Here is a 144179-nt window from a genome sequence, read left to right on the forward strand (position 1 = left end):
TAACCCTAACCCTAACCCATACCCTACGCCGCACCCGAACCCCTCCCCGAACCCCTACCCTAATCCATACACTAACCCTAACCCTAAGCCTAATCCTAACCCTAGGCTACCCTTGACTGCTTCTGCCTCCAATAGATTTCCTAAGCACTAGTGTTTGAAGGAACAGCTGAAAAAGAGAATCCTAATGTGATTTCTTTATAATGGGTGTGTTCCTTATCTTATCCTAGTGTCTAAACTCTTCTCCATGGCTGGACCTCCAAATAATATTCCTTTACGTTCTAAGGGGTATGTAGAGAGTGGGATAGGTTTAATAACTACCCTAACCCTAACGCGTACCCTAACCCTAACCCCTACCCTAACCCTAACACGTATCCTAATCCTAACCCGTACCCTAAACGAAGCCCTAATCCTAACACTAACCCTAACCCTAACCCTAACCCATACCATACGCCGTACCCGAACCCCTCCCCGAACCCGTACCCTAAGCCGTACCCTAAGCCTAACCCTAAGCCTAACCCTAACCCTACGCTACCCTTGACTGCTTCTGCCTCCAATAGGTTTCCTAAGCCCTAGTGTTTGAAGGAACGGCTTAAAAAGAGAATCCTAATGTGATTTCTTTATAATGGGTGTGTTCCTTATCTTATCCTAGTGTCTAAACTCTTCTCCATGGCTGGACCCCCAAATAATATTCCTTTACGTGCTAAGGGGTATCTAGAGAGTGGGATAGGTTTAATAACTACCCTAACCCTAACGCGTACCCTAACCCTAACCCCTACCCTAACCCTAACACGTAACCTAATCCTAAGCCGTACCCTAAACCGAGCCCTAACCCTAACACTAACCCTAACCCTAACCCATACCCTACGCCGTACCCGAACCCCTCCCCGAACCCCTACCCTAAGCCGTACCCTAAGCCTAACCCTAAGCCTAACCCTAACCCTAGGCTACCCTTGACTGCTTCTGCCTCCAATAGATTTCCTAAGCACTAGTGTTTTAAGGAACAGCTGAAAAAGAGAATCCTAATGTGATTTCTTTATAATGGGTGTGTTCCTTATCTTATCCTAGTGTCTAAACTCTTCTCCATGGCTGGACCCCCAAATAATATTCCTTTACGTGCTAAGGGGTATCTAGAGAGTGGGATAGGTTTAATAACTACCCTAACACTAACACGTACCCTAACCCTAACCCCTACCCTAACCCTAACACGTACCCTAATCCTAACCCGTACCCTAAACCGATCCCTAACCCTAACACTAACCCTAACCCTAACCCAAAACCATACCCTACGCCGAACCCGTACCCTAAGCCGTACCCTAAGCCTAACCCTAATCCTAACCCTAACCCTAGGCTACCCTTGACTGCTTCTGCCTCCAATAGATTTCCTAAGCACTAGTGTTTTAAGGAACAGCTTAAAAAGAGAATCCTAATGTGATTTCTTTATAATGGGTGTGTTCCTTATCTTATCCTAGTGTCTAAACTCTTCTCCATGGCTGGACCCCCAAATAATATTCCTTTACGTTCTAAGGGGTATGTAGAGAGTGGGATAGGTTTAATAACTACCCTAACCCTAAAGCGTACCCTAACCCTAACACGTACCCTAATCCTAACCCGTACCCTAAACCGAGCCCTAACCCTAACACTAACCCTAAACCTAACCCTAACCCATACCCTACGCCGTACCCGAACCCCTCCCCGAACCCGTACCCTAAGCCGTACCCTAAGCCTAACCCTAAGCCTAACCCTAACCCTACGCTACCCTTGACTGCTTCTGCCTCCAATAGATTTCCTAAGCACTAGTGTTTGAAGGAACAGCTGAAAAAGAGAATCCTAATGTGATTTCTTTATAATGGGTGTGTTCCTTATCTTATCCTAGTGTCTAAACTCTTCTCCATGGCTGCACCCCCAAATAATATTGCCTTACGTGCTAAGGGGTATCTACAGAGTGGGATAGGTTTAATAACTACCCTAACCCTAACGCGTTCCCTAACCCTAACCCCTACCCTAACCCTAACATGTACCCTAATCCTAACCCGTACCCTAAACCGAGCCCTAACCCTAAAACTAACCCTAACCCATACCCTACGCCGTACCCGAACCCCTCCCCGAATCCGTAACCTAAGCCGTACAATACCCCTAACCCTAAGCCTAACCCTAACCCTAGGCTACCCTTGACTGCTTCTGCCTCCAATAGATTTCCTAAGCACTAGTGTTTGAAGGAACAGCTTAAAAATAGAATCCTAATGTGATTTCTTTATAATGGGTGTGTTCCTTATCTTATCCTAGTGTCTAAACTCTTCTCCATGGCTGGACCCACAAATAATATTCCTTTACGTGCTAAGGGGTATCTAGAGAGTGGGATAGGTTTACTAACTACCCTAACCCTAACGCGTATCCTAACCCTAACCCCTACCCTAACCCTAACACGTACCCTAATCCTAACCCGTACCCTAAACCAAGCCCTAACCCTAACACTAACCCTAACCCTAACCCATACCCTACGCCGTACCCGAACCCCTCCCCGAACCCGTACCCTAAGCCGTACCCTAAGCCTAACCCTAAGCCTAACCCTAACCCTAGGCTACCCTTGACTGCTTCTGCCTCCAATAGATTTCCTAAGCACTAGTGTTTTAAGGAACAGCTGAAAAAGAGAATCCTAATGTGATTTCTTTATAATGGGTGTGTTCCTTATCTTATCCTAGTGTCTAAACTCTTCTCCATGGCTGGACCCACAAATAATATTCCTTTACGTGCTAAGGGGTATCTAGAGAGTGGGATAGGTTTAATAACTACCCTAACCCTAACGCGTACCCTAATCCTAACCCCTACCATAACCCTAACACGTACCCTAATCCTAACCCGTACCCTAAACCGAGCCCTAACCCTAACATTAACCCTAAACCTAACCCTAACCCATACCCTACGCCGTACCCGAACCCCTCCCCGAACCCGTTCCCTAACCGTACCCTAAGCCTAACCCTAAGCCTAACCCTAACCCTAGGCTACCCTTTACTGCTTCTGCCTCCAATAGATTTCCTAAGCACTAGTGTTTTAAGGAACAGCTTAAAAAGAGAATCCTAATGTGATTTCTTTATAATGGGTGTGTTCCTTATCTTATCCTAGTGTCTAAACTCTTCTCCATGGCTGGACCCCCAAATAATATTCCTTTACGTGCTAAGAGGTATCTAGAGAGTGGGATAGGTTTAATAACTACCCTAACCCTAATGCGTACCCTAACCCTAACCCCTACCCTAACCCTAACACGTACCCTAATCCTAACCCGTACCCTAAACCGAGCCCTAACCCTAACACTAACCCTAACCCTAACCCTAACCCATACCCTACGCCGTACCCGAACCCCTCCCCGAACCCCTACCCTAAGCCATACCCTAACCCTAACCCTAAGCCTAAACCTAACCCTAGGCTACCCTTGACTGCTTCTGCCTCCAATAGATTTCCTAAGCACTAGTGTTTGAAGGAACAGCTGAAAAAGAGAATCCTAATGTGATTTCTTTATAATGGGTGTGTTCCTTATCTTATCCTAGTGTCTAAACTCTTCTCCATGGCTGGACCCCCAAATAATATTCCTTTACGTGCTAAGGGGTATCTAGAGAGTGGGATAGGTTTAATAACTACCCTAACACTAACGCGTACCCTCACCCTAACCCCTACCCTAACCCTAACACGTACCCTAATCCTAACCCGTACCCTAAACCGATCCCTAACCCTAACACTAACCCTAACCCTAACCCAAAACCATACCCTACGCCGAACCCGTACCCTAAGCCGTACCCTAAGCCTAACCCTAAGCCTAACCCTAAACCTAGGCTACCCTTGACTGCTTCTGCCTCCAATAGATTTCCTAAGCACTAGTGTTTTAAGGAACAGCTTAAAAAGAGAATCCTAATGTGATTTCTTTATAATGGGTGCGTTCCTTATCTTATCCTAGTGTCTAAACTCTTCTCCATGGCTGGACCCCCAAATAATATTCCTTTACGTGCTAAGGGGTATCTAGAGAGTGGGATAGGTTTAATAACTACCCTAACCCTAACGCGTACCCTAACCCTAACCCCTACCCTAACCCTAACACGTACCCTAATCCTAACCCGTACCCTGAACCGAGCCCTAACCCTAACACTAACCCTAACCCTAACCCTAACCCATACCCTACGCCGTACCCGAAGCCCTCCCCGAACCCGTACCCTAAGCCGTACCCTAACCCTAACCCTAAGCCTAACCCTAACCCAAGGCTACCCTTGACTGCTTCTGCCTCCAATACATTTCCTAAGCACTAGTGTTTTAAGGAACAGCTTAAAAAGAGAATCCTAATGTGATTTCTTTATAATGGGTGTGTTCCTTATCTTATCCTAGTGTCTAAACTCTTCTCCATGGCTGGACCCCCAAGTAATATTCCTTTATGTGCTAAGGGGTATCTAGAGAGTGGGATAGGTTTAATAACTACCCTAACCCTAACGCGTACCCTAACCGTAACCCCTACCCTAACCCTAACACGTAGCCTAATCCTAACCCGTATCCTAAACCAAGCCCTAATCCTAACACTAACCCTAACCCTAAACCATACCCTACGCCGTACCCGAACCCCTCCCCGAACCCGTACCCTAAGCCGTACCCTAAGCCTAACCCTAAGCCTAACCCTAACCCTAGGCTACCCTTGACTGCTTCTGCCTCCAATAGACTTTCTAAGCACTAGTGTTTTAAGGAACGGCTTAAAAAGAGAATCCTAATGTGATTTCTTTATAATGGGTGTGTTCCTTATCTTATCCTTGTGTCTAAACTCTTCTCCATGGCTGGACCCCCTAATAATATTCCTTTACGTGCTAAGGGGTATCTACAGAGTGGGATAGGTTTAATAACTACCCTAACCCTAACGCGTTCCCTAACCCTAACCCCTACCCTAACCCTAACATGTACCCTAATCCTAACCCGTACCCTAAACCGAGCCCTAACCCTAAAACTAACCCTAACCCATACCCTACGCCGTACCCGAACCCCTCCCCGAATCCGTAACCTAAGCCGTACAATACCCCTAACCCTAAGCCTAACCCTAACCCTAGGCTACCCTTGACTGCTTCTGCCTCCAATAGATTTCCTAAGCACTAGTGTTTGAAGGAACAGCTTAAAAATAGAATCCTAATGTGATTTCTTTATAATGGGTTTGTTCCTTATCTTATCCTAGTGTCTAAACTCTTCTCCATGGCTGGACCCACAAATAATATTCCTTTACGTGCTAAGGGGTATCTAGAGAGTGGTATCGGTTTACTAACTACCCTAACCCTAACGCGTAGCCTAACCCTAACCCCTACCCTAACCCTAACACGTACCCTAATCCTAACCCGTACCCTAAACCGAGCCCTAACCCTAACACTAACCCTAACCCTAACCCTAACCCATACCCTACGCCGTACCCGAACTCCACCCCGAACCCGTACCCTAAGCCATACCCTAAGCCTAACCCTAAGCCTAACCCTAACCCTAGGCTACCCTTGACTGCTTCTGCCTCCAATAGATTTCCTAAGCACTAGTGTTTTAAGGAACAGCTGAAAAAGAGAATCCTAATGTGATTTCTTTATAATGGGTGTGTTCCTTATCTTACCCTAGTGTCTAAACTCTTCTCCATGGCTGGACCCCCAACTAATATTCCTTTACGTGCTAAGGGGTATCTAGAGAGTGGGATAGGTTTAATAACTACCCTAACCCTAACGCGTACCCTAACCCTAACCCCTACCCTAACCCTAACACGTACCCTAATCCTAACCCGTACCCTAAACCGAGCCCTAACCCTAACACTAACCCTAAACCTAACCCTAACCCATACCCTACGCCGTACCCGAACCCCTCCCCGAACCCGTACCCTAAGCCGTACCCTAAGCCTAACCCTAAGCCTAACCCTAACCCTAGGCTACCCTTTACTGCTTCTGCCTCCAATAGATTTCCTAAGCACTAGTGTTTTAAGGAACAGCTTAAAAAGAGAATCCTAATGTGATTTCTTTATAATGGGTGTGTTCCTTATCTTATCCTAGTGTCTAAACTCTTCTCCATGGCTGGACCCCCAAATAATATTCCTTTACGTGCTAAGAGGTATCTAGAGAGTGGGATAGGTTTAATAACTACCCTAACCCTAATGCGTACCCTAACCCTAACCCCTACCCTAACCCTAACACGTACCCTAATCCTAACCCGTACCCTAAACCGAGCCCTAACCCTAACACTAACCCTAACCCTAACCCATACCCTACGCCGTACCCGAACCCCTCCCCGAACCCCTACCCTAAGCCGTACCCTAACCCTAACCCTAAGCCTAATCCTAACCCTAGGCTACCCTTGACTGCTTCTGCCTCCAATAGATTTCCTAAGCACTAGTGTTTGAAGGAACAGCTGAAAAAGAGAATCCTAATGTGATTTCTTTATAATGGGTGTGTTCCTTATCTTCTCCTAGTGTCTAAACTCTTCTCCATGGCTGGATACCCAAATAATATTCCTTTACGTGCTAAGGGGTATCTAGAGAGTGGGATAGGTTTAATAACTACCCTAACACTAACGCGTACCCTCACCCTAACCCCTACCCTAACCCTAACACGTACCCTAATCCTAACCCGTACCCTAAACCGATCCCTAGCCCTAACACTAACCCTAACCCTAACCCAAAACCATACCCTACGCCGAACCCGTACCCTAAGCCGTACCCTAAGCCTAACCCTAAGCCTAACCCTAACCCTAGGCTACCCTTGACTGCTTCTGCCTCCAATAGATTTCCTAAGCAGTAGTGTTTTAAGGAACAGCTTAAAAAGAGAATCCTAATGTGATTTCTTTATAATGGGTGTGTTCCTTATCTTATCCTAGTGTCTAAACTCTTCTCCATGGCTGGACCCCCAAATAATATTCCTTTACGTTCTAAGGGGTATGTAGAGAGTGGGATAGGTTTAATAACTACCCTAACCCTAACGCGTACCCTAACCCTAACCCCTACCCTAACCCTAACACGTATCCTAATCCTAACCCGTACCCTAAACCAAGCCCTAATCCTAACACTAACCCTAACCCTAACCCTAACCCATACCCTACGCCGTACCCGAACCCCTCCCCGAACCCGTACCCTAAGCCGTACCCTAAGCCTAACCCTAAACCTAACCCTAACCCTACGCTACCCTTGACTGCTTCTGCCTCCAATAGGTTTCCTAAGCTCTAGTGTTTGAAGGAACGGCCTAAAAAGAGAATCCTAATGTGATTTCTTTATAATGGGTGTGTTCCTTATCTTATCCTAGTGTCTAAACTCTTCTCCATGGCTGGACCCCCAAATAATATTCCTTTACGTGCTAAGGGGTATGTAGAGAGTGGGATAGGTTTAATAACTACCCTAACCCTAACGCGTACCCTAACCCTAACCCCTACCCTAACCCTAACACGTACCCTAATCCTAAGCCGTACCCTAAACCGAGCCCTAACCCTAACACTAACCCTAACCCTAACCCATACCCTACGCCGTACCCGAACCCCTCCCCGAACCCCTACCCTAAGCCGTACCCTAAGCCTAACCCTAAGCCTAACCCTAACCCTAGGCTACCCTTGACTGCTTCTGCCTCCAATAGATTTCCTAAGCACTAGTGTTTTAAGGAACAGCTGAAAAAGAGAATCCTAATGTGATTTCTTTATAATGGGTGTGTTCCTTATCTTATCCTAGTGTCTAAACTCTTCTCCATGGCTGGACCCCCAAATAATATTCCTTTACGTGCTAAGGGGTATCTAGAGAGTGGGATAGGTTTAATAACTACCCTAACACTAACACGTACCCTAACCCTAACCCCTACCCTAACCCTAACACGTACCCTAATCCTAACCCGTACCCTAAACCGATCCCTAACCCTAACACTAACCCTAACCCTAACCCAAAACCATACCCTACGCCGAACCCGTACCCTAAGCCGTACCCTAAGCCTAACCCTAAGCCTAACCCTAACCCTAGGCTACCCTTGACTGCTTCTGCCTCCAATAGATTTCCTAAGCACTAGTGTTTTAAGGAACAGCTGAAAAAGAGAATCCTAATGTGATTTCTTTATAATGGGTGTGTTCCTTATCTTATCCTAGTGTCTAAACTCTTCTCCATGGCTGGACCCCCAAATAATATTCCTTTACGTTCTAAGGGGTATGTAGACAGTGGGATAGGTTTAATAACTACCCTAACCCTAAAGCGTACCCTAACCCTAACACATACCCTAATCCTAACCCGTACCCTAAACCGAGCCCTAACCCTAACACTAACCCTAAACCTAACCCTAACCCATACCCTACGCCGTACCCGAACCCCTCCCCGAACCCGTACCCTAAGCCGTACCCTAAGCCTAACCCTAAGCCTAACCCTAACCCTAGGCTACCCTTCACTGCTTCTGCCTCCAATAGATTTCCTAAGCACTAGTGTTTTAAGGAACAGCTTAAAAAGAGAATCCTAATGTGATTTCTTTATAATGGGTGTGTTCCTTATCTTATCCTAGTGTCTAAACTCTTCTCCATGGCTGCACCCCCAAATAATATTGCCTTACGTGCTAAGGGGTATCTGCAGAGTGGGATAGGTTTAATAACTACCCTAACCCTAACGCGTTCCCTAACCCTAACCCCTACCCTAACCCTAACATGTACCCTAATCCTAACCCGTACCCTAAACCGAGCCATAACCCTAAAACTAACCCGAACCCATACCCTACGCCGTACCCGAACCCCTCCCCGAATCCGTAACCTAAGCCGTACAATACCCCTAACCCTAAGCCTAACCCTAACCCTAGGCTACCCTTGACTGCTTCTGCCTCCAATAGATTTCCTAAGCACTAGTGTTTGAAGGAACAGCTTAAAAATAGAATCCTAATGTGATTTCTTTATAATGGGTGTGTTCCTTATCTTATCCTAGTGTCTAAACTCTTCTCCATGGCTGGACCCACAAATAATATTCCTTTACGTGCTAAGGGGTATCTAGAGAGTGGGATAGGTTTACTAACTACCCTAACCCTAACGCATAGCCTAACCCTAACCCCTACCCTAACCCTAACACGTACCCTAATCCTAACCCGTACCCTAAACCGAGCCCTAACCCTAACACTAACCCTAATCCTAACCCATACCCTACGCCGTACCCGAACCCCTCCCCGAACCCGTACCCTAAGCCGTACCCTAAGCCTAACCCTAAGCCTAACCCTAACCCTAGGCTACCCTTGACTGCTTCTGCCTCCAATAGATTTCCTAAGCACTAGTGTTTTAAGGAACAGCTGAAAAAGAGAATCCTAATGTGATTTCTTTATAATGGGTGTGTTCCTTATCTTATCCTAGTGTCTAAACTCTTCTCCATGGCTGGACCCCCAAATAATATTCCTTTACGTGCTAAGGCGTATCTAGAGAGTGGGATAGGTTTAATAACTACCCTAACCCTAACGCGTACCCTAATCCTAACCCCTACCATAACCCTAACACGTACCCTAATCCTAACCCGTACCCTAAACCGAGCCCTAACCCTAACACTAACCCTAAACCTAACCCTAACCCATACCCTACGCCGTACCCGAACCCCTCCCCGAACCCGTACCCTAAGCCGTACCCTAAGCCGTACCCTAAGCCGTACCCTAAGCCTAACCCTAACCCTAGGCTACCCTTTACTGCTTCTGCCTCCAATAGATTTCCTAAGCACTAGTGTTTTAAGGAACAGCTTAAAAAGAGAATCCTAATGTGATTTCTTTATAATGGGTGTGTTCCTTATCTTATCCTAGTGTCTAAACTCTTCTCCATGGCTGGACCCCCAAATAATATTCCTTTACGTGCTAAGAGGTATCTAGAGAGTGGGATAGGTTTAATAACTACCCTAACCCTAATGCGTACCCTAACCCTAACCCCTACCCTAACCCTAACACGTACCCTAATCCTAACCCGTACCCTAAACCGAGCCCTAACCCTAACAGTAACCCTAACCCTAACCCTAACCCATACCCTACGCCGTACCCGAACCCCTCCCCGAACCCCTACCCTAAGCCATACCCTAACCCTAACCCTAAGCCTAAACCTAACCCTAGGCTACCCTTGACTGCTTCTGCCTCCAATAGATTTCCTAAGCACTAGTGTTTGAAGGAACAGCTGAAAAAGAGAATCCTAATGTGATTTCTTTATAATGGGTGTGTTCCTTATCTTATCCTAGTGTCTAAACTCTTCTCCATGGCTGGACCCACAAATAATATTCCTTTACGTGCTAAGGGGTATCTAGAGAGTGGGATAGGTTTAATAACTACCCTAACACTAACGCGTACCCTCACCCTAACCCCTACCCTAACCCTAACACGTACCCTAATCCTAACCCGTACCCTAAACCGATCCCTAGCCCTAACACTAACCCTAACCCTAACCCAAAACCATACCCTACGCCGAACCCGTACCCTAAGCCGTACCCTAAGCCTAACCCTAAGCCTAACCCTAACCCTAGGCTACCCTTGACTGCTTCTGCCTCCAATAGATTTCCTAAGCACTAGTGTTTTAAGGAACAGCTTAAAAAGAGAATCCTAATGTGATTTCTTTATAATGGGTGTGTTCCTTATCTTATCCTAGTGTCTAAACTCTTCTCCATGGCTGGACCCCCAAATAATATTCCTTTACGTGCTAAGGGGTATCTAGAGAGTAGGATAGGTTTAATAACTACCCTAACCCTAACGCGTACCCTAACCCTAACCCCTACCCTAACCCTAACACGTACCCTAATCCTAACCCGTACCCTGAACCGAGCCCTAACCCTAACACTAACCCTAACCCTAACACTTACCCATAGCCTACGCCGTACCCGAAGCCCTCCCCGAACCCGTACCCTAAGCCGTACCCTAACCCTAACCCTAAGCCTAACCCTAACCCAAGGCTACCCTTAACTGCTTCTGCCTCCAATAGATTTCCTAAGCACTAGTGTTTTAAGGAACAGCTTAAAAAGAGAATCCTAATGTGATTTCTTTATAATGGGTGTGTTCCTTATCTTATCCTAGTGTCTAAACTCTTCTCCATGGCTGGACCCCCAAGTAATAAACCTTTATGTGCTAAGGGGTATCTACAGAGTGGGATAGGTTTAATAACTACCCTAACCCTAACGCGTACCCTAACCGTAACCCCTACCCTAACCCTAACATGTAGCCTAATCCTAACCCGTATCCTAAACCAAGCCCTAATCCTAACACTAACCCTAACCCTAACCCATACCCTACGCCGTACCCGAACCCCTCCCCGAACCCGTACCCTAAGCCGTACCCTAAGCCTAACCCTAAGCCTAACCCTAACCCTAGGCTACCCTTGACTGCTTCTGCCTCCAATAGACTTTCTAAGCACTAGTGTTTTAAGGAACGGCTTAAAAAGAGAATCCTAATGTGATTTCTTTATAATGGGTGTGTTCCTTATCTTATCCTTCTGTCTAAACTCTTCTCCATGGCTGGACCCCCTAATAATATTCCTTTACGTGCTAAGGGGTATCTACAGAGTGGGATAGGTTTAATAACTACCCTAACCCTAACGCGTTCCCTAACCCTAACCCCTACCCTAACCCTAACATGTACCCTAATCCTAACCCGTACCCTAAACCGAGCCCTAACCCTAAAACTAACCCTAACCCATACCCTACGCCGTACCCGAACCCCTCCCCGAATGCGTAACCTAAGCCGTACAATACCCCTAACCCTAAGCCTAACCCTAACCCTAGGCTACCCTTGACTGCTTCTGCCTCCAATAGATTTCCTAAGCACTAGTGTTTGAAGGAACAGCTTAAAAATAGAATCCTAATGTAATTTCTTTATAATGGGTGTGTTCCTTATCTTATCCTAGTGTCTAAACTCTTCTCCATGGCTGGACCCACAAATAATATTCCTTTACGTGCTAAGGGGTATCTAGAGAGTGGGATAGGTTTACTAACTACCCTAACCCTAACGCGTAGCCTAACCCTAACCCCTACCCTAACCCTAACACGTACCCTAATCCTAACCCGTACCCTAAACCGAGCCCTAACCCTAACACTAACCCTAACCCTAACCCTAACCCATACCCTACGCCGTACCCGAACCCCACCCCGAACCCGTACCCTAAGCCGTACCCTAAGCCTAACCCTAAGCCTAACCCTAACCCTAGGCTACCCTTGACTGCTTCTGCCTCCAATAGATTTCCTAAGCACTAGTGTTTTAAGGAACAGCTGAAAAAGAGAATCCTAATGTGATTTCTTTATAATGGGTGTGTTCCTTATCTTATCCTAGTGTCTAAACTCTTCTCCATGGCTGGACCCCCAACTAATATTCCTTTACGTGCTAAGGGGTATCTAGAGAGTGGGATAGGTTTAATAACTACCCTAACCCTAACGCGTACCCTAACCCTAACCCCTACCCTAACCCTAACACGTACCCTAATCCTAACCCGTACCCTAAACCGAGCCCTAACCCTAACACTAACCATAAACCTAACCCTAACCCATACCCTACGCCGTACCCGAACCCCTCCCCGAACCCGTACCCTAAGCCGTACCCTAAGCCTAACCCTAAGCCTAACCCTAACCCTAGGCTACCCTTTACTGCTTCTGCCTCCAATAGATTTCCTAAGCACTAGTGTTTTAAGGAACAGCTTAAAAAGAGAATCCTAATGTGATTTCTTTATAATGGGTGTGTTCCTTATCTTATCCTAGTGTCTAAACTCTTCTCCATGGCTGGACCCCCAAATAATATTCCTTTACATGCTAAGAGGTATCTAGAGAGTGGGATAGGTTTAATAACTACCCTAACCCTAATGCGTACCCTAACCCTAACCCCTACCCTAACCCTAACACGTACCCTAATCCTAACCCGTACCCTAAACCGAGCCCTAACCCTAACACTAACCCTAACCCTAACCCTGACCCATACCCTACGCCGTACCCGAACCCCTCCCCGAACCCCTACCCTAAGCCGTACCCTAACCCTAACCCTAAGCCTAATCCTAACCCTAGGCTACCCTTGACTGCTTCTGCCTCCAATAGATTTCCTAAGCACTAGTGTTTGAAGGAACAGCTGAAAAAGAGAATCCTAATGTGATTTCTTTATAATGGGTGTGTTCCTTATCTTATCCTAGTGTCTAAACTCTTCTCCATGGCTGGACCCCCAAATAATATTCCTTTACGTGCTAAGGGGTATCTAGAGAGTGGGATAGGTTTAATAACTACCCTAACACTAACGCGTACCCTCACCCTAACCCCTACCCTAACCCTAACACGTACCCTAATCCTAACCCGTACCCTAAACCGATCCCTAGCCCTAACACTAACCCTAACCCTAACCCAAAACCATACCCTACGCCGAACCCGTACCCTAAGCCGTACCCTAAGCCTAACCCTAAGCCTAACCCTAACCCTAGGCTACCCTTGACTGCTTCTGCCTCCAATAGATTTCCTAAGCACTAGTGTTTTAAGGAACAGCTTAAAAAGAGAATCCTAATGTGATTTCTTTATAATGGGTGTGTTCCTTATCTTATCCTAGTGTCTAAACTCTTCTCCATGGCTGGACCCACAAATAATATTCCTTTACGTTCTAAGGGGTATGTAGAGAGTGGGATAGGTTTAATAACTACCCTAACCCTAACGCGTACCCTAACCCTAACCCCTACCCTAACCCTAACACGTATCCTAATCCTAACCCGTACCCTAAACCAAGCCCTAATCCTAACACTAACCCTAACCCTAACCCTAACCCATACCCTACGCCGTACCCGAACCCCTCCCCGAACCCGTACCCTAAGCCGTACCCTAAGCCTAACCCTAAGCCTAACCCTAACCCTACGCTACCCTTGACTGCTTCTGCCTCCAATAGGTTTCCTAAGCCCTAGTGTTTGAAGGAACGGCTTAAAAAGAGAATCCTAATGTGATTTCTTTATAATGGGTGTGTTCCTTATCTTATCCTAGTGTCTAAACTCTTCTCCATGGCTGGACCCCCAAATAATATTCCTTTACGTGCTAAGGGGTATCTAGAGAGTGGGATAGGTTTAATAACTACCCTAACCCTAACGCGTACCCTAACCCTAACCCCTACCCTAACCCTAACACGTACCCTAATCCTAAGCCGTACCCTAAACCGAGCCCTAACCCTAACACTAACCCTAACCCTAACCCATACCCTACGCCGTACCCGAACCCCTCCCCGAACCCCTACCCTAAGCCGTACCCTAAGCCTAACCCTAAGCCTAACCCTAACCCTAGGCTACCCTTGACTGCTTCTGCCTCCAATAGATTTCCTAAGCACTAGTGTTTTAAGGAACAGCTTAAAAAGAGAATCCTAATGTGATTTCTTTATAATGGGTGTGTTCCTTATCTTATCCCAGTGTCTAAACTCTTCTCCATGGCTGGACCCCCAAATAATATTCCTTTACGTGCTAAGGGGTATCTAGAGAGTGGGATAGGTTTAATAACTACCCTAACCCTAACGCGTACCCTAACCCTAACCCCTACCCTAACCCTAACACGTACCCTAATCCTAACCCGTACCCTGAACCGAGCCCTAACCCTAACACTAACCCTAACCCTAACCCTAACCCATACCCTACGCCGTACCCGAAGCCCTCCCCGAACCCGTACCCTAAACCGTACCCTAACCCTAACCCTAAGCCTAACCCTAACCCAAGGCTACCCTTGACTGCTTCTGCCTCCAATAGATTTCCTAAGCACTAGTGTTTTAAGGAACAGCTTAAAAAGAGAATCCTAATGTGATTTCTTTATAATGGGTGTGTTCCTTATCTTATCCTAGTGTCTAAACTCTTCTCCATGGCTGGACCCCCAAGTAATATTCCTTTATGTGCTAAGGGGTATCTAGAGAGTGGGATAGGTTTAATAACTACCCTAACCCTAACGCGTACCCTAACCGTAACCCCTACCCTAACCCTAACACGTAGCCTAATCCTAACCCGTATCCTAAACCAAGCCCTAATCCTAACACTAACCCTAACCCTAACCCATACCCTACGCCGTACCCGAACCCCTCCCCGAACCCGTACCCTAAGCCGTACCCTAAGCCTAACCCTAAGCCTAACCCTAACCCTAGGCTACCCTTGACTGCTTCTGCCTCCAATAGACTTTCTAAGCACTAGTGTTTTAAGGAACGGCTTAAAAAGAGAATCCTAATGTGATTTCTTTATAATGGGTGTGTTCCTTATCTTATCCTTGTGTCTAAACTCTTCTCCATGGCTGGACCCCCAAATAATATTCCTTTACGTGCTAAGAGGTATCTAGAGAGTGGGATAGGTTTAATAACTACCCTAACCCTAATGCGTACCCTAACCCTAACCCCTACCCTAACCCTAACACGTACCCTAATCCTAACCCGTACCCTAAACCGAGCCCTAACCCTAACACTAACCCTAACCCTAACCCTAACCCATACCCTACGCCGTACCCGAACCCCTCCCCGAACCCCTACCCTAAGCCGTACCCTAACCCTAACCCTAAGCCTAATCCTAACCCTAGGCTACCCTTGACTGCTTCTGCCTCCAATAGATTTCCTAAGCACTAGTGTTTGAAGGAACAGCTGAAAAAGAGAATCCTAATGTGATTTCTTTATAATGGGTGTGTTCCTTATCTTATCCTAGTGTCTAAACTCTTCTCCATGGCTGGACCCACAAATAATATTCCTTTACGTGCTAAGGGGTATCTAGAGAGTGGGATAGGTTTAATAACTACCCTAACACAAACGCGTACCCTCACCCTAACCCCTACCCTAACCCTAACACGTACCCTAATCCTAACCCGTACCCTAAACCGATCCCTAGCCCTAACACTAACCCTAACCCTAACCCAAAACCATACCCTACGCCGAACCCGTACCCTAAGCCGTACCCTAAGCCTAACCCTAAGCCTAACCCTAACCCTAGGCTACCCTTGACTGCTTCTGTCTCCAATAGATTTCCTAAGCACTAGTGTTTTAAGGAACAGCTTAAAAAGAGAATCCTAATGTGATTTCTTTATAATGGGTGTGTTCCTTATCTTATCCTAGTGTCTAAACTCTTCTCCATGGCTGGACCCCCAAATAATATTCCTTTACGTTCTAAGGGGTATGTAGAGAGTGGGATAGGTTTAATAACTACCCTAACCCTAACACGTACCCTAACCCTAACCCCTACCCTAACCCTAACACGTATCCTAATCCTAAACCGTATCCTAAACCAAGCCCTAATCCTAACACTAACCCTAACCCTAACCCTAACCCATACCCTACGCCGTACCCGAACCCCTCCCCGAACCCGTACCCTAAGCCGTACCCTAAGCCTAACCCTAAGCCTAACCCTAACCCTACGCTACCCTTGACTGCTTCTGCCTCCAATAGGTTTTCTAAGCCCTAGTGTTTTAAGGAACGGCTTAAAAAGAGAATCCTAATGTGATTTCTTTATAATGGGTGTGTTCCTTATCTTATCCTTGTGTCTAAACTCTTCTCCATGGCTGGACCCCCTAATAATATTCCTTTACGTGCTAAGGGGTATCTAGAGAGAGGGATAGGTTTAATAACTAACCTAACCCTAACGGGTTCCCTAACCCTAACCCCTACCCTAACCCTAACACGTACCCTAATCCTAACCCGTACCCTAAACCGAGCCCTAGCCCTAACACTAACCCTAACCCTCACCCTAACCCATACACTACGCCGTACCCGAACCCCTCTCCGAACCCGTACCCTAAGCCGTACCCTAAGCCTAACCCTAAGCCTAACCCTAACCCTAGGCTACCCTTGACTGCTTCTGCCTCCAATAGATTTCCTAAGCACTAGTGTTTTAAGGAACAGCTTAAAAAGAGAATCCTAATGTGATTTCTTTATAATGGGTGTGTTCCTTATCTTATCCTAGTGTCTAAACTCTTCTCCATGGCTGCACCCCCAAATAATATTGCCTTACGCGCTAAGGGGTATCTAGAGAGTGGGATAGGTTTAATAACTACCCTAACCCTAATGCATACTCTAACCCTAACCCCTACCCTAACACTAACACGTACCCTAATCCTAACCCGTACCCTAAACCGAGCCCTAACCCTAACACTAACACTAACCCTAACCCTAACCCATACCCTACGCCGTACCTGAACCCCTCCCCAAACCCGTACCCTAAGCCGTACCCTAAGCCTAACTCTAAGCCTAACCCTAACCCTAGGCTACCCTTGACTGCTTCTGCCTCCAATAGATTTCCTAAGCACTAGTGTTTTAAGGAACAGCTTAAAAAGAGAATCCTAATGTGATTTCTTTATAATGGGTGTGTTCCTTATCTTATCCTAGTGTCTAAATTCTTCTCCATGGCTGGACCCCCTAATAATATTCCTTTACGTGCTAAGGGGTATCTAGAGAGAGGGATAGGTTTAATAACTACCCTAACCCTAACGGGTTCCCTAACCCTATCCCCTACCCTAACCCTAACACGTACCCTAATCCTAACCCGTACCCTAAACCGAGCCCTAACCCTAACACTAACCCTAACCCTAACCCTAACCCATACCCTACGCTGTACGCGAACACCTCCCCGAATCCGTAACCTAAGCCGTACAGTAACCCTAACCCTAAGCCTAACCCTAACCCTAGGCTACCCTTGACTGCTTCTCCCTCCAATAGATTTCCTAAGCACTAGTGTTTGAAGGAACAGCTTAAAAATAGAATCCTAATGTGATTTCTATATAATGGGTGTGTTCCTTATCTTATCCTAGTGTCTAAACTCTTCTCCATGGCTGGACCCCCAAATAATATTCCTTTACGTGCTAAGGGGTATCTAGAGAGTGGGATAGGTTTAATAACTACCCTAACACTAACGCGTACCCTCACCCTAACCCCTACCCTAACCCTAACACGTACCCTAACCCTAACCCGTACCCTAAACCGATCCCTAGCCCTAACACTAACCCTAACCCTAACCCAAAACCATACCCTACGCCGAACCCGTACCCTAAGCCGTACCCTAAGCCTAACCCTAAGCCTAACCCTAACCCTAGGCTACCCTTGACTGCTTCTGCCTCCAATAGATTTCCTAAGCACTAGTGTTTTAAGGAACAGCTTAAAAAGAGAATCCTAATGTGATTTCTTTATAATGGGTGTGTTCCTTATCTTATCCTAGTGTCTAAACTCTTCTCCATGGCTGGACCCCCAAATAATATTCCTTTACGTGCTAAGAGGTATCTAGAGAGTGGGATAGGTTTAATAACTACCCTAACCCTAATGCGTACCCTAACCCTAACCCCTACCCTAACCCTAACACGTACCCTAATCCTAACCCGTACCCTAAACCGAGCCCTAACCCTAACACTAACCCTAACCCTAACCCTAACCCATACCCTACGCCGTACCCGAACCCCTACCCCGAACCCGTACCCTAAGCCGTACCCTAACCCTAACCCTAAGCCTATCCCTAACCCTAGGCTACCCTTGACTGCTTCTTCCTCCAATAGATTTCCTAAGAACTAGCGTTTTAAGGAACAGCTTAAAAAGAGAATCCTAATGTGATTTCTTTATAATGGGTGTGTTCCTTATCTTCTCCTAGTGTCTAAACTCTTCTCCATGGCTGGATACCCAAATAATATTCCTTTACGTGCTAAGGGGTATCTAGAGAGTGGGATAGGTTTAATAACTACCCTAACACTAACGCGTACCCTAACCCTAACCCCTACCCTAACCCTAACACGTACCCTAATCCTAACCCGTACCCTAAACCGATCCCTAACCCTAACACTAAGCCTAACCCTAACCCAAAACCATACCCTACGCCGAACCCGTACCCTAAGCCGTACCCTAAGCCTAACCCTAAGCCTAACCCTAACCCTAGGCTACCCTTGACTGCTTCTGCCTCCAATAGATTTCCTAAGCACTAGTGTTTTAAGGAACAGCTTAAAAAGAGAATCCTAATGTGATTTCTTTATAATGGGTGTGTTCCTTATCTTATCCTAGTGTCTAAACTCTTCTCCATGGCTGGACCCACAAATAATATTCCTGTACGTGCTAAGGGGTATCTAGAGAGTGGGATAGGTTTAATAACTACCCTAACCCTAACGCGTACCCTAACCCCTACCCTAACCCTAACACGTACCCTAATCCTAACCCGTACCCTGAACCGAGCCCTAACCCTAACACTAACCCTAGCCCTAACCCTAACCCATACCCTACGCCGTACCCGAAGCCCTCCCCGAACCCGTACCCTAAGCCGTACCCTAACCCTAACCCTAAGCCTAACCCTAACCCAAGGCTACCCTTGACTGCTTCTGCCTCCAATAGATTTCCTAAGCACTAGTGTTTTAAGGAACAGCTTAAAAAGAGAATCCTAATGTGATTTCTTTATAATGGGTGTGTTCCTTATCTTATCCTAGTGTCTAAACTCTTCTCCATGGCTGGACCCCCAAGTAATATTCCTTTATGTGCTAAGGGGTATCTAGAGAGTGGGATAGGTTTAATAACTACCCTAACCCTAACGCGTACCCTAACCGTAACCCCTACCCTAACCCTAACACGTAGCCTAATCCTAACCCGTATCCTAAACCAAGCCCTAATCCTAACACTAACCCTAACCCTAACCCATACCCTACGCCGTACCCGAACCCCTCCCCGAACCCGTACCCTAAGCCGTACCCTAAGCCTAACCCTAACCCTACGCTACCCTTGACTGCTTCTGCCTCCAATAGACTTTCTAAGCACTAGTGTTTTAAGGAACGGCTTAAAAAGAGAATCCTAATGTGATTTCTTTATAATGGGTGTGTTCCTTATCTTATCCTTGTGTCTAAACTCTTCTCCATGGCTGGACCCCCTAATAATATTCCTTTACGTGCTAAGGGGTATCTACAGAGTGGGATAGGTTTAATAACTACCCTAACCCTAACGCGTTCCCTAACCCTAACCCCTACCCTAACCCTAACACGTACCCTAATCCTAACCCGTACCCTAAACCGAGCCCTAACCCTAAAACTAACCCTAACCCATACCCTACGCCGTACCTGAACCCCTCCCCGAATCCGTAACCTAAGCCGTACAATACCCCTAACCCTAAGCCTAACCCTAACCCTAGGCTACCCTTGACTGCTTCTGCCTCCAATAGATTTCCTAAGCACTAGTGTTTGAAGGAACAGCTTAAAAATAGAATCCTAATGTGATTTCTTTATAATGGGTGTGTTCCTTATCTTATCCTAGTGTCTAAACTCTTCTCCATGGCTGGACCCACAAATAATATTCCTTTACGTGCTAAGGGGTATCTAGAGAGTGGGATAGGTTTACTAACTACCCTAACCCTAACGCGTAGCCTAACCCTAACCCCTACCCTAACCCTAACACGTACCCTAATCCTAACCCGTACCCTAAACCGAGCCCTAACCCTAACACTAACCCTAACCCTAACCCATACCCTACGCCGTACCCGAACCCCTCCCCGAATCCGTAACCTAAGCCGTACAATAAACCTAACCCTAAGCCTAACCCTAACCCTAGGCTACCCTTGACTGCTTCTGCCTCCAATAGATTTCCTAAGCACTAGTGTTTGAAGGAACATCTTAAAAATAGAATCCTAATGTGATTTCTTTATAATGGGTGTGTTCCTTATCTTATCCTAGTGTCTAAACTCTTCTCCATGGCTGGACCCACAAATAATATTCCTTTACGTGCTAAGGGGTATCTAGAGAGTGGGATAGGTTTACTAACTACCCTAAACCTAACGCGTAGCCTAACCCTAACCCCTACCCTAACCCTAACACGTACCCTAATCCTAACCCGTACCCTATACCGAGCCCTAACCCTAACACTAACCCTAACCCTAACCCATACCCTACGCCGTACCCGAACCCCACCCCGAACCCGTACCCTAAGCCGTACCCTAAGCCTAACCCTAAGCCTAACCCTAACCCTAGGCTACCCTTGACTGCTTCTGCCTCCAATAGATTTCCTAAGCACTAGTGTTTTAAGGAACAGCTGAAAAAGAGAATCCTAATGTGATTTCTTTATAATGGGTGTGTTCCTTATCTTATCCTAGTGTCTAAACTCTTCTCCATGGCTGGACCCCCAAATAATATTCCTTTACGTGCTAAGGGGTATCTAGAGAGTGGGATAGGTTTAATAACTACCCTAACCCTAACGCGTACCCTAACCCTAACCCCTACCCTAACCCTAACACGTACCCTAATCCTAACCCGTACCCTAAACCGAGCCCTAACCCTAACACTAACCCTAAACCTAACCCTAACCCATACCCTACGCCGTACCCGAACCCCTCCCCGAACCCGAACCCTAAGCCGTACCCTAAGCCTAACCCTAAGCCTAACCCTAACCCTAGGCTACCCTTTACTGCTTCTGCCTCCAATAGATTTCCTAAGCACTAGTGTTTTAAGGAACAGCTTAAAAAGAGAATCCTAATGTGATTTCTTTATAATGGGTGTGTTCCTTATCTTATCCTAGTGTCTAAACTCTTCTCCATGGCTGGACCCCCAAATAATATTCCTTTACGTGCTAAGAGGTATCTAGAGAGTGGGATAGGTTTAATAACTACCCTAACCCTAATGCGTACCCTAACCCTAACCCCTACCCTAACCCTAACAAGTACCCTAATCCTAACCCGTACCCTAAACCGAGCCCTAACCCTAACACTAACCCTAACCCTAACCCTAACCCATACCCTACGCCGTACCCGAACCCCTCCCCGAACCCGTACCCTAAGCCGTACCCTAACCCTAACCCTAAGCCTAATCCTAACCCTAGGCTACCCTTGACTGCTTCTGCCTCCAATAGATTTCCTAAGCACTAGTGTTTGAAGGAACAGCTGAAAAAGAGAATCCTAATGTGATTTCTTTATACTGAGTGTGTTCCTTATCTTATCCTAGTGTCTAAACTCTTCTCCATGGCTGGACCCCCAAATAATATTCCTTTACGTGCTAAGGGGTATCTAGAGAGTGGGATAGGTTTAATAACTACCCTAACCCTAACGCGTGCCCTAACCCCTACCCTAACCCTAACACGTACCCTAATCCTAACCCGTACCCTGAACCGAGCCCTAACCCTAACACTAACCCTAGCCCTAACCCTAACCCATACCCTACGCCGTACCCGAAGCCCTCCCCGAACCCGTACCCTAAGCCGTACCCTAACCCTAACCCTAAGCCTAACCCTAACCCAAGGCTACCCTTGACTGCTTCTGCCTCCAATAGATTTCCTAAGCACTAGTGTTTTAAGGAACAGCTTAAAAAGAGAATCCTAATGTGATTTCTTTATAATGGGTGTGTTCCTTATCTTATCCTAGTGTCTAAACTCTTCTCCATGGCTGGACCCCCAAGTAATATTCCTTTATGTGCTAAGGGGTATCTAGAGAGTGGGATAGGTTTAATAACTACCCTAACCCTAACGCGTACCCTAACCGTAACCCCTACCCTAACCCTAACACGTAGCCTAATCCTAACCCGTATCCTAAACCAAGCCCTAATCCTAACACTAACCCTAACCCTAACCCATACCCTACGCCGTACCCGAACCCCTCCCCGAACCCGTACCCTAAGCCGTACCCTAAGCCTAACCCTAAGCCTAACCCTAACCCTACGCTACCCTTGACTGCTTCTGCCTCCAATAGACTTTCTAAGCACTAGTGTTTTAAGGAACGGCTTAAAAAGAGAATCCTAATGTGATTTCTTTATAATGGGTGTGTTCCTTATCTTATCCTTGTGTCTAAACTCTTCTCCATGGCTGGACCCCCTAATAATATTCCTTTACGTGCTAAGGGGTATCTACAGAGTGGGATAGGTTTAATAACTACCCTAACCCTAACGCGTTCCCTAACCCTAACCCCTACCCTAACCCTAACATGTACCCTAATCCTAACCCGTACCCTAAACCGAGCCCTAACCCTAAAACTAACCCTAACCCATACCCTACGCCGTACCTGAACCCCTCCCCGAATCCGTAACCTAAGCCGTACAATACCCCTAACCCTAAGCCTAACCCTAACCCTAGGCTACCCTTGACTGCTTCTGCCTCCAATAGATTTCCTAAGCACTAGTGTTTGAAGGAACAGCTTAAAAATAGAATCCTAATGTGATTTCTTTATAATGGGTGTGTTCCTTATCTTATCCTAGTGTCTAAACTCTTCTCCATGGCTGGACCCACAAATAATATTCCTTTACGTGCTAAGGGGTATCTAGAGAGTGGGATAGGTTTACTAACTACCCTAACCCTAACGCGTAGCCTAACCCTAACCCCTACCCTAACCCTAACACGTACCCTAATCCTAACCCGTACCCTAAACCGAGCCCTAACCCTAACACTAACCCTAACCCTAACCCATACCCTACGCCGTACCCGAACCCCTCCCCGAATCCGTAACCTAAGCCGTACAATAAACCTAACCCTAAGCCTAACCCTAACCCTAGGCTACCCTTGACTGCTTCTGCCTCCAATAGATTTCCTAAGCACTAGTGTTTGAAGGAACATCTTAAAAATAGAATCCTAATGTGATTTCTTTATAATGGGTGTGTTCCTTATCTTATCCTAGTGTCTAAACTCTTCTCCATGGCTGGACCCACAAATAATATTCCTTTACGTGCTAAGGGGTATCTAGAGAGTGGGATAGGTTTACTAACTACCCTAAACCTAACGCGTAGCCTAACCCTAACCCCTACCCTAACCCTAACACGTACCCTAATCCTAACCCGTACCCTATACCGAGCCCTAACCCTAACACTAACCCTAACCCTAACCCATACCCTACGCCGTACCCGAACCCCACCCCGAACCCGTACCCTAAGCCGTACCCTAAGCCTAACCCTAAGCCTAACCCTAACCCTAGGCTACCCTTGACTGCTTCTGCCTCCAATAGATTTCCTAAGCACTAGTGTTTTAAGGAACAGCTGAAAAAGAGAATCCTAATGTGATTTCTTTATAATGGGTGTGTTCCTTATCTTATCCTAGTGTCTAAACTCTTCTCCATGGCTGGACCCCCAAATAATATTCCTTTACGTGCTAAGGGGTATCTAGAGAGTGGGATAGGTTTAATAACTACCCTAACCCTAACGCGTACCCTAACCCTAACCCCTACCCTAACCCTAACACGTACCCTAATCCTAACCCGTACCCTAAACCGAGCCCTAACCCTAACACTAACCCTAAACCTAACCCTAACCCATACCCTACGCCGTACCCGAACCCCTCCCCGAACCCGAACCCTAAGCCGTACCCTAAGCCTAACCCTAAGCCTAACCCTAACCCTAGGCTACCCTTTACTGCTTCTGCCTCCAATAGATTTCCTAAGCACTAGTGTTTTAAGGAACAGCTTAAAAAGAGAATCCTAATGTGATTTCTTTATAATGGGTGTGTTCCTTATCTTATCCTAGTGTCTAAACTCTTCTCCATGGCTGGACCCCCAAATAATATTCCTTTACGTGCTAAGAGGTATCTAGAGAGTGGGATAGGTTTAATAACTACCCTAACCCTAATGCGTACCCTAACCCTAACCCCTACCCTAACCCTAACAAGTACCCTAATCCTAACCCGTACCCTAAACCGAGCCCTAACCCTAACACTAACCCTAACCCTAACCCTAACCCATACCCTACGCCGTACCCGAACCCCTCCCCGAACCCGTACCCTAAGCCGTACCCTAACCCTAACCCTAAGCCTAATCCTAACCCTAGGCTACCCTTGACTGCTTCTGCCTCCAATAGATTTCCTAAGCACTAGTGTTTGAAGGAACAGCTGAAAAAGAGAATCCTAATGTGATTTCTTTATACTGAGTGTGTTCCTTATCTTATCCTAGTGTCTAAACTCTTCTCCATGGCTGGACCCCCAAATAATATTCCTTTACGTGCTAAGGGGTATCTAGAGAGTGGGATAGGTTTAATAACTACCCTAACCCTAACGCGTGCCCTAACCCCTACCCTAACCCTAACACGTACCCTAATCCTAACCCGTACCCTGAACCGAGCCCTAACCCTAACACTAACCCTAGCCCTAACCCTAACCCATACCCTACGCCGTACCCGAAGCCCTCCCCGAACCCGTACCCTAAGCCGTACCCTAACCCTAACCCTAAGCCTAACCCTAACCCAAGGCTACCCTTGACTGCTTCTGCCTCCAATAGATTTCCTAAGCACTAGTGTTTTAAGGAACAGCTTAAAAAGAGAATCCTAATGTGATTTCTTTATAATGGGTGTGTTCCTTATCTTATCCTAGTGTCTAAACTCTTCTCCATGGCTGGACCCCCAAGTAATATTCCTTTATGTGCTAAGGGGTATCTAGAGAGTGGGATAGGTTTAATAACTACCCTAACCCTAACGCGTACCCTAACCGTAACCCCTACCCTAACCCTAACACGTAGCCTAATCCTAACCCGTATCCTAAACCAAGCCCTAATCCTAACACTAACCCTAACCCTAACCCATACCCTACGCCGTACCCGAACCCCTCCCCGAACCCGTACCCTAAGCCGTACCCTAAGCCTAACCCTAAGCCTAACCCTAACCCTACGCTACCCTTGACTGCTTCTGCCTCCAATAGACTTTCTAAGCACTAGTGTTTTAAGGAACGGCTTAAAAAGAGAATCCTAATGTGATTTCTTTATAATGGGTGTGTTCCTTATCTTATCCTTGTGTCTAAACTCTTCTCCATGGCTGGACCCCCTAATAATATTCCTTTACGTGCTAAGGGGTATCTACAGAGTGGGATAGGTTTAATAACTACCCTAACCCTAACGCGTTCCCTAACCCTAACCCCTACCCTAACCCTAACATGTACCCTAATCCTAACCCGTACCCTAAACCGAGCCCTAACCCTAAAACTAACCCTAACCCATACCCTACGCCGTACCTGAACCCCTCCCCGAATCCGTAACCTAAGCCGTACAATACCCCTAACCCTAAGCCTAACCCTAACCCTAGGCTACCCTTGACTGCTTCTGCCTCCAATAGATTTCCTAAGCACTAGTGTTTGAAGGAACAGCTTAAAAATAGAATCCTAATGTGATTTCTTTATAATGGGTGTGTTCCTTATCTTATCCTAGTGTCTAAACTCTTCTCCATGGCTGGACCCCCAAATAATATTCCTTTACGTGCTAAGGGGTATCTAGAGAGTGGGATAGGTTTACTAACTACCCTAACCCTAACGCGTAGCCTAACCCTAACCCCTACCCTAACCCTAACACGTACCCTAATCCTAACCCGTACCCTAAACCGAGCCCTATCCCTAACACTAACCCTAACCCTAACCCATACCCTACGCCGTACCCGAACCCCTCCCCGAACCCGTACCCTAAGCCGTACCCTAAGCCTAACCCTAAGCCTAACCCTAACCCTAGGCTACCCTTGACTGCTTCTGCCTCCAATAGATTTCCTAAGCACTAGTGTTTTAAGGAACAGCTTAAAAAGAGAATCCTAATGTGATTTCTTTATAATGAGTGTGTTCCTTATCTTATCCTAGTGTCTAAACTCTTCTCCATGGCTGGACCCCCAAATAATATTCCTTTACGTGCTAAGGGGTATCTAGAGAGTGGGATAGGTTTAATAACTACCCTAACCCTAACGCGTACCCTAACCCTAACCCCTACCCTAACCCTAACACGTACCCTAATCCTAACCCGTACCCTAAACCGAGCCCTAACCCTAACACTAACCCTAACCCTAACCCTAACCCTTACCCTACGCCGTACCCGCACCCCTCCCCGAACCCGTACCCTAAGCCGTACCCTAAGCCTAACCCTAAGCCTAACCCTAACCCTAGGCTACCCTTGATTGCTTCTGCCTCCAATAGATTTCCTAAGCACTAGTGTTTTAAGGAACAGCTTAAAAAGAGAATCCTAATGTGATTTCTTTATAATGGGTGTGTTCCTTCTCTTATCCTAGTGTCTAAACTCTTCTCCATGGCTGCACCCCCAAATAATATTCCCTTACGTGCTAAGGGGTATCTAGAGAGTGGGATAGGTTTAATAACTACCCTAACCCTAACGCGTACCCTAACCCTAACCCCTACCCTAACCCTAACACGTACCCTAATCCTAACCTGTACCCTAAACCGAGCCCTAACCCTAACACTAACCCTAACCCTAACCCTAACCCATACCCTACGCCGTACCCGCACCCCTCCCCGAACCCGTACCCTAAGCCATACCCTAAACCTAACCCTAAGCCTATCCCTAACCCTAGGCTACCCTTGACTGCTTCTGCCTCCAATTGATTTCCTAAGCAGTAGTGTTTTAAGGAACAGCTTAAAAAGAGAATCCTAATGTGATTTCTTTATAATGGGTGTGTTCCTTATCTTATCCTAGTGTCTAAACTCTTCTCCATGGCTGGACCCCCAAATAATATTCCTTTACGTGCTAAGGGGGAGCTAGAGAGTGGGATAGGTTTACTAACTACCCTAGCCCTAACGCGTAACCTAACCCTAACCCCTACCCTAACCCTAACACGTACCCTAATCCTAACCCGTACCCTAAACCGAGCCCTAACCCTAACACTAACCCTAACCCTAACCCTAACCGATACCCTACGCCGTACCCACACCCCTCCCCGAACCCGTACCCTAAGCCGTACCCTAAGCCTAACCCTAAGCCTAACCCTAACCCTAGGCTACCCTTGACTGCTTCTGCCTCCAATAGATTTCCTAAGCACTAGTGTTTTAAGGAACAGCTTAAAAAGAGAATCCTAATGTGATTTCTTTATAATGGGTGTGTTCCTTATCTTATCCTAGTGTCTAAACTCTTCTCCATGGCTGCACCCCCAAATAATATTGCCTTACGCGCTAAGGGGTATCTAGAGAGTGGGATAGGTTTAATAACTACCCTAACCCTAATGCGTACTCTAACCCTAACCCCTACCCTAACACTAACACGTACCCTAATCCTAACCCGTACCCTAAACCGAGCCCTAACCCTAACACTAACACTAACCCTTACCCTAACCCATACCCTACTCCGTACCCGAACCCCTCCCCAAACCCGTACCCTAAGCCGTACCCTAAGCCTAACTCTAAGCCTAACCCTAACCCTAGGCTACCCTTGACTGCTTCTGCCTCCAATAGATTTCCTAAGCACTAGTGTTTTAAGGAACAGCTTAAAAAGAGAATCCTAATGTGATTTCTTTATAATGGGTGTGTTCCTTATCTTATCCTAGTGTCTAAATTCTTCTCCATGGCTGGACCTCCTAATAATATTCCTTTACGTGCTAAGGGGTATCTAGAGAGAGGGATAGGTTTAATAACTACCCTAACCCTAACGCGTACCCTAACCCTAACCCCTACCCTAACCCTAACACGTACCCTAATCCTAACCCGTACCCTAAACCGAGCCCTAACCCTAACACTAACCCTAAACCTAACCCTAACCCATACCCTACGCCATACCCGAACCCCTCCCCGAACCCGAACCCTAAGCCGTACCCTAAGCCTAACCCTAAGCCTAACCCTAACCCTAGGCTACCCTTTACTGCTTCTGCCTCCAATAGATTTCCTAAGCACTAGTGTTTTAAGGAACAGCTTAAAAAGAGAATCCTAATGTGATTTCTTTATAATGGGTGTGTTCCTTATCTTATCCTAGTGTCTAAACTCTTCTCCATGGCTGGACCCCCAAATAATATTCCTTTACGTGCTAAGAGGTATCTAGAGAGTGGGATAGGTTTAATAACTACCCTAACCCTAATGCGTACCCTAACCCTAACCCCTACCCTAACCCTAACAAGTACCCTAATCCTAACCCGTACCCTAAACCGAGCCCTAACCCTAACACTAACCCTAACCCTAACCCTAACCCATACCCTACGCCGTACCCGAACCCCTCCCCGAACCCCTACCCTAAGCCGTACCCTAACCCTAACCCTAAGCCTAATCCTAACCCTAGGCTACCCTTGAATGCTTCTGCCTCCAATAGATTTCCTAAGCACTAGTGTTTGAAGGAACAGCTGAAAAAGAGAATCCTAATGTGATTTCTTTATACTGAGTGTGTTCCTTATCTTATCCTAGTGTCTAAACTCTTCTCCATGGCTGGACCCCCAAATAATATTCCTTTACGTGCTAAGGGGTATCTAGAGAGTGGGATAGGTTTAATAACTACCCTAACCCTAACGCGTACCCTAACCCCTACCCTAACCCTAACACGTACCCTAATCCTAACCCGTACCCTGAACCGAGCCCTAACCCTAACACTAACCCTAGCCCTAACCCTAACCCATACCCTACGCCGTACCCGAAGCCCTCCCCGAACCCGTACCCTAAGCCGTACCCTAACCCTAACCCTAAGCCTAACCCTAACCCAAGGCTACCCTTGACTGCTTCTGCCTCCAATAGATTTCCTAAGCACTAGTGTTTTAAGGAACAGCTTAAAAAGAGAATCCTAATGTGATTTCTTTATAATGGGTGTGTTCCTTATCTTATCCTAGTGTCTAAACTCTTCTCCATGGCTGGACCCCCAAGTAATATTCCTTTATGTGCTAAGGGGTATCTAGAGAGTGGGATAGGTTTAATAACTACCCTAACCCTAACGCGTACCCTAACCGTAACCCCTACCCTAACCCTAACACGTAGCCTAATCCTAACCCGTATCCTAAACCAAGCCCTAATCCTAACACTAACCCTAACCCTAACCCATACCCTACGCCGTACCCGAACCCCTCCCCGAACCCGTACCCTAAGCCGTACCCTAAGCCTAACCCTAAGCCTAACCCTAACCCTACGCTACCCTTGACTGCTTCTGCCTCCAATAGACTTTCTAAGCACTAGTGTTTTAAGGAACGGCTTAAAAAGAGAATCCTAATGTGATTTCTTTATAATGGGTGTGTTCCTTATCTTATCCTTGTGTCTAAACTCTTCTCCATGGCTGGACCCCCTAATAATATTCCTTTACGTGCTAAGGGGTATCTACAGAGTGGGATAGGTTTAATAACTACCCTAACCCTAACGCGTTCCCTAACCCTAACCCCTACCCTAACCCTAACATGTACCCTAATCCTAACCCGTACCCTAAACCGAGCCCTAACCCTAAAACTAACCCTAACCCATACCCTACGCCGTACCTGAACCCCTCCCCGAATCCGTAACCTAAGCCGTACAATACCCCTAACCCTAAGCCTAACCCTAACCCTAGGCTACCCTTGACTGCTTCTGCCTCCAATAGATTTCCTAAGCACTAGTGTTTGAAGGAACAGCTTAAAAATAGAATCCTAATGTGATTTCTTTATAATGGGTGTGTTCCTTATCTTATCCTAGTGTCTAAACTCTTCTCCATGGCTGGACCCCCAAATAATATTCCTTTACGTGCTAAGGGGTATCTAGAGAGTGGGATAGGTTTACTAACTACCCTAACCCTAACGCGTAGCCTAACCGTAACCCCTACCCTAACCCTAACACGTACCCTAATCCTAACCCGTACCCTAAACCGAGCCCTATCCCTAACACTAACCCTAACCCTAACCCATACCCTACGCCGTACCCGAACCCCTCCCCGAACCCGTACCCTAAGCCGTACCCTAAGCCTAACCCTAAGCCTAACCCTAACCCTAGGCTACCCTTGACTGCTTCTGCCTCCAATAGATTTCCTAAGCACTAGTGTTTTAAGGAACAGCTTAAAAAGAGAATCCTAATGTGATTTCTTTATAATGAGTGTGTTCCTTATCTTATCCTAGTGTCTAAACTCTTCTCCATGGCTGGACCCCCAAATAATATTCCTTTACGTGCTAAGGGGTATCTAGAGAGTGGGATAGGTTTAATAACTACCCTAACCCTAACGCGTACCCTAACCCTAACCCCTACCCTAACCCTAACACGTACCCTAATCCTAACCCGTACCCTAAACCGAGCCCTAACCCTAACACTAACCCTAACCCTAACCCTAACCCTTACCCTACGCCGTACCCGCACCCCTCCCCGAACCCGTACCCTAAGCCGTACCCTAAGCCTAACCCTAAGACTAACCCTAACCCTAGGCTACCCTTGATCGCTTCTGCCTCCAATAGATTTCCTAAGCACTAGTGTTTTAAGGAACAGCTTAAAAAGAGAATCCTAATGTGATTTCTTTATAATGGGTGTGTTCCTTATCTTATCCTAGTGTCTAAACTCTTCTCCATGGCTGCACCCCCAAATAATATTCCCTTACGTGCTAAGGGGTATCTAGAGAGTGGGATAGGTTTAATAACTACCCTAACCCTAACGCGTACCCTAACCCTAACCCCTACCCTAACCCTAACACGTACCCTAATCCTAACCTGTACCCTAAACCGAGCCCTAACCCTAACACTAACCCTAACCCTAACCCTAACCCATACCCTACGCCGTACCCGCACCCCTCCCCGAACCCGTACCCTAAGCCATACCCTAAACCTAACCCTAAGCCTATCCCTAACCCTAGGCTACCCTTGACTGCTTCTGCCTCCAATTGATTTCCTAAGCAGTAGTGTTTTAAGGAACAGCTTAAAAAGAGAATCCTAATGTGATTTCTTTATAATGGGTGTGTTCCTTATCTTATCCTAGTGTCTAAACTCTTCTCCATGGCTGGACCCCCAAATAATATTCCTTTACGTGCTAAGGGGGAGCTAGAGAGTGGGATAGGTTTACTAACTACCCTAGCCCTAACGCGTAACCTAACCCTAACCCCTACCCTAACCCTAACACGTACCCTAATCCTAAGCCGTACCCTAAACCGAGCCCTAACCCTAACACTAACCCTAACCCTAACCCATACCCTACGCCGTACCCGAACCCCTCCCCGAACCCCTACCCTAAGCCGTACCCTAAGCCTAACCCTAAGCCTAACCCTAACCCTAGGCTACCCTTGACTGCTTCTGCCTCCAATAGATTTCCTAAGCACTAGTGTTTTAAGGAACAGCTTAAAAAGAGAATCCTAATGTGATTTCTTTATAATGGGTGTGTTCCTTATCTTATCCTAGTGTCTAAACTCTTCTCCATGGCTGGACCCCCAAATAATATTCCTTTACGTGCTAAGGGGTATCTAGAGAGTGGGATAGGTTTAATAACTACCCTAACCCTAACGCGTACCCTAACCCTAACCCCTACCCTAACCCTAACACGTACCCTAATCCTAACCCGTACCCTGAACCGAGCCCTAACCCTAACACTAACCCTAACCCTAACCCTAACCCATACCCTACGCCGTACCCGAAGCCCTCCCCGAACCCGTACCCTAAGCCGTACCCTAACCCTAACCCTAAGCCTAACCCTAACCCAAGGCTACCCTTGACTGCTTCTGCCTCCAATAGATTTCCTAAGCACTAGTGTTTTAAGGAACAGCTTAAAAAGAGAATCCTAATGTGATTTCTTTATAATGGGTGTGTTCCTTATCTTATCCTAGTGTCTAAACTCTTCTCCATGGCTGGACCCCCAAGTAATATTCCTTTATGTGCTAAGGGGTATCTAGAGAGTGGGATAGGTTTAATAACTACCCTAACCCTAACGCGTACCCTAACCGTAACCCCTACCCTAACCCTAACACGTAGCCTAATCCTAACCCGTATCCTAAACCAAGCCCTAATCCTAACACTAACCCTAACCCTAACCCATACCCTACGCCGTACCCGAACCCCTCCCCGAACCCGTACCCTAAGCCGTACCCTAAGCCTAACCCTAAGCCTAACCCTAACCCTAGGCTACCCTTGACTGCTTCTGCCTCCAATAGACTTTCTAAGCACTAGTGTTTTAAGGAACGGCTTAAAAAGAGAATCCTAATGTGATTTCTTTATAATGGGTGTGTTCCTTATCTTATCCTTGTGTCTAAACTCTTCTCCATGGCTGGACCCCCTAATAATATTCCTTTACGTGCTAAGGGGTATCTACAGAGTGGGATAGGTTTAATAACTACCCTAACCCTAACTTGTTCCCTAACCCTAACCCCTACCCTAACCCTAACATGTACCCTAATCCTAACCCGTACCCTAAACCGAGCCCTAACCCTAAAACTAACCCTAACCCATACCGTAAGCCGTACCCGAACCCCTCCCCGAATGCGTAACCTAAGCCGTACAATACCACTAACCCTAAGCCTAACCCTAACCCTAGGCTACCCTTGACTGCTTCTGCCTCCAATAGATTTCCTAAGCACTAGTGTTTGAAGGAACAGCTTAAAAATAGAATCCTAATGTGATTTCTTTATAATGGGTGTGTTCCTTATCTTATCCTAGTGTCTAAACTCTTCTCCATGGCTGGACCCACAAATAATATTCCTTTACGTGCTAAGGGGTATCTAGAGAGTGGGATAGGTTTACTAACTACCCTAACCCTAACGCGTAGCCTAACCCTAACCCCTACCCTAACCCTAACACGTACCCTAATCCTAACCCGTACCCTAAACCGAGCCCTAACCCTAACACTAACCCTAACCCTAACCCTAACCCATACCCTACGCCGTACCCGAACCCCACCCCGAACCCGTACCCTAAGCCGTACCCTAAGCCTAACCCTAAGCCTAACCCTAACCCTAGGCTACCCTTGACTGCTTCTGCCTCCAATAGATTTCCTAAGCACTAGTGTTTTAAGGAACAGCTGAAAAAGAGAATCCTAATGTGATTTCTTTATAATGGGTGTGTTCCTTATCTTATCCTAGTGTCTAAACTCTTCTCCATGGCTGGACCCCCAACTAATATTCCTTTACGTGCTAAGGGGTATCTAGAGAGTGGGATAGGTTTAATAACTACCCTAACCCTAACGCGTACCCTAACCCTAACCCCTACCCTAACCCTAACACGTACCCTAATCCTAACCCGTACCCTAAACCGAGCCCTAACCCTAACACTAACCCTAAACCTAACCCTAACCCATACCCTACGCCGTACCCGAACCCCTCCCCGAACCCGTACCCTAAGCCGTACCCTAAGCCTAACCCTAAGCCTAACCCTAACCCTAGGCTACCCTTGACTGCTTCTGCCTCCAATAGATTTCCTAAGCACTAGTGTTTTAAGGAACAGCTTAAAAAGAGAATCCTAATGTGATTTCTTTATAATGGGTGTGTTCCTTATCTTATCCTAGTGTCTAAACTCTTCTCCATGGCTGGACCCCCAAATAATATTCCTTTACGTGCTAAGAGGTATCTAGAGAGTGGGATAGGTTTAATAACTACCCTAACCCTAATGCGTACCCTAACCCTAACCCCTACCCTAACCCTAACACGTACCCTAATCCTAACCCGTACCCTAAACCGAGCCCTAACCCTAACACTAACCCTAACCCTAACCCTAACCCATACCCTACGCCGTACCCGAACCCCTCCCCGAACCCCTACCCTAAGCCGTACCCTAACCCTAACCCTAAGCCTAATCCTAACCCTAGGCTACCCTTGACTGCTTCTGCCTCCAATAGATTTCCTAAGCACTAGTGTTTGAAGGAACAGCTGAAAAAGAGAATCCTAATGTGATTTCTTTATAATGGGTGTGTTCCTTATCTTATCCTAGTGTCTAAACTCTTCTCCATGGCTGGACCCCCAAATAATATTCCTTTACGTGCTAAGGGGTATCTAGAGAGTGGGATAGGTTTAATAACTACCCTAACACTAACGCGTACCCTCACCCTAACCCCTACCCTAACCCTAACACGTACCCTAATCCTAACCCGTACCCTAAACCGATCCCTAGCCCTAACACTAACCCTAACCCTAACCCAAAACCATACCCTACGCCGAACCCGTACCCTAAGCCGTACCCTAAGCCTAACCCTAAGCCTAACCCTAACCCTAGGCTACCCTTGACTGCTTCTGCCTCCAATAGATTTCCTAAGCACTAGTGTTTTAAGGAACAGCTTAAAAAGAGAATCCTAATGTGATTTCTTTATAATGGGTGTGTTCCTTATCTTATCCTAGTGTCTAAACTCTTCTCCATGGCTGGACCCCCAAATAATATTCCTTTACGTTCTAAGGGGTATGTAGAGAGTGGGATAGGTTTAATAACTACCCTAACCCTAACGCGTACCCTAACCCTAACCCCTACCCTAACCCTAACACGTATCCTAATCCTAACCCGTACACTAAACCAAGCCCTAATCCTAACGCTAACCCTAACCCTAACCCTAACCCATACCCTACGCCGTACCCGAACCCCTCCCCGAACCCGTACCCTAAGCCGTACCCTAAGCCTAACCCTAAGCCTAACCCTAACCCTACGCTACCCTTGACTGCTTCTGCCTCCAATAGGTTTCCTAAGCCCTAGTGTTTGAAGGAACGGCTTAAAAAGAGAATCCTAATGTGATTTCTTTATAATGGGTGTGTTCCTTATCTTATCCTAGTGTCTAAACTCTTCTCCATGGCTGGACCCCCAAATAATATTCCTTTACGTGCTAAGGGGTATCTAGAGAGTGGGATAGGTTTAATAACTACCCTATCCCTAACGCGTACCCTAACCCTAACCCCTACCCTAACCCTAACACGTACCCTAATCCTAAGCCGTACCCTAAACCGAGCCCTAACCCTAACACTAACCCTAACCCTAACCCATACCCTACGCCGTACCCGAACCCCTCCCCGAACCCCTACCCTAAGCCGTACCCTAAGCCTAACCCTAAGCCTAACCCTAACCCTAGGCTACCCTTGACTGCTTCTGCCTCCAATAGATTTCCTAAGCACTAGTGTTTTAAGGAACAGCTGAAAAAGAGAATCCTAATGTGATTTCTTTATAATGGGTGTGTTCCTTATCTTATCCTAGTGTCTAAACTCTTCTCCATGGCTGGACACCCAAATAATATTCCTTTACGTGCTAAGGGGTATCTAGAGAGTGGGATAGGTTTAATAACTACCCTAACACTAACACGTACCCTAACCCTAACCCCTACCCTAACCCTAACACGTACCCTAATCCTAACCCGTACCCTAAACCGATCCCTAACCCTAACACTAACCCTAACCCTAACCCAAAACCATACCCTACGCCGAACCCGTACCCTAAGCCGAACCCTAAGCCTAACCCTAATCCTAACCCTAACCCTAGGCTACCCTTGACTGCTTCTGCCTCCAATAGATTTCCTAAGCACTAGTGTTTTAAGGAACAGCTTAAAAAGAGAATCCTAATGTGATTTCTTTATAATGGGTGTGTTCCTTATCTTATCCTAGTGTCTAAACTCTTCTCCATGGCTGGACCCCCAAATAATATTCCTTTACGTTCTAAGGGGTATGTAGACAGTGGGATAGGTTTAATAACTACCCTAACCCTAAAGCGTACCCTAACCCTAACACGTACCCTAATCCTAACCCGTACCCTAAACCGAGCCCTAACCCTAACACTAACCCTAAACCTAACCCTAACCCATACCCTACGCCGTACCCGAACCCCTCCCCGAACCCGTACCCTAAGCCGTACCCTAAGCCTAACCCTAAGCCTAACCCTAACCCTAGGCTACCCTTGACTGCTTCTGCCTCCAATAGATTTCCTAAGCACTAGTGTTTTAAGGAACAGCTTAAAAAGAGAATCCTAATGTGATTTCTTTATAATGGGTGTGTTCCTTATCTTATCCTAGTGTCTAAACTCTTCTCCATGGCTGCACCCCCAAATAATATTGCCTTACGTGCTAAGGGGTATCTACAGAGTGGGATAGGTTTAATAACTACCCTAACCCTAACGCGTTCCCTAACCCTAACCCCTACCCTAACCCTAACATGTACCCTAATCCTAACCCGTACCCTAAACCGAGCCCTAACCCTAAAACTAACCCTAACCCATACCCTACGCCGTACCCTAACCCCTCCCCGAATCCGTAACCTAAGCCGTACAATACCCCTAACCCTAAGCCTAACCCTAACCCTAGGCTACCCTTGACTGCTTCTGCCTCCAATAGATTTCCTAAGCACTAGTGTTTGAAGGAACAGCTTAAAAATAGAATCCTAATGTGATTTCTTTATAATGGGTGTGTTCCTTATCTTATCCTAGTGTCTAAACTCTTCTCCATGGCTGGACCCACAAATAATATTCCTTTACGTGCTAAGGGGTATCTAGAGAGTGGGATAGGTTTACTAACTACCCTAACCCTAACGCGTAGCCTAACCCTAACCCCTACCCTAACCCTAACACGTACCCTAATCCTAACCCGTACCCTAAACCGAGCCCTAACCCTAACACTAACCCTAATCCTAACCCATACCCTACGCCGTACACGAACCCCTCCCCGAACCCGTACCCTAAGCCGTACCCTAAGCCTAACCCTAAGCCTAAACCTAACCCTAGGCTACCCTTGACTGCTTCTGCCTCCAATAGATTTCCTAAGCACTAGTGTTTTAAGGAACAGCTGAAAAAGAGAATCCTAATGTGATTTCTTTATAATGGGTGTGTTCCTTATCTTATCCTAGTGTCTAAACTCTTCTCCATGGCTGGACCCCCAAATAATATTCCTTTACGTGCTAAGAGGTATCTAGAGAGTGGGATAGGTTTAATAACTACCCTAACCCTAATGCGTACCCTAACCCTAACCCCTACCCTAACCCTAACACGTACCCTAATCCTAACCCGTACCCTAAACCGAGCCCTAACCCTAAAACTAACCCTAACCCTAACTCTAACCCATACCCTACGCCGTACCCGAACCCCTCCCCGAACTCCTACCCTAAGCCATACCCTAACCCTAACCCTAAGCCTAAACCTAACCCTAGGCTACCCTTGACTGCTTCTGCCTCCAATAGATTTCCTAAGCACTAGTGTTTGAAGGAACAGCTGAAAAAGAGAATCCTAATGTGATTTCTTTATAATGGGTGTGTTCCTTATCTTATCCTAATGTCTAAACACTTCTCCATGGCTGGACCCCCAAATAATATTCCTTTACGTGCTAAGGGGTATATAGAGAGTGGGATAGGTTTAATAACTACCCTAACACTAACGCGTACCCTCACCCTAACCCCTACCCTAACCCTAACACGTACCCTAATCCTAACCCGTACCCTAAACCGATCCCTAGCCCTAACACTAACCCTAACCCTAACCCAAAACCATACCCTACGCCGAACCCGTACCCTAAGCCGTACCCTAAGCCTAACCCTAACCCTAGGCTACCCTTGACTGCTTCTGCCTCCAATAGATTTCCTAAGCACTAGTGTTTTAAGGAACAGCTTAAAAAGAGAATCCTAATGTGATTTCTTTATAATGGGTGTGTTCCTTATCTTATCCTAGTGTCTAAACTCTTCTCCATGGCTGGACCCCCAAATAATATTCCTTTACGTTCTAAGGGGTATGTAGAGAGTGGGATAGGTTTAATAACTACCCTAACCCTAACGCGTACCCTAACCCTAACCCCTACCCTAACCCTAACACGTATCCTAATCCTAACCCGTACCCTAAACCAAGCCCTAATCCTAACACTAACCCTAACCCTAACCCTAACCCATACCCTACGCCGTACCCGAACCCCTCCCCGAACCCGTACCCTAAGCCGTACCCTAAGCCTAACCCTAAGCCTAACCCTAACCCTACGCTACCCTTGACTGCTTCTGCCTCCAATAGGTTTCCTAAGCCCTAGTGTTTGAAGGAACGGCTTAAAAAGAGAATCCTAATGTGATTTCTTTATAATGGGTGTGTTCCTTATCTTATCCTAGTGTCTAAACTCTTCTCCATGGCTGGACCCCCACATAATATTCCTTTACGTGCTAAGGGGTATCTAGAGAGTGGGATAGGTTTAATAACTACCCTAACACTAACACGTACCCTAACCCTAACCCCTACCCTAACCCTAACACGTACCCTAATCCTAACCCGTACCCTAAACCGATCCCTAACCCTAACACTAACCCTAACCCTAACCCAAAACCATACCCTACGCCGAACCCGTACCCTAAGCCGTACCCTAAGCCTAACCCTAATCCTAACCCTAACCCTAGGCTACCCTTGACTGCTTCTGCCTCCAATAGATTTCCTAAGCACTAGTGTTTTAAGGAACAGCTTAAAAAGAGAATCCTAATGTGATTTCTTTATAATGGGTGTGTTCCTTATCTTATCCTAGTGTCTAAACTCTTCTCCATGGCTGGACCCCCAAATAATATTCCTTTACGTTCTAAGGGGTATGTAGACAGTGGGATAGGTTTAATAACTACCCTAACCCTAAAGCGTACCCTAACCCTAACACGTACCCTAATCCTAACCCGTACCCTAAACCGAGCCCTAACCCTAACACTAACCCTAAACCTAACCCTAACCCATACCCTACGCCGTACCCGAACCCCTCCCCGAACCCGTACCCTAAGCCGTACCCTAAGCCTAACCCTAAGCCTAACCCTAACCCTAGGCTACCCTTGACTGCTTCTGCCTCCAATAGATTTCCTAAGCACTAGTGTTTTAAGGAACAGCTTAAAAAGAGAATCCTAATGTGATTTCTTTATAATGGGTGTGTTCCTTATCTTATCCTAGTGTCTAAACTCTTCTCCATGGCTGCACCCCCAAATAATATTGCCTTACGTGCTAAGGGGTATCTACAGAGTGGGATAGGTTTAATAACTACCCTAACCCTAACGCGTTCCCTAACCCTAACCCCTACCCTAACCCTAACATGTACCCTAATCCTAACCCGTACCCTAAACCGAGCCCTAACCCTAACACTAACCCTAAACCTAACCCTAACCCATACCCTACGCCGTACCCGAACCCCTCCCCGAACCCGTACCCTAAGCCGTACCCTAAGCCTAACCCTAAGCCTAACCCTAACCCTAGGCTACCCTTGACTGCTTCTGCCTCCAATAGATTTCCTAAGCACTAGTGTTTTAAGGAACAGCTTAAAAAGAGAATCCTAATGTGATTTCTTTATAATGGGTGTGTTCCTTATCTTATCCTAGTGTCTAAACTCTTCTCCATGGCTGCACCCCCAAATAATATTGCCTTACGTGCTAAGGGGTATCTACAGAGTGGGATAGGTTTAATAACTACCCTAACACTAACGCGTACCCTCACCCTAACCCCTACCCTAACCCTAACACGTACCCTAATCCTAACCCGTACCCTAAACCGATCCCTAGCCCTAACACTAACCCTAACCCTAACCCAAAACCATACCCTACGCCGAACCCGTACCCTAAGCCGTACCCTAAGCCTAACCCTAAGCCTAACCCTAACCCTAGGCTACCCTTGACTGCTTCTGCCTCCAATAGATTTCCTAAGCACTAGTGTTTTAAGGAACAGCTTAAAAAGAGAATCCTAATGTGATTTCTTTATAATGGGTGTGTTCCTTATCTTATCCTAGTGTCTAAACTCTTCTCCATGGCTGGACCCCCAAATAATATTCCTTTACGTGCTAAGGGGTATCTACAGAGTGGGATAGGTTTAATAACTACCCTAACACTAACGCGTACCCTAACCCCTACCCTAACCCTAACACGTACCCTAATCCTGACCCGTACCCTGAACCGAGCCCTAACCCTAACACTAACCCTAGCCCTAACCCTAACCCATACCCTACGCCGTACCCGAAGCCCTCCCCGAACCCGTACCCTAAGACGTACCCTAACCCTAACCCTAAGCCTAACCCTAACCCAAGGCTACCCTTGACTGCTTCTGCCTCCAATAGATTTCCTAAGCACTAGTGTTTTAAGGAACAGCTTAAAAAGAGAATCCTAATGTGATTTCTTTATAATGGGTGTGTTCCTTATCTTATCCTAGTGTCTAAACTCTTCTCCATGGCTGGACCCCCAAGTAATATTCCTTTATGTGCTAAGGGGTATCTGGAGAGTGGGAGAGGTTTAATAACTACCCTAACCCTAACGCGTACCCTAACCCTAACCCCTACCCTAACCCTAACACGTAGCCTAATCCTAACCCGTACCCTAAACCAAGCCCTAATCCTAACACTAACCCTAACCCTAACCCTAACCCATACCCTACGCCGTACCCGAACCCCTCCCCGAACCCGTACCCTAAGCCGTACCCTAAGCCTAACCCTAAGCCTAACCCTAACCCTACGCTACCCTTGACTGCTTCTGCCTCCAATAGGTTTCCTAAGCCCTATTGTTTGAAGGAACAGCTTAAAAAGAGAATCCTAATGTGATTTCTTTATAATGGGTGTGTTCCTTATCTTATCCTAGTGTCTAAACTCTTCTCCATGGCTGGACCCCCACATAATATTCCTTTACGTGCTAAGGGGTATCTAGAGAGTGGGATAGGTTTAATAACTACCCTAACACTAACACGTACCCTAACCCTAACCCCTACCCTAACCCTAACACGTACCCTAATCCTAAGCCGTACCCTAAACCGATCCCTAACCCTAACACTAACCCTAACCCTAACCCAAAACCATACCCTACGCCGAACCCGTACCCTAAGCCGTACCCTAAGCCTAACCCTAATCCTAACCCTAACCCTAGGCTACCCTTGACTGCTTCTGCCTCCAATAGATTTCCTAAGCACTAGTGTTTTAAGGAACAGCTTAAAAAGAGAATCCTAATGTGATTTCTTTATAATGGGTGTGTTCCTTATCTTATCCTAGTGTCTAAACTCTTCTCCATGGCTGGACCCCCAAATAATATTCCTTTACGTTCTAAGGGGTATGTAGACAGTGGGATAGGTTTAATAACTACCCTAACCCTAAAGCGTACCCTAACCCTAACACGTACCCTAATCCTAACCCGTACCCTAAACCGAGCCCTAACCCTAACACTAACCCTAAACCTAACCCTAACCCATACCCTACGCCGTACCCGAACCCCTCCCCGAACCCGTACCCTAAGCCGTACCCTAAGCCTAACCCTAAGCCTAACCCTAACCCTAGGCTACCCTTGACTGCTTCTGCCTCCAATAGATTTCCTAAGCACTAGTGTTTTAAGGAACAGCTTAAAAAGAGAATCCTAATGTGATTTCTTTATAATGGGTGTGTTCCTTATCTTATCCTAGTGTCTAAACTCTTCTCCATGGCTGCACCCCCAAATAATATTGCCTTACGTGCTAAGGGGTATCTACAGAGTGGGATAGGTTTAATAACTACCCTAACCCTAACGCGTTCCCTAACCCTAACCCCTACCCTAACCCTAACATGTACCCTAATCCTAACCCGTACCCTAAACCGAGCCCTAACCCTAAAACTAACCCTAACCCATACCCTACGCCGTACCCGAACCCCTCCCCGAATCCGTAACCTAAGCCGTACAATACCCCTAACCCTAAGCCTAACCCTAACCCTAGGCTACCCTTGACTGCTTCTGCCTCCAATAGATTTCCTAAGCACTAGTGTTTGAAGGAACAGCTTAAAAATAGAATCCTAATGTGATTTCTTTATAATGGGTGTGTTCCTTATCTTATCCTAGTGTCTAAACTCTTCTCCATGGCTGGACCCACAAATAATATTCCTTTACGTGCTAAGGGGTATCTAGAGAGTGGGATAGGTTTACTAACTACCCTAACCCTAACGCGTAGCCTAACCCTAACCCCTACCCTAACCCTAACACGTACCCTAATCCTAACCCGTACCCTAAACCGAGCCCTAACCCTAACACTAACCCTAATCCTAACCCATACCCTACGCCGTACCCGAACCCCTCCCCGAACCCGTACCCTAAGCCGTACCCTAAGCCTAACCCTAAGCCTAACCCTAACCCTAGGCTACCCTTGACTGCTTCTGCCTCCAATAGATTTCCTAAGCACTAGTGTTTTAAGGAACAGCTGAAAAAGAGAATCCTAATGTGATTTCTTTATAATGGGTGTGTTCCTTATCTTATCCTAGTGTCTAAACTCTTCTCCATGGCTGGACCCCCAAATAATATTCCTTTACGTGCTAAGAGGTATCTAGAGAGTGGGATAGGTTTAATAACTACCCTAACCCTAATGCGTACCCTAACCCTAACCCCTACCCTAACCCTAACACGTACCCTAATCCTAACCCGTACCCTAATCCGAGCCCTAACCCTAAAACTAACCCTAACCCTAACCCTAACCCATACCCTACGCCGTACCCGAACCCCTCCCCGAACCCCTACCCTAAGCCATACCCTAACCCTAACCCTAAGCCTAAACCTAACCCTAGGCTACCCTTGACTGCTTCTGCCTCCAATAGATTTCCTAAGCACTAGTGTTTGAAAGAACAGCTGAAAAAGAGAATCCTAATGTGATTTCTTTATAATGGGTGTGTTCCTTATCTTATCCTAGTGTCTAAACTCTTCTCCATGGCTGGACCCCCAAATAATATTCCTTTACGTGCTAAGGGGTATCTAGAGAGTGGGATAGGTTTAATAACTACCCTAACACTAACGCGTACCCTCACCCTAACCCCTACCCTAACCCTAACACGTACCCTAATCCTAACCCGTACCCTAAACCGATCCCTAGCCCTAACACTAACCCTAACCCTAACCCAAAACCATACCCTACGCCGAACCCGTACCCTAAGCCGTACCCTAAGCCTAACCCTAAGCCTAACCCTAACCCTAGGCTACCCTTGACTGCTTCTGCCTCCAATAGATTTCCTAAGCACTAGTGTTTTAAGGAACAGCTTAAAAAGAGAATCCTAATGTGATTTCTTTATAATGGGTGTGTTCCTTATCTTATCCTAGTGTCTAAACTCTTCTCCATGGCTGGACCCCCAAATAATATTCCTTTACGTGCTAAGGGGTATCTAGAGAGTGGGATAGGTTTAATAACTACCCTAACCCTAACGCGTACCCTAACCCTAACCCCTACCCTAACCCTAACACGTACCCTAATCCTAACCCGTACCCTGAACCGAGCCCTAACCCTAACACTAACCCTAACCCTAACCCTAACCCATACCCTACGCCGTACCCGAAGCCCTCCCCGAACCCGTACCCTAAGCCGTACCCTAACCCTAACCCTAAGCCTAACCCTAACCCAAGGCTACCCTTGACTGCTTCTGCCTCCAATAGATTCCCTAAGCACTAGTGTTTTAAGGAACAGCTTAAAAAGAGAATCCTAATGTGATTTCTTTATAATGGGTGTGTTCCTTATCTTATCCTAGTGTCTAAACTCTTCTCCATGGCTGGACCCCCAAATAATATTCCTTTACGTGCTAAGGGGTATCTAGAGAGTGGGATAGGTTTAATAACTACCCTAACACTAACACGTACCCTAACCCTAACCCCTACCCTAACCCTAACACGTACCCTAATCCTAACCCGTACCCTAAACCGATCCCTAACCCTAACACTAACCCTAACCCTAACCCAAAACCATACCCTACGCCGAACCCGTACCCTAAGCCGTACCCTAAGCCTAACCCTAATCCTAACCCTAACCCTAGGCTACCCTTGACTGCTTCTGCCTCCAATAGATTTCCTAAGCACTAGTGTTTTAAGGAACAGCTTAAAAAGAGAATCCTAATGTGATTTCTTTATAATGGGTGTGTTCCTTATCTTATCCTAGTGTCTAAACTCTTCTCCATGGCTGGACCCCCAAATAATATTCCTTTACGTTCTAAGGGGTATGTAGAGAGTGGGATAGGTTTAATAACTACCCTAACCCTAAAGCGTACCCTAACCCTAACACGTACCCTAATCCTAACCCGTACCCTAAACCGAGCCCTAACCCTAACACTAACCCTAAACCTAACCCTAACCCATACCCTACGCCGTACCCGAACCCCTCCCCGAACCCGTACCCTAAGCCGTACCCTAAGCCTAACCCTAAGCCTAACCCTAACCCTACGCTACCCTTGACTGCTTCTGCCTCCAATAGATTTCCTAAGCACTAGTGTTTGAAGGAACAGCTGAAAAAGAGAATCCTAATGTGATTTCTTTATAATGGGTGTGTTCCTTATCTTATCCTAGTGTCTAAACTCTTCTCCATGGCTGCACCCCCAAATAATATTGCCTTACGTGCTAAGGGGTATCTACAGAGTGGGATAGGTTTAATAACTACCCTAACCCTAACGCGTTCCCTAACCCTAACCCCTACCCTAACCCTAACATGTACCCTAATCCTAACCCGTACCCTAAACCGAGCCCTAACCCTAAAACTAACCCTAACCCATACCCTACGCCGTACCCGAACCCCTCCCCGAATCCGTAACCTAAGCCGTACAATACCCCTAACCCTAAGCCTAACCCTAACCCTAGGCTACCCTTGACTGCTTCTGCCTCCAATAGATTTCCTAAGCACTAGTGTTTGAAGGAACAGCTTAAAAATAGAATCCTAATGTGATTTCTTTATAATGGGTGTGTTCCTTATCTTATCCTAGTGTCTAAACTCTTCTCCATGGCTGGACCCACAAATAATATTCCTTTACGTGCTAAGGGGTATCTAGAGAGTGGGATAGGTTTACTAACTACCCTAACCCTAACGCGTAGCCTAACCCTAACCCCTACCCTAACCCTAACACGTACCCTAATCCTAACCCGTACCCTAAACCAAGCCCTAACCCTAACACTAACCCTAACCCTAACCCATACCCTACGCCGTACCCGAACCCCTCCCCGAACCCGTACCCTAAGCCGTACCCTAAGCCTAACCCTAAGCCTAACCCTAACCCTAGGCTACCCTTGACTGCTTCTGCCTCCAATAGATTTCCTAAGCACTAGTGTTTTAAGGAACAGCTGAAAAAGAGAATCCTAATGTGATTTCTTTATAATGGGTGTGTTCCTTATCTTATCCTAGTGTCTAAACTCTTCTCCATGGCTGGACCCACAAATAATATTCCTTTACGTGCTAAGGGGTATCTAGAGAGTGGGATAGGTTTAATAACTACCCTAACCCTAACGCGTACCCTAATCCTAACCCCTACCATAACCCTAACACGTACCCTAATCCTAACCCGTACCCTAAACCGAGCCCTAACCCTAACATTAACCCTAAACCTAACCCTAACCCATACCCTACGCCGTACCCGAACCCCTCCCCGAACCCGTTCCCTAACCGTACCCTAAGCCTAACCCTAAGCCTAACCCTAACCCTAGGCTACCCTTTACTGCTTCTGCCTCCAATAGATTTCCTAAGCACTAGTGTTTTAAGGAACAGCTTAAAAAGAGAATCCTAATGTGATTTCTTTATAATGGGTGTGTTCCTTATCTTATCCTAGTGTCTAAACTCTTCTCCATGGCTGGACCCCCAAATAATATTCCTTTACGTGCTAAGAGGTATCTAGAGAGTGGGATAGGTTTAATAACTACCCTAACCCTAATGCGTACCCTAACCCTAACCCCTACCCTAACCCTAACACGTACCCTAATCCTAACCCGTACCCTAAACCGAGCCCTAACCCTAACACTAACCCTAACCCTAACCCTAACCCATACCCTACGCCGTACCCGAACCCCTCCCCGAACCCCTACCCTAAGCCATACCCTAACCCTAACCCTAAGCCTAAACCTAACCCTAGGCTACCCTTGACTGCTTCTGCCTCCAATAGATTTCCTAAGCACTAGTGTTTGAAGGAACAGCTGAAAAAGAGAATCCTAATGTGATTTCTTTATAATGGGTGTGTTCCTTATCTTATCCTAGTGTCTAAACTCTTCTCCATGGCTGGACCCCCAAATAATATTCCTTTACGTGCTAAGGGGTATCTAGAGAGTGGGATAGGTTTAATAACTACCCTAACACTAACGCGTACCCTCACCCTAACCCCTACCCTAACCCTAACACGTACCCTAATCCTAACCCGTACCCTAAACCGATCCCTAACCCTAACACTAACCCTAACCCTAACCCAAAACCATACCCTACGCCGAACCCGTACCCTAAGCCGTACCCTAAGCCTAACCCTAAGCCTAACCCTAAACCTAGGCTACCCTTGACTGCTTCTGCCTCCAATAGATTTCCTAAGCACTAGTGTTTTAAGGAACAGCTTAAAAAGAGAATCCTAATGTGATTTCTTTATAATGGGTGCGTTCCTTATCTTATCCTAGTGTCTAAACTCTTCTCCATGGCTGGACCCCCAAATAATATTCCTTTACGTGCTAAGGGGTATCTAGAGAGTGGGATAGGTTTAATAACTACCCTAACCCTAACGCGTACCCTAACCCTAACCCCTACCCTAACCCTAACACGTACCCTAATCCTAACCCGTACCCTGAACCGAGCCCTAACCCTAACACTAACCCTAACCCTAACCCTAACCCATACCCTACGCCGTACCCGAAGCCCTCCCCGAACCCGTACCCTAAGCCGTACCCTAACCCTAACCCTAAGCCTAACCCTAACCCAAGGCTACCCTTGACTGCTTCTGCCTCCAATACATTTCCTAAGCACTAGTGTTTTAAGGAACAGCTTAAAAAGAGAATCCTAATGTGATTTCTTTATAATGGGTGTGTTCCTTATCTTATCCTAGTGTCTAAACTCTTCTCCATGGCTGGACCCCCAAGTAATATTCCTTTATGTGCTAAGGGGTATCTAGAGAGTGGGATAGGTTTAATAACTACCCTAACCCTAACGCGTACCCTAACCGTAACCCCTACCCTAACCCTAACACGTAGCCTAATCCTAACCCGTATCCTAAACCAAGCCCTAATCCTAACACTAACCCTAACCCTAAACCATACCCTACGCCGTACCCGAACCCCTCCCCGAACCCGTACCCTAAGCCGTACCCTAAGCCTAACCCTAAGCCTAACCCTAACCCTAGGCTACCCTTGACTGCTTCTGCCTCCAATAGACTTTCTAAGCACTAGTGTTTTAAGGAACGGCTTAAAAAGAGAATCCTAATGTGATTTCTTTATAATGGGTGTGTTCCTTATCTTATCCTTGTGTCTAAACTCTTCTCCATGGCTGGACCCCCTAATAATATTCCTTTACGTGCTAAGGGGTATCTACAGAGTGGGATAGGTTTAATAACTACCCTAACCCTAACGCGTTCCCTAACCCTAACCCCTACCCTAACCCTAACATGTACCCTAATCCTAACCCGTACCCTAAACCGAGCCCTAACCCTAAAACTAACCCTAACCCATACCCTACGCCGTACCCGAACCCCTCCCCGAATCCGTAACCTAAGCCGTACAATACCCCTAACCCTAAGCCTAACCCTAACCCTAGGCTACCCTTGACTGCTTCTGCCTCCAATAGATTTCCTAAGCACTAGTGTTTGAAGGAACAGCTTAAAAATAGAATCCTAATGTGATTTCTTTATAATGGGTTTGTTCCTTATCTTATCCTAGTGTCTAAACTCTTCTCCATGGCTGGACCCACAAATAATATTCCTTTACGTGCTAAGGGGTATCTAGAGAGTGGTATCGGTTTACTAACTACCCTAACCCTAACGCGTAGCCTAACCCTAACCCCTACCCTAACCCTAACACGTACCCTAATCCTAACCCGTACCCTAAACCGAGCCCTAACCCTAACACTAACCCTAACCCTAACCCTAACCCATACCCTACGCCGTACCCGAACTCCACCCCGAACCCGTACCCTAAGCCATACCCTAAGCCTAACCCTAAGCCTAACCCTAACCCTAGGCTACCCTTGACTGCTTCTGCCTCCAATAGATTTCCTAAGCACTAGTGTTTTAAGGAACAGCTGAAAAAGAGAATCCTAATGTGATTTCTTTATAATGGGTGTGTTCCTTATCTTACCCTAGTGTCTAAACTCTTCTCCATGGCTGGACCCCCAACTAATATTCCTTTACGTGCTAAGGGGTATCTAGAGAGTGGGATAGGTTTAATAACTACCCTAACCCTAACGCGTACCCTAACCCTAACCCCTACCCTAACCCTAACACGTACCCTAATCCTAACCCGTACCCTAAACCGAGCCCTAACCCTAACACTAACCCTAAACCTAACCCTAACCCATACCCTACGCCGTACCCGAACCCCTCCCCGAACCCGTACCCTAAGCCGTACCCTAAGCCTAACCCTAAGCCTAACCCTAACCCTAGGCTACCCTTTACTGCTTCTGCCTCCAATAGATTTCCTAAGCACTAGTGTTTTAAGGAACAGCTTAAAAAGAGAATCCTAATGTGATTTCTTTATAATGGGTGTGTTCCTTATCTTATCCTAGTGTCTAAACTCTTCTCCATGGCTGGACCCCCAAATAATATTCCTTTACGTGCTAAGAGGTATCTAGAGAGTGGGATAGGTTTAATAACTACCCTAACCCTAATGCGTACCCTAACCCTAACCCCTACCCTAACCCTAACACGTACCCTAATCCTAACCCGTACCCTAAACCGAGCCCTAACCCTAACACTAACCCTAACCCTAACCCATACCCTACGCCGTACCCGAACCCCTCCCCGAACCCCTACCCTAAGCCGTACCCTAACCCTAACCCTAAGCCTAATCCTAACCCTAGGCTACCCTTGACTGCTTCTGCCTCCAATAGATTTCCTAAGCACTAGTGTTTGAAGGAACAGCTGAAAAAGAGAATCCTAATGTGATTTCTTTATAATGGGTGTGTTCCTTATCTTCTCCTAGTGTCTAAACTCTTCTCCATGGCTGGATACCCAAATAATATTCCTTTACGTGCTAAGGGGTATCTAGAGAGTGGGATAGGTTTAATAACTACCCTAACACTAACGCGTACCCTCACCCTAACCCCTACCCTAACCCTAACACGTACCCTAATCCTAACCCGTACCCTAAACCGATCCCTAGCCCTAACACTAACCCTAACCCTAACCCAAAACCATACCCTACGCCGAACCCGTACCCTAAGCCGTACCCTAAGCCTAACCCTAAGCCTAACCCTAACCCTAGGCTACCCTTGACTGCTTCTGCCTCCAATAGATTTCCTAAGCAGTAGTGTTTTAAGGAACAGCTTAAAAAGAGAATCCTAATGTGATTTCTTTATAATGGGTGTGTTCCTTATCTTATCCTAGTGTCTAAACTCTTCTCCATGGCTGGACCCCCAAATAATATTCCTTTACGTTCTAAGGGGTATGTAGAGAGTGGGATAGGTTTAATAACTACCCTAACCCTAACGCGTACCCTAACCCTAACCCCTACCCTAACCCTAACACGTATCCTAATCCTAACCCGTACCCTAAACCAAGCCCTAATCCTAACACTAACCCTAACCCTAACCCTAACCCATACCCTACGCCGTACCCGAACCCCTCCCCGAACCCGTACCCTAAGCCGTACCCTAAGCCTAACCCTAAACCTAACCCTAACCCTACGCTACCCTTGACTGCTTCTGCCTCCAATAGGTTTCCTAAGCTCTAGTGTTTGAAGGAACGGCCTAAAAAGAGAATCCTAATGTGATTTCTTTATAATGGGTGTGTTCCTTATCTTATCCTAGTGTCTAAACTCTTCTCCATGGCTGGACCCCCAAATAATATTCCTTTACGTGCTAAGGGGTATGTAGAGAGTGGGATAGGTTTAATAACTACCCTAACCCTAACGCGTACCCTAACCCTAACCCCTACCCTAACCCTAACACGTACCCTAATCCTAAGCCGTACCCTAAACCGAGCCCTAACCCTAACACTAACCCTAACCCTAACCCATACCCTACGCCGTACCCGAACCCCTCCCCGAACCCCTACCCTAAGCCGTACCCTAAGCCTAACCCTAAGCCTAACCCTAACCCTAGGCTACCCTTGACTGCTTCTGCCTCCAATAGATTTCCTAAGCACTAGTGTTTTAAGGAACAGCTGAAAAAGAGAATCCTAATGTGATTTCTTTATAATGGGTGTGTTCCTTATCTTATCCTAGTGTCTAAACTCTTCTCCATGGCTGGACCCCCAAATAATATTCCTTTACGTGCTAAGGGGTATCTAGAGAGTGGGATAGGTTTAATAACTACCCTAACACTAACACGTACCCTAACCCTAACCCCTACCCTAACCCTAACACGTACCCTAATCCTAACCCGTACCCTAAACCGATCCCTAACCCTAACACTAACCCTAACCCTAACCCAAAACCATACCCTACGCCGAACCCGTACCCTAAGCCGTACCCTAAGCCTAACCCTAAGCCTAACCCTAACCCTAGGCTACCCTTGACTGCTTCTGCCTCCAATAGATTTCCTAAGCACTAGTGTTTTAAGGAACAGCTGAAAAAGAGAATCCTAATGTGATTTCTTTATAATGGGTGTGTTCCTTATCTTATCCTAGTGTCTAAACTCTTCTCCATGGCTGGACCCCCAAATAATATTCCTTTACGTTCTAAGGGGTATGTAGACAGTGGGATAGGTTTAATAACTACCCTAACCCTAAAGCGTACCCTAACCCTAACACATACCCTAATCCTAACCCGTACCCTAAACCGAGCCCTAACCCTAACACTAACCCTAAACCTAACCCTAACCCATACCCTACGCCGTACCCGAACCCCTCCCCGAACCCGTACCCTAAGCCGTACCCTAAGCCTAACCCTAAGCCTAACCCTAACCCTAGGCTACCCTTCACTGCTTCTGCCTCCAATAGATTTCCTAAGCACTAGTGTTTTAAGGAACAGCTTAAAAAGAGAATCCTAATGTGATTTCTTTATAATGGGTGTGTTCCTTATCTTATCCTAGTGTCTAAACTCTTCTCCATGGCTGCACCCCCAAATAATATTGCCTTACGTGCTAAGGGGTATCTGCAGAGTGGGATAGGTTTAATAACTACCCTAACCCTAACGCGTTCCCTAACCCTAACCCCTACCCTAACCCTAACATGTACCCTAATCCTAACCCGTACCCTAAACCGAGCCATAACCCTAAAACTAACCCGAACCCATACCCTACGCCGTACCCGAACCCCTCCCCGAATCCGTAACCTAAGCCGTACAATACCCCTAACCCTAAGCCTAACCCTAACCCTAGGCTACCCTTGACTGCTTCTGCCTCCAATAGATTTCCTAAGCACTAGTGTTTGAAGGAACAGCTTAAAAATAGAATCCTAATGTGATTTCTTTATAATGGGTGTGTTCCTTATCTTATCCTAGTGTCTAAACTCTTCTCCATGGCTGGACCCACAAATAATATTCCTTTACGTGCTAAGGGGTATCTAGAGAGTGGGATAGGTTTACTAACTACCCTAACCCTAACGCATAGCCTAACCCTAACCCCTACCCTAACCCTAACACGTACCCTAATCCTAACCCGTACCCTAAACCGAGCCCTAACCCTAACACTAACCCTAATCCTAACCCATACCCTACGCCGTACCCGAACCCCTCCCCGAACCCGTACCCTAAGCCGTACCCTAAGCCTAACCCTAAGCCTAACCCTAACCCTAGGCTACCCTTGACTGCTTCTGCCTCCAATAGATTTCCTAAGCACTAGTGTTTTAAGGAACAGCTGAAAAAGAGAATCCTAATGTGATTTCTTTATAATGGGTGTGTTCCTTATCTTATCCTAGTGTCTAAACTCTTCTCCATGGCTGGACCCCCAAATAATATTCCTTTACGTGCTAAGGCGTATCTAGAGAGTGGGATAGGTTTAATAACTACCCTAACCCTAACGCGTACCCTAATCCTAACCCCTACCATAACCCTAACACGTACCCTAATCCTAACCCGTACCCTAAACCGAGCCCTAACCCTAACACTAACCCTAAACCTAACCCTAACCCATACCCTACGCCGTACCCGAACCCCTCCCCGAACCCGTACCCTAAGCCGTACCCTAAGCCGTACCCTAAGCCGTACCCTAAGCCTAACCCTAACCCTAGGCTACCCTTTACTGCTTCTGCCTCCAATAGATTTCCTAAGCACTAGTGTTTTAAGGAACAGCTTAAAAAGAGAATCCTAATGTGATTTCTTTATAATGGGTGTGTTCCTTATCTTATCCTAGTGTCTAAACTCTTCTCCATGGCTGGACCCCCAAATAATATTCCTTTACGTGCTAAGAGGTATCTAGAGAGTGGGATAGGTTTAATAACTACCCTAACCCTAATGCGTACCCTAACCCTAACCCCTACCCTAACCCTAACACGTACCCTAATCCTAACCCGTACCCTAAACCGAGCCCTAACCCTAACAGTAACCCTAACCCTAACCCTAACCCATACCCTACGCCGTACCCGAACCCCTCCCCGAACCCCTACCCTAAGCCATACCCTAACCCTAACCCTAAGCCTAAACCTAACCCTAGGCTACCCTTGACTGCTTCTGCCTCCAATAGATTTCCTAAGCACTAGTGTTTGAAGGAACAGCTGAAAAAGAGAATCCTAATGTGATTTCTTTATAATGGGTGTGTTCCTTATCTTATCCTAGTGTCTAAACTCTTCTCCATGGCTGGACCCACAAATAATATTCCTTTACGTGCTAAGGGGTATCTAGAGAGTGGGATAGGTTTAATAACTACCCTAACACTAACGCGTACCCTCACCCTAACCCCTACCCTAACCCTAACACGTACCCTAATCCTAACCCGTACCCTAAACCGATCCCTAGCCCTAACACTAACCCTAACCCTAACCCAAAACCATACCCTACGCCGAACCCGTACCCTAAGCCGTACCCTAAGCCTAACCCTAAGCCTAACCCTAACCCTAGGCTACCCTTGACTGCTTCTGCCTCCAATAGATTTCCTAAGCACTAGTGTTTTAAGGAACAGCTTAAAAAGAGAATCCTAATGTGATTTCTTTATAATGGGTGTGTTCCTTATCTTATCCTAGTGTCTAAACTCTTCTCCATGGCTGGACCCCCAAATAATATTCCTTTACGTGCTAAGGGGTATCTAGAGAGTAGGATAGGTTTAATAACTACCCTAACCCTAACGCGTACCCTAACCCTAACCCCTACCCTAACCCTAACACGTACCCTAATCCTAACCCGTACCCTGAACCGAGCCCTAACCCTAACACTAACCCTAACCCTAACACTTACCCATAGCCTACGCCGTACCCGAAGCCCTCCCCGAACCCGTACCCTAAGCCGTACCCTAACCCTAACCCTAAGCCTAACCCTAACCCAAGGCTACCCTTAACTGCTTCTGCCTCCAATAGATTTCCTAAGCACTAGTGTTTTAAGGAACAGCTTAAAAAGAGAATCCTAATGTGATTTCTTTATAATGGGTGTGTTCCTTATCTTATCCTAGTGTCTAAACTCTTCTCCATGGCTGGACCCCCAAGTAATAAACCTTTATGTGCTAAGGGGTATCTACAGAGTGGGATAGGTTTAATAACTACCCTAACCCTAACGCGTACCCTAACCGTAACCCCTACCCTAACCCTAACATGTAGCCTAATCCTAACCCGTATCCTAAACCAAGCCCTAATCCTAACACTAACCCTAACCCTAACCCATACCCTACGCCGTACCCGAACCCCTCCCCGAACCCGTACCCTAAGCCGTACCCTAAGCCTAACCCTAAGCCTAACCCTAACCCTAGGCTACCCTTGACTGCTTCTGCCTCCAATAGACTTTCTAAGCACTAGTGTTTTAAGGAACGGCTTAAAAAGAGAATCCTAATGTGATTTCTTTATAATGGGTGTGTTCCTTATCTTATCCTTCTGTCTAAACTCTTCTCCATGGCTGGACCCCCTAATAATATTCCTTTACGTGCTAAGGGGTATCTACAGAGTGGGATAGGTTTAATAACTACCCTAACCCTAACGCGTTCCCTAACCCTAACCCCTACCCTAACCCTAACATGTACCCTAATCCTAACCCGTACCCTAAACCGAGCCCTAACCCTAAAACTAACCCTAACCCATACCCTACGCCGTACCCGAACCCCTCCCCGAATGCGTAACCTAAGCCGTACAATACCCCTAACCCTAAGCCTAACCCTAACCCTAGGCTACCCTTGACTGCTTCTGCCTCCAATAGATTTCCTAAGCACTAGTGTTTGAAGGAACAGCTTAAAAATAGAATCCTAATGTAATTTCTTTATAATGGGTGTGTTCCTTATCTTATCCTAGTGTCTAAACTCTTCTCCATGGCTGGACCCACAAATAATATTCCTTTACGTGCTAAGGGGTATCTAGAGAGTGGGATAGGTTTACTAACTACCCTAACCCTAACGCGTAGCCTAACCCTAACCCCTACCCTAACCCTAACACGTACCCTAATCCTAACCCGTACCCTAAACCGAGCCCTAACCCTAACACTAACCCTAACCCTAACCCTAACCCATACCCTACGCCGTACCCGAACCCCACCCCGAACCCGTACCCTAAGCCGTACCCTAAGCCTAACCCTAAGCCTAACCCTAACCCTAGGCTACCCTTGACTGCTTCTGCCTCCAATAGATTTCCTAAGCACTAGTGTTTTAAGGAACAGCTGAAAAAGAGAATCCTAATGTGATTTCTTTATAATGGGTGTGTTCCTTATCTTATCCTAGTGTCTAAACTCTTCTCCATGGCTGGACCCCCAACTAATATTCCTTTACGTGCTAAGGGGTATCTAGAGAGTGGGATAGGTTTAATAACTACCCTAACCCTAACGCGTACCCTAACCCTAACCCCTACCCTAACCCTAACACGTACCCTAATCCTAACCCGTACCCTAAACCGAGCCCTAACCCTAACACTAACCATAAACCTAACCCTAACCCATACCCTACGCCGTACCCGAACCCCTCCCCGAACCCGTACCCTAAGCCGTACCCTAAGCCTAACCCTAAGCCTAACCCTAACCCTAGGCTACCCTTTACTGCTTCTGCCTCCAATAGATTTCCTAAGCACTAGTGTTTTAAGGAACAGCTTAAAAAGAGAATCCTAATGTGATTTCTTTATAATGGGTGTGTTCCTTATCTTATCCTAGTGTCTAAACTCTTCTCCATGGCTGGACCCCCAAATAATATTCCTTTACATGCTAAGAGGTATCTAGAGAGTGGGATAGGTTTAATAACTACCCTAACCCTAATGCGTACCCTAACCCTAACCCCTACCCTAACCCTAACACGTACCCTAATCCTAACCCGTACCCTAAACCGAGCCCTAACCCTAACACTAACCCTAACCCTAACCCTGACCCATACCCTACGCCGTACCCGAACCCCTCCCCGAACCCCTACCCTAAGCCGTACCCTAACCCTAACCCTAAGCCTAATCCTAACCCTAGGCTACCCTTGACTGCTTCTGCCTCCAATAGATTTCCTAAGCACTAGTGTTTGAAGGAACAGCTGAAAAAGAGAATCCTAATGTGATTTCTTTATAATGGGTGTGTTCCTTATCTTATCCTAGTGTCTAAACTCTTCTCCATGGCTGGACCCCCAAATAATATTCCTTTACGTGCTAAGGGGTATCTAGAGAGTGGGATAGGTTTAATAACTACCCTAACACTAACGCGTACCCTCACCCTAACCCCTACCCTAACCCTAACACGTACCCTAATCCTAACCCGTACCCTAAACCGATCCCTAGCCCTAACACTAACCCTAACCCTAACCCAAAACCATACCCTACGCCGAACCCGTACCCTAAGCCGTACCCTAAGCCTAACCCTAAGCCTAACCCTAACCCTAGGCTACCCTTGACTGCTTCTGCCTCCAATAGATTTCCTAAGCACTAGTGTTTTAAGGAACAGCTTAAAAAGAGAATCCTAATGTGATTTCTTTATAATGGGTGTGTTCCTTATCTTATCCTAGTGTCTAAACTCTTCTCCATGGCTGGACCCACAAATAATATTCCTTTACGTTCTAAGGGGTATGTAGAGAGTGGGATAGGTTTAATAACTACCCTAACCCTAACGCGTACCCTAACCCTAACCCCTACCCTAACCCTAACACGTATCCTAATCCTAACCCGTACCCTAAACCAAGCCCTAATCCTAACACTAACCCTAACCCTAACCCTAACCCATACCCTACGCCGTACCCGAACCCCTCCCCGAACCCGTACCCTAAGCCGTACCCTAAGCCTAACCCTAAGCCTAACCCTAACCCTACGCTACCCTTGACTGCTTCTGCCTCCAATAGGTTTCCTAAGCCCTAGTGTTTGAAGGAACGGCTTAAAAAGAGAATCCTAATGTGATTTCTTTATAATGGGTGTGTTCCTTATCTTATCCTAGTGTCTAAACTCTTCTCCATGGCTGGACCCCCAAATAATATTCCTTTACGTGCTAAGGGGTATCTAGAGAGTGGGATAGGTTTAATAACTACCCTAACCCTAACGCGTACCCTAACCCTAACCCCTACCCTAACCCTAACACGTACCCTAATCCTAAGCCGTACCCTAAACCGAGCCCTAACCCTAACACTAACCCTAACCCTAACCCATACCCTACGCCGTACCCGAACCCCTCCCCGAACCCCTACCCTAAGCCGTACCCTAAGCCTAACCCTAAGCCTAACCCTAACCCTAGGCTACCCTTGACTGCTTCTGCCTCCAATAGATTTCCTAAGCACTAGTGTTTTAAGGAACAGCTTAAAAAGAGAATCCTAATGTGATTTCTTTATAATGGGTGTGTTCCTTATCTTATCCCAGTGTCTAAACTCTTCTCCATGGCTGGACCCCCAAATAATATTCCTTTACGTGCTAAGGGGTATCTAGAGAGTGGGATAGGTTTAATAACTACCCTAACCCTAACGCGTACCCTAACCCTAACCCCTACCCTAACCCTAACACGTACCCTAATCCTAACCCGTACCCTGAACCGAGCCCTAACCCTAACACTAACCCTAACCCTAACCCTAACCCATACCCTACGCCGTACCCGAAGCCCTCCCCGAACCCGTACCCTAAACCGTACCCTAACCCTAACCCTAAGCCTAACCCTAACCCAAGGCTACCCTTGACTGCTTCTGCCTCCAATAGATTTCCTAAGCACTAGTGTTTTAAGGAACAGCTTAAAAAGAGAATCCTAATGTGATTTCTTTATAATGGGTGTGTTCCTTATCTTATCCTAGTGTCTAAACTCTTCTCCATGGCTGGACCCCCAAGTAATATTCCTTTATGTGCTAAGGGGTATCTAGAGAGTGGGATAGGTTTAATAACTACCCTAACCCTAACGCGTACCCTAACCGTAACCCCTACCCTAACCCTAACACGTAGCCTAATCCTAACCCGTATCCTAAACCAAGCCCTAATCCTAACACTAACCCTAACCCTAACCCATACCCTACGCCGTACCCGAACCCCTCCCCGAACCCGTACCCTAAGCCGTACCCTAAGCCTAACCCTAAGCCTAACCCTAACCCTAGGCTACCCTTGACTGCTTCTGCCTCCAATAGACTTTCTAAGCACTAGTGTTTTAAGGAACGGCTTAAAAAGAGAATCCTAATGTGATTTCTTTATAATGGGTGTGTTCCTTATCTTATCCTTGTGTCTAAACTCTTCTCCATGGCTGGACCCCCAAATAATATTCCTTTACGTGCTAAGAGGTATCTAGAGAGTGGGATAGGTTTAATAACTACCCTAACCCTAATGCGTACCCTAACCCTAACCCCTACCCTAACCCTAACACGTACCCTAATCCTAACCCGTACCCTAAACCGAGCCCTAACCCTAACACTAACCCTAACCCTAACCCTAACCCATACCCTACGCCGTACCCGAACCCCTCCCCGAACCCCTACCCTAAGCCGTACCCTAACCCTAACCCTAAGCCTAATCCTAACCCTAGGCTACCCTTGACTGCTTCTGCCTCCAATAGATTTCCTAAGCACTAGTGTTTGAAGGAACAGCTGAAAAAGAGAATCCTAATGTGATTTCTTTATAATGGGTGTGTTCCTTATCTTATCCTAGTGTCTAAACTCTTCTCCATGGCTGGACCCACAAATAATATTCCTTTACGTGCTAAGGGGTATCTAGAGAGTGGGATAGGTTTAATAACTACCCTAACACAAACGCGTACCCTCACCCTAACCCCTACCCTAACCCTAACACGTACCCTAATCCTAACCCGTACCCTAAACCGATCCCTAGCCCTAACACTAACCCTAACCCTAACCCAAAACCATACCCTACGCCGAACCCGTACCCTAAGCCGTACCCTAAGCCTAACCCTAAGCCTAACCCTAACCCTAGGCTACCCTTGACTGCTTCTGTCTCCAATAGATTTCCTAAGCACTAGTGTTTTAAGGAACAGCTTAAAAAGAGAATCCTAATGTGATTTCTTTATAATGGGTGTGTTCCTTATCTTATCCTAGTGTCTAAACTCTTCTCCATGGCTGGACCCCCAAATAATATTCCTTTACGTTCTAAGGGGTATGTAGAGAGTGGGATAGGTTTAATAACTACCCTAACCCTAACACGTACCCTAACCCTAACCCCTACCCTAACCCTAACACGTATCCTAATCCTAAACCGTATCCTAAACCAAGCCCTAATCCTAACACTAACCCTAACCCTAACCCTAACCCATACCCTACGCCGTACCCGAACCCCTCCCCGAACCCGTACCCTAAGCCGTACCCTAAGCCTAACCCTAAGCCTAACCCTAACCCTACGCTACCCTTGACTGCTTCTGCCTCCAATAGGTTTTCTAAGCCCTAGTGTTTTAAGGAACGGCTTAAAAAGAGAATCCTAATGTGATTTCTTTATAATGGGTGTGTTCCTTATCTTATCCTTGTGTCTAAACTCTTCTCCATGGCTGGACCCCCTAATAATATTCCTTTACGTGCTAAGGGGTATCTAGAGAGAGGGATAGGTTTAATAACTAACCTAACCCTAACGGGTTCCCTAACCCTAACCCCTACCCTAACCCTAACACGTACCCTAATCCTAACCCGTACCCTAAACCGAGCCCTAGCCCTAACACTAACCCTAACCCTCACCCTAACCCATACACTACGCCGTACCCGAACCCCTCTCCGAACCCGTACCCTAAGCCGTACCCTAAGCCTAACCCTAAGCCTAACCCTAACCCTAGGCTACCCTTGACTGCTTCTGCCTCCAATAGATTTCCTAAGCACTAGTGTTTTAAGGAACAGCTTAAAAAGAGAATCCTAATGTGATTTCTTTATAATGGGTGTGTTCCTTATCTTATCCTAGTGTCTAAACTCTTCTCCATGGCTGCACCCCCAAATAATATTGCCTTACGCGCTAAGGGGTATCTAGAGAGTGGGATAGGTTTAATAACTACCCTAACCCTAATGCATACTCTAACCCTAACCCCTACCCTAACACTAACACGTACCCTAATCCTAACCCGTACCCTAAACCGAGCCCTAACCCTAACACTAACACTAACCCTAACCCTAACCCATACCCTACGCCGTACCTGAACCCCTCCCCAAACCCGTACCCTAAGCCGTACCCTAAGCCTAACTCTAAGCCTAACCCTAACCCTAGGCTACCCTTGACTGCTTCTGCCTCCAATAGATTTCCTAAGCACTAGTGTTTTAAGGAACAGCTTAAAAAGAGAATCCTAATGTGATTTCTTTATAATGGGTGTGTTCCTTATCTTATCCTAGTGTCTAAATTCTTCTCCATGGCTGGACCCCCTAATAATATTCCTTTACGTGCTAAGGGGTATCTAGAGAGAGGGATAGGTTTAATAACTACCCTAACCCTAACGGGTTCCCTAACCCTATCCCCTACCCTAACCCTAACACGTACCCTAATCCTAACCCGTACCCTAAACCGAGCCCTAACCCTAACACTAACCCTAACCCTAACCCTAACCCATACCCTACGCTGTACGCGAACACCTCCCCGAATCCGTAACCTAAGCCGTACAGTAACCCTAACCCTAAGCCTAACCCTAACCCTAGGCTACCCTTGACTGCTTCTCCCTCCAATAGATTTCCTAAGCACTAGTGTTTGAAGGAACAGCTTAAAAATAGAATCCTAATGTGATTTCTATATAATGGGTGTGTTCCTTATCTTATCCTAGTGTCTAAACTCTTCTCCATGGCTGGACCCCCAAATAATATTCCTTTACGTGCTAAGGGGTATCTAGAGAGTGGGATAGGTTTAATAACTACCCTAACACTAACGCGTACCCTCACCCTAACCCCTACCCTAACCCTAACACGTACCCTAACCCTAACCCGTACCCTAAACCGATCCCTAGCCCTAACACTAACCCTAACCCTAACCCAAAACCATACCCTACGCCGAACCCGTACCCTAAGCCGTACCCTAAGCCTAACCCTAAGCCTAACCCTAACCCTAGGCTACCCTTGACTGCTTCTGCCTCCAATAGATTTCCTAAGCACTAGTGTTTTAAGGAACAGCTTAAAAAGAGAATCCTAATGTGATTTCTTTATAATGGGTGTGTTCCTTATCTTATCCTAGTGTCTAAACTCTTCTCCATGGCTGGACCCCCAAATAATATTCCTTTACGTGCTAAGAGGTATCTAGAGAGTGGGATAGGTTTAATAACTACCCTAACCCTAATGCGTACCCTAACCCTAACCCCTACCCTAACCCTAACACGTACCCTAATCCTAACCCGTACCCTAAACCGAGCCCTAACCCTAACACTAACCCTAACCCTAACCCTAACCCATACCCTACGCCGTACCCGAACCCCTACCCCGAACCCGTACCCTAAGCCGTACCCTAACCCTAACCCTAAGCCTATCCCTAACCCTAGGCTACCCTTGACTGCTTCTTCCTCCAATAGATTTCCTAAGAACTAGCGTTTTAAGGAACAGCTTAAAAAGAGAATCCTAATGTGATTTCTTTATAATGGGTGTGTTCCTTATCTTCTCCTAGTGTCTAAACTCTTCTCCATGGCTGGATACCCAAATAATATTCCTTTACGTGCTAAGGGGTATCTAGAGAGTGGGATAGGTTTAATAACTACCCTAACACTAACGCGTACCCTAACCCTAACCCCTACCCTAACCCTAACACGTACCCTAATCCTAACCCGTACCCTAAACCGATCCCTAACCCTAACACTAAGCCTAACCCTAACCCAAAACCATACCCTACGCCGAACCCGTACCCTAAGCCGTACCCTAAGCCTAACCCTAAGCCTAACCCTAACCCTAGGCTACCCTTGACTGCTTCTGCCTCCAATAGATTTCCTAAGCACTAGTGTTTTAAGGAACAGCTTAAAAAGAGAATCCTAATGTGATTTCTTTATAATGGGTGTGTTCCTTATCTTATCCTAGTGTCTAAACTCTTCTCCATGGCTGGACCCACAAATAATATTCCTGTACGTGCTAAGGGGTATCTAGAGAGTGGGATAGGTTTAATAACTACCCTAACCCTAACGCGTACCCTAACCCCTACCCTAACCCTAACACGTACCCTAATCCTAACCCGTACCCTGAACCGAGCCCTAACCCTAACACTAACCCTAGCCCTAACCCTAACCCATACCCTACGCCGTACCCGAAGCCCTCCCCGAACCCGTACCCTAAGCCGTACCCTAACCCTAACCCTAAGCCTAACCCTAACCCAAGGCTACCCTTGACTGCTTCTGCCTCCAATAGATTTCCTAAGCACTAGTGTTTTAAGGAACAGCTTAAAAAGAGAATCCTAATGTGATTTCTTTATAATGGGTGTGTTCCTTATCTTATCCTAGTGTCTAAACTCTTCTCCATGGCTGGACCCCCAAGTAATATTCCTTTATGTGCTAAGGGGTATCTAGAGAGTGGGATAGGTTTAATAACTACCCTAACCCTAACGCGTACCCTAACCGTAACCCCTACCCTAACCCTAACACGTAGCCTAATCCTAACCCGTATCCTAAACCAAGCCCTAATCCTAACACTAACCCTAACCCTAACCCATACCCTACGCCGTACCCGAACCCCTCCCCGAACCCGTACCCTAAGCCGTACCCTAAGCCTAACCCTAACCCTACGCTACCCTTGACTGCTTCTGCCTCCAATAGACTTTCTAAGCACTAGTGTTTTAAGGAACGGCTTAAAAAGAGAATCCTAATGTGATTTCTTTATAATGGGTGTGTTCCTTATCTTATCCTTGTGTCTAAACTCTTCTCCATGGCTGGACCCCCTAATAATATTCCTTTACGTGCTAAGGGGTATCTACAGAGTGGGATAGGTTTAATAACTACCCTAACCCTAACGCGTTCCCTAACCCTAACCCCTACCCTAACCCTAACACGTACCCTAATCCTAACCCGTACCCTAAACCGAGCCCTAACCCTAAAACTAACCCTAACCCATACCCTACGCCGTACCTGAACCCCTCCCCGAATCCGTAACCTAAGCCGTACAATACCCCTAACCCTAAGCCTAACCCTAACCCTAGGCTACCCTTGACTGCTTCTGCCTCCAATAGATTTCCTAAGCACTAGTGTTTGAAGGAACAGCTTAAAAATAGAATCCTAATGTGATTTCTTTATAATGGGTGTGTTCCTTATCTTATCCTAGTGTCTAAACTCTTCTCCATGGCTGGACCCACAAATAATATTCCTTTACGTGCTAAGGGGTATCTAGAGAGTGGGATAGGTTTACTAACTACCCTAACCCTAACGCGTAGCCTAACCCTAACCCCTACCCTAACCCTAACACGTACCCTAATCCTAACCCGTACCCTAAACCGAGCCCTAACCCTAACACTAACCCTAACCCTAACCCATACCCTACGCCGTACCCGAACCCCTCCCCGAATCCGTAACCTAAGCCGTACAATAAACCTAACCCTAAGCCTAACCCTAACCCTAGGCTACCCTTGACTGCTTCTGCCTCCAATAGATTTCCTAAGCACTAGTGTTTGAAGGAACATCTTAAAAATAGAATCCTAATGTGATTTCTTTATAATGGGTGTGTTCCTTATCTTATCCTAGTGTCTAAACTCTTCTCCATGGCTGGACCCACAAATAATATTCCTTTACGTGCTAAGGGGTATCTAGAGAGTGGGATAGGTTTACTAACTACCCTAAACCTAACGCGTAGCCTAACCCTAACCCCTACCCTAACCCTAACACGTACCCTAATCCTAACCCGTACCCTATACCGAGCCCTAACCCTAACACTAACCCTAACCCTAACCCATACCCTACGCCGTACCCGAACCCCACCCCGAACCCGTACCCTAAGCCGTACCCTAAGCCTAACCCTAAGCCTAACCCTAACCCTAGGCTACCCTTGACTGCTTCTGCCTCCAATAGATTTCCTAAGCACTAGTGTTTTAAGGAACAGCTGAAAAAGAGAATCCTAATGTGATTTCTTTATAATGGGTGTGTTCCTTATCTTATCCTAGTGTCTAAACTCTTCTCCATGGCTGGACCCCCAAATAATATTCCTTTACGTGCTAAGGGGTATCTAGAGAGTGGGATAGGTTTAATAACTACCCTAACCCTAACGCGTACCCTAACCCTAACCCCTACCCTAACCCTAACACGTACCCTAATCCTAACCCGTACCCTAAACCGAGCCCTAACCCTAACACTAACCCTAAACCTAACCCTAACCCATACCCTACGCCGTACCCGAACCCCTCCCCGAACCCGAACCCTAAGCCGTACCCTAAGCCTAACCCTAAGCCTAACCCTAACCCTAGGCTACCCTTTACTGCTTCTGCCTCCAATAGATTTCCTAAGCACTAGTGTTTTAAGGAACAGCTTAAAAAGAGAATCCTAATGTGATTTCTTTATAATGGGTGTGTTCCTTATCTTATCCTAGTGTCTAAACTCTTCTCCATGGCTGGACCCCCAAATAATATTCCTTTACGTGCTAAGAGGTATCTAGAGAGTGGGATAGGTTTAATAACTACCCTAACCCTAATGCGTACCCTAACCCTAACCCCTACCCTAACCCTAACAAGTACCCTAATCCTAACCCGTACCCTAAACCGAGCCCTAACCCTAACACTAACCCTAACCCTAACCCTAACCCATACCCTACGCCGTACCCGAACCCCTCCCCGAACCCGTACCCTAAGCCGTACCCTAACCCTAACCCTAAGCCTAATCCTAACCCTAGGCTACCCTTGACTGCTTCTGCCTCCAATAGATTTCCTAAGCACTAGTGTTTGAAGGAACAGCTGAAAAAGAGAATCCTAATGTGATTTCTTTATACTGAGTGTGTTCCTTATCTTATCCTAGTGTCTAAACTCTTCTCCATGGCTGGACCCCCAAATAATATTCCTTTACGTGCTAAGGGGTATCTAGAGAGTGGGATAGGTTTAATAACTACCCTAACCCTAACGCGTGCCCTAACCCCTACCCTAACCCTAACACGTACCCTAATCCTAACCCGTACCCTGAACCGAGCCCTAACCCTAACACTAACCCTAGCCCTAACCCTAACCCATACCCTACGCCGTACCCGAAGCCCTCCCCGAACCCGTACCCTAAGCCGTACCCTAACCCTAACCCTAAGCCTAACCCTAACCCAAGGCTACCCTTGACTGCTTCTGCCTCCAATAGATTTCCTAAGCACTAGTGTTTTAAGGAACAGCTTAAAAAGAGAATCCTAATGTGATTTCTTTATAATGGGTGTGTTCCTTATCTTATCCTAGTGTCTAAACTCTTCTCCATGGCTGGACCCCCAAGTAATATTCCTTTATGTGCTAAGGGGTATCTAGAGAGTGGGATAGGTTTAATAACTACCCTAACCCTAACGCGTACCCTAACCGTAACCCCTACCCTAACCCTAACACGTAGCCTAATCCTAACCCGTATCCTAAACCAAGCCCTAATCCTAACACTAACCCTAACCCTAACCCATACCCTACGCCGTACCCGAACCCCTCCCCGAACCCGTACCCTAAGCCGTACCCTAAGCCTAACCCTAAGCCTAACCCTAACCCTACGCTACCCTTGACTGCTTCTGCCTCCAATAGACTTTCTAAGCACTAGTGTTTTAAGGAACGGCTTAAAAAGAGAATCCTAATGTGATTTCTTTATAATGGGTGTGTTCCTTATCTTATCCTTGTGTCTAAACTCTTCTCCATGGCTGGACCCCCTAATAATATTCCTTTACGTGCTAAGGGGTATCTACAGAGTGGGATAGGTTTAATAACTACCCTAACCCTAACGCGTTCCCTAACCCTAACCCCTACCCTAACCCTAACATGTACCCTAATCCTAACCCGTACCCTAAACCGAGCCCTAACCCTAAAACTAACCCTAACCCATACCCTACGCCGTACCTGAACCCCTCCCCGAATCCGTAACCTAAGCCGTACAATACCCCTAACCCTAAGCCTAACCCTAACCCTAGGCTACCCTTGACTGCTTCTGCCTCCAATAGATTTCCTAAGCACTAGTGTTTGAAGGAACAGCTTAAAAATAGAATCCTAATGTGATTTCTTTATAATGGGTGTGTTCCTTATCTTATCCTAGTGTCTAAACTCTTCTCCATGGCTGGACCCACAAATAATATTCCTTTACGTGCTAAGGGGTATCTAGAGAGTGGGATAGGTTTACTAACTACCCTAACCCTAACGCGTAGCCTAACCCTAACCCCTACCCTAACCCTAACACGTACCCTAATCCTAACCCGTACCCTAAACCGAGCCCTAACCCTAACACTAACCCTAACCCTAACCCATACCCTACGCCGTACCCGAACCCCTCCCCGAATCCGTAACCTAAGCCGTACAATAAACCTAACCCTAAGCCTAACCCTAACCCTAGGCTACCCTTGACTGCTTCTGCCTCCAATAGATTTCCTAAGCACTAGTGTTTGAAGGAACATCTTAAAAATAGAATCCTAATGTGATTTCTTTATAATGGGTGTGTTCCTTATCTTATCCTAGTGTCTAAACTCTTCTCCATGGCTGGACCCACAAATAATATTCCTTTACGTGCTAAGGGGTATCTAGAGAGTGGGATAGGTTTACTAACTACCCTAAACCTAACGCGTAGCCTAACCCTAACCCCTACCCTAACCCTAACACGTACCCTAATCCTAACCCGTACCCTATACCGAGCCCTAACCCTAACACTAACCCTAACCCTAACCCATACCCTACGCCGTACCCGAACCCCACCCCGAACCCGTACCCTAAGCCGTACCCTAAGCCTAACCCTAAGCCTAACCCTAACCCTAGGCTACCCTTGACTGCTTCTGCCTCCAATAGATTTCCTAAGCACTAGTGTTTTAAGGAACAGCTGAAAAAGAGAATCCTAATGTGATTTCTTTATAATGGGTGTGTTCCTTATCTTATCCTAGTGTCTAAACTCTTCTCCATGGCTGGACCCCCAAATAATATTCCTTTACGTGCTAAGGGGTATCTAGAGAGTGGGATAGGTTTAATAACTACCCTAACCCTAACGCGTACCCTAACCCTAACCCCTACCCTAACCCTAACACGTACCCTAATCCTAACCCGTACCCTAAACCGAGCCCTAACCCTAACACTAACCCTAAACCTAACCCTAACCCATACCCTACGCCGTACCCGAACCCCTCCCCGAACCCGAACCCTAAGCCGTACCCTAAGCCTAACCCTAAGCCTAACCCTAACCCTAGGCTACCCTTTACTGCTTCTGCCTCCAATAGATTTCCTAAGCACTAGTGTTTTAAGGAACAGCTTAAAAAGAGAATCCTAATGTGATTTCTTTATAATGGGTGTGTTCCTTATCTTATCCTAGTGTCTAAACTCTTCTCCATGGCTGGACCCCCAAATAATATTCCTTTACGTGCTAAGAGGTATCTAGAGAGTGGGATAGGTTTAATAACTACCCTAACCCTAATGCGTACCCTAACCCTAACCCCTACCCTAACCCTAACAAGTACCCTAATCCTAACCCGTACCCTAAACCGAGCCCTAACCCTAACACTAACCCTAACCCTAACCCTAACCCATACCCTACGCCGTACCCGAACCCCTCCCCGAACCCGTACCCTAAGCCGTACCCTAACCCTAACCCTAAGCCTAATCCTAACCCTAGGCTACCCTTGACTGCTTCTGCCTCCAATAGATTTCCTAAGCACTAGTGTTTGAAGGAACAGCTGAAAAAGAGAATCCTAATGTGATTTCTTTATACTGAGTGTGTTCCTTATCTTATCCTAGTGTCTAAACTCTTCTCCATGGCTGGACCCCCAAATAATATTCCTTTACGTGCTAAGGGGTATCTAGAGAGTGGGATAGGTTTAATAACTACCCTAACCCTAACGCGTGCCCTAACCCCTACCCTAACCCTAACACGTACCCTAATCCTAACCCGTACCCTGAACCGAGCCCTAACCCTAACACTAACCCTAGCCCTAACCCTAACCCATACCCTACGCCGTACCCGAAGCCCTCCCCGAACCCGTACCCTAAGCCGTACCCTAACCCTAACCCTAAGCCTAACCCTAACCCAAGGCTACCCTTGACTGCTTCTGCCTCCAATAGATTTCCTAAGCACTAGTGTTTTAAGGAACAGCTTAAAAAGAGAATCCTAATGTGATTTCTTTATAATGGGTGTGTTCCTTATCTTATCCTAGTGTCTAAACTCTTCTCCATGGCTGGACCCCCAAGTAATATTCCTTTATGTGCTAAGGGGTATCTAGAGAGTGGGATAGGTTTAATAACTACCCTAACCCTAACGCGTACCCTAACCGTAACCCCTACCCTAACCCTAACACGTAGCCTAATCCTAACCCGTATCCTAAACCAAGCCCTAATCCTAACACTAACCCTAACCCTAACCCATACCCTACGCCGTACCCGAACCCCTCCCCGAACCCGTACCCTAAGCCGTACCCTAAGCCTAACCCTAAGCCTAACCCTAACCCTACGCTACCCTTGACTGCTTCTGCCTCCAATAGACTTTCTAAGCACTAGTGTTTTAAGGAACGGCTTAAAAAGAGAATCCTAATGTGATTTCTTTATAATGGGTGTGTTCCTTATCTTATCCTTGTGTCTAAACTCTTCTCCATGGCTGGACCCCCTAATAATATTCCTTTACGTGCTAAGGGGTATCTACAGAGTGGGATAGGTTTAATAACTACCCTAACCCTAACGCGTTCCCTAACCCTAACCCCTACCCTAACCCTAACATGTACCCTAATCCTAACCCGTACCCTAAACCGAGCCCTAACCCTAAAACTAACCCTAACCCATACCCTACGCCGTACCTGAACCCCTCCCCGAATCCGTAACCTAAGCCGTACAATACCCCTAACCCTAAGCCTAACCCTAACCCTAGGCTACCCTTGACTGCTTCTGCCTCCAATAGATTTCCTAAGCACTAGTGTTTGAAGGAACAGCTTAAAAATAGAATCCTAATGTGATTTCTTTATAATGGGTGTGTTCCTTATCTTATCCTAGTGTCTAAACTCTTCTCCATGGCTGGACCCCCAAATAATATTCCTTTACGTGCTAAGGGGTATCTAGAGAGTGGGATAGGTTTACTAACTACCCTAACCCTAACGCGTAGCCTAACCCTAACCCCTACCCTAACCCTAACACGTACCCTAATCCTAACCCGTACCCTAAACCGAGCCCTATCCCTAACACTAACCCTAACCCTAACCCATACCCTACGCCGTACCCGAACCCCTCCCCGAACCCGTACCCTAAGCCGTACCCTAAGCCTAACCCTAAGCCTAACCCTAACCCTAGGCTACCCTTGACTGCTTCTGCCTCCAATAGATTTCCTAAGCACTAGTGTTTTAAGGAACAGCTTAAAAAGAGAATCCTAATGTGATTTCTTTATAATGAGTGTGTTCCTTATCTTATCCTAGTGTCTAAACTCTTCTCCATGGCTGGACCCCCAAATAATATTCCTTTACGTGCTAAGGGGTATCTAGAGAGTGGGATAGGTTTAATAACTACCCTAACCCTAACGCGTACCCTAACCCTAACCCCTACCCTAACCCTAACACGTACCCTAATCCTAACCCGTACCCTAAACCGAGCCCTAACCCTAACACTAACCCTAACCCTAACCCTAACCCTTACCCTACGCCGTACCCGCACCCCTCCCCGAACCCGTACCCTAAGCCGTACCCTAAGCCTAACCCTAAGCCTAACCCTAACCCTAGGCTACCCTTGATTGCTTCTGCCTCCAATAGATTTCCTAAGCACTAGTGTTTTAAGGAACAGCTTAAAAAGAGAATCCTAATGTGATTTCTTTATAATGGGTGTGTTCCTTCTCTTATCCTAGTGTCTAAACTCTTCTCCATGGCTGCACCCCCAAATAATATTCCCTTACGTGCTAAGGGGTATCTAGAGAGTGGGATAGGTTTAATAACTACCCTAACCCTAACGCGTACCCTAACCCTAACCCCTACCCTAACCCTAACACGTACCCTAATCCTAACCTGTACCCTAAACCGAGCCCTAACCCTAACACTAACCCTAACCCTAACCCTAACCCATACCCTACGCCGTACCCGCACCCCTCCCCGAACCCGTACCCTAAGCCATACCCTAAACCTAACCCTAAGCCTATCCCTAACCCTAGGCTACCCTTGACTGCTTCTGCCTCCAATTGATTTCCTAAGCAGTAGTGTTTTAAGGAACAGCTTAAAAAGAGAATCCTAATGTGATTTCTTTATAATGGGTGTGTTCCTTATCTTATCCTAGTGTCTAAACTCTTCTCCATGGCTGGACCCCCAAATAATATTCCTTTACGTGCTAAGGGGGAGCTAGAGAGTGGGATAGGTTTACTAACTACCCTAGCCCTAACGCGTAACCTAACCCTAACCCCTACCCTAACCCTAACACGTACCCTAATCCTAACCCGTACCCTAAACCGAGCCCTAACCCTAACACTAACCCTAACCCTAACCCTAACCGATACCCTACGCCGTACCCACACCCCTCCCCGAACCCGTACCCTAAGCCGTACCCTAAGCCTAACCCTAAGCCTAACCCTAACCCTAGGCTACCCTTGACTGCTTCTGCCTCCAATAGATTTCCTAAGCACTAGTGTTTTAAGGAACAGCTTAAAAAGAGAATCCTAATGTGATTTCTTTATAATGGGTGTGTTCCTTATCTTATCCTAGTGTCTAAACTCTTCTCCATGGCTGCACCCCCAAATAATATTGCCTTACGCGCTAAGGGGTATCTAGAGAGTGGGATAGGTTTAATAACTACCCTAACCCTAATGCGTACTCTAACCCTAACCCCTACCCTAACACTAACACGTACCCTAATCCTAACCCGTACCCTAAACCGAGCCCTAACCCTAACACTAACACTAACCCTTACCCTAACCCATACCCTACTCCGTACCCGAACCCCTCCCCAAACCCGTACCCTAAGCCGTACCCTAAGCCTAACTCTAAGCCTAACCCTAACCCTAGGCTACCCTTGACTGCTTCTGCCTCCAATAGATTTCCTAAGCACTAGTGTTTTAAGGAACAGCTTAAAAAGAGAATCCTAATGTGATTTCTTTATAATGGGTGTGTTCCTTATCTTATCCTAGTGTCTAAATTCTTCTCCATGGCTGGACCTCCTAATAATATTCCTTTACGTGCTAAGGGGTATCTAGAGAGAGGGATAGGTTTAATAACTACCCTAACCCTAACGCGTACCCTAACCCTAACCCCTACCCTAACCCTAACACGTACCCTAATCCTAACCCGTACCCTAAACCGAGCCCTAACCCTAACACTAACCCTAAACCTAACCCTAACCCATACCCTACGCCATACCCGAACCCCTCCCCGAACCCGAACCCTAAGCCGTACCCTAAGCCTAACCCTAAGCCTAACCCTAACCCTAGGCTACCCTTTACTGCTTCTGCCTCCAATAGATTTCCTAAGCACTAGTGTTTTAAGGAACAGCTTAAAAAGAGAATCCTAATGTGATTTCTTTATAATGGGTGTGTTCCTTATCTTATCCTAGTGTCTAAACTCTTCTCCATGGCTGGACCCCCAAATAATATTCCTTTACGTGCTAAGAGGTATCTAGAGAGTGGGATAGGTTTAATAACTACCCTAACCCTAATGCGTACCCTAACCCTAACCCCTACCCTAACCCTAACAAGTACCCTAATCCTAACCCGTACCCTAAACCGAGCCCTAACCCTAACACTAACCCTAACCCTAACCCTAACCCATACCCTACGCCGTACCCGAACCCCTCCCCGAACCCCTACCCTAAGCCGTACCCTAACCCTAACCCTAAGCCTAATCCTAACCCTAGGCTACCCTTGAATGCTTCTGCCTCCAATAGATTTCCTAAGCACTAGTGTTTGAAGGAACAGCTGAAAAAGAGAATCCTAATGTGATTTCTTTATACTGAGTGTGTTCCTTATCTTATCCTAGTGTCTAAACTCTTCTCCATGGCTGGACCCCCAAATAATATTCCTTTACGTGCTAAGGGGTATCTAGAGAGTGGGATAGGTTTAATAACTACCCTAACCCTAACGCGTACCCTAACCCCTACCCTAACCCTAACACGTACCCTAATCCTAACCCGTACCCTGAACCGAGCCCTAACCCTAACACTAACCCTAGCCCTAACCCTAACCCATACCCTACGCCGTACCCGAAGCCCTCCCCGAACCCGTACCCTAAGCCGTACCCTAACCCTAACCCTAAGCCTAACCCTAACCCAAGGCTACCCTTGACTGCTTCTGCCTCCAATAGATTTCCTAAGCACTAGTGTTTTAAGGAACAGCTTAAAAAGAGAATCCTAATGTGATTTCTTTATAATGGGTGTGTTCCTTATCTTATCCTAGTGTCTAAACTCTTCTCCATGGCTGGACCCCCAAGTAATATTCCTTTATGTGCTAAGGGGTATCTAGAGAGTGGGATAGGTTTAATAACTACCCTAACCCTAACGCGTACCCTAACCGTAACCCCTACCCTAACCCTAACACGTAGCCTAATCCTAACCCGTATCCTAAACCAAGCCCTAATCCTAACACTAACCCTAACCCTAACCCATACCCTACGCCGTACCCGAACCCCTCCCCGAACCCGTACCCTAAGCCGTACCCTAAGCCTAACCCTAAGCCTAACCCTAACCCTACGCTACCCTTGACTGCTTCTGCCTCCAATAGACTTTCTAAGCACTAGTGTTTTAAGGAACGGCTTAAAAAGAGAATCCTAATGTGATTTCTTTATAATGGGTGTGTTCCTTATCTTATCCTTGTGTCTAAACTCTTCTCCATGGCTGGACCCCCTAATAATATTCCTTTACGTGCTAAGGGGTATCTACAGAGTGGGATAGGTTTAATAACTACCCTAACCCTAACGCGTTCCCTAACCCTAACCCCTACCCTAACCCTAACATGTACCCTAATCCTAACCCGTACCCTAAACCGAGCCCTAACCCTAAAACTAACCCTAACCCATACCCTACGCCGTACCTGAACCCCTCCCCGAATCCGTAACCTAAGCCGTACAATACCCCTAACCCTAAGCCTAACCCTAACCCTAGGCTACCCTTGACTGCTTCTGCCTCCAATAGATTTCCTAAGCACTAGTGTTTGAAGGAACAGCTTAAAAATAGAATCCTAATGTGATTTCTTTATAATGGGTGTGTTCCTTATCTTATCCTAGTGTCTAAACTCTTCTCCATGGCTGGACCCCCAAATAATATTCCTTTACGTGCTAAGGGGTATCTAGAGAGTGGGATAGGTTTACTAACTACCCTAACCCTAACGCGTAGCCTAACCGTAACCCCTACCCTAACCCTAACACGTACCCTAATCCTAACCCGTACCCTAAACCGAGCCCTATCCCTAACACTAACCCTAACCCTAACCCATACCCTACGCCGTACCCGAACCCCTCCCCGAACCCGTACCCTAAGCCGTACCCTAAGCCTAACCCTAAGCCTAACCCTAACCCTAGGCTACCCTTGACTGCTTCTGCCTCCAATAGATTTCCTAAGCACTAGTGTTTTAAGGAACAGCTTAAAAAGAGAATCCTAATGTGATTTCTTTATAATGAGTGTGTTCCTTATCTTATCCTAGTGTCTAAACTCTTCTCCATGGCTGGACCCCCAAATAATATTCCTTTACGTGCTAAGGGGTATCTAGAGAGTGGGATAGGTTTAATAACTACCCTAACCCTAACGCGTACCCTAACCCTAACCCCTACCCTAACCCTAACACGTACCCTAATCCTAACCCGTACCCTAAACCGAGCCCTAACCCTAACACTAACCCTAACCCTAACCCTAACCCTTACCCTACGCCGTACCCGCACCCCTCCCCGAACCCGTACCCTAAGCCGTACCCTAAGCCTAACCCTAAGACTAACCCTAACCCTAGGCTACCCTTGATCGCTTCTGCCTCCAATAGATTTCCTAAGCACTAGTGTTTTAAGGAACAGCTTAAAAAGAGAATCCTAATGTGATTTCTTTATAATGGGTGTGTTCCTTATCTTATCCTAGTGTCTAAACTCTTCTCCATGGCTGCACCCCCAAATAATATTCCCTTACGTGCTAAGGGGTATCTAGAGAGTGGGATAGGTTTAATAACTACCCTAACCCTAACGCGTACCCTAACCCTAACCCCTACCCTAACCCTAACACGTACCCTAATCCTAACCTGTACCCTAAACCGAGCCCTAACCCTAACACTAACCCTAACCCTAACCCTAACCCATACCCTACGCCGTACCCGCACCCCTCCCCGAACCCGTACCCTAAGCCATACCCTAAACCTAACCCTAAGCCTATCCCTAACCCTAGGCTACCCTTGACTGCTTCTGCCTCCAATTGATTTCCTAAGCAGTAGTGTTTTAAGGAACAGCTTAAAAAGAGAATCCTAATGTGATTTCTTTATAATGGGTGTGTTCCTTATCTTATCCTAGTGTCTAAACTCTTCTCCATGGCTGGACCCCCAAATAATATTCCTTTACGTGCTAAGGGGGAGCTAGAGAGTGGGATAGGTTTACTAACTACCCTAGCCCTAACGCGTAACCTAACCCTAACCCCTACCCTAACCCTAACACGTACCCTAATCCTAAGCCGTACCCTAAACCGAGCCCTAACCCTAACACTAACCCTAACCCTAACCCATACCCTACGCCGTACCCGAACCCCTCCCCGAACCCCTACCCTAAGCCGTACCCTAAGCCTAACCCTAAGCCTAACCCTAACCCTAGGCTACCCTTGACTGCTTCTGCCTCCAATAGATTTCCTAAGCACTAGTGTTTTAAGGAACAGCTTAAAAAGAGAATCCTAATGTGATTTCTTTATAATGGGTGTGTTCCTTATCTTATCCTAGTGTCTAAACTCTTCTCCATGGCTGGACCCCCAAATAATATTCCTTTACGTGCTAAGGGGTATCTAGAGAGTGGGATAGGTTTAATAACTACCCTAACCCTAACGCGTACCCTAACCCTAACCCCTACCCTAACCCTAACACGTACCCTAATCCTAACCCGTACCCTGAACCGAGCCCTAACCCTAACACTAACCCTAACCCTAACCCTAACCCATACCCTACGCCGTACCCGAAGCCCTCCCCGAACCCGTACCCTAAGCCGTACCCTAACCCTAACCCTAAGCCTAACCCTAACCCAAGGCTACCCTTGACTGCTTCTGCCTCCAATAGATTTCCTAAGCACTAGTGTTTTAAGGAACAGCTTAAAAAGAGAATCCTAATGTGATTTCTTTATAATGGGTGTGTTCCTTATCTTATCCTAGTGTCTAAACTCTTCTCCATGGCTGGACCCCCAAGTAATATTCCTTTATGTGCTAAGGGGTATCTAGAGAGTGGGATAGGTTTAATAACTACCCTAACCCTAACGCGTACCCTAACCGTAACCCCTACCCTAACCCTAACACGTAGCCTAATCCTAACCCGTATCCTAAACCAAGCCCTAATCCTAACACTAACCCTAACCCTAACCCATACCCTACGCCGTACCCGAACCCCTCCCCGAACCCGTACCCTAAGCCGTACCCTAAGCCTAACCCTAAGCCTAACCCTAACCCTAGGCTACCCTTGACTGCTTCTGCCTCCAATAGACTTTCTAAGCACTAGTGTTTTAAGGAACGGCTTAAAAAGAGAATCCTAATGTGATTTCTTTATAATGGGTGTGTTCCTTATCTTATCCTTGTGTCTAAACTCTTCTCCATGGCTGGACCCCCTAATAATATTCCTTTACGTGCTAAGGGGTATCTACAGAGTGGGATAGGTTTAATAACTACCCTAACCCTAACTTGTTCCCTAACCCTAACCCCTACCCTAACCCTAACATGTACCCTAATCCTAACCCGTACCCTAAACCGAGCCCTAACCCTAAAACTAACCCTAACCCATACCGTAAGCCGTACCCGAACCCCTCCCCGAATGCGTAACCTAAGCCGTACAATACCACTAACCCTAAGCCTAACCCTAACCCTAGGCTACCCTTGACTGCTTCTGCCTCCAATAGATTTCCTAAGCACTAGTGTTTGAAGGAACAGCTTAAAAATAGAATCCTAATGTGATTTCTTTATAATGGGTGTGTTCCTTATCTTATCCTAGTGTCTAAACTCTTCTCCATGGCTGGACCCACAAATAATATTCCTTTACGTGCTAAGGGGTATCTAGAGAGTGGGATAGGTTTACTAACTACCCTAACCCTAACGCGTAGCCTAACCCTAACCCCTACCCTAACCCTAACACGTACCCTAATCCTAACCCGTACCCTAAACCGAGCCCTAACCCTAACACTAACCCTAACCCTAACCCTAACCCATACCCTACGCCGTACCCGAACCCCACCCCGAACCCGTACCCTAAGCCGTACCCTAAGCCTAACCCTAAGCCTAACCCTAACCCTAGGCTACCCTTGACTGCTTCTGCCTCCAATAGATTTCCTAAGCACTAGTGTTTTAAGGAACAGCTGAAAAAGAGAATCCTAATGTGATTTCTTTATAATGGGTGTGTTCCTTATCTTATCCTAGTGTCTAAACTCTTCTCCATGGCTGGACCCCCAACTAATATTCCTTTACGTGCTAAGGGGTATCTAGAGAGTGGGATAGGTTTAATAACTACCCTAACCCTAACGCGTACCCTAACCCTAACCCCTACCCTAACCCTAACACGTACCCTAATCCTAACCCGTACCCTAAACCGAGCCCTAACCCTAACACTAACCCTAAACCTAACCCTAACCCATACCCTACGCCGTACCCGAACCCCTCCCCGAACCCGTACCCTAAGCCGTACCCTAAGCCTAACCCTAAGCCTAACCCTAACCCTAGGCTACCCTTGACTGCTTCTGCCTCCAATAGATTTCCTAAGCACTAGTGTTTTAAGGAACAGCTTAAAAAGAGAATCCTAATGTGATTTCTTTATAATGGGTGTGTTCCTTATCTTATCCTAGTGTCTAAACTCTTCTCCATGGCTGGACCCCCAAATAATATTCCTTTACGTGCTAAGAGGTATCTAGAGAGTGGGATAGGTTTAATAACTACCCTAACCCTAATGCGTACCCTAACCCTAACCCCTACCCTAACCCTAACACGTACCCTAATCCTAACCCGTACCCTAAACCGAGCCCTAACCCTAACACTAACCCTAACCCTAACCCTAACCCATACCCTACGCCGTACCCGAACCCCTCCCCGAACCCCTACCCTAAGCCGTACCCTAACCCTAACCCTAAGCCTAATCCTAACCCTAGGCTACCCTTGACTGCTTCTGCCTCCAATAGATTTCCTAAGCACTAGTGTTTGAAGGAACAGCTGAAAAAGAGAATCCTAATGTGATTTCTTTATAATGGGTGTGTTCCTTATCTTATCCTAGTGTCTAAACTCTTCTCCATGGCTGGACCCCCAAATAATATTCCTTTACGTGCTAAGGGGTATCTAGAGAGTGGGATAGGTTTAATAACTACCCTAACACTAACGCGTACCCTCACCCTAACCCCTACCCTAACCCTAACACGTACCCTAATCCTAACCCGTACCCTAAACCGATCCCTAGCCCTAACACTAACCCTAACCCTAACCCAAAACCATACCCTACGCCGAACCCGTACCCTAAGCCGTACCCTAAGCCTAACCCTAAGCCTAACCCTAACCCTAGGCTACCCTTGACTGCTTCTGCCTCCAATAGATTTCCTAAGCACTAGTGTTTTAAGGAACAGCTTAAAAAGAGAATCCTAATGTGATTTCTTTATAATGGGTGTGTTCCTTATCTTATCCTAGTGTCTAAACTCTTCTCCATGGCTGGACCCCCAAATAATATTCCTTTACGTTCTAAGGGGTATGTAGAGAGTGGGATAGGTTTAATAACTACCCTAACCCTAACGCGTACCCTAACCCTAACCCCTACCCTAACCCTAACACGTATCCTAATCCTAACCCGTACACTAAACCAAGCCCTAATCCTAACGCTAACCCTAACCCTAACCCTAACCCATACCCTACGCCGTACCCGAACCCCTCCCCGAACCCGTACCCTAAGCCGTACCCTAAGCCTAACCCTAAGCCTAACCCTAACCCTACGCTACCCTTGACTGCTTCTGCCTCCAATAGGTTTCCTAAGCCCTAGTGTTTGAAGGAACGGCTTAAAAAGAGAATCCTAATGTGATTTCTTTATAATGGGTGTGTTCCTTATCTTATCCTAGTGTCTAAACTCTTCTCCATGGCTGGACCCCCAAATAATATTCCTTTACGTGCTAAGGGGTATCTAGAGAGTGGGATAGGTTTAATAACTACCCTATCCCTAACGCGTACCCTAACCCTAACCCCTACCCTAACCCTAACACGTACCCTAATCCTAAGCCGTACCCTAAACCGAGCCCTAACCCTAACACTAACCCTAACCCTAACCCATACCCTACGCCGTACCCGAACCCCTCCCCGAACCCCTACCCTAAGCCGTACCCTAAGCCTAACCCTAAGCCTAACCCTAACCCTAGGCTACCCTTGACTGCTTCTGCCTCCAATAGATTTCCTAAGCACTAGTGTTTTAAGGAACAGCTGAAAAAGAGAATCCTAATGTGATTTCTTTATAATGGGTGTGTTCCTTATCTTATCCTAGTGTCTAAACTCTTCTCCATGGCTGGACACCCAAATAATATTCCTTTACGTGCTAAGGGGTATCTAGAGAGTGGGATAGGTTTAATAACTACCCTAACACTAACACGTACCCTAACCCTAACCCCTACCCTAACCCTAACACGTACCCTAATCCTAACCCGTACCCTAAACCGATCCCTAACCCTAACACTAACCCTAACCCTAACCCAAAACCATACCCTACGCCGAACCCGTACCCTAAGCCGAACCCTAAGCCTAACCCTAATCCTAACCCTAACCCTAGGCTACCCTTGACTGCTTCTGCCTCCAATAGATTTCCTAAGCACTAGTGTTTTAAGGAACAGCTTAAAAAGAGAATCCTAATGTGATTTCTTTATAATGGGTGTGTTCCTTATCTTATCCTAGTGTCTAAACTCTTCTCCATGGCTGGACCCCCAAATAATATTCCTTTACGTTCTAAGGGGTATGTAGACAGTGGGATAGGTTTAATAACTACCCTAACCCTAAAGCGTACCCTAACCCTAACACGTACCCTAATCCTAACCCGTACCCTAAACCGAGCCCTAACCCTAACACTAACCCTAAACCTAACCCTAACCCATACCCTACGCCGTACCCGAACCCCTCCCCGAACCCGTACCCTAAGCCGTACCCTAAGCCTAACCCTAAGCCTAACCCTAACCCTAGGCTACCCTTGACTGCTTCTGCCTCCAATAGATTTCCTAAGCACTAGTGTTTTAAGGAACAGCTTAAAAAGAGAATCCTAATGTGATTTCTTTATAATGGGTGTGTTCCTTATCTTATCCTAGTGTCTAAACTCTTCTCCATGGCTGCACCCCCAAATAATATTGCCTTACGTGCTAAGGGGTATCTACAGAGTGGGATAGGTTTAATAACTACCCTAACCCTAACGCGTTCCCTAACCCTAACCCCTACCCTAACCCTAACATGTACCCTAATCCTAACCCGTACCCTAAACCGAGCCCTAACCCTAAAACTAACCCTAACCCATACCCTACGCCGTACCCTAACCCCTCCCCGAATCCGTAACCTAAGCCGTACAATACCCCTAACCCTAAGCCTAACCCTAACCCTAGGCTACCCTTGACTGCTTCTGCCTCCAATAGATTTCCTAAGCACTAGTGTTTGAAGGAACAGCTTAAAAATAGAATCCTAATGTGATTTCTTTATAATGGGTGTGTTCCTTATCTTATCCTAGTGTCTAAACTCTTCTCCATGGCTGGACCCACAAATAATATTCCTTTACGTGCTAAGGGGTATCTAGAGAGTGGGATAGGTTTACTAACTACCCTAACCCTAACGCGTAGCCTAACCCTAACCCCTACCCTAACCCTAACACGTACCCTAATCCTAACCCGTACCCTAAACCGAGCCCTAACCCTAACACTAACCCTAATCCTAACCCATACCCTACGCCGTACACGAACCCCTCCCCGAACCCGTACCCTAAGCCGTACCCTAAGCCTAACCCTAAGCCTAAACCTAACCCTAGGCTACCCTTGACTGCTTCTGCCTCCAATAGATTTCCTAAGCACTAGTGTTTTAAGGAACAGCTGAAAAAGAGAATCCTAATGTGATTTCTTTATAATGGGTGTGTTCCTTATCTTATCCTAGTGTCTAAACTCTTCTCCATGGCTGGACCCCCAAATAATATTCCTTTACGTGCTAAGAGGTATCTAGAGAGTGGGATAGGTTTAATAACTACCCTAACCCTAATGCGTACCCTAACCCTAACCCCTACCCTAACCCTAACACGTACCCTAATCCTAACCCGTACCCTAAACCGAGCCCTAACCCTAAAACTAACCCTAACCCTAACTCTAACCCATACCCTACGCCGTACCCGAACCCCTCCCCGAACTCCTACCCTAAGCCATACCCTAACCCTAACCCTAAGCCTAAACCTAACCCTAGGCTACCCTTGACTGCTTCTGCCTCCAATAGATTTCCTAAGCACTAGTGTTTGAAGGAACAGCTGAAAAAGAGAATCCTAATGTGATTTCTTTATAATGGGTGTGTTCCTTATCTTATCCTAATGTCTAAACACTTCTCCATGGCTGGACCCCCAAATAATATTCCTTTACGTGCTAAGGGGTATATAGAGAGTGGGATAGGTTTAATAACTACCCTAACACTAACGCGTACCCTCACCCTAACCCCTACCCTAACCCTAACACGTACCCTAATCCTAACCCGTACCCTAAACCGATCCCTAGCCCTAACACTAACCCTAACCCTAACCCAAAACCATACCCTACGCCGAACCCGTACCCTAAGCCGTACCCTAAGCCTAACCCTAAGCCTAACCCTAACCCTAGGCTACCCTTGACTGCTTCTGCCTCCAATAGATTTCCTAAGCACTAGTGTTTTAAGGAACAGCTTAAAAAGAGAATCCTAATGTGATTTCTTTATAATGGGTGTGTTCCTTATCTTATCCTAGTGTCTAAACTCTTCTCCATGGCTGGACCCCCAAATAATATTCCTTTACGTTCTAAGGGGTATGTAGAGAGTGGGATAGGTTTAATAACTACCCTAACCCTAACGCGTACCCTAACCCTAACCCCTACCCTAACCCTAACACGTATCCTAATCCTAACCCGTACCCTAAACCAAGCCCTAATCCTAACACTAACCCTAACCCTAACCCTAACCCATACCCTACGCCGTACCCGAACCCCTCCCCGAACCCGTACCCTAAGCCGTACCCTAAGCCTAACCCTAAGCCTAACCCTAACCCTACGCTACCCTTGACTGCTTCTGCCTCCAATAGGTTTCCTAAGCCCTAGTGTTTGAAGGAACGGCTTAAAAAGAGAATCCTAATGTGATTTCTTTATAATGGGTGTGTTCCTTATCTTATCCTAGTGTCTAAACTCTTCTCCATGGCTGGACCCCCACATAATATTCCTTTACGTGCTAAGGGGTATCTAGAGAGTGGGATAGGTTTAATAACTACCCTAACACTAACACGTACCCTAACCCTAACCCCTACCCTAACCCTAACACGTACCCTAATCCTAACCCGTACCCTAAACCGATCCCTAACCCTAACACTAACCCTAACCCTAACCCAAAACCATACCCTACGCCGAACCCGTACCCTAAGCCGTACCCTAAGCCTAACCCTAATCCTAACCCTAACCCTAGGCTACCCTTGACTGCTTCTGCCTCCAATAGATTTCCTAAGCACTAGTGTTTTAAGGAACAGCTTAAAAAGAGAATCCTAATGTGATTTCTTTATAATGGGTGTGTTCCTTATCTTATCCTAGTGTCTAAACTCTTCTCCATGGCTGGACCCCCAAATAATATTCCTTTACGTTCTAAGGGGTATGTAGACAGTGGGATAGGTTTAATAACTACCCTAACCCTAAAGCGTACCCTAACCCTAACACGTACCCTAATCCTAACCCGTACCCTAAACCGAGCCCTAACCCTAACACTAACCCTAAACCTAACCCTAACCCATACCCTACGCCGTACCCGAACCCCTCCCCGAACCCGTACCCTAAGCCGTACCCTAAGCCTAACCCTAAGCCTAACCCTAACCCTAGGCTACCCTTGACTGCTTCTGCCTCCAATAGATTTCCTAAGCACTAGTGTTTTAAGGAACAGCTTAAAAAGAGAATCCTAATGTGATTTCTTTATAATGGGTGTGTTCCTTATCTTATCCTAGTGTCTAAACTCTTCTCCATGGCTGCACCCCCAAATAATATTGCCTTACGTGCTAAGGGGTATCTACAGAGTGGGATAGGTTTAATAACTACCCTAACCCTAACGCGTTCCCTAACCCTAACCCCTACCCTAACCCTAACATGTACCCTAATCCTAACCCGTACCCTAAACCGAGCCCTAACCCTAACACTAACCCTAAACCTAACCCTAACCCATACCCTACGCCGTACCCGAACCCCTCCCCGAACCCGTACCCTAAGCCGTACCCTAAGCCTAACCCTAAGCCTAACCCTAACCCTAGGCTACCCTTGACTGCTTCTGCCTCCAATAGATTTCCTAAGCACTAGTGTTTTAAGGAACAGCTTAAAAAGAGAATCCTAATGTGATTTCTTTATAATGGGTGTGTTCCTTATCTTATCCTAGTGTCTAAACTCTTCTCCATGGCTGCACCCCCAAATAATATTGCCTTACGTGCTAAGGGGTATCTACAGAGTGGGATAGGTTTAATAACTACCCTAACACTAACGCGTACCCTCACCCTAACCCCTACCCTAACCCTAACACGTACCCTAATCCTAACCCGTACCCTAAACCGATCCCTAGCCCTAACACTAACCCTAACCCTAACCCAAAACCATACCCTACGCCGAACCCGTACCCTAAGCCGTACCCTAAGCCTAACCCTAAGCCTAACCCTAACCCTAGGCTACCCTTGACTGCTTCTGCCTCCAATAGATTTCCTAAGCACTAGTGTTTTAAGGAACAGCTTAAAAAGAGAATCCTAATGTGATTTCTTTATAATGGGTGTGTTCCTTATCTTATCCTAGTGTCTAAACTCTTCTCCATGGCTGGACCCCCAAATAATATTCCTTTACGTTCTAAGGGGTATGTAGAGAGTGGGATAGGTTTAATAACTACCCTAACCCTAACGCGTACCCTAACCCTAACCCCTACCCTAACCCTAACACGTATCCTAATCCTAACCCGTACCCTAAACCAAGCCCTAATCCTAACACTAACCCTAACCCTAACCCTAACCCATACCCTACGCCGTACCCGAACCCCTCCCCGAACCCGTACCCTAAGCCGTACCCTAAGCCTAACCCTAAGCCTAACCCTAACCCTACGCTACCCTTGACTGCTTCTGCCTCCAATAGGTTTCCTAAGCCCTAGTGTTTGAAGGAACAGCTTAAAAAGAGAATCCTAATGTGATTTCTTTATAATGGGTGTGTTCCTTATCTTATCCTAGTGTCTAAACTCTTCTCCATGGCTGGACCCCCACATAATATTCCTTTACGTGCTAAGGGGTATCTAGAGAGTGGGATAGGTTTAATAACTACCCTAACACTAACACGTACCCTAACCCTAACCCCTACCCTAACCCTAACACGTACCCTAATCCTAAGCCGTACCCTAAACCGATCCCTAACCCTAACACTAACCCTAACCCTAACCCAAAACCATACCCTACGCCGAACCCGTACCCTAAGCCGTACCCTAAGCCTAACCCTAATCCTAACCCTAACCCTAGGCTACCCTTGACTGCTTCTGCCTCCAATAGATTTCCTAAGCACTAGTGTTTTAAGGAACAGCTTAAAAAGAGAATCCTAATGTGATTTCTTTATAATGGGTGTGTTCCTTATCTTATCCTAGTGTCTAAACTCTTCTCCATGGCTGGACCCCCAAATAATATTCCTTTACGTTCTAAGGGGTATGTAGACAGTGGGATAGGTTTAATAACTACCCTAACCCTAAAGCGTACCCTAACCCTAACACGTACCCTAATCCTAACCCGTACCCTAAACCGAGCCCTAACCCTAACACTAACCCTAAACCTAACCCTAACCCATACCCTACGCCGTACCCGAACCCCTCCCCGAACCCGTACCCTAAGCCGTACCCTAAGCCTAACCCTAAGCCTAACCCTAACCCTAGGCTACCCTTGACTGCTTCTGCCTCCAATAGATTTCCTAAGCACTAGTGTTTTAAGGAACAGCTTAAAAAGAGAATCCTAATGTGATTTCTTTATAATGGGTGTGTTCCTTATCTTATCCTAGTGTCTAAACTCTTCTCCATGGCTGCACCCCCAAATAATATTGCCTTACGTGCTAAGGGGTATCTACAGAGTGGGATAGGTTTAATAACTACCCTAACCCTAACGCGTTCCCTAACCCTAACCCCTACCCTAACCCTAACATGTACCCTAATCCTAACCCGTACCCTAAACCGAGCCCTAACCCTAAAACTAACCCTAACCCATACCCTACGCCGTACCCGAACCCCTCCCCGAATCCGTAACCTAAGCCGTACAATACCCCTAACCCTAAGCCTAACCCTAACCCTAGGCTACCCTTGACTGCTTCTGCCTCCAATAGATTTCCTAAGCACTAGTGTTTGAAGGAACAGCTTAAAAATAGAATCCTAATGTGATTTCTTTATAATGGGTGTGTTCCTTATCTTATCCTAGTGTCTAAACTCTTCTCCATGGCTGGACCCACAAATAATATTCCTTTACGTGCTAAGGGGTATCTAGAGAGTGGGATAGGTTTACTAACTACCCTAACCCTAACGCGTAGCCTAACCCTAACCCCTACCCTAACCCTAACACGTACCCTAATCCTAACCCGTACCCTAAACCGAGCCCTAACCCTAACACTAACCCTAATCCTAACCCATACCCTACGCCGTACCCGAACCCCTCCCCGAACCCGTACCCTAAGCCGTACCCTAAGCCTAACCCTAAGCCTAACCCTAACCCTAGGCTACCCTTGACTGCTTCTGCCTCCAATAGATTTCCTAAGCACTAGTGTTTTAAGGAACAGCTGAAAAAGAGAATCCTAATGTGATTTCTTTATAATGGGTGTGTTCCTTATCTTATCCTAGTGTCTAAACTCTTCTCCATGGCTGGACCCCCAAATAATATTCCTTTACGTGCTAAGGGGTATCTAGAGAGTGGGATAGGTTTAATAACTACCCTAACACTAACGCGTACCCTCACCCTAACCCCTACCCTAACCCTAACACGTACCCTAATCCTAACCCGTACCCTAAACCGATCCCTAGCCCTAACACTAACCCTAACCCTAACCCAAAACCATACCCTACGCCGAACCCGTACCCTAAGCCGTACCCTAAGCCTAACCCTAAGCCTAACCCTAACCCTAGGCTACCCTTGACTGCTTCTGCCTCCAATAGATTTCCTAAGCACTAGTGTTTTAAGGAACAGCTTAAAAAGAGAATCCTAATGTGATTTCTTTATAATGGGTGTGTTCCTTATCTTATCCTAGTGTCTAAACTCTTCTCCATGGCTGGACCCCCAAATAATATTCCTTTACGTGCTAAGGGGTATCTAGAGAGTGGGATAGGTTTAATAACTACCCTAACCCTAACGCGTACCCTAACCCTAACCCCTACCCTAACCCTAACACGTACCCTAATCCTAACCCGTACCCTGAACCGAGCCCTAACCCTAACACTAACCCTAACCCTAACCCTAACCCATACCCTACGCCGTACCCGAAGCCCTCCCCGAACCCGTACCCTAAGCCGTACCCTAACCCTAACCCTAAGCCTAACCCTAACCCAAGGCTACCCTTGACTGCTTCTGCCTCCAATAGATTCCCTAAGCACTAGTGTTTTAAGGAACAGCTTAAAAAGAGAATCCTAATGTGATTTCTTTATAATGGGTGTGTTCCTTATCTTATCCTAGTGTCTAAACTCTTCTCCATGGCTGGACCCCCAAGTAATATTCCTTTATGTGCTAAGGGGTATCTAGAGAGTGGGATAGGTTTAATAACTACCCTAACCCTAACGCGTACCCTAACCGTAACCCCTACCCTAACCCTAACACGTAGCCTAATCCTAACCCGTATCCTAAACCAAGCCCTAATCCTAACACTAACCCTAACCCTAACCCATACCCTACGCCGTACCCGAACCCCTCCCCGAACCCGTACCCTAAGCCGTACCCTAAGCCTAACCCTAAGCCTAACCCTAACCCTAGGCTACCCTTGACTGCTTCTGCCTCCAATAGACTTTCTAAGCACTAGTGTTTTAAGGAACGGCTTAAAAAGAGAATCCTAATGTGATTTCTTTATAATGGGTGTGTTCCTTATCTTATCCTTGTGTCTAAACTCTTCTCCATGGCTGGACCCCCAAATAATATTCCTTTACGTGCTAAGAGGTATCTAGAGAGTGGGATAGGTTTAATAACTACCCTAACCCTAATGTGTACCCTAACCCTAACCCCTACCCTAACCCTAACACGTACCCTAATCCTAACCCGTACCCTAAACCGAGCCCTAACCCTAACACTAACCCTAACCCTAACCCTAACCCATACCCTACGCCGTACCCGAACCCCTCCCCGAACCCCTACCCTAAGCCGTACCCTAACCCTAACCCTAAGCCTAATCCTAACCCTAGGCTACCCTTGACTGCTTCTGCCTCCAATAGATTTCCTAAGCACTAGTGTTTGAAGGAACAGCTGAAAAAGAGAATCCTAATGTGATTTCTTTATAATGGGTGTGTTCCTTATCTTATCCTAGTGTCTAAACTCTTCTCCATGGCTGGACCCCCAAATAATATTCCTTTACGTGCTAAGGGGTATCTAGAGAGTGGGATAGGTTTAATAACTACCCTAACACAAACGCGTACCCTCACCCTAACCCCTACCCTAACCCTAACACGTACCCTAATCCTAACCCGTACCCTAAACCGAGCCCTAGCCCTAACACTAACCCTAACCCTCACCCTAACCCATACACTACGCCGTACCCGAACCCCTCCCCGAACCCGTACCCTAAGCCGTACCCTAAGCCTAACCCTAAGCCTAACCCTAACCCTAGGCTACCCTTGACTGCTTCTGCCTCCAATAGATTTCCTAAGCACTAGTGTTTTAAGGAACAGCTTAAAAAGAGAATCCTAATGTGATTTCTTTATAATGGGTGTGTTCCTTATCTTATCCTAGTGTCTAAACTCTTCTCCATGGCTGCACCCCCAAATAATATTGCCTTACGCGCTAAGGGGTATCTAGAGAGTGGGATAGGTTTAATAACTACCCTAACCCTAATGCATACTCTAACCCTAACCCCTACCCTAACACTAACACGTACCCTAATCCTAACCCGTACCCTAAACCGAGCCCTAACCCTAACACTAACACTAACCCTAACCCTAACCCATACCCTACGCCGTACCTGAACCCCTCCCCAAACCCGTACCCTAAGCCGTACCCTAAGCCTAACTCTAAGCCTAACCCTAACCCTAGGCTACCCTTGACTGCTTCTGCCTCCAATAGATTTCCTAAGCACTAGTGTTTTAAGGAACAGCTTAAAAAGAGAATCCTAATGTGATTTCTTTATAATGGGTGTGTTCCTTATCTTATCCTAGTGTCTAAATTCTTCTCCATGGCTGGACCCCCTAATAATATTCCTTTACGTGCTAAGGGGTATCTAGAGAGAGGGATAGGTTTAATAACTACCCTAACCCTAACGGGTTCCCTAACCCTATCCCCTACCCTAACCCTAACACGTACCCTAATCCTAACCCGTACCCTAAACCGAGCCCTAACCCTAACACTAACCCTAACCCTAACCCTAACCCATACCCTACGCTGTACGCGAACACCTCCCCGAATCCGTAACCTAAGCCGTACAGTAACCCTAACCCTAAGCCTAACCCTAACCCTAGGCTACCCTTGACTGCTTCTCCCTCCAATAGATTTCCTAAGCACTAGTGTTTGAAGGAACAGCTTAAAAATAGAATCCTAATGTGATTTCTATATAATGGGTGTGTTCCTTATCTTATCCTAGTGTCTAAACTCTTCTCCATGGCTGGACCCCCAAATAATATTCCTTTACGTGCTAAGGGGTATCTAGAGAGTGGGATAGGTTTAATAACTACCCTAACACTAACGCGTACCCTCACCCTAACCCCTACCCTAACCCTAACACGTACCCTAACCCTAACCCGTACCCTAAACCGATCCCTAGCCCTAACACTAACCCTAACCCTAACCCAAAACCATACCCTACGCCGAACCCGTACCCTAAGCCGTACCCTAAGCCTAACCCTAAGCCTAACCCTAACCCTAGGCTACCCTTGACTGCTTCTGCCTCCAATAGATTTCCTAAGCACTAGTGTTTTAAGGAACAGCTTAAAAAGAGAATCCTAATGTGATTTCTTTATAATGGGTGTGTTCCTTATCTTATCCTAGTGTCTAAACTCTTCTCCATGGCTGGACCCCCAAATAATATTCCTTTACGTGCTAAGAGGTATCTAGAGAGTGGGATAGGTTTAATAACTACCCTAACCCTAATGCGTACCCTAACCCTAACCCCTACCCTAACCCTAACACGTACCCTAATCCTAACCCGTACCCTAAACCGAGCCCTAACCCTAACACTAACCCTAACCCTAACCCTAACCCATACCCTACGCCGTACCCGAACCCCTACCCCGAACCCGTACCCTAAGCCGTACCCTAACCCTAACCCTAAGCCTATCCCTAACCCTAGGCTACCCTTGACTGCTTCTTCCTCCAATAGATTTCCTAAGAACTAGCGTTTTAAGGAACAGCTTAAAAAGAGAATCCTAATGTGATTTCTTTATAATGGGTGTGTTCCTTATCTTCTCCTAGTGTCTAAACTCTTCTCCATGGCTGGATACCCAAATAATATTCCTTTACGTGCTAAGGGGTATCTAGAGAGTGGGATAGGTTTAATAACTACCCTAACACTAACGCGTACCCTAACCCTAACCCCTACCCTAACCCTAACACGTACCCTAATCCTAACCCGTACCCTAAACCGATCCCTAACCCTAACACTAAGCCTAACCCTAACCCAAAACCATACCCTACGCCGAACCCGTACCCTAAGCCGTACCCTAAGCCTAACCCTAAGCCTAACCCTAACCCTAGGCTACCCTTGACTGCTTCTGCCTCCAATAGATTTCCTAAGCACTAGTGTTTTAAGGAACAGCTTAAAAAGAGAATCCTAATGTGATTTCTTTATAATGGGTGTGTTCCTTATCTTATCCTAGTGTCTAAACTCTTCTCCATGGCTGGACCCACAAATAATATTCCTGTACGTGCTAAGGGGTATCTAGAGAGTGGGATAGGTTTAATAACTACCCTAACCCTAACGCGTACCCTAACCCCTACCCTAACCCTAACACGTACCCTAATCCTAACCCGTACCCTGAACCGAGCCCTAACCCTAACACTAACCCTAGCCCTAACCCTAACCCATACCCTACGCCGTACCCGAAGCCCTCCCCGAACCCGTACCCTAAGCCGTACCCTAACCCTAACCCTAAGCCTAACCCTAACCCAAGGCTACCCTTGACTGCTTCTGCCTCCAATAGATTTCCTAAGCACTAGTGTTTTAAGGAACAGCTTAAAAAGAGAATCCTAATGTGATTTCTTTATAATGGGTGTGTTCCTTATCTTATCCTAGTGTCTAAACTCTTCTCCATGGCTGGACCCCCAAGTAATATTCCTTTATGTGCTAAGGGGTATCTAGAGAGTGGGATAGGTTTAATAACTACCCTAACCCTAACGCGTACCCTAACCGTAACCCCTACCCTAACCCTAACACGTAGCCTAATCCTAACCCGTATCCTAAACCAAGCCCTAATCCTAACACTAACCCTAACCCTAACCCATACCCTACGCCGTACCCGAACCCCTCCCCGAACCCGTACCCTAAGCCGTACCCTAAGCCTAACCCTAACCCTACGCTACCCTTGACTGCTTCTGCCTCCAATAGACTTTCTAAGCCCTAGTGTTTTAAGGAACGGCTTAAAAAGAGAATCCTAATGTGATTTCTTTATAATGGGTGTGTTCCTTATCTTATCCTTGTGTCTAAACTCTTCTCCATGGCTGGACCCCCTAATAATATTCCTTTACGTGCTAAGGGGTATCTACAGAGTGGGATAGGTTTAATAACTACCCTAACCCTAACGCGTTCCCTAACCCTAACCCCTACCCTAACCCTAACACGTACCCTAATCCTAACCCGTACCCTAAACCGAGCCCTAACCCTAAAACTAACCCTAACCCATACCCTACGCCGTACCTGAACCCCTCCCCGAATCCGTAACCTAAGCCGTACAATACCCCTAACCCTAAGCCTAACCCTAACCCTAGGCTACCCTTGACTGCTTCTGCCTCCAATAGATTTCCTAAGCACTAGTGTTTGAAGGAACAGCTTAAAAATAGAATCCTAATGTGATTTCTTTATAATGGGTGTGTTCCTTATCTTATCCTAGTGTCTAAACTCTTCTCCATGGCTGGACCCACAAATAATATTCCTTTACGTGCTAAGGGGTATCTAGAGAGTGGGATAGGTTTACTAACTACCCTAACCCTAACGCGTAGCCTAACCCTAACCCCTACCCTAACCCTAACACGTACCCTAATCCTAACCCGTACCCTAAACCGAGCCCTAACCCTAACACTAACCCTAACCCTAACCCATACCCTACGCCGTACCCGAACCCCTCCCCGAATCCGTAACCTAAGCCGTACAATAAACCTAACCCTAAGCCTAACCCTAACCCTAGGCTACCCTTGACTGCTTCTGCCTCCAATAGATTTCCTAAGCACTAGTGTTTGAAGGAACATCTTAAAAATAGAATCCTAATGTGATTTCTTTATAATGGGTGTGTTCCTTATCTTATCCTAGTGTCTAAACTCTTCTCCATGGCTGGACCCACAAATAATATTCCTTTACGTGCTAAGGGGTATCTAGAGAGTGGGATAGGTTTACTAACTACCCTAAACCTAACGCGTAGCCTAACCCTAACCCCTACCCTAACCCTAACACGTACCCTAATCCTAACCCGTACCCTATACCGAGCCCTAACCCTAACACTAACCCTAACCCTAACCCATACCCTACGCCGTACCCGAACCCCACCCCGAACCCGTACCCTAAGCCGTACCCTAAGCCTAACCCTAAGCCTAACCCTAACCCTAGGCTACCCTTGACTGCTTCTGCCTCCAATAGATTTCCTAAGCACTAGTGTTTTAAGGAACAGCTGAAAAAGAGAATCCTAATGTGATTTCTTTATAATGGGTGTGTTCCTTATCTTATCCTAGTGTCTAAACTCTTCTCCATGGCTGGACCCCCAAATAATATTCCTTTACGTGCTAAGGGGTATCTAGAGAGTGGAATAGGTTTAATAACTACCCTAGCCCTAACGCGTACCCTAACCCTAACCCCTACCCTAACCCTAACACGTACCCTAATCCTAACCCGTACCCTAAACCGAGCCCTAACCCTAACACTAACCCTAAACCTAACCCTAACCCATACCCTACGCCGTACCCGAACCCCTCCCCGAACCCGAACCCTAAGCCGTACCCTAAGCCTAACCCTAAGCCTAACCCTAACCCTAGGCTACCCTTTACTGCTTCTGCCTCCAATAGATTTCCTAAGCACTAGTGTTTTAAGGAACAGCTTAAAAAGAGAATCCTAATGTGATTTCTTTATAATGGGTGTGTTCCTTATCTTATCCTAGTGTCTAAACTCTTCTCCATGGCTGGACCCCCAAATAATATTCCTTTACGTGCTAAGAGGTATCTAGAGAGTGGGATAGGTTTAATAACTACCCTAACCCTAATGCGTACCCTAACCCTAACCCCTACCCTAACCCTAACAAGTACCCTAATCCTAACCCGTACCCTAAACCGAGCCCTAACCCTAACACTAACCCTAACCCTAACCCTAACCCATACCCTACGCCGTACCCGAACCCCTCCCCGAACCCCTACCCTAAGCCGTACCCTAACCCTAACCCTAAGCCTAATCCTAACCCTAGGCTACCCTTGACTGCTTCTGCCTCCAATAGATTTCCTAAGCACTAGTGTTTGAAGGAACAGCTGAAAAAGAGAATCCTAATGTGATTTCTTTATACTGAGTGTGTTCCTTATCTTATCCTAGTGTCTAAACTCTTCTCCATGGCTGGACCCCCAAATAATATTCCTTTACGTGCTAAGGGGTATCTAGAGAGTGGGATAGGTTTAATAACTACCCTAACCCTAACGCGTACCCTAACCCCTACCCTAACCCTAACACGTACCCTAATCCTAACCCGTACCCTGAACCGAGCCCTAACCCTAACACTAACCCTAGCCCTAACCCTAACCCATACCCTACGCCGTACCCGAAGCCCTCCCCGAACCCGTACCCTAAGCCGTACCCTAACCCTAACCCTAAGCCTAACCCTAACCCAAGGCTACCCTTGACTGCTTCTGCCTCCAATAGATTTCCTAAGCACTAGTGTTTTAAGGAACAGCTTAAAAAGAGAATCCTAATGTGATTTCTTTATAATGGGTGTGTTCCTTATCTTATCCTAGTGTCTAAACTCTTCTCCATGGCTGGACCCCCAAGTAATATTCCTTTATGTGCTAAGGGGTATCTAGAGAGTGGGATAGGTTTAATAACTACCCTAACCCTAACGCGTACCCTAACCGTAACCCCTACCCTAACCCTAACACGTAGCCTAATCCTAACCCGTATCCTAAACCAAGCCCTAATCCTAACACTAACCCTAACCCTAACCCATACCCTACGCCGTACCCGAACCCCTCCCCGAACCCGTACCCTAAGCCGTACCCTAAGCCTAACCCTAAGCCTAACCCTAACCCTACGCTACCCTTGACTGCTTCTGCCTCCAATAGACTTTCTAAGCACTAGTGTTTTAAAGAACGGCTTAAAAAGAGAATCCTAATGTGATTTCTTTATAATGGGTGTGTTCCTTATCTTATCCTTGTGTCTAAACTCTTCTCCATGGCTGGACCCCCTAATAATATTCCTTTACGTGCTAAGGGGTATCTACAGAGTGGGATAGGTTTAATAACTACCCTAACCCTAACGCGTTCCCTAACCCTAACCCCTACCCTAACCCTAACATGTACCCTAATCCTAACCCGTACCCTAAACCGAGCCCTAACCCTAAAACTAACCCTAACCCATACCCTACGCCGTACCTGAACCCCTCCCCGAATCCGTAACCTAAGCCGTACAATACCCCTAACCCTAAGCCTAACCCTAACCCTAGGCTACCCTTGACTGCTTCTGCCTCCAATAGATTTCCTAAGCACTAGTGTTTGAAGGAACAGCTTAAAAATAGAATCCTAATGTGATTTCTTTATAATGGGTGTGTTCCTTATCTTATCCTAGTGTCTAAACTCTTCTCCATGGCTGGACCCCCAAATAATATTCCTTTACGTGCTAAGGGGTATCTAGAGAGTGGGATAGGTTTACTAACTACCCTAACCCTAACGCGTAGCCTAACCCTAACCCCTACCCTAACCCTAACACGTACCCTAATCCTAACCCGTACCCTAAACCGAGCCCTATCCCTAACACTAACCCTAACCCTAACCCATACCCTACGCCGTACCCGAACCCCTCCCCGAACCCGTACCCTAAGCCGTACCCTAAGCCTAACCCTAAGCCTAACCCTAACCCTAGGCTACCCTTGACTGCTTCTGCCTCCAATAGATTTCCTAAGCACTAGTGTTTTAAGGAACAGCTTAAAAAGAGAATCCTAATGTGATTTCTTTATAATGAGTGTGTTCCTTATCTTATCCTAGTGTCTAAACTCTTCTCCATGGCTGGACCCCCAAATAATATTCCTTTACGTGCTAAGGGGTATCTAGAGAGTGGGATAGGTTTAATAACTACCCTAACCCTAACGCGTACCCTAACCCTAACCCCTACCCTAACCCTAACACGTACCCTAATCCTAACCCGTACCCTAAACCGAGCCCTAACCCTAACACTAACCCTAACCCTAACCCTAACCCTTACCCTACGCCGTACCCGCACCCCTCCCCGAACCCGTACCCTAAGCCGTACCCTAAGCCTAACCCTAAGCCTAACCCTAACCCTAGGCTACCCTTGATTGCTTCTGCCTCCAATAGATTTCCTAAGCACTAGTGTTTTAAGGAACAGCTTAAAAAGAGAATCCTAATGTGATTTCTTTATAATGGGTGTGTTCCTTATCTTATCCTAGTGTCTAAACTCTTCTCCATGGCTGCACCCCCAAATAATATTGCCTTACGTGCTAAGGGGTATCTACAGAGTGGGATAGGTTTAATAACTACCCTAACCCTAACGCGTTCCCTAACCCTAACCCCTACCCTAACCCTAACATGTACCCTAATCCTAACCCGTACCCTAAACCGAGCCCTAACCCTAAAACTAACCCTAACCCATACCCTACGCCGTACCCGAACCCCTCCCCGAATCCGTAACCTAAGCCGTACAATACCCCTAACCCTAAGCCTAACCCTAACCCTAGGCTACCCTTGACTGCTTCTGCCTCCAATAGATTTCCTAAGCACTAGTGTTTGAAGGAACAGCTTAAAAATAGAATCCTAATGTGATTTCTTTATAATGGGTGTGTTCCTTATCTTATCCTAGTGTCTAAACTCTTCTCCATGGCTGGACCCACAAATAATATTCCTTTACGTGCTAAGGGGTATCTAGAGAGTGGGATAGGTTTACTAACTACCCTAACCCTAACGCGTAGCCTAACCCTAACCCCTACCCTAACCCTAACACGTACCCTAATCCTAACCCGTACCTTAAACCGAGCCCTAACCCTAACACTAACCCTAATCCTAACCCATACCCTACGCCGTACCCGAACCCCTCCCCGAACCCGTACCCTAAGCCGTACCCTAAGCCTAACCCTAAGCCTAACCCTAACCCTAGGCTACCCTTGACTGCTTCTGCCTCCAATAGATTTCCTAAGCACTAGTGTGTTAAGGAACAGCTGAAAAAGAGAATCCTAATGTGATTTCTTTATAATGGGTGTGTTCCTTATCTTATCCTAGTGTCTAAACTCTTCTCCATGGCTGGACCCCCAAATAATATTCCTTTACGTGCTAAGAGGTATCTAGAGAGTGGGATAGGTTTAATAACTACCCTAACCCTAATGCGTACCCTAACCCTAACCCCTACCCTAACCCTAACACGTACCCTAATCCTAACCCGTACCCTAATCCGAGCCCTAACCCTAAAACTAACCCTAACCCTAACCCTAACCCATACCCTACGCCGTACCCGAACCCCTCCCCGAACCCCTACCCTAAGCCATACCCTAACCCTAACCCTAAGCCTAAACCTAACCCTAGGCTACCCTTGACTGCTTCTGCCTCCAATAGATTTCCTAAGCACTAGTGTTTGAAGGAACAGCTGAAAAAGAGAATCCTAATGTGATTTCTTTATAATGGGTGTGTTCCTTATCTTATCCTAGTGTCTAAACTCTTCTCCATGGCTGGACCCCCAAATAATATTCCTTTACGTGCTAAGGGGTATCTAGAGAGTGGGATAGGTTTAATAACTACCCTAACACTAACGCGTACCCTCACCCTAACCCCTACCCTAACCCTAACACGTACCCTAATCCTAACCCGTACCCTAAACCGATCCCTAGCCCTAACACTAACCCTAACCCTAACCCAAAACCATACCCTACGCCGAACCCGTACCCTAAGCCGTACCCTAAGCCTAACCCTAAGCCTAACCCTAACCCTAGGCTACCCTTGACTGCTTCTGCCTCCAATAGATTTCCTAAGCACTAGTGTTTTAAGGAACAGCTTAAAAAGAGAATCCTAATGTGATTTCTTTATAATGGGTGTGTTCCTTATCTTATCCTAGTGTCTAAACTCTTCTCCATGGCTGGACCCCCAAATAATATTCCTTTACGTGCTAAGGGGTATCTAGAGAGTGGGATAGGTTTAATAACTACCCTAACCCTAACGCGTACCCTAACCCTAACCCCTACCCTAACCCTAACACGTACCCTAATCCTAACCCGTACCCTGAACCGAGCCCTAACCCTAACACTAACCCTAACCCTAACCCTAACCCATACCCTACGCCGTACCCGAAGCCCTCCCCGAACCCGTACCCTAAGCCGTACCCTAACCCTAACCCTAAGCCTAACCCTAACCCAAGGCTACCCTTGACTGCTTCTGCCTCCAATAGATTTCCTAAGCACTAGTGTTTTAAGGAACAGCTTAAAAAGAGAATCCTAATGTGATTTCTTTATAATGGGTGTGTTCCTTATCTTATCCTAGTGTCTAAACTCTTCTCCATGGCTGGACCCCCAAGTAATATTCCTTTATGTGCTAAGGGGTATCTAGAGAGTGGGATAGGTTTAATAACTACCCTAACCCTAACGCGTACCCTAACCGTAACCCCTACCCTAACCCTAACACGTAGCCTAATCCTAACCCGTATCCTAAACCAAGCCCTAATCCTAACACTAACCCTAACCCTAACCCATACCCTACGCCGTACCCGAACCCCTCCCCGAACCCGTACCCTAAGCCGTACCCTAAGCCTAACCCTAAGCCTAACCCTAACCCTAGGCTACCCTTGACTGCTTCTGCCTCCAATAGACTTTCTAAGCACTAGTGTTTTAAGGAACGGCTTAAAAAGAGAATCCTAATGTGATTTCTTTATAATGGGTGTGTTCCTTATCTTATCCTTGTGTCTAAACTCTTCTCCATGGCTGGACCCCCAAATAATATTCCTTTACGTGCTAAGAGGTATCTAGAGAGTGGGATAGGTTTAATAACTACCCTAACCCTAATGCGTACCCTAACCCTAACCCCTACCCTAACCCTAACACGTACCCTAATCCTAACCCGTACCCTAAACCGAGCCCTAACCCTAACACTAACCCTAACCCTAACCCTAACCCATACCCTACGCCGTACCCGAACCCCTCCCCGAACCCCTACCCTAAGCCGTACCCTAACCCTAACCCTAAGCCTAATCCTAACCCTAGGCTACCCTTGACTGCTTCTGCCTCCAATAGATTTCCTAAGCACTAGTGTTTGAAGGAACAGCTGAAAAAGAGAATCCTAATGTGATTTCTTTATAATGGGTGTGTTCCTTATCTTATCCTAGTGTCTAAACTCTTCTCCATGGCTGGACCCCCAAATAATATTCCTTTACGTGCTAAGGGGTATCTAGAGAGTGGGATAGGTTTAATAACTACCCTAACACAAACGCGTACCCTCACCCTAACCCCTACCCTAACCCTAACACGTACCCTAATCCTAACCCGTACCCTAAACCGATCCCTAGCCCTAACACTAACCCTAACCCTAACCCAAAACCATACCCTACGCCGAACCCGTACCCTAAGCCGTACCCTAAGCCTAACCCTAAGCCTAACCCTAACCCTAGGCTACCCTTGACTGCTTCTGTCTCCAATAGATTTCCTAAGCACTAGTGTTTTAAGGAACAGCTTAAAAAGAGAATCCTAATGTGATTTCTTTATAATGGGTGTGTTCCTTATCTTATCCTAGTGTCTAAACTCTTCTCCATGGCTGGACCCCCAAATAATATTCCTTTACGTTCTAAGGGGAATGTAGAGAGTGGGATAGGTTTAATAACTACCCTAACCCTAACACGTACCCTAACCCTAACCCCTACCCTAACCCTAACACGTATCCTAATCCTAAACCGTATCCTAAACCAAGCCCTAATCCTAACACTAACCCTAACCCTAACCCTAACCCATACCCTACGCCGTACCCGAACCCCTCCCCGAACCCGTACCCTAAGCCGTACCCTAAGCCTAACCCTAAGCCTAACCCTAACCCTACGCTACCCTTGACTGCTTCTGCCTCCAATAGGTTTTCTAAGCCCTAGTGTTTTAAGGAACGGCTTAAAAAGAGAATCCTAATGTGATTTCTTTATAATGGGTGTGTTCCTTATCTTATCCTTGTGTCTAAACTCTTCTCCATGGCTGGACCCCCTAATAATATTCCTTTACTTGCTAAGGGGTATCTAGAGAGAGGGATAGGTTTAATAACTAACCTAACCCTAACGGGTTCCCTAACCCTAACCCCTACCCTAACCCTAACACGTACCCTAATCCTAACCCGTACCCTAAACCGAGCCCTAGCCCTAACACTAACCCTAACCCTCACCCTAACCCATACACTACGCCGTACCCGAACCCCTCCCCGAACCCGTACCCTAAGCCGTACCCTAAGCCTAACCCTAAGCCTAACCCTAACCCTAGGCTACCCTTGACTGCTTCTGCCTCCAATAGATTTCCTAAGCACTAGTGTTTTAAGGAACAGCTTAAAAAGAGAATCCTAATGTGATTTCTTTATAATGGGTGTGTTCCTTATCTTATCCTAGTGTCTAAACTCTTCTCCATGGCTGCACCCCCAAATAATATTGCCTTACGCGCTAAGGGGTATCTAGAGAGTGGGATAGGTTTAATAACTACCCTAACCCTAATGCATACTCTAACCCTAACCCCTACCCTAACACTAACACGTACCCTAATCCTAACCCGTACCCTAAACCGAGCCCTAACCCTAACACTAACACTAACCCTAACCCTAACCCATACCCTACGCCGTACCTGAACCCCTCCCCAAACCCGTACCCTAAGCCGTACCCTAAGCCTAACTCTAAGCCTAACCCTAACCCTAGGCTACCCTTGACTGCTTCTGCCTCCAATAGATTTCCTAAGCACTAGTGTTTGAAGGAACAGCTGAAAAAGAGAATCCTAATGTGATTTCTTTATAATGGGTGTGTTCCTTATCTTATCCTAGTGTCTAAATTCTTCTCCATGGCTGGACCCCCTAATAATATTCCTTTACGTGCTAAGGGGTATCTAGAGAGAGGGATAGGTTTAATAACTACCCTAACCCTAACGGGTTCCCTAACCCTATCCCCTACCCTAACCCTAACACGTACCCTAATCCTAACCCGTACCCTAAACCGAGCCCTAACCCTAACACTAACCCTAACCCTAACCCTAACCCATACCCTACGCTGTACGCGAACACCTCCCCGAATCCGTAACCTAAGCCGTACAGTAACCCTAACCCTAAGCCTAACCCTAACCCTAGGCTACCCTTGACTGCTTCTCCCTCCAATAGATTTCCTAAGCACTAGTGTTTGAAGGAACAGCTTAAAAATAGAATCCTAATGTGATTTCTATATAATGGGTGTGTTCCTTATCTTATCCTAGTGTCTAAACTCTTCTCCATGGCTGGACCCCCAAATAATATTCCTTTACGTGCTAAGGGGTATCTAGAGAGTGGGATAGGTTTAATAACTACCCTAACACTAACGCGTACCCTCACCCTAACCCCTACCCTAACCCTAACACGTACCCTAACCCTAACCCGTACCCTAAACCGATCCCTAGCCCTAACACTAACCCTAACCCTAACCCAAAACCATACCCTACGCCGAACCCGTACCCTAAGCCGTACCCTAAGCCTAACCCTAAGCCTAACCCTAACCCTAGGCTACCCTTGACTGCTTCTGCCTCCAATAGATTTCCTAAGCACTAGTGTTTTAAGGAACAGCTTAAAAAGAGAATCCTAATGTGATTTCTTTATAATGGGTGTGTTCCTTATCTTATCCTAGTGTCTAAACTCTTCTCCATGGCTGGACCCCCAAATAATATTCCTTTACGTGCTAAGAGGTATCTAGAGAGTGGGATAGGTTTAATAACTACCCTAACCCTAATGCGTACCCTAACCCTAACCCCTACCCTAACCCTAACACGTACCCTAATCCTAACCCGTACCCTAAACCGAGCCCTAACCCTAACACTAACCCTAACCCTAACCCTAACCCATACCCTACGCCGTACCCGAACCCCTACCCCGAACCCGTACCCTAAGCCGTACCCTAACCCTAACCCTAAGCCTATCCCTAACCCTAGGCTACCCTTGACTGCTTCTTCCTCCAATAGATTTCCTAAGAACTAGCGTTTTAAGGAACAGCTTAAAAAGAGAATCCTAATGTGATTTCTTTATAATGGGTGTGTTCCTTATCTTCTCCTAGTGTCTAAACTCTTCTCCATGGCTGGATACCCAAATAATATTCCTTTACGTGCTAAGGGGTATCTAGAGAGTGGGATAGGTTTAATAACTACCCTAACACTAACGCGTACCCTAACCCTAACCCCTACCCTAACCCTAACACGTACCCTAATCCTAACCCGTACCCTAAACCGATCCCTAACCCTAACACTAAGCCTAACCCTAACCCAAAACCATACCCTACGCCGAACCCGTACCCTAAGCCGTACCCTAAGCCTAACCCTAAGCCTAACCCTAACCCTAGGCTACCCTTGACTGCTTCTGCCTCCAATAGATTTCCTAAGCACTAGTGTTTGAAGGAACAGCTGAAAAAGAGAATCCTAATGTGATTTCTTTATACTGAGTGTGTTCCTTATCTTATCCTAGTGTCTAAACTCTTCTCCATGGCTGGACCCCCAAATAATATTCCTTTACGTGCTAAGGGGTATCTAGAGAGTGGGATAGGTTTAATAACTACCCTAACCCTAACGCGTACCCTAACCCCTACCCTAACCCTAACACGTACCCTAATCCTAACCCGTACCCTGAACCGAGCCCTAACCCTAACACTAACCCTAGCCCTAACCCTAACCCATACCCTACGCCGTACCCGAAGCCCTCCCCGAACCCGTACCCTAAGCCGTACCCTAACCCTAACCCTAAGCCTAACCCTAACCCAAGGCTACCCTTGACTGCTTCTGCCTCCAATAGATTTCCTAAGCACTAGTGTTTTAAGGAACAGCTTAAAAAGAGAATCCTAATGTGATTTCTTTATAATGGGTGTGTTCCTTATCTTATCCTAGTGTCTAAACTCTTCTCCATGGCTGGACCCCCAAGTAATATTCCTTTATGTGCTAAGGGGTATCTAGAGAGTGGGATAGGTTTAATAACTACCCTAACCCTAACGCGTTCCCTAACCCTAACCCCTACCCTAACCCTAACATGTACCCTAATCCTAACCCGTACCCTAAACCGAGCCCTAACCCTAAAACTAACCCTAACCCATACCCTACGCCGTACCTGAAACCCTCCCCGAATCCGTAACCTAAGCCGTACAATACCCCTAACCCTAAGCCTAACCCTAACCCTAGGCTACCCTTGACTGCTTCTGCCTCCAATAGATTTCCTAAGCACTAGTGTTTGAAGGAACAGCTTAAAAATAGAATCCTAATGTGATTTCTTTATAATGGGTGTGTTCCTTATCTTATCCTAGTGTCTAAACTCTTCTCCATGGCTGGACCCCCAAATAATATTCCTTTACGTGCTAAGGGGTATCTAGAGAGTGGGATAGGTTTACTAACTACCCTAACCCTAACGCGTAGCCTAACCCTAACCCCTACCCTAACCCTAACACGTACCCTAATCCTAACCCGTACCCTAAACCGAGCCCTATCCCTAACACTAACCCTAACCCTAACCCATACCCTACGCCGTACCCGAACCCCTCCCCGAACCCGTACCCTAAGCCGTACCCTAAGCCTAACCCTAAGCCTAACCCTAACCCTAGGCTACCCTTGACTGCTTCTGCCTCCAATAGATTTCCTAAGCACTAGTGTTTTAAGGAACAGCTTAAAAAGAGAATCCTAATGTGATTTCTTTATAATGAGTGTGTTCCTTATCTTATCCTAGTGTCTAAACTCTTCTCCATGGCTGGACCCCCAAATAATATTCCTTTACGTGCTAAGGGGTATCTAGAGAGTGGGATAGGTTTAATAACTACCCTAACCCTAACGCGTACCCTAACCCTAACCCCTACCCTAACCCTAACACGTACCCTAATCCTAACCCGTACCCTAAACCGAGCCCTAACCCTAACACTAACCCTAACCCTAACCCTAACCCTTACCCTACGCCGTACCCGAACCCCTCCCCGAACCCGTACCCTAAGCCGTACCCTAAGCCTAACCCTAAGCCTAACCCTAACCCTAGGCTACCCTTGATCGCTTCTGCCTCCAATAGATTTCCTAAGCACTAGTGTTTTAAGGAACAGCTTAAAAAGAGAATCCTAATGTGATTTCTTTATAATGGGTGTGTTCCTTATCTTATCCTAGTGTCTAAACTCTTCTCCATGGCTGCACCCCCAAATAATATTCCCTTACGTGCTAAGGGGTATCTAGAGAGTGGGATAGGTTTAATAACTACCCTAACCCTAACGCGTACCCTAACCCTAACCCCTACCCTAACCCTAACACGTACCCTAATCCTAACCTGTACCCTAAACCGAGCCCTAACCCTAACACTAACCCTAACCCTAACCCTAACCCATACCCTACGCCGTACCCGCACCCCTCCCCGAACCCGTACCCTAAGCCATACCCTAAACCTAACCCTAAGCCTATCCCTAACCCTAGGCTACCATTGACTGCTTCTGCCTCCAATTGATTTCCTAAGCAGTAGTGTTTTAAGGAACAGCTTAAAAAGAGAATCCTAATGTGATTTCTTTATAATGGGTGTGTTCCTTATCTTATCCTAGTGTCTAAACTCTTCTCCATGGCTGGACCCCCAAATAATATTCCTTTACGTGCTAAGGGGGAGCTAGAGAGTGGGATAGGTTTACTAACTACCCTAGCCCTAACGCGTAACCTAACCCTAACCCCTACCCTAACCCTAACACGTACCCTAATCCTAACCCGTACCCTAAACCGAGCCCTAACCCTAACACTAACCCTAACCCTAACCCTAACCGATACCCTACGCCGTACCCACACCCCTCCCCGAACCCGTACCCTAAGCCGTACCCTAAGCCTAACCCTAAGCCTAACCCTAACCCTAGGCTACCCTTGACTGCTTCTGCCTCCAATAGATTTCCTAAGCACTAGTGTTTTAAGGAACAGCTTAAAAAGAGAATCCTAATGTGATTTCTTTATAATGGGTGTGTTCCTTATCTTATCCTAGTGTCTAAACTCTTCTCCATGGCTGCACCCCCAAATAATATTGCCTTACGCGCTAAGGGGTATCTAGAGAGTGGGATAGGTTTAATAACTACCCTAACCCTAATGCGTACTCTAACCCTAACCCCTACCCTAACACTAACACGTACCCTAATCCTAACCCGTACCCTAAACCGAGCCCTAACCCTAACACTAACACTAACCCTTACCCTAACCCATACCCTACTCCGTACCCGAACCCCTCCCCAAACCCGTACCCTAAGCCGTACCCTAAGCCTAACTCTAAGCCTAACCCTAACCCTAGGCTACCCTTGACTGCTTCTGCCTCCAATAGATTTCCTAAGCACTAGTGTTTTAAGGAACAGCTTAAAAAGAGAATCCTAATGTGATTTCTTTATAATGGGTGTGTTCCTTATCTTATCCTAGTGTCTAAATTCTTCTCCATGGCTGGACCTCCTAATAATATTCCTTTACGTGCTAAGGGGTATCTAGAGAGAGGGATAGGTTTAATAACTACCCTAACCCTAACGGGTTCCCTAACCCTAACCCCTACCCTAACCCTAACACGTACCCTAATCCTAACCCGTACCCTAAACCGAGCCCTAACCCTAACACTAACCCTAACCCTAACCCTAACCCATACCCTACGCCGTACGCGAACCCCTCCCCGAATCCGTAACCTAAGCCGTACAGTAACCCTAACCCTAAGCCTAACCCTAACCCTAGGCTACCCTTGACTGCTTCTCCCTCCAATAGATTTCCTAAGCACTAGTGTTTGAAGGAACAGCTTAAAAATAGAATCCTAATGTGATTTCTTTATAATGGGTGTGTTCCTTATCTTATCCTAGTGTCTAAACTCTTCTCCATGGCTGGACCCCCAAATAATATTCCTTTACGTGCTAAGGGGTATCTAGAGAGTGGGATAGGTTTAATAACTACGGTAACACTAACGCGTACCCTCACCCTAACCCCTACCCTAACCCTAACACGTACCCTAATCCTAACCCGTGCCCTAAACCGATCCCTAGCCCTAACACTAACCCTAACCCTAACCCAAAACCATACCCTACGCCGAACCCGTACCCTAAGCCGTACCCTAAGCCTAACCCTAAGCCTAACCCTAACCCTAGGCTACCCTTGACTGCTTCTGCCTCCAATAGATTTCCTAAGCACTAGTGTTTTAAGGAACAGCTTAAAAAGAGAATCCTAATGTGATTTCTTTATAATGGGTATGTTCCTTATCTTATCCTAGTGTCTAAACTCTTCTCCATGGCTGGACCCCCAAATAATATTCCTTTACGTGCTAAGAGGTATCTAGAGAGTGGGATAGGTTTAATAACTACCCTAACCCTAATGCGTACCCTAACCCTAACCCCTACCCTAACCCTAACACGTACCCTAATCCTAACCCGTACCCTAAACCGAGCCCTAACCCTAACACTAACCCTAACCCTAACCCTAACCCATACCCTACGCCGTACCCGAACCCCGACCCCGAACCCGTACCCTAAGCCGTACCCTAACCCTAACCCTAAGCCTAACCCTAACCCTAGGCTACCCTTGACTGCTTCTGCCTCCAATAGATTTCCTAAGAACTAGCGTTTTAAGGAACAGCTTAAAAAGAGAATCCTAATGTGATTTCTTTATAATGGGTGTGTTCCTTATCTTAACCTAGTGTCTAAACTCTTCTCCATGGCTGGACCCCCAAATAATATTCCTTTACGTGCTAAGGGGTATCTAGAGAGTGGGATAGGTTTAATAACTACCCTAACACTAACGCGTACACTAACCCTAACCCCTACCCTAACCCTAACACCTACCCTAATCCTAAGCCGTACCCTAAACCGAGCCCTAACCCTAACACTAACCCTAACCCTAACCCATACCCTACGCCGTACCCGAACCCCTCCCCGAACCCCTACCCTAAGCCGTACCCTAACCCTAACCCTAAGCCTAACCCTAACCCTAGGCTACCCTTGACTGCTTCTGCCTCCAATAGATTTCCTAAGCACTAGTGTTTGAAGGAACAGCTGAAAAAGAGAATCCAATGTGATTTCTTTATAATGGGTGTGTTCCTTATCTTATCCTAGTGTCTAAACTCTTCTCCATGGCTGGACCCCCAAATAATATTCCTTTACGTGCTAAGGGGTATCTAGAGAGTGGGATAGGTTTAATAACTACCCTAACCCTAACGCGTACCCTAACCCTAACCCCTACCCTAACCCTAACACGTACCCTAATCCTAACCCGTACCCTGAACCGAGCCCTAACCCTAACACTAACCCTAACCCTAACCCTAACCCATACCCTACGCCGTACCCGAAGCCCTCCCCGAACCCGTACCCTAAGCCGTACCCTAACCCTAACCCTAAGCCTAACCCTAACCCAAGGCTACCCTTGACTGCTTCTGTCTCCAATAGATTTCCTAAGCACTAGTGTTTTAAGGAACAGCTTAAAAAGAGAATCCTAATGTGATTTCTTTATAATGGGTGTGTTCCTTATCTTATCCTAGTGTCTAAACTCTTCTCCATGGCTGGACCCCCGAGTAATATTCCTTTATGTGCTAAGGGGTATCTAGACAGTGGGATAGGTTTAATAACTACCCTAACCCTAACGCGTACCCTAACCGTAACCCCTACCCTAACCCTAACACGTAGCCTAATCCTAACCCGTCTCCTAAACCAAGCCCTAATCCTAACACTAACCCTAACCCTAACCCATACCCTACGCCGTACCCGAACCCCTCCCCGAACCCGTACCCTAAGCCGTACCCTAAGCCTAACCCTAAGCCTAACCCTAACCCTACGCTACCCTTGACTGCTTCTGCCTCCAATAGACTTTCTAAGCACTAGTGTTTTAAGGAACGGCTTAAAAAGAGAATCCTAATGTGATTTCTTTATAATGGGTGTGTTCCTTATCTTATCCTTGTGTCTAAACTCTTCTCCATGGCTGGACCCCCTAATAATATTCCTTTACGTGCTAAGGGGTATCTACAGAGTGGGATAGGTTTAATAACTACCCTAACCCTAACGCGTTCCCTAACCCTAACCCCTACCCTAACCCTAACATGTACCCTAATCCTAACCCGTACCCTAAACCGAGCCCTAACCCTAAAACTAACCCTAACCCATACCCTACGCCGTACCCGAACCCCTCCCCGAATCCGTAACCTAAGCCGTACAATACCCCTAACCCTAAGCCTAACCCTAACCCTAGGCTACCCTTGACTGCTTCTGCCTCCAATAGATTTCCTAAGCACTAGTGTTTTAAGGAACAGCTGAAAAAGAGAATCCTAATGTGATTTCTTTATAATAGGTGTGTTCCTTATCTTATCCTAGTGTCTAAACTCTTCTCCATGGCTGGACCCCCAAATAATATTCCTTTACGTGCTAAGGGGTATCTAGAGAGTGGGATAGGTTTAATAACTACCCTAACCCTAACGCGTACCCTAATCCTAACCCCTACCATAACCCTAACACGTACCCTAATCCTAACCCGTACCCTAAACCGAGCCCTAACCCTAACACTAACCCTAAACCTAACCCTAACCCATACCCTACGCCGTACCCGAACCCCTCCCCGAACCCGTACCCTAAGCCGTACCCTAAGCCTAACCCTAAGCCTAACCCTAACCCTAGGCTACCCTTTACTGCTTCTGCCTCCAATAGATTTCCTACGCACTAGTGTTTTAAGGAACAGCTTAAAAAGAGAATCCTAATGTGATTTCTTTATAATGGGTGTGTTCCTTATCTTATCCTAGTGTCTAAACTCTTCTCCATGGCTGGACCCCCAAATAATATTCCTTTACGTGCTAAGAGGTATCTAGAGAGTGGGATAGGTTTAATAACTACCCTAACACTAATGCGTACCCTAACCCTAACCCCTACCCTAACCCTAACACGTACCCTAATCCTAACCCGTACCCTAAACCGAGCCCTAACCCTAACACTAACCCTAACCCTAACCCTAACCCATACCCTACGCCGTACCCGAACCCCTCCCCGAACCCCTACCCTAAGCCGTACCCTAACCCTAACCCTAAGCCTAATCCTAACCCTAGGCTACCCTTGACTGCTTCTGCCTCCAATAGATTTCCTAAGCACTAGTGTTTGAAGGAACAGCTGAAAAAGAGAATCCTAATGTGATTTCTTTATAATGGGTGTGTTCCTTATCTTATCCTAGTGTCTAAACTCTTCTCCATGGCTGGACCGCCAAATAATATTCCTTTACGTGCTAAGGGGTATCTAGAGAGTGGGATAGGTTTAATAACTACCCTAACACTAACGCGTACCCTCACCCTAACCCCTACCCTAACCCTAACACGTACCCTAATCCTAACCCGTACCCTAAACCGATCCCTAGCCCTAACACTAACCCTAACCCTAACCCAAAACCATACCCTACGCCGAACCCGTACCCTAAGCCATACCCTAAGCCTAACCCTAAGCCTAACCCTAACCCTAGGCTACCCTTGACTGCTTCTGCCTCCAATAGATTTCCTAAGCACTAGTGTTTTAAGGAACAGCTTAAAAAGAGAATCCTAATGTGATTTCTTTATAATGGGTGTGTTCCTTATCTTATCCTAGTGTCTAAACTCTTCTCCATGGCTGGACCCCCAAATAATATTCCTTTACGTTCTAAGGGGTATGTAGAGAGTGGGATAGGTTTAATAACTACCCTAACCCTAACGCGTACCCTAACCCTAACCCCTACCCTAACCCTAACACGTATCCTAATCCTAACCCGTATCCTAAACCAAGCCCTAATCCTAACACTAACCCTAACCCTAACCCTAACCCATACCCTACGCCGTACCCGAACCCCTCCCCGAACCCGTACCCTAAGCCGTACCCTAAGCCTAACCCTAAGCCTAAACCTAACCCTACGCTACCCTTGACTGCTTCTGCCTCCAATAGGTTTTCTAAGCCCTAGTGTTTTAAGGAACGGCTTAAAAAGAGAATCCTAATGTGATTTCTTTATAATGGGTGTGTTCCTTATCTTATCCTTGTGTCTAAACTCTTCTCCATGGCTGGACCCCCTAATAATATTCCTTTACGTGCTAAGGGGTATCTAGAGAGAGGGATAGGTTTAATAACTACCCTAACCCTAACGGGTTCCCTAACCCTAACACCTACCCTAACCCTAACACGTACCCTAATCCTAACCCGTACCCTAAACCGAGCCCTAGCCCTAACACTAACCCTAACCCTAACCCATACCCTACGCCGTACCCGAACCCCTCCCCGAATCCGTAACCTAAGCCGTACAGTAACCCTAACCCTAAGCCTAACCCTAACTCTAGGCTACCCTTGACTTCTTCTGCCTCCAATAGATTTCCTAAGCACTAGTGTTTGAAGGAACAGCTTAAAAATAGAATCCTAATGTGATTTCTTTATAATGGGTGTGTTCCTTATCTTATCCTAGTGTCTAAACTCTTCTCCATGGCTGGACCCCCAAATAATATTCCTTTACGTGCTAAGGGATATCTAGAGAGTGGGATAGGTTTAATAACTACCCTAACCCTAACGCGTACCCTAACCCTAACCCCTACCCTAACCCTAACACGTACCCTAATCCTAAGCCGTACCCTAAACCGAGCCCTAACCCTAACACTAACCCTAACCCTAACCCTAACCCATACCCTACGCCGTACCCGAACCCCTCCCCGAACCCCTACCCTAAGCCATACCCTAAGCCTAACCCTAAGCCTAACCCTAACCCTAGGCTACCCTTGACTGCTTCTGCCTCCAATAGATTTCCTAAGCACTAGTGTTTTAAGGAACAGCTGAAAAAGAGAATCCTAATGTGATTTCTTTATAATGGGTGTGTTCCTTATCTTATCCTAGTGTCTAAACTCTTCTCCATGGCTGGACCCCCAAGTAATATTCCTTTATGTGCTAAGGGGTATCTAGAGAGTGGGATAGGTTTAATAACTACCCTAACCCTAACGCGTACCCTAACCGTAACCCCTACCCTAACCCTAACACGTAGCCTAATCCTAACCCGTATCCTAAACCAAGCCCTAATCCTAACACTAACCCTAACCCTAACCCATACCCTACGCCGTACCCGAACCCCTCCCCGAACCCGTACCCTAAGCCGTACAGTAACCCTAACCCTAAGCCTAACCCTAACCATAGGCTACCCTTGACTGCTTCTCCCTCCAATAGATTTCCTAAGCACTAGTGTTTGAAGGAACAGCTTAAAAATAGAATCCTAATGTGATTTCTTTATAATGGGTGTGTTCCTTATCTTATCCTAGTGTCTAAACTCTTCTCCATGGCTGGACCCCCAAATAATATTCCTTTACGTGCTAAGGGGTATCTAGAGAGTGGGATAGGTTTAATAACTACGCTAACACTAACGCGTACCCTCACCCTAACCCCTACCCTAACCCTAACACGTACCCTAATCCTAACCCGTGCCCTAAACCGATCCCTAGCCCTAACACTAACCCTAACCCTAACCCAAAACCATACCCTACGCCGAACCCGTACCCTAAGCCGTACCCTAAGCCTAACCCTAAGCCTAACCCTAACCCTAGGCTACCCTTGACTGCTTCTGCCTCCAATAGATTTCCTAAGCACTAGTGTTTTAAGGAACAGCTTAAAAAGAGAATCCTAATGTGATTTCTTTATAATGGGTGTGTTCCTTATCTTATCCTAGTGTCTAAACTCTTCTCCATGGCTGGACCCCCAAATAATATTCCTTTACGTGCTAAGAGGTATCTAGAGAGTGGGATAGGTTTAATAACTACCCTAACCCTAATGCGTACCCTAACCCTAACCCCTACCCTAACCCTAACACGTACCCTAATCCTAACCCGTACCCTAAACCGAGCCCTAACCCTAACACTAACCCTAACCCTAACCCTAACCCATACCCTACGCCGTACCCGAACCCCGACCCCGAACCCGTAACCTAAGCCGTACCCTAACCCTAACCCTAAGCCTAACCCTAACCCTAGGCTACCCTTGACTGCTTCTGCCTCCAATAGATTTCCTAAGAACTAGCGTTTTAAGGAACAGCTTAAAAAGAGAATCCTAATGTGATTTCTTTATAATGGGTGTGTTCCTTATCTTAACCTAGTGTCTAAACTCTTCTCCATGGCTGGACCCCCAAATAATATTCCTTTACGTGCTAAGGGGTATCTAGAGAGTGGGATAGGTTTAATAACTACCCTAACACTAACGCGTACACTAACCCTAACCCCTACCCTAACCCTAACACCTACCCTAATCCTAAGCCGTACCCTAAACCGAGCCCTAACCCTAACACTAACCCTAACCCTAACCCATACCCTACGCCGTACCCGAACCCCTCCCCGAACCCCTACACTAAGCCGTACCCTAACCCTAACCCTAAGCCTAACCCTAACCCTAGGCTACCCTTCACTGCTTCTGCCTCCAATAGATTTCCTAAGCACTAGTGTTTGAAGGAACAGCTGAAAAAGAGAATCCAATGTGATTTCTTTATAATGGGTGTGTTCCTTATCTTATCCTAGTGTCTAAACTCTTCTCCATGGCTGGACCCCCAAATAATATTCCTTTACGTGCTAAGGGGTATCTAGAGAGTGGGATAGGTTTAATAACTACCCTAACCCTAACGCGTACCCTAACCCTAACCCCTACCCTAACCCTAACACGTACCCTAATCCTAACCCGTACCCTGAAACGAGCCCTAACCCTAACACTAACCCTAACCCTAACCCTAACCCATACCCTACGCCGTACCCGAAGCCCTCCCCGAACCCGTACCCTAAGCCGTACCCTAACCCTAACCCTAAGCCTAACCCTAACCCAAGGCTACCCTTGACTGCTTCTGTCTCCAATAGATTTCCTAAGCACTAGTGTTTTAAGGAACAGCTTAAAAAGAGAATCCTAATGTGATTTCTTTATAATGGGTGTGTTCCTTATCTTATCCTAGTGTCTAAACTCTTCTCCATGGCTGGACCCCCGAGTAATATTCCTTTATGTGCTAAGGGGTATCTAGAGAGTGGGATAGGTTTAATAACTACCCTAACCCTAACGCGTACCCTAACCGTAACCCCTACCCTAACCCTAACACGTATCCTAATCCTAACCCGTCTCCTAAACCAAGCCCTAATCCTAACACTAACCCTAACCCTAACCCATACCCTACGCCGTACCCGAACCCCTCCCCGAACCCGTACCCTAAGCCGTACCCTAAGCCTAACCCTAAGCCTAACCCTAACCCTACGCTACCCTTGACTGCTTCTGCCTCCAATAGACTTTCTAAGCACTAGTGTTTTAAGGAACGGCTTAAAAAGAGAATCCTAATGTGATTTCTTTATAATGGGTGTGTTCCTTATCTTATCCTTGTGTCTAAACTCTTCTCCATGCTGGACCCCCTAATAATATTCCTTTACGTGCTAAGGGGTATCTACAGAGTGGGATAGGTTTAATAACTACCCTAACCCTAACGCGTTCCCTAACCCTAACCCCTACCCTAACCCTAACATGTACCCTAATCCTAACCCGTACCCTAAACCGAGCCCTAACCCTAAAACTAACCCTAACCCATACCCTACGCCGTACCCGAACCCCTCCCCGAATCCGTAACCTAAGCCGTACAATACCCCTAACCCTAAGCCTAACCCTAACCCTAGGCTACCCTTGACTGCTTCTGCCTCCAATAGATTTCCTAAGCACTAGTGTTTTAAGGAACAGCTGAAAAAGAGAATCCTAATGTGATTTCTTTATAATAGGTGTGTTCCTTATCTTATCCTAGTGTCTAAACTCTTCTCCATGGCTGGACCCCCAAATAATATTCCTTTACGTGCTAAGGGGTATCTAGAGAGTGGGATAGGTTTAATAACTACCCTAACCCTAACGCGTACCCTAATCCTAACCCCTACCATAACCCTAACACGTACCGTAATCCTAACCCGTACCCTAAACCGAGCCCTAACCCTAACACTAACCCTAAACCTAACCCTAACCCATACCCTACGCCGTACCCGAACCCCTCCCCGAACCCGTACCCTAAGCCGTACCCTAAGCCTAACCCTAAGCCTAACCCTAACCCTAGGCTACCCTTAACTGCTTCTGCCTCCAATAGATTTCCTACGCACTAGTGTTTTAAGGAACAGCTTAAAAAGAGAATCCTAATGTGATTTCTTTATAATGGGTGTGTTCCTTATCTTATCCTAGTGTCTAAACTCTTCTCCATGGCTGGACCCCCAAATAATATTCCTTTACGTGCTAAGAGGTATCTAGAGAGTGGGATAGGTTTAATAACTACCCTAACACTAATGCGTACCCTAACCCTAACCCCTACCCTAACCCTAACACGTACCCTAATCCTAACCCGTACCCTAAACCGAGCCCTAACCCTAACACTAACCCTAACCCTAACCCTAACCCATACCCTACGCCGTACCCGAACCCCTCCCCGAACCCCTACCCTAAGCCGTACCCTAACCCTAACCCTAAGCCTAATCCTAACCCTAGGCTACCCTTGACTGCTTCTGCCTCCAATAGATTTCCTAAGCACTAGTGTTTGAAGGAACAGCTGAAAAAGAGAATCCTAATGTGATTTCTTTATAATGGGTGTGTTCCTTATCTTATCCTAGTGTCTAAACTCTTCTCCATGGCTGGACCGCCAAATAATATTCCTTTACGTGCTAAGGGGTATCTAGAGAGTGGGATAGGTTTAATAACTACCCTAACACTAACGCGTACCCTCACCCTAACCCCTACCCTAACCCTAACACGTACCCTAATCCTAACCCGTACCCTAAACCGATCCCTAGCCCTAACACTAACCCTAACCCTAACCCAAAATCATACCCTACGCCGAACCCGTACCCTAAGCCATACCCTAAGCCTAACCCTAAGCCTAACCCTAACCCTAGGCTACCCTTGACTGCTTCTGCCTCCAATAGATTTCCTAAGCACTAGTGTTTTAAGGAACAGCTTAAAAAGAGAATCCTAATGTGATTTCTTTATAATGGGTGTGTTCCTTATCTTATCCTAGTGTCTAAACTCTTCTCCATGGCTGGACCCCCAAATAATATTCCTTTACGTTCTAAGGGGTATGTAGAGAGTGGGATAGGTTTAATAACTACCCTAACCCTAACGCGTACCCTAACCCTAACCCCTACCCTAACCCTAACACGTATCCTAATCCTAACCCGTATCCTAAACCAAGCCCTAATCCTAACACTAACCCTAACCCTAACCCTAACCCATACCCTACGCCGTACCCGAACCCCTCCCCGAACCCGTACCCTAAGCCGTACCCTAAGCCTAACCCTAAGCCTAAACCTAACCCTACGCTACCCTTGACTGCTTCTGCCTCCAATAGGTTTTCTAAGCCCTAGTGTTTTAAGGAACGGCTTAAAAAGAGAATCCTAATGTGATTTCTTTATAATGGGTGTGTTCCTTATCTTATCCTTGTGTCTAAACTCTTCTCCACGGCTGGACCCCCTAATAATATTCCTTTACGTGCTAAGGGGTATCTAGAGAGAGGGATAGGTTTAATAACTACCCTAACCCTAACGGGTTCCCTAACCCTAACACCTACCCTAACCCTAACACGTACCCTAATCCTAACCCGTACCCTAAACCGAGCCCTAGCCCTAACACTAACCCTAACCCTAACCCATACCCTACGCCGTACCCGAACCCCTCCCCGAATCCGTAACCTAAGCCGTACAGTAACCCTAACCCTAAGCCTAACCCTAACTCTAGGCTACCCTTGACTTCTTCTGCCTCCAATAGATTTCCTAAGCACTAGTGTTTGAAGGAACAGCTTAAAAATAGAATCCTAATGTGATTTCTTTATAATGGGTGTGTTCCTTATCTTATCCTAGTGTCTAAACTCTTCTCCATGGCTGGACCCCCAAATAATATTCCTTTACGTGCTAAGGGATATCTAGAGAGTGGGATAGGTTTAATAACTACCCTAACCCTAACGCGTACCCTAACCCTAACCCCTACCCTAACCCTAACACGTACCCTAATCCTAAGCCGTACCCTAAACCGAGCCCTAACCCTAACACTAACCCTAACCCTAACCCTAACCCATACCCTACGCCGTACCCGAACCCCTCCCCGAACCCCTACCCTAAGCCGTACCCTAAGCCTAACCCTAAGCCTAACCCTAACCCTAGGCTACCCTTGACTGCTTCTGCCTCCAATAGATTTCCTAAGCACTAGTGTTTTAAGGAACAGCTGAAAAAGAGAATCCTAATGTGATTTCTTTATAATGGGTGTGTTCCTTATCTTATCCTAGTGTCTAAACTCTTCTCCATGGCTGGACCCCCAAGTAATATTCCTTTACGTGCTAAGGGGTATCTAGAGAGTGGGATAGGTTTAATAACTACCCTAACCCTAACGCGTACCCTAATCCTAACCCCTACCATAACCCTAACACGTACCCTAATCCTAACCCGTACCCTAAACCGAGCCCTAACCCTAACACTAACCCTAAACCTAACCCTAACCCATACCCTACGCCGTACCCGAACCCCTCCCCGAACCCGTACCCTAAGCCGTACCCTAAGCCTAACCCTAAGCCTAACCCTAACCCTAGGCTACCCTTAACTGCTTCTGCCTCCAATAGATTTCCTACGCACTAGTGTTTTAAGGAACAGCTTAAAAAGAGAATCCTAATGTGATTTCTTTATAATGGGTGTGTTCCTTATCTTATCCTAGTGTCTAAACTCTTCTCCATGGCTGGACCCCCAAATAATATTCCTTTACGTGCTAAGAGGTATCTAGAGAGTGGGATAGGTTTAATAACTACCCTAACCCTAATGCGTACCCTAACCCTAACCCCTACCCTAACCCTAACACGTACCCTAATCCTAACCCGTACCCTAAACCGAGCCCTAACCCTAACACTAACCCTAACCCTAACCCTAACCCATACCCTACGCCGTACCCGAACCCCTCCCCGAACCCCTACCCTAAGCCGTACCCTAACCCTAACCCTAAGCCTAATCCTAACCCTAGGCTACCCTTGACTGCTTCTGCCTCCAATAGATTTCCTAAGCACTAGTGTTTGAAGGAACAGCTGAAAAAGAGAATCCTAATGTGATTTCTTTATAATGGGTGTGTTCCTTATCTTATCCTAGTGTCTAAACTCTTCTCCATGGCTGGACCGCCAAATAATATTCCTTTACGTGCTAAGGGGTATCTAGAGAGTGGGATAGGTTTAATAACTACCCTAACACTAACGCGTACCCTCACCCTAACCCCTACCCTAACCCTAACACGTACCCTAATCCTAACCCGTACCCTAAACCGATCCCTAGCCCTAACACTAACCCTAACCCTAACCCAAAACCATACCCTACGCCGAACCCGTACCCTAAGCCATACCCTAAGCCTAACCCTAAGCCTAACCCTAACCCTAGGCTACCCTTGACTGCTTCTGCCTCCAATAGATTTCCTAAGCACTAGTGTTTTAAGGAACAGCTTAAAAAGAGAATCCTAATGTGATTTCTTTATAATGGGTGTGTTCCTTATCTTATCCTAGTGTCTAAACTCTTCTCCATGGCTGGACCCCCAAATAATATTCCTTTACGTTCTAAGGGGTATGTAGAGAGTGGGATAGGTTTAATAACTACCCTAACCCTAACGCGTACCCTAACCCTAACCCCTACCCTAACCCTAACACGTATCCTAATCCTAACCCGTATCCTAAACCAAGCCCTAATCCTAACACTAACCCTAACCCTAACCCTAACCCATACCCTACGCCGTACCCGAACCCCTCCCCGAACCCGTACCCTAAGCCGTACCCTAAGCCTAACCCTAAGCCTAAACCTAACCCTACGCTACCCTTGACTGCTTCTGCCTCCAATAGGTTTTCTAAGCCCTAGTGTTTTAAGGAACGGCTTAAAAAGAGAATCCTAATGTGATTTCTTTATAATGGGTGTGTTCCTTATCTTATCCTTGTGTCTAAACTCTTCTCCATGGCTGGACCCCCTAATAATATTCCTTTACGTGCTAAGGGGTATCTAGAGAGAGGGATAGGTTTAATAACTACCCTAACCCTAACGGGTTCCCTAACCCTAACACCTACCCTAACCCTAACACGTACCCTAATCCTAACCCGTACCCTAAACCGAGCCCTAGCCCTAACACTAACCCTAACCCTAACCCATACCCTACGCCGTACCCGAACCCCTCCCCGAATCCGTAACCTAAGCCGTACAGTAACCCTAACCCTAAGCCTAACCCTAACTCTAGGCTACCCTTGACTTCTTCTGCCTCCAATAGATTTCCTAAGCACTAGTGTTTGAAGGAACAGCTTAAAAATAGAATCCTAATGTGATTTCTTTATAATGGGTGTGTTCCTTATCTTATCCTAGTGTCTAAACTCTTCTCCATGGCTGGACCCCCAAATAATATTCCTTTACGTGCTAAGGGATATCTAGAGAGTGGGATAGGTTTAATAACTACCCTAACCCTAACGCGTACCCTAACCCTAACCCCTACCCTAACCCTAACACGTACCCTAATCCTAAGCCGTACCCTAAACCGAGCCCTAACCCTAACACTAACCCTAACCCTAACCCTAACCCATACCCTACGCCGTACCCGAACCCCTCCCCGAACCCCTACCCTAAGCCGTACCCTAAGCCTAACCCTAAGCCTAACCCTAACCCTAGGCTACCCTTGACTGCTTCTGCCTCCAATAGATTTCCTAAGCACTAGTGTTTTAAGGAACAGCTGAAAAAGAGAATCCTAATGTGATTTCTTTATAATGGGTGTGTTCCTTATCTTATCCTAGTGTCTAAACTCTTCTCCATGGCTGGACCCCCAAGTAATATTCCTTTATGTGCTAAGGGGTATCTAGAGAGTGGGATAGGTTTAATAACTACCCTAACCCTAACGCGTACCCTAACCGTAACCCCTACCCTAACCCTAACACGTAGCCTAATCCTAACCCGTATCCTAAACCAAGCCCTAATCCTAACACTAACCCTAACCCTAACCCATACCCTACGCCGTAACCGAACCCCTCCCCGAACCCGTACCCTAAGCCGTACCCTAAGCCTAACCCTAAGCCTAACCCTAACCCTACGCTACCCTTGAATGCTTCTGCCTCCAATAGGTCTTCTAAGCCCTAGTGTTTTAAGGAACGGCTTAAAAAGAGAATCCTAATGTGATTTCTTTATAATGGGTGTGTTCCTTATCTTATTCTTGTGTCTAAACTCTTCTCCATGGCTGGACCCCCTAATAATATTCCTTTACGTGCTAAGGGGTATCTAGAGAGAGGGATAGGTTTAATAACTACCCTAACCCTAATGCGTACCCTAACCCTAACCCCTACCCTAACCCTAACACGTACCCTAATCCTAACCCGTACCCTAAACCGATCCCTAGCCCTAACACTAACCCTAACCCTAACCCTAACCCATACCCTACGCCGTACCCGAACCCCTCCCCGAACCCCTACCCTAAGCCGTACCCTAACCCTAACCCTAAGCCTAATCCTAACCCTAGGCTACCCTTGACTGCTTCTGCCTCCAATAGATTTCCTAAGCATTAGTGTTTGAAGGAACAGCTGAAAAAGAGAATCCTAATGTGATTTCTTTATACTGGGTGTGTTCCTTATCTTATCCTAGTGTCTAAACTCTTCTCCATGGCTGGACCCCCAAATAATATTCCTTTACGTGCTAAGGGGTATCTAGAGAGTGGGATAGGTTTAATAACTACCCTAACCCTAACGCGTACCCTAACCCCTACCCTAACCCTAACACGTACCCTAATCCTAACCCGTACCCTGAACCGAGCCCTAACCCTAACACTAACCCTAGCCCTAACCCTAACCCATACCCTACGCCGTACCCGAAGCCCTCCCCGAACCCGTACCCTAAGCCGTACCCTAACCCTAACCCTAAGCCTAACCCTAACCCAAGGCTACCCTTGACTGCTTCTGCCTCCAATAGATTTCCTAAGCACTAGTGTTTTAAGGAACAGCTTAAAAAGAGAATCCTAATGTGATTTCTTTATAATGGGTGTGTTCCTTATCTTATCCTAGTGTCTAAACTCTTCTCCATGGCTGGACCCCCAAGTAATATTCCTTTATGTGCTAAGGGGTATCTAGAGAGTGGGATAGGTTTAATAACTACCCTAACCCTAACGCGTACCCTAACCGTAACCCCTACCCTAACCCTAACACGTAGCCTAATCCTAACCCGTATCCTAAACCAAGCCCTAATCCTAACACTAACCCTAACCCTAACCCATACCCTACGCCGTACCCGAACCCCTCCCCGAACCCGTAACCTATGCCGTACCCTAAGCCTAACCCTAAGCCTAACCCTAACCCTACGCTACCCTTGACTGCTTCTGCCTCCAATAGACTTTCTAAGCACTAGTGTTTTAAGGAACGGCTTAAAAAGAGAATCCTAATGTGATTTCTTTATAATGGGTGTGTTCCTTATCTTATCCTTGTGTCTAAACTCTTCTCCATGGCTGGACCCCCTAATAATATTCCTTTACGTGCTAAGGGGTATCTAGAGAGAGGGATAGGTTTAATAACTACCCTAACCCTAACGCGTTCCCTAACCCTAACCCCTACCCTAACCCTAACATGTACCCTAATCCTAACCCGTACCCTAAACCGAGCCCTAACCCTAAAACTAACCCTAACCCATACCCTACGCCGTACCTGAACCCCTCCCCGAATCCGTAACCTAAGCCGTACAATACCCCTAACCCTAAGCCTAACCCTAACCCTAGGCTACCCTTGACTGCTTCTGCCTCCAATAGATTTCCTAAGCACTAGTGTTTGAAGGAACAGCTTAAAAATAGAATCCTAATGTGATTTCTTTATAATGGGTGTGTTCCTTATCTTATCCTAGTGTCTAAACTCTTCTCCATGGCTGGACCCACAAATAATATTCCTTTACGTGCTAAGGGGTATCTAGAGAGTGGGATAGGTTTACTAACTACCCTAACCCTAACGCGTAGCCTAACCCTAACCCCTACCCTAACCCTAACACGTACCCTAATCCTAACCCGTACCCTAAACCGAGCCCTAACCCTAACACTAACCCTAACCCTAACCCATATCCTACGCCGTACCCGAACCCCTCCCCGAACCCGTACCCTAAGCCGTACCCTAAGCCTAACCCTAAGCCTAACCCTAACCCTAGGCTACCCTTGACTGCTTCTGCCTCCAATAGATTTCCTAAGCACTAGTGTTTTAAGGAACAGCTTAAAAAGAGAATCCTAATGTGATTTCTTTATAATGAGTGTGTTCCTTATCTTATCCTAGTGTCTAAACTCTTCTCCATGGCTGGACCCCCAAATAATATTCCTTTACGTGCTAAGGGGTATCTAGAGAGTGGGATAGGTTTAATAACTACCCTAACCCTAACGCGTACCCTAACCCTAACCCCTACCCTAACCCTAACACGTACCCTAATCCTAACCCGTACCCTAAACCGAGCCCTAACCCTAACACTAACCCTAACCCTAACCCTAACCCTTACCCTATGCCGTACCTGCACCCCTCCCCGAACCCGTACCCTAAGCCGTACCCTAAGCCTAACCCTAACCCTAGGCTACCCTTGACTGCTTCTGCCTCCAATAGATTTCCTAAGCACTAGTGTTTTAAGGAACAGCTTAAAAAGAGAATCCTAATGTGATTTTTTTATAATGGGTGTGTTCCTTATCTTATCCTAGTGTCTAAACTCTTCTCCATGGCTGCACCCCCAAATAATATTCCCTTACGTGCTAAGGGGTATCTAGAGAGTGGGATAGGTTTAATAACTACCCTAACCCTAACGCGTACCCTAACCCTAACCCCTACCCTAACCCTAACACGTACCCTAATCCTAACCTGTACCCTAAACCGAGCCCTAACCCTAACACTAACCCTAACCCTAACCCTAACCCATACCCTACGCCGTACCCGCACCCCTCCCCGAACCCGTACCCTAAGCCATACCCTAAACCTAACCCTAAGCCTATCCCTAACCCTAGGCTACCCTTGACTGCTTCTGCCTCCAATTGATTTCCTAAGCAGTAGTGTTTTAAGGAACAGCTTAAAAAGAGAATCCTAATGTGATTTCTTTATAATGGGTGTGTTCCTTATCTTATCCTAGTGTCTAAACTCTTCTCCATGGCTGGACCCCCAAATAATATTCCTTTACGTGCTAAGGGGGAGCTAGAGAGTGGGATAGGTTTACTAACTACCCTAGCCCTAACGCGTAACCTAACCCTAACCCCTACCCTAACCCTAACACGTACCCTAATCCTAACCCGTACCCTAAACCGAGCCCTAACCCTAACACTAACCCTAACCCTAACCCTAACCCATACCCTACGCCGTACCCACAACCCTCCCCGAACCCGTACCCTAAGCCGTACCCTAAGCCTAACCCTAAGCCTAACCCTAACCCTAGGATACCCTTGACTGCTTCTGCCTCCAATAGATTTCCTAAGCACTAGTGTTTTAAGGAACAGCTTAAAAAGAGAATCCTAATGTGATTTCTTTATAATGGGTGTGTTCCTTATCTTATCCTAGTGTCTAAACTCTTCTCCATGGCTGCACCCCCAAATAATATTGCCTTACGCGCTAAGGGGTATCTAGAGAGTGGGATAGGTTTAATAACTACCCTAACCCTAATGCGTATTCTAACCCTAACCCCTACCCTAACACTAACACGTACCCTAATCCTAACCCGTACCCTAAACCGAGCCCTAACCCTAACACTAACACTAACCCTTACCCTAACCCATACCCTACTCCGTACCCGATCCCCTCCCCAAACCCGTACCCTAAGCCGTACCCTAAGCCTAACTCTAAGCCTAACCCTAACCCTAGGCTACCCTTGACTGCTTCTGCCTCCAATAGATTTCCTAAGCACTAGTGTTTTAAGGAACAGCTTAAAAAGAGAATCCTAATGTGATTTCTTTATAATGGGTGTGTTCCTTATCTTATCCTAGTGTCTAAATTCTTCTCCATGGCTGGATCCCCTAATAATATTCCTTTACGTGCTAAGGGGTATCTAGAGAGAGGGATAGGTTTAATAACTATCCTAACCCTAACGGGTTCCCTAACCCTAACCCCTACCCTAACCCTAACACGTACCCTAATCCTAACCCGTACCCTAAACCGAGCCCTAACCCTAACACTAACCCTAACCCTATCCCTAACCCATACCCTACGCCGTACGCGAACCCCTCCCCGAATCCGTAACCTAAGCCGTACAGTAACCCTAACCCTAAGCCTAACCCTAACCCTAGGCTACCCTTGACTGCTTCTCCCTCCAATAGATTTCCTAAGCACTAGCGTTTGAAGGAACAGCTTAAAAATAGAATCCTAATGTGATTTCTTTATAATGGGTGTGTTCCTTATCTTATCCTAGTGTCTAAACTCTTCTCCATGGCTGGACCCCCAAATAATATTCCTTTACGTGCTAAGGGGTATGTAGAGAGTGGGATAGGTTTAATAACTACCCTAACACTAACGCGTACCCTCACCCTAACCCCTACCCTAACCCTAACACGTACCCTAATCCTAACCCGTACCCTAAACCGATCCCTAGCCCTAACACTAACCCTAACCCTAACCCAAAACCATACCCTACGCCGAACCCGTACCCTAAGCCGTACCCTAAGCCTAACCCTAAGCCTAACCCTAACCCTAGGCTACCCTTGACTGCTTCTGCCTCCAATAGATTTCCTAAGCACTAGTGTTTTAAGGAACAGCTGAAAAAGAGAATCCTAATGTGATTTCTTTATAATGGGTGTGTTCCTTATCTTATCCTAGTGTCTAAACTCTTCTCCATGGCTGGACCCCCTAATAATATTCCTTTACGTGCTAAGGGGTATCTAGAGAGAGGGATAGGTTTAATAACTACCCTAACCCTAATGCGTACCCTAACCCTAACCCCTACCCTAACCCTAACACGTACCCTAATCCTAACCCGTACCCTAAACCGATCCCTAGCCCTAACACTAACCCTAACCCTAACCCTAACCCATACCCTACGCCGTACCCGAACCCCTCCCCGAACCCCTACCCTAAGCCGTACCCTAACCCTAACCCTAAGCCTAATCCTAACCCTAGGCTACCCTTGACTGCTTCTGCCTCCAATAGATTTCCTAAGCATTAGTGTTTGAAGGAACAGCTGAAAAAGAGAATCCTAATGTGATTTCTTTATACTGGGTGTGTTCCTTATCTTATCCTAGTGTCTAAACTCTTCTCCATGGCTGGACCCCCAAATAATATTCCTTTACGTGCTAAGGGGTATCTAGAGAGTGGGATAGGTTTAATAACTACCCTAACCCTAACGCGTACCCTAACCCCTACCCTAACCCTAACACGTACCCTAATCCTAACCCGTACCCTGAACCGAGCCCTAACCCTAACACTAACCCTAGCCCTAACCCTAACCCATACCCTACGCCGTACCCGAAGCCCTCCCCGAACCCGTACCCTAAGCCGTACCCTAACCCTAACCCTAAGCCTAACCCTAACCCAAGGCTACCCTTGACTGCTTCTGCCTCCAATAGATTTCCTAAGCACTAGTGTTTTAAGGAACAGCTTAAAAAGAGAATCCTAATGTGATTTCTTTATAATGGGTGTGTTCCTTATCTTATCCTAGTGTCTAAACTCTTCTCCATGGCTGGACCCCCAAGTAATATTCCTTTATGTGCTAAGGGGTATCTAGAGAGTGGGATAGGTTTAATAACTACCCTAACCCTAACGCGTACCCTAACCGTAACCCCTACCCTAACCCTAACACGTAGCCTAATCCTAACCCGTATCCTAAACCAAGCCCTAATCCTAACACTAACCCTAACCCTAACCCATACCCTACGCCGTACCCGAACCCCTCCCCGAACCCGTAACCTATGCCGTACCCTAAGCCTAACCCTAAGCCTAACCCTAACCCTACGCTACCCTTGACTGCTTCTGCCTCCAATAGACTTTCTAAGCACTAGTGTTTTAAGGAACGGCTTAAAAAGAGAATCCTAATGTGATTTCTTTATAATGGGTGTGTTCCTTATCTTATCCTTGTGTCTAAACTCTTCTCCATGGCTGGACCCCCTAATAATATTCCTTTACGTGCTAAGGGGTATCTAGAGAGAGGGATAGGTTTAATAACTACCCTAACCCTAACGCGTTCCCTAACCCTAACCCCTACCCTAACCCTAACATGTACCCTAATCCTAACCCGTACCCTAAACCGAGCCCTAACCCTAAAACTAACCCTAACCCATACCCTACGCCGTACCTGAACCCCTCCCCGAATCCGTAACCTAAGCCGTACAATACCCCTAACCCTAAGCCTAACCCTAACCCTAGGCTACCCTTGACTGCTTCTGCCTCCAATAGATTTCCTAAGCACTAGTGTTTGAAGGAACAGCTTAAAAATAGAATCCTAATGTGATTTCTTTATAATGGGTGTGTTCCTTATCTTATCCTAGTGTCTAAACTCTTCTCCATGGCTGGACCCACAAATAATATTCCTTTACGTGCTAAGGGGTATCTAGAGAGTGGGATAGGTTTACTAACTACCCTAACCCTAACGCGTAGCCTAACCCTAACCCCTACCCTAACCCTAACACGTACCCTAATCCTAACCCGTACCCTAAACCGAGCCCTAACCCTAACACTAACCCTAACCCTAACCCATATCCTACGCCGTACCCGAACCCCTCCCCGAACCCGTACCCTAAGCCGTACCCTAAGCCTAACCCTAAGCCTAACCCTAACCCTAGGCTACCCTTGACTGCTTCTGCCTCCAATAGATTTCCTAAGCACTAGTGTTTTAAGGAACAGCTTAAAAAGAGAATCCTAATGTGATTTCTTTATAATGAGTGTGTTCCTTATCTTATCCTAGTGTCTAAACTCTTCTCCATGGCTGGACCCCCAAATAATATTCCTTTACGTGCTAAGGGGTATCTAGAGAGTGGGATAGGTTTAATAACTACCCTAACCCTAACGCGTACCCTAACCCTAACCCCTACCCTAACCCTAACACGTACCCTAATCCTAACCCGTACCCTAAACCGAGCCCTAACCCTAACACTAACCCTAACCCTAACCCTAACCCTTACCCTATGCCGTACCTGCACCCCTCCCCGAACCCGTACCCTAAGCCGTACCCTAAGCCTAACCCTAAGCCTAACCCTAACCCTAGGCTACCCTTGACTGCTTCTGCCTCCAATAGATTTCCTAAGCACTAGTGTTTTAAGGAACAGCTTAAAAAGAGAATCCTAATGTGATTTTTTTATAATGGGTGTGTTCCTTATCTTATCCTAGTGTCTAAACTCTTCTCCATGGCTGCACCCCCAAATAATATTCCCTTACGTGCTAAGGGGTATCTAGAGAGTGGGATAGGTTTAATAACTACCCTAACCCTAACGCGTACCCTAACCCTAACCCCTACCCTAACCCTAACACGTACCCTAATCCTAACCTGTACCCTAAACCGAGCCCTAACCCTAACACTAACCCTAACCCTAACCCTAACCCATACCCTACGCCGTACCCGCACCCCTCCCCGAACCCGTACCCTAAGCCATACCCTAAACCTAACCCTAAGCCTATCCCTAACCCTAGGCTACCCTTGACTGCTTCTGCCTCCAATTGATTTCCTAAGCAGTAGTGTTTTAAGGAACAGCTTAAAAAGAGAATCCTAATGTGATTTCTTTATAATGGGTGTGTTCCTTATCTTATCCTAGTGTCTAAACTCTTCTCCATGGCTGGACCCCCAAATAATATTCCTTTACGTGCTAAGGGGGAGCTAGAGAGTGGGATAGGTTTACTAACTACCCTAGCCCTAACGCGTAACCTAACCCTAACCCCTACCCTAACCCTAACACGTACCCTAATCCTAACCCGTACCCTAAACCGAGCCCTAACCCTAACACTAACCCTAACCCTAACCCTAACCCATACCCTACGCCGTACCCACAACCCTCCCCGAACCCGTACCCTAAGCCGTACCCTAAGCCTAACCCTAAGCCTAACCCTAACCCTAGGATACCCTTGACTGCTTCTGCCTCCAATAGATTTCCTAAGCACTAGTGTTTTAAGGAACAGCTTAAAAAGAGAATCCTAATGTGATTTCTTTATAATGGGTGTGTTCCTTATCTTATCCTAGTGTCTAAACTCTTCTCCATGGCTGCACCCCCAAATAATATTGCCTTACGCGCTAAGGGGTATCTAGAGAGTGGGATAGGTTTAATAACTACCCTAACCCTAATGCGTATTCTAACCCTAACCCCTACCCTAACACTAACACGTACCCTAATCCTAACCCGTACCCTAAACCGAGCCCTAACCCTAACACTAACACTAACCCTTACCCTAACCCATACCCTACTCCGTACCCGATCCCCTCCCCAAACCCGTACCCTAAGCCGTACCCTAAGCCTAACTCTAAGCCTAACCCTAACCCTAGGCTACCCTTGACTGCTTCTGCCTCCAATAGATTTCCTAAGCACTAGTGTTTTAAGGAACAGCTTAAAAAGAGAATCCTAATGTGATTTCTTTATAATGGGTGTGTTCCTTATCTTATCCTAGTGTCTAAATTCTTCTCCATGGCTGGATCCCCTAATAATATTCCTTTACGTGCTAAGGGGTATCTAGAGAGAGGGATAGGTTTAATAACTATCCTAACCCTAACGGGTTCCCTAACCCTAACCCCTACCCTAACCCTAACACGTACCCTAATCCTAACCCGTACCCTAAACCGAGCCCTAACCCTAACACTAACCCTAACCCTATCCCTAACCCATACCCTACGCCGTACGCGAACCCCTCCCCGAATCCGTAACCTAAGCCGTACAGTAACCCTAACCCTAAGCCTAACCCTAACCCTAGGCTACCCTTGACTGCTTCTCCCTCCAATAGATTTCCTAAGCACTAGCGTTTGAAGGAACAGCTTAAAAATAGAATCCTAATGTGATTTCTTTATAATGGGTGTGTTCCTTATCTTATCCTAGTGTCTAAACTCTTCTCCATGGCTGGACCCCCAAATAATATTCCTTTACGTGCTAAGGGGTATGTAGAGAGTGGGATAGGTTTAATAACTACCCTAACACTAACGCGTACCCTCACCCTAACCCCTACCCTAACCCTAACACGTACCCTAATCCTAACCCGTACCCTAAACCGATCCCTAGCCCTAACACTAACCCTAACCCTAACCCAAAACCATACCCTACGCCGAACCCGTACCCTAAGCCGTACCCTAAGCCTAACCCTAAGCCTAACCCTAACCCTAGGCTACCCTTGACTGCTTCTGCCTCCAATAGATTTCCTAAGCACTAGTGTTTTAAGGAACAGCTGAAAAAGAGAATCCTAATGTGATTTCTTTATAATGGGTGTGTTCCTTATCTTATCCTAGTGTCTAAACTCTTCTCCATGGCTGGACCCCCAAATAATATTCCTTTACGTGCTAAGAGGTATCTAGAGAGTGGGATAGGTTTAATAACTACCCTAACCCTAATGCGTACCCTAACCCTAACCCCTACCCTAACCCTAACACGTACCCTAATCCTAACCCGTACCCTAAACCGAGCCCTAACCCTAACACTAACCCTAACCCTAACCCTAACCCATACCCTACGCCGTACCCGAACCCCTACCCCGAACCCGTGCCCTAAGCCGTACCCTAACCCTAACCCTAAGCCTAACCCTAACCCTAGGCTACCCTTGACTGCTTCTGCCTCCAATAGATTTCCTAAGAACTAGCGTTTTAAGGAACAGCTTAAAAAGAGAATCCTAATGTGATTTCTTTATAATGGGTGTGTTCCTTATCTTAACCTAGTGTCTAAACTCTTCTCCATGGCTGGACCCCCAAATAATATTCCTTTACATGCTAAGGGGTATCTAGAGAGTGGGATAGGTTTAATAACTACCCTAACACTAACGCGTACACTAACCCTAACCCCTACCCTAACCCTAACACCTACCCTAATCCTAAGCCGTACCCTAAACCGAGCCCTAACCCTAACACTAACCCTAACCCTAACCCATACCCTACGCCGTACGCGAACCCCTCCCCGAACCCCTACCCTAAGCCGTACCCTAACCCTAACCCTAAGCCTAACCCTAACCCTAGGCTACCCTTGACTGCTTCTGCCTCCAATAGATTTCCTAAGCACTAGTGTTTGAAGGAACAGCTGAAAAAGAGAATCCAATGTGATTTCTTTATAATGGGTGTGTTCCTTATCTTATCCTAGTGTCTAAACTCTTCTCCATGGCTGGACCCCCAAATAATATTCCTTTACGTGCTAAGGGGTATCTAGAGAGTGGGATAGGTTTAATAACTACCCTAACCCTAACGCGTACCCTAACCCTAACCCCTACCCTAACCCTAACACGTACCCTAATCCTAACCCGTACCCTGAACCGAGCCCTAACCCTAACACTAACCCTAACCCTAACCCTAACCCATACCCTACGCCGTACCCGAAGCCCTCCTCGAACCCGTACCCTAAGCCGTACCCTAACCCTAACCCTAAGCCTAACCCTAACCCAAGGCTACCCTTGACTGCTTCTGTCTCCAATAGATTTCCTAAGCACTAGTGTTTTAAGGAATAGCTTAAAAAGAGAATCCTAATGTGATTTCTTTATAATGGGTGTGTTCCTTATCTTATCCTAGTGTCTAAACTCTTCTCCATGGCTGGACCCCCAAGTAATATTCCTTTATGTGCTAAGGGGTATCTAGAGAGTGGGATAGGTTTAATAACTACCCTAACCCTAACGCGTACCCTAACCGTAACCCCTACCCTAACCCTAACACGTAGCCTAATCCTAACCCGTCTCCTAAACCAAGCCCTAATCCTAACACTAACCCTAACCCTAACCCATACCCTACGCCGTACCCGAACCCCTCCCCGAACCCGTACCCTAAGCCGTACCCTAAGCCTAACCCTAAGCCTAACCCTAACCCTACGCTACCCTTGACTGCTTCTGCCTCCAATAGACTTTCTAAGCACTAGTGTTTTAAGGAACGGCTTAAAAAGAGAATCCTAATGTGATTTCTTTATAATGGGTGTGTTCCTTATCTTATCCTTGTGTCTAAACTCTTCTCCATGGCTGGACCCCCTAATAATATTCCTTTACGTGCTAAGGGGTATCTACAGAGTGGGATAGGTTTAATAACTACCCTAACCCTAACGCGTTCCCTAACCCTAACCCCTACCCTAACCCTAACATGTACCCTAATCCTAACCCGTACCCTAAACCGAGCCCTAACCCTAAAACTAACCCTAACCCATACCCTACGCCGTACCCGAACCCCTCCCCGAATCCGTAACCTAAGCCGTACAATACCCCTAACCCTAAGCCTAACCCTAACCCTAGGCTACCCTTGACTGCTTCTGCCTCCAATAGATTTCCTAAGCACTAGTGTTTTAAGGAACAGCTGAAAAAGAGAATCCTAATGTGATTTCTTTATAATAGGTGTGTTCCTTATCTTATCCTAGTGTCTAAACTCTTCTCCATGGCTGGACCCCCAAATAATATTCCTTTACGTGCTAAGGGGTATCTAGAGAGTGGGATAGGTTTAATAACTACCCTAACCCTAACACGTACCCTAACCCTAACCCCTACCCTAACCCTAACACGTACCCTAATCCTAACCCGTACCCTAAACCGAGCCCTAACCCTAACACTAACCCTAACCCTAACCCATACCCTACGCCGTACCCGAACCCCTACCCCGAACCCGTGCCCTAAGCCGTACCCTAACCCTAACCCTAAGCCTAACCCTAACCCTAGGCTACCCTTGACTGCTTCTGCCTCCAATAGATTTCCTAAGAACTAGCGTTTTAAGGAACAGCTTAAAAAGAGAATCCTAATGTGATTTCTTTATAATGGGTGTGTTCCTTATCTTAACCTAGTGTCTAAACTCTTCTCCATGGCTGGACCCCCAAATAATATTCCTTTACATGCTAAGGGGTATCTAGAGAGTGGGATAGGTTTAATAACTACCCTAACACTAACGCGTACACTAACCCTAACCCCTACCCTAACCCTAACACCTACCCTAATCCTAAGCCGTACCCTAAACCGAGCCCTAACCCTAACACTAACCCTAACCCTAACCCATACCCTACGCCGTACCCGAACCCCTCCCCGAACCCCTACCCTAAGCCGTACCCTAACCCTAACCCTAAGCCTAACCCTAACCCTAGGCTACCCTTGACTGCTTCTGCCTCCAATAGATTTCCTAAGCACTAGTGTTTGAAGGAACAGCTGAAAAAGAGAATCCAATGTGATTTCTTTATAATGGGTGTGTTCCTTATCTTATCCTTGTGTCTAAACTCTTCTCCATGGCTGGACCCCCTAATAATATTCCTTTACGTGCTAAGGGGTATCTACAGAGTGGGATAGGTTTAATAACTACCCTAACCCTAACGCGTTCCCTAACCCTAACCCCTACCCTAACCCTAACATGTACCCTAATCCTAACCCGTACCCTAAACCGAGCCCTAACCCTAAAACTAACCCTAACCCATACCCTACGCCGTACCCGAACCCCTCCCCGAATCCGTAACCTAAGCCGTACAATACCCCTAACCCTAAGCCTAACCCTAACCCTAGGCTACCCTTGACTGCTTCTGCCTCCAATAGATTTCCTAAGCACTAGTGTTTTAAGGAACAGCTTAAAAAGAGAATCCTAATGTGATTTCTTTATAATGGGTGCGTTCCTTATCTTATCCTAGTGTCTAAACTCTTCTCCATGGCTGGACCCCCAAATAATATTCCTTTACGTGCTAAGGGGTATCTAGAGAGTGGGATAGGTTTAATAACTACCCTAACCCTAACGCGTACCCTAACCCTAACCCCTACCCTAACCCTAACACGTACCCTAATCCTAACCCGTACCCTGAACCGAGCCCTAACCCTAACACTAACCCTAACCCTAACCCTAACCCATACCCTACGCCGTACCCGAAGCCCTCCCCGAACCCGTACCCTAAGCCGTACCCTAACCCTAACCCTAAGCCTAACCCTAACCCAAGGCTACCCTTGACTGCTTCTGCCTCCAATAGATTTCCTAAGCACTAGTGTTTTAAGGAACAGCTTAAAAAGAGAATCCTAATGTGATTTCTTTATAATGGGTGTGTTCCTTATCTTATCCTAGTGTCTAAACTCTTCTCCATGGCTGGACCACCAAGTAATATTCCTTTATGTGCTAAGGGGTATCTAGAGAGTGGGATAGGTTTAATAACTACCCTAACCCTAACGCGTACCCTAACCGTAACCCCTACCCTAACCCTAACACGTAGCCTAATCCTAACTCGTATCCTAAACCAAGCCCTAATCCTAACACTAACCCTAACCCTAACCCATACCCTACGCCGTACCCGAACCCCTCCCCGAACCCGTACCCGAAGCCGTACCCTAAGCCTAACCCTAAGCCTAACCCTAACCCTACGCTACCCTTGACTGCTTCTGCCTCCAATAGACTTTCTAAGCACTAGTGTTTTAAGGAACGGCTTAAAAAGAGAATCCTAATGTGATTTCTTTATAATGGGTGTGTTCCTTATCTTATCCTAGTGTCTAAACTCTTCTCCATGGCTGGACCCCCTAATAATATTCCTTTACGTGCTAAGGGGTATCTACAGAGTCGGATAGGTTTAATAACTACCCTAACCCTAACGCGTTCCCTAACCCTAACCCCTACCCTAACCCTAACATGTACCCTAATCCTAACCCGTACCCTAAACCGAGCCCTAACCCTAAAACTAACCCTAACCCATACCCTACGCCGTACCCGAACCCCTCCCCGAATCCGTAACCTAAGCCGTACAATAACCCTAACCCTAAGCCTAACCCTAACCCTAGGCTACCCTTGACTGCTTCTGCCTCCAATAGATTTCCTAAGCACTAGTGTTTGAAGGAACAGCTTAAAAATAGAATCCTAATGTGATTTCTTTATAATGGGTGTGTTCCTTATCTTATCCTAGTGTCTAAACTCTTCTCCATGGCTGGACCCCCAAATAATATTCCTTTACGTGCTAAGGGGTATCTAGAGAGTGGGATAGGTTTAATAACTACCCTAACCCTAACGCGTACCCTAACCCTAACCCCTACCCTAACCCTAACACGTACCCTAATCCTAACCCGTACCCTGAACCGAGCCCTAACCCTAACACTAACCCTAACCCTAACCCTAACCCATACCCTACGCCGTACCCGAAGCCCTCCCCGAACCCGTACCCTAAGCCGTACCCTAACCCTAACCCTAAGCCTAACCCTAACCCAAGGCTACCCTTGACTGCTTCTGCCTCCAATAGATTTCCTAAGCACTAGTGCTTTAAGGAACAGCTTAAAAAGAGAATCCTAATGTGATTTCTTTATAATGGGTGTGTTCCTTATCTTATCCTAGTGTCTAAACTCTTCTCCATGGCTGGACCACCAAGTAATATTCCTTTATGTGCTATGGGGTATCTAGAGAGTGGGATAGGTTTACTAACTACCCTAACCCTAACGCGTAGCCTAACCCTAACCGCTACCCTAACCCTAACAAGTACCCTAATCCTAACCCGTACCCTAAACCGAGCCCTAACCCTAACACTAACCCTAACCCTAACCCATACCCTACGCCGTACCCGAACCCCACCCCGAACCCGTACCCTAAGCCGTACCCTAAGCCTAACCCTAAGCCTAACCCTAACCCTAGGCTACCCTTGACTGCTTCTGCCTCCAATAGATTTCCTAAGCACTAGTGTTTTAAGGAACAGCTGAAAAAGAGAATCCTAATGTGATTTCTTTATAATGGGTGTGTTCCTTATCTTATCCTAGTGTCTAAACTCTTCTCCATGGCTGGACCCCCAAATAATATTTCTTTACGTGCTAAGGGGTATCTAGAGAGTGGGATAGGTTTAATAACTACCCTAACCCTAACGCGTACCCTAACCCTAACCCCTACCCTAACCCTAACACGTACCCTAATCCTAACCCGTACCCTAAACCGAGCCCTAACCCTAACACTAACCCTAAACCTAACCCTAACCCATACCCTACGCCGTACCCGGACCACTCCCCGAACCCGTACCCTAAGCCGTACCCTAAGCCTAACCCTAAGCCTAACCCTAACCCTAGGCTACCCTTTACTGCTTCTGCCTCCAATAGATTTCCTAAGCACTAGTGTTTTAAGGAACAGCTTAAAAAGAGAATCCTAATGTGATTTCTTTATAATGGGTGTGTTCCTTATCTTATCCTAGTGTCTAAACTCTTCTCCATGGCTGGACCCCCAAATAATATTCCTTTACGTGCTAAGAGGTATCTACAGAGTGGGATAGGTTTAATAACTACCCTAACCCTAATGCGTACCCTAACCCTAACCCCTACCCTAACCCTAACACGTACCCTAATCCTAACCCGTACCCTAAACCGAGCCCTAACCCTAACACTAACCCTAACCCTAACCCTAACCCATACCCTACGCCGTACCCGAACCCCTCCCCGAACCCCTACCCTAAGCCGTACCCTAACCCTAACCCTAAGCCTAATCCTAACCCTAGGCTACCCTTGACTGCTTCTGCCTCCAATAGATTTCCTAAGCACTAGTGTTTGAAGGAACAGCTGAAAAAGAGAATCCTAATGTGATTTCTTTATAATGGGTGTGTTCCTTATCTTATCCTAGTGTCTAAACTCTTCTCCATGGCTGGACCCCCAAATAATATTCCTTTACGTGCTAAGGGGTATCTAGAGACTGGGATAGGTTTAATAACTACCCTAACACTAACGCGTACCCTCACCCTAACCCCTACCCTAACCCTAACACGTACCCTAATCCTAACCCGTACCCTAAACCGATCCCTAGCCCTAACACTAACCCTAACCCTAACCCAAAACCATACCCTACGCCGAACCCGTACCCTAAGCCGTACCCTAACCCTAACCCTAAGCCTAACCCTAATCCTAGGCTACCCTTGACTGCTTCTGCCTCCAATAGATTTCCTAAGCACTAGTGTTTTAAGGAACAGCTTAAAAAGAGAATCCTAATGTGATTTCTTTATAATGGGTGTGTTCCTTATCTTATCCTAGTGTCTAAACTCTTCTCCATGGCTGGACCCCCAAGTAATATTCCTTTATGTGCTAAGGGGTATCTAGAGAGTGGGATAGGTTTAATAACTACCCTAACCCTAACGCGTACCCTAACCGTAACCCCTACCATAACCCTAACACGTAGCCTAATCCTAACCCGTATCCTAAACCAAGCCCTAATCCTAACACTAACCCTAACCCTAACCCATACCCTACGCCGTACCCGAACCCCTCCCCGAACCCGTACCCTAAGCCGTACCCTAAGCCTAACCCTAAGCCTAACCCTAACCCTACGCTACCCTTGACTGCTTCTGCCTCCAATAGGTTTTCTAAGCCCTAGTGTTTTAAGGAACGGCTTAAAAAGAGAATCCTAATGTGATTTCTTTATAATGGGTGTGTTCCTTATCTTATCCTTGTGTCTAAACTCTTCTCCATGGCTGGACCCCCTAATAATATTCCTTTACGTGCTAAGGGGTATCTAGAGAGAGGGATAGGTTTAATAACTACCCTAACCCTAACGGGTTCCCTAACCCTAACCCCTACCCTAACCCTAACACGTACCCTAATCCTAACCCGTACCCTAAACCGAGCCCTAGCCCTAACACTAACCCTAACCCTAACCCTATCCCATACCCTACGCCGTACCCGAACCCCTCCCCGAATCCGTAACCTAAGCCGTACAGTAACCCTAACCCTAAGCCTAACCCTAACTCTAGGCTACCCTTGACTGCTTCTGCCTCCAATAGATTTCCTAAGCACTAGTGTTTTAAGGAACACCTGAAAAAGAGAATCCTAATGTGATTTCTTTATAATGGGTGTGTTCCTTATCTTATCCTAGTGTCTAAACTCTTCTCCATGGCTGGACCGCCAAATAATATTCCTTTACGTGCTAAGGGGTATCTAGAGAGTGGGATAGGTTTAATAACTACCCTAACACTAACGCGTACCCTAACCCTAACCCCTACCCTAACCCTAACACGTACCCTAATCCTAAGCCGTACCCTAAACCGATCCCTAACCCTAACACTAACCCTAACCCTAACCCAAAACCATACCCTACGCCGAACCCGTACCCTAAGCCGTACCCTAAGCCTAACCCTAAGCCTAACCCTAACCCTAGGCTACCCTTGACTGCTTCTGCCTCCAATAGATTTCCTAAGCACTAGTGTTTTAAGGAACAGCTGAAAAAGAGAATCCTAATGTGATTTCTTTATAATGGGTGTGTTCCTTATCTTATCCTAGTGTCTAAACTCTTCTCCATGGCTGGACCCCCAAATAATATTCCTTTACGTTCTAAAGGGTATGTAGAGAGTGGGATAGGTTTAATAACTACTCTAACCCTAAAGCGTACCCTAACCCTAACCCCTACCCTAACCCTAACACGTACCCTAATCCTAACCCGTACCCTAAACCGAGCCCTAACCCTAACACTAACCCTAAACCTAACCCTAACCCATACCCTACGCCGTACCCGAACCCCTCCCCGAACCCGTACCCTAAGCCGTACCCTAAGCCTAACCCTAAGCCTAACCCTAACCCTAGGCTACCCTTGACTGCTTCTGCCTCCAATAGATTTCCTAAGCACTAGTGTTTTAAGGAACAGCTTAAAAAGAGAATCCTAATGTGATTTCTTTATAATGGGTGTGTTCCTTATCTTATCCTAGTGTCTAAACTCTTCTCCATGGCTGGACCCCCAAATAATATTCCTTTACGAGCTAAGAGGTATCTAGAGAGTGGGATAGGTTTAATAACTACCCTAACCCTAATGCGTACCCTAAACCTAACCCCTACCCTAACCCTAACTCGTACCCTAATCCTAACCCGTACCCTAAACCGAGCCCTATCCCTAACACTAACCCTAACCCTAACCCTAACCCATACCCTACGCCGTACCCGAACCCCTCCCCGAACCCCTACCCTAAGCCATACCCTAACCCTAACCCTAAGCCTAAACCTAACCCTAGGCTACCCTTGACTGCTTCTGCCTCCAATAAATTTCCTAAGCACTAATGTTTGAAGGAACAGCTGAAAAAGAGAATCCTAATGTGATTTCTTTATAATGGGTGTGTTCCTTATCTTATCCTAGTGTCTAAACTCTTCTCCATGGCTGGACCCCCAAATAATATTCCTTTACGTGCTAAGGGGTATCTAGAGAGTGGGATAGGTTTAATAACTACCCTAACACTAACGCGTACCCTCACCCTAACCCCTACCCTAACACTAACACGTACCCTAATCCTAACCCGTACCCTAAACCGATCCCTAGCCCTAACACTAACCCTAACCCTAACCCAAAACCATACCCTAAGCCGAACCCGTACCCTAAGCCGTACCCTAAGCCTAACCCTAAGCCTAACCCTAACCCTATGCTACCCTTGACTGCTTCTGCCTCCAATAGATTTCCTAAGCACTAGTGTTTTAAGGAACAGCTTAAAAAGAGAATCCTAATGTGATTTCTTTATAATGGGTGCGTTCCTTATCTTATCCAAGTGTCTAAACTCTTCTCCATGGCTGGACCCCCAAATAATATTCCTTTACGTGCTAAGGGGTATCTAGAGAGTGGGATAGGTTTAATAACTACCCTAACCCTAACGCGTACCCTAACCCTAACCCCTACCCTAACCCTAACACGTACCCTAATCCTAACCCGTACCCTGAACCGAGCCCTAACCCTAACACTAACCCTAACCCTAACCCATACCCTACGCCGTACCCGAACCCCACCCCGAACCCGTACCCTAAGCCGTACCCTAAGTCTAACCCTAAGCCTAACCCTAACCCTAGGCTACCCTTGACTGCTTCTGCCTCCAATAGATTTCCTAAGCACTAGTGTTTTAAGGAACAGCTAAAAAAGAGAATCCTAATGTGATTTCTTTATAATGGGTGTGTTCCTTATCTTATCCTAGTGTCTAAACTCTTCTCCATGGCTGGACCCCCAAATAATATTCCTTTACGTGCTAAGGGGTATCTAGAGAGTGGGATAGGTTTAATAACTACCCTAACCCTAACGCGTACCCTAACCCTAACCCCTACCCTAACCCTAACACGTACCCTAATCCTAACCCGTACCCTAAACCGAGCCCTAACCCTAACACTAACCCTAAACCTAACCCTAACCCATACCCTACGCCGTACCCGAACCCCTCCCCGAACCCGTACCCTAAGCCGTACCCTAAGCCTAACCCTAAGCCTAACCCTAACCCTAGGCTACTCTTTACTGCTTCTGCCTCCAATAGATTTCCTAAGCACTAGTGTTTTAAGGAACAGCTTAAAAAGAGAATCCTAATGTGATTTCTTTATAATGGGTGTGTTCCTTATCTTATCCTAGTGTCTAAACTCTTCTCCACGGCTGGACCCCCAAATAATATTCCTTTACGTGCTAAGAGGTATCTAGAGAGTGGGATAGGTTTAATAACTACCCTAACGCTAATGCGTACCCTAACCCTAACCCCTACCCTAACCCTAACACGTACCCTAATCATAACCCGTAACCTAAACCGAGCCCTAACCCTAACACTAACCCTAACCCTAACCCTAACCCATACCCTACGCCGTACCCGAACCCCTCCCCGAACCCCTACCCTAAGCCGTACCCTAACCCTAACCCTAAGCCTAATCCTAACCCTAGGCTACCCTTGACTGCTTCTGCCTCCAGTAGATTTCCTAAGCACTAGTGTTTGAAGGAACAGCTGAAAAAGAGAATCCTAATGTGATTTCTTTATAATGGGTGTGTTCCTTATTTTATCCTAGTGTCTAAACTCTTCTCCATGGCTGGACCCCCAAATAATATTCCTTTACGTGCTAAGGGGTATCTAGAGAGTGGGATAGGTTTAATAACTACCCTAACACTAAAGCGTACCCTCACCCTAACCCCTACCCTAACCCTAACACGTACCCTAATCCTAACCCGTACCCTAAACCGATCCCTAGCCCTAACACTAACCCTAACCCTAACCCAAAACCATACCCTACGCCGAACCCGTACCCTAAGCCGTACCCTAAGCCTAACCCTAAGCCTAACCCTAACCCTAGGCTACCCTTGACTGCTTCTGCCTCCAATAGATTTCCTAAGCACTAGTGTTTTAAGGAACAGCTTAAAAAGAGAATCCTAATGTGATTTCTTTATAATGGGTGCGTTCCTTATCTTATCCAAGTGTCTAAACTCTTCTCCATGGGTGGACCCCCAAATAATATTCCTTTACGTGCTAAGGGGTATCTAGAGAGTGGGATAGGTTTAATAACTACCCTAACCCTAACGGGTTCCCTAACCCTACCCCTACCCTAACCCTAACACGTAGCCTAATCCTAACCCGTCTCCTAAACCAAGCCCTAATCCTAACACTAACCCTAACCCTAACCCATACCCTACGCCGTACCCGAACCCCTCCCCGAACCCGTACCCTAAGCCGTACCCTAAGCCTAACCCTAAGCCTAACCCTAACCCTACGCTACCCTTGACTGCTTCTGCCTCCAATAGACTTTCTAAGCACTAGTGTTTTAAGGAACGGCTTAAAAAGAGAATCCTAATGTGATTTCTTTATAATGGGTGTGTTCCTTATCTTATCCTTGTGTCTAAACTCTTCTCCATGGCTGGACCCCCTAATAATATTCCTTTACGTGCTAAGGGGTATCTACAGAGTGGGATAGGTTTAATAACTACCCTAACCCTAACGCGTTCCCTAACCCTAACCCCTACCCTAACCCTAACATGTACCCTAATCCTAACCCGTACCCTAAACCGAGCCCTAACCCTAAAACTAACCCTAACCCATACCCTACGCCGTACCCGAACCCCTCCCCGAATCCGTAACCTGAGCCGTACAATACCCCTAACCCTAAGCCTAACCCTAACCCTAGGCTACCCTTGACTGCTTCTGCCTCCAATAGATTTCCTAAGCACTAGTGTTTTAAGGAACAGCTGAAAAAGAGAATCCTAATGTGATTTCTTTATAATAGGTGTGTTCCTTATCTTATCCTAGTGTCTAAACTCTTCTCCATGGCTGGACCCCCAAATAATATTCCTTTACGTGCTAAGGGGTATCTAGAGAGTGGGATAGGTTTAATAACTACCCTAACCCTAACACGTACCCTAACCCTAACCCCTACCCTAAACCTAACACGTACCCTAATCCTAACCCGTACCCTAAACCGAGCCCTAACCCTAACACTAACCCTAACCCTAACCCTAACCCTTACCCTATGCCGTACCCGCACCCCTCCCCGAACCCGTACCCTAAGCCGTACCCTAAGCCTAACCCTAAGCCTAACCCTAACCCTAGGCTACCCTTGACTGCTTCTGCCTCCAATAGATTTCCTAAGCACTAGTGTTTTAAGGAACAGCTTAAAAAGAGAATCCTAATGTGATTTTTTTATAATGGGTGTGTTCCTTATCTTATCCTAGTGTCTAAACTCTTCTCCATGGCTGCACCCCCAAATTATATTCCCTTACGTGCTAAGGGGTATCTAGAGAGTGGGATAGGTTTAATAACTACCCTAACCCTAACGCGTACCCTAACCCTAACCCCTACCCTAACCCTAACACGTACCCTAATCCTAACCTGTACCCTAAACCGAGCCCTAACCCTAACACTAACCCTAACCCTAACCCTAACCCATACCCTACGCCGTACCCGCACCCCTCCCCGAACCCGTACCCTAAGCCATACCCTAAACCTAACCCTAAGCCTATCCCTAACCCTAGGCTACCCTTGACTGCTTCTGCCTCCAATTGATTTCCTAAGCAGTAGTGTTTTAAGGAACAGCTTAAAAAGAGAATCCTAATGTGATTTCTTTATAATGGGTGTGTTCCTTATCTTATCCTAGTGTCTAAACTCTTCTCCATGGCTGGACCCCCAAATAATATTCCTTTACGTGCTAAGGGGGAGCTAGAGAGTGGGATAGGTTTACTAACTACCCTAGCCCTAACGCGTAACCTAACCCTAACCCCTACCCTAACCCTAACACGTACCCTAATCCTAACCCGTACCCTAAACCGAACCCTAACCCTAACACTAACCCTAACCCTAACCCTAACCCATACCCTACGCCGTACCCACAACCCTCCCCGAACCCGTACCCTAAGCCGTACCCTAAGCCTAACCCTAAGCCTAACCCTAACCCTAGGATACCCTTGACTGCTTCTGCCTCCAATAGATTTCCTAAGCACTAGTGTTTTAAGGAACAGCTTAAAAAGAGAATCCTAATGTGATTTCTTTATAATGGGTGTGTTCCTTATCTTATCCTAGTGTCTAAACTCTTCTCCATGGCTGCACCCCCAAATAATATTGCCTTACGCGCTAAGGGGTATCTAGAGAGTGGGATAGGTTTAATAACTACCCTAACCCTAATGCGTATTCTAACCCTAACCCCTACCCTAACACTAACACGTACCCTAATCCTAACCCGTACCCTAAACCGAGCCCTAACCCTAACACTAACACTAACCCTTACCCTAACCCATACCCTACTCCGTACCCAATCCCCTCCCCAAACCCGTACCCTAAGCCGTACCCTAAGCCTAACTCTAAGCCTAACCCTAACCCTAGGCTACCCTTGACTGCTTCTGCCTCCAATAGATTTCCTAAGCACTAGTGTTTTAAGGAACAGCTTAAAAAGAGAATCCTAATGTGATTTCTTTATAATGGGTGTGTTCCTTATTTATCCTAGTGTCTAAATTCTTCTCCATGGCTGGACCCCCTAATAATATTCCTTTACGTGCTAAGGGGTATCTAGAGAGAGGGATAGGTTTAATAACTACCCTAACCCTAACGGGTTCCCTAACCCTAACCCCTACCCTAACCCTAACACGTACCCTAATCCTAACCCGTACCCTAAACCGAGCCCTAACCCTAACACTAACCCTAACCCTATCCCTAACCCATACCCTACGCCGTACGCGAACCCCTCCCCGAATCCGTAACCTAAGCCGTACAGTAACCCTAACCCTAAGCCTAACCCTAACCCTAGGCTACCCTTGACTCCTTCTCTCTCCAATAGATTTCCTAAGCACTAGCGTTTGAAGGAACAGCTTAAAAATAGAATCCTAATGTGATTTCTTTATAATGGGTGTGTTCCTTATCTTATCCTACTGTCTAAACTCTTCTCCATGGCTGGACCCCCAAATAATATTCCTTTACGTGCTAAGGGGTATCTAGAGAGTGGGATAGGTTTAATAACTACCCTAACACTAACGCGTACCCTCACCCTAACCCCTACCCTAACCCTAACACGTACCCTAATCCTAACCCGTACCCTAAACCGATCCCTAGCCCTAACACTAACCCTAACCCTAACCCAAAACCATACCCTACGCCGAACCCGTACCCTAAGCCGTACCCTAAGCCTAACCCTAAGCCTAACCCTAACCCTAGGCTACCCTTGACTGCTTCTGCCTCCAATAGATTTCCTAAGCACTAGTGTTTTAAGGAACAGCTGAAAAAGAGAATCCTAATGTGATTTCTTTATAATGGGTGTGTTCCTTATCTTATCCTAGTGTCTAAACTCTTCTCCATGGCTGGACCCCCAAATAATATTCCTTTACGTGCTAAGAGGTATCTAGAGAGTGGGATAGGTTTAATAACTACCCTAACCCTAATGCGTACCCTAACCCTAACCCCTACCCTAACCCTAACACGTACCCTAATCCTAACCCGTACCCTAAACCGAGCCCTAACCCTAACACTAACCCTAACCCTAACCCTAACCCATACCCTACGCCGTACCCGAACCCCTACCCCGAACCCGTGCCCTAAGCCGTACCCTAACCCTAACCCTAAGCCTAACCCTAACCCTAGGCTACCCTTGACTGCTTCTGCCTCCAATAGATTTCCTAAGAACTAGCGTTTTAAGGAACAGCTTAAAAAGAGAATCCTAATGTGATTTCTTTATAATGGGTGTGTTCCTTATCTTAACCTAGTGTCTAAACTCTTCTCCATGGCTGGACCCCCAAATAATATTCCTTTACATGCTAAGGGGTATCTAGAGAGTGGGATAGGTTTAATAACTACCCTAACACTAACGCGTACACTAACCCTAACCCCTACCCTAACCCTAACACCTACCCTAATCCTAAGCCGTACCCTAAACCGAGCCCTAACCCTAACACTAACCCTAACCCTAACCCATACCCTACGCCGTACCCGAACCCCTCCCCGAACCCCTACCCTAAGCCGTACCCTAACCCTAACCCTAAGCCTAACCCTAACCCTAGGCTACCCTTGACTGCTTCTGCCTCCAATAGATTTCCTAAGCACTAGTGTTTGAAGGAACAGCTGAAAAAGAGAATCCAATGTGATTTCTTTATAATGGGTGTGTTCCTTATCTTATCCTTGTGTCTAAACTCTTCTCCATGGCTGGACCCCCTAATAATATTCCTTTACGTGCTAAGGGGTATCTACAGAGTGGGATAGGTTTAATAACTACCCTAACCCTAACGCGTTCCCTAACCCTAACCCCTACCCTAACCCTAACATGTACCCTAATCCTAACCCGTACCCTAAACCGAGCCCTAACCCTAAAACTAACCCTAACCCATACCCTACGCCGTACCCGAACCCCTCCCCGAATCCGTAACCTAAGCCGTACAATACCCCTAACCCTAAGCCTAACCCTAACCCTAGGCTACCCTTGACTGCTTCTGCCTCCAATAGATTTCCTAAGCACTAGTGTTTTAAGGAACAGCTTAAAAAGAGAATCCTAATGTGATTTCTTTATAATGGGTGCGTTCCTTATCTTATCCTAGTGTCTAAACTCTTCTCCATGGCTGGACCCCCAAATAATATTCCTTTACGTGCTAAGGGGTATCTAGAGAGTGGGATAGGTTTAATAACTACCCTAACCCTAACGCGTACCCTAACCCTAACCCCTACCCTAACCCTAACACGTACCCTAATCCTAACCCGTACCCTGAACCGAGCCCTAACCCTAACACTAACCCTAACCCTAACCCTAACCCATACCCTACGCCGTACCCGAAGCCCTCCCCGAACCCGTACCCTAAGCCGTACCCTAACCCTAACCCTAAGCCTAACCCTAACCCAAGGCTACCCTTGACTGCTTCTGCCTCCAATAGATTTCCTAAGCACTAGTGTTTTAAGGAACAGCTTAAAAAGAGAATCCTAATGTGATTTCTTTATAATGGGTGTGTTCCTTATCTTATCCTAGTGTCTAAACTCTTCTCCATGGCTGGACCACCAAGTAATATTCCTTTATGTGCTAAGGGGTATCTAGAGAGTGGGATAGGTTTAATAACTACCCTAACCCTAACGCGTACCCTAACCGTAACCCCTACCCTAACCCTAACACGTAGCCTAATCCTAACTCGTATCCTAAACCAAGCCCTAATCCTAACACTAACCCTAACCCTAACCCATACCCTACGCCGTACCCGAACCCCTCCCTGAACCCGTACCCGAAGCCGTACCCTAAGCCTAACCCTAAGCCTAACCCTAACCCTACGCTACCCTTGACTGCTTCTGCCTCCAATAGACTTTCTAAGCACTAGTGTTTTAAGGAACGGCTTAAAAAGAGAATCCTAATGTGATTTCTTTATAATGGGTGTGTTCCTTATCTTATCCTAGTGTCTAAACTCTTCTCCATGGCTGGACCCCCTAATAATATTCCTTTACGTGCTAAGGGGTATCTACAGAGTCGGATAGGTTTAATAACTACCCTAACCCTAACGCGTTCCCTAACCCTAACCCCTACCCTAACCCTAACATGTACCCTAATCCTAACCCGTACCCTAAACCGAGCCCTAACCCTAAAACTAACCCTAACCCATACCCTACGCCGTACCCGAACCCCTCCCCGAATCCGTAACCTAAGCCGTACAATAACCCTAACCCTAAGCCTAACCCTAACCCTAGGCTACCCTTGACTGCTTCTGCCTCCAATAGATTTCCTAAGCACTAGTGTTTGAAGGAACAGCTTAAAAATAGAATCCTAATGTGATTTCTTTATAATGGGTGTGTTCCTTATCTTATCCTAGTGTCTAAACTCTTCTCCATGGCTGGACCCCCAAATAATATTCCTTTACGTGCTAAGGGGTATCTAGAGAGTGGGATAGGTTTAATAACTACCCTAACCCTAATGCGTACCCTAACCCTAACCCCTACCCTAACCCTAACACGTACCCTAATCCTAACCCGTACCCTGAACCGAGCCCTAACCCTAACACTAACCCTAACCCTAACCCTAACCCATACCCTACGCCGTACCCGAAGCCCTCCCCGAACCCGTACCCTAAGCCGTACCCTAACCCTAACCCTAAGCCTAACCCTAACCCAAGGCTACCCTTGACTGCTTCTGCCTCCAATAGATTTCCTAAGCACTAGTGCTTTAAGGAACAGCTTAAAAAGAGAATCCTAATGTGATTTCTTTATAATGGGTGTGTTCCTTATCTTATCCTAGTGTCTAAACTCTTCTCCATGGCTGGACCACCAAGTAATATTCCTTTATGTGCTATGGGGTATCTAGAGAGTGGGATAGGTTTACTAACTACCCTAACCCTAACGCGTAGCCTAACCCTAACCGCTACCCTAACCCTAACAAGTACCCTAATCCTAACCCGTACCCTAAACCGAGCCCTAACCCTAACACTAACCCTAACCCTAACCCATACCCTACGCCGTACCCGAACCCCACCCCGAACCCGTACCCTAAGCCGTACCCTAAGCCTAACCCTAAGCCTAACCCTAACCCTAGGCTACCCTTTACTGCTTCTGCCTCCAATAGATTTCCTAAGCACTAGTGTTTTAAGGAACAGCTGAAAAAGAGAATCCTAATGTGATTTCTTTATAATGGGTGTGTTCCTTATCTTATCCTAGTGTCTAAACTCTTCTCCATGGCTGGACCCCCAAATAATATTTCTTTACGTGCTAAGGGGTATCTAGAGAGTGGGATAGGTTTAATAACTACCCTAACCCTAACGCGTACCCTAACCCTAACCCCTACCCTAACCCTAACACGTACCCTAATCCTAACCCGTACCCTAAACCGAGCCCTAACCCTAACACTAACCCTAAACCTAACCCTAACCCATACCCTACGCCGTACCCGAACCACTCCCCGAACCCGTACCCTAAGCCGTACCCTAAGCCTAACCCTAAGCCTAACCCTAACCCTAGGCTACCCTTTACTGCTTCTGCCTCCAATAGATTTCCTAAGCACTAGTGTTTTAAGGAACAGCTTAAAAAGAGAATCCTAATGTGATTTCTTTATAATGGGTGTGTTCCTTATCTTATCCTAGTGTCTAAACTCTTCTCCATGGCTGGACCCCCAAATAATATTCCTTTACGTGCTAAGAGG

Source organism: Balaenoptera borealis (genome assembly GCF_965194805.1).
Source record: "Balaenoptera borealis genome assembly, chromosome: 16".
In the NCBI taxonomy this organism is placed as follows: Eukaryota; Metazoa; Chordata; class Mammalia; order Artiodactyla; family Balaenopteridae; genus Balaenoptera; species Balaenoptera borealis.